Genomic DNA, 144,179 nt, shown 5'->3' with positions numbered 1-144,179 from the left:
ACTTTGGTTTGTTTACAGTTGAGTGAGAAAACAATGTTTCACATTAAGTTAAATCATCTGGGGACCCCCCAAAATAATTGGGGGGGTCGTGTGTGATGTGATGACGTCATCAAACGATAAAGTCAACTTCAACTTAACTTTTTACTGAGTCGAGTCGACTTGCAAAACTCACAAGTCGTTAATGCCCTAGTTTGTGTGTGTGTGTGTGTGCGTGCGTGTGCGTGCGTGTGTGTGTGTGTGTGTGTGTGTGTGTGTGTGTGTGTGTGTGTGTGTGTGTGTGTGTGTGTGTGTGTGTGTGTGTGTGTGTGTGTGTGTGAGATTCTAGTCATTTTAATGGCTTTCCATTCGGACCGCAGTAAATCAAACCCTGGGATTACTTTATTTAGATTACTTGAAGTTTATGATAAATTCAAACAAAGTATTTTTCTATGCTTGCTAGAAGATGAAGAACAACTGAATCATGTAAAATATTTATCATTAATCATGTAATATATTTTTCTTGTTTCTCTTGGATTGTGGAACAGATATTATTATACATTATACATGGAATAGATGATATTATGATGATATATGATATTATTATATGATATTACAGTGGTTTCCTTTTAAGACATGGTTCATAACCCAGGGGTCTTCAACAGGGGGTCCTCAGAGTTACTACAGGGGGTCCTCAGAGTTACTACAGGGGGTCCTCAAAGTTACTACAGGGGGTCCTCAAAGTTACTACAGGGGGTCCTCAGAGTTACTACAGGGGGTCCTCAAAGTTACTACAGGGGGTCCTCAGAGTTACTACAGGGGGTCCTCAAAGTTACTACAGGGGGTCCTCAAAGTTACTACAGGGGGTCCTCAGAGTTACTACAGGGGGTCCTCAAAGTTACTACAGGGGGTCCTCAGAGTTACTACAGGGGGTCCTCAGAGTTACTACAGGGGGTCCTCAGAGTTACTACAGGGGGTCCTCCAAATCTTTTTGTGATAGAAGCATTTTCTTTATTGACCACTTGAACCCTAGTGCCCATATTCTGATATTCTTACCAAAACAGGAGATCTACAAGCTCACATTGTAGATCAGCAATTTTTGACAAAGAGGCTTGGTGTAGAGGGGTAAAAAGAGCAGACCAAGTACAGAGTGAAAGGTCAAGTTTATTAAGTATTGACGGTTCAAGTGGTTAAATATCTGAAAACACAAATTGACATGAATCCAAAATACACTGATAATTGTGCTGTCAAACAACGAAACTATATGGAATCTATGAACAGGTTGTGGGGGTCCCTGCTTCATCTCTCTCTCAACTAAGGGGTCCCTGCTTCATCTCTCTCTCAACTAAGGGGTCCCTGCTTCATCTCTCTCTCTCAACTAAGGGGTCCCTGCTTCATCTCTCTCAGCTAAGGGGTCCCTGCTTCATCTCTCTCTCAACTAAGGGGTCCCTGCTTCATCTTTCAACTAAGGGGTCCCTGCTTCATCTCTCTCTCAACTAAGGGGTCCCTGCTTCATCTCTCTCTCAACTAAGGGGTCCCTGCTTCATCTCTCTCTCAACTAAGGGGTCCCTGCTTCATCTCTCTCTCAGCTAAGGGGTCCCTGCTTCATCTCTCTCTCAACTAAGGGGTCCCTGCTTCATCTCTCTCTCAACTAAGGGGTCCCTGCTTCATCTCTCTCTCAACTAAGGGGTCCCTGCTTCATCTCTCTCTCAACTAAGGGGTCCTCGGCCTGAAAACGTTGAAGACCCCTGGTATAACCAGTTCCTGTAAAGAAATAAAACATCTTTGTCAGATGATGAGTGTGGAGGTGATGTTTGACCATTCATTTAGTTTATTCTAGTTTTCTGACCAACAATAAAAACACATTGAAAGTGCATCTACTGAGAAGCTAAAAAGGTTTGAGAACCCCTGGTATAGAGCATTAACAAATTCATCCACCAGGGGCAATGACAACTCATTCTTATGACTTTCTATCTCGCCAAGCTTTATAAACTATATATTGTTTAAAGAGAAAACAATGAAAACATTTAAATAAGCGAATATTCGACTTCGGTGAACAGCGTTGAATAGTGACTTTGATATTCGAATATTTGGTGAATGTTCTAATTCCTACCAACCCTCCCTGCTGTCATCTTCATGGTCAACAGGCTCCACTGGCTCAGACCAGCATCTCTGGAGGAAAACAAATGCCTTGGTTTAAGTTATAATTAATATGCATACATAAAAAAAACACAAGAGGGAAATCATAAATGATATGTTTTTGTTACGTTGCTGATTCTTCATAATTTTTGTATTTTATTTTTTTGCTGTAAACAGTACTTCTCTGTTCATACTTTCCTGTAAACTGAACTGCTGTGCTGCCTCTGGGCAGGGCAGGGGGGTTCATAAGGGGGTTCCACACTAGGCGCGGTCACCGCCTCCTAGCAATTCATTTTCAATGAGAGGCGGGCGGCTTTTTCAGCCGCGCAGCGAAGTTTTGGGGCGGCGAGGCGAGCGGGCGCGGCCCCGTGAAATCCCAGTGAGCGTGCTCGTTTGTGCATGCGTAGGCGGGCGGTGAGAGATGGATTGTGTTCATCTTGGTGAAATACCGCGCAGCGTTTACTCGCTGAGCGAGTGTGTTTGTGTCTCACCACCGCTGGTCCTAGCGGCAGCCCCGACGGAAACCGCCTGTAGTGTGGAGGACACCTTAGGATAATAAAGGTATCCATCTTGTTTGGTTTTATTATGTCTCTATGAAAACATATGGCAGCTTTTATTAAGGAGATTATTATTGGTGTATTTATTCAATTTGTGTTTACCTTGTTGTGATGTCACAGTGTGGCAGGCAGACAGACGGCTGAGGATTCTGGGGCTTGTAGTTGCCTTCAACTTTTAATATTTCTAGTGGAGTCAATGGGACAGAGAATATACAAAAGGCCATAACCTTTTTTCGCGATGTTTCCGGCAGAGCAGGCCTCTCATTCTGTGGACCTTAATGACCAAACTAATAGATAAAACAGAAATAAAAAGTGTGGCTGAACATCACAGGTGAAAAGAATAGTACACACACATCCGTGGCCCAGGTGCTAGACAAGCAGAATCATGAAGGACAAGTAGAGTCTGCACACTGGTTACGCTCCATAAAGTGTATTACTCGTCAACGTTTCGATCAATGGATCTTCATCAGGACAAAAGTCACTTTTGTCCTGATGAAGATCCATTGATCGAACGGACTGAACTCATGCTTCCTTCAATGCATGAGTAGTCCAAGTTGTTTCTTTTCACCTGACAGGGGGGATTTCCCCGGTTTGGACGTAGCGCGTGGAAGGAACACGTTATTCCAACCAGTTCCTTTCCCCTCCATCAGGCGCCCCGGCTGGCCAGGGGAAGGCATTATAGAGACCAAGATTACTGCATGGTTTTGTGAGGGTATCAACCCTAGGAGACACGGGGAGAACATGCAAACTCCACACAGAAAGGCCCTTTCTCCGACCCCACCTAGGGTGTGGGCGCTGATGACGCGGAGGGAGGAACACGCCCCCAGTGCCCCCAGCGGGAATCGAACCCAGGACTTTCTAGCTGTGAGGCGAAGCGCTAACCACTGCGCCACCGCCAGACTTTGCACCCTGGGGTGACGGGGCATCCTGGGGTGACGGGGCACCCTGGGGTGCCATGAAGTGACGGCAGTCCAGGGGTGCCGCGAGATCATTTGATAATATTTGGGATTTATTTGGACACTTGGACACAAAAATATTTAGTATCATATTGACGTACAAAGTTATTTTCAGTCAGTTCTAACCAAAATGGCTGTTATCTCAATGTTTTCCTCGCAACATAATCACTAAAATATCATCACTGTCGGGCAGAAACCTCGTATCTCCAAGTTTCAAATGTGTACGTCTTTTGGTAAAGCAAAGCCCTGCTTCATCATACAAGACTGTCGCACAAAACTAGTGAAAACAGCCGAGCTACAAGCACACAACGCCTCGCGGTGCGAGGCGTTGTGTGCTTGTAGATCTGCTGTTTTCACTAGTTTAGTATATTTTTATAGATGATAAATACAAAACAAACACTTTTGGACATACAAGGTTTCCACCCGACAACGACGATATGCTATAAATATAAGGTGCTGGGAGTGAAAATTATAATGTAGGGGTGCCTCGGATTAAAACAATTTTTATGGGGTGACCTGAGACAAAAATGTTTGGGAACACCTGATCTAGAAGACTGCAGCCAGAAGCTCAGGTGAACATGTGGAAGAACAAACTCTCACTATACTATTGGAGATCTCCGTGCAGCAGGTTCTCTGTCAAATCACGACCCCTCTCTTCCAGGTCTGGTTGGTGGAACCTGGAGCTTCCTTTCTCCAGATTAGGGACGTCACTAACAGATATTTTTTTCCCAGGCAAAAAGTTAACGATTCCCGGCAGGGCTTTCACGAATAGTGATTTTTAGTATTCAAATTATTCGACCTCAAAGTATTCGAATAGTGGAATATTCGACAGGACTGGCCAAACTGTCAAATATTAAGTAAGCAAGAGGCGAACATTGTGAAAATAGCCGATCTACATGCTCACAACGTAAGCATGTAGATCTGCTATTTTCACAATATTTATCTGCGGAACCGAGTCACATTAAATGTACCGTAATACCTACAATTCCAAGTGCTTGTCAGGGTGGGGGTCCCCAGTTCAAATGTGTTTATTTTGGGGGTCACGGCCTAAAAAAGTTTGAGAAGCCCTGGTATCGAGCATTAACAAATTCATCCACCAGGGGCATTGACAACTCATTCTTATGACTTCCTATCTAGCTTTATAAAATATATTTCCGGTAGCATTATGCTGCTAATTAACAGATATTGATTTATATTCCTTTTTTATACCCAACCTAACATTCAATAAGCACACAGAATGATCATCAGTGACATGTAGTTATGCTTGTTTAAAAGACAATTTAATAAAAACAGCATTCAACAATAAATTGTTGTAGGCTTAAATCAAACATAAAACAACAAGTGGTGATGTGCCTACAGCCGTATGAGGGTCACTGACTCCAAAAAAATAATAAAATGCACTATTTAATCCGTTTAGGACTGAGTTTAATCCATTTAGGACTGAGTTTAATCCATTTAGGACTGAGTTTAATCCATTTAGGACTGAGGTCGATTCTAAAAACACTTTCTAAATCCTGACCTGTTTTGAGAAAAACTTGAAATATTTACACAAACAATTACAATAACATTGTTTTGCTACTGTATATACAGTACTGTATAATATACAGTACTGTAAAATATACAGTACTGTATATACAGTACTGTATATACAGTACTGTATATTATACAGTACTGTATAATATACAGTACTGTATATACAGTACTGTATATACAGTACTGTATATTATACAGTACTGTATATTATACAGTACTGTATAATATACAGTACTGTATATACAGTACTGTATATACAGTACTGTATAATATACAGTACTGTATAATATACAGTACTGTATATACAGTACTGTATATACAGTACTGTATAATATACAGTACTGTATAATATACAGTACTGTATATACAGTACTGTATAATATACAGTACTGTATATACAGTACTGTATATTATACAGTACTGTATATACAGTACTGTATATTATACAGTACTGTATATACAGTACTGTATATACAGTACTGTATATACAGTACTGTATAATATACAGTACTGTATATACAGTACTGTATATTATACAGTACTGTATATACAGTACTGTATATACAGTACTGTATATACAGTACTGTATATACAGTACTGTATAATATACAGTACTGTATAATATACAGTACTGTATATACAGTACTGTATATACAGTACTGTATAATATACAGTACTGTATATACAGTACTGTATATACAGTACTGTATAATATACAGTACTGTATAATATACAGTACTGTATAATATACAGTACTGTATAATATACAGTACTGTATATTATACAGTACTGTATATACAGTACTGTATATTATACAGTACGCAACAAGAAGCCCGTCCTGAAAGGCAAAGGTATCGTTCCAACCTGAAAGGTATGGTTCCAACCTGAAAGGTATCGTTCCAACATGTGGTTCGTTCCAGTGTGTAACAGCAGAAATGTTCAGTTCAATCTAGTGTTGTGTTGGACGTCAGACGCTGCCTTGTTTAAAACTAAATGACAGCAGGAGGAAAAAGCTGAGCACACATTTATGATACAAATCAACCCAGAAGCCCACAGTCAGTCCAAAAGGCATCGAGGTGAACAACAAGCCAAGGGGTTTAAATCCTTTCAGTAGACCTTGTATCTGAACGGTTCTGTCCTGTGCTTAACCCCATTGAGGCCTAGAATTATTGAATGCTTTAACCGGTGAAAAATAGCAGATATACAAGCTCACCGCGCTGCGAGCTTGTAGATCTGCTATTTTTGAAAAAGTCGTGAAAATGTGTGCAAATCTTTGAATATGTATTTTCAAAGCGAACGTTTGTAACTCAAATTTTGCTTCTGGGTGGTCCCCGGAACTAGATACATATCATGGCCAAATACATATCATTTTGGGGGTCCTTCACATGAAAAAGGTTTGAGAACCACTGACATAGTAGTCTCTCAAGAACAGACTAACTGAGCTCCAGTTAACTTAAGTGAAAAGGAGCTTTTCTTTGACGATGGCTGGCCAGATTGCTGACATAGAAACACAGGTTGTTCAAAAAACCTTAGAAGGATTCAAAGACACACAATGTTCACCATTTTTCAAAAATAGCAGATCTACAAGCTCGCAGCGCGGCACTCGGTGCCGCGCTGCGAGCTTGTAGATCTGCTATTTTTCAACAGTTAAAGCATAAAATAATGATACACAATAATGTGTACCCGTTCTGAATGGGTCATTTTAAATCTTTTATCTGAACGGTACGGTGTCCTCGGTCCGGTGCTTTAATTTCAATCGACCAGTTTCTCCACGACTTCCTCGTAGGGCAGCACCGACTTCTTCTTCTGCGCGACCATGAAGTGTCGCCACATCTTGGCCAGCGTGGTGGGCAGCTGGATGTTCTCGTCGGCCCGCAGCATGTTGCCCAGCACCGTAGCGGTGATCCAACAGAACACGGGGATGTGGCACATGGAGCGCAGCTGCGGCGACGTGGCGATGTGCGCCACGATCCTGTCGGCCACCTTGGCGTTGAAGTTCTTCCTGAAATACTCCTCCTTCTGCGTGTCCGTGAAGCCACGCACCTCCGTCAGCCTGTCGATGTACCGCCGAGGGATCTGCTTGGCCGCGGCCGGGCGCGACGTGATCCACAGCTGGGCCAGGGGGAGGAGATTCCCCTCGATGAGGTTGGACAGGATGACGCCCACCGACGACAGTTTGGCGACGTCGTGAATGACCTCGGCGTCTTCGAAGTTCAAGGGGAACTTGCTCTCGTCCAGGCCGTCGAAGATGAACACGGTGAGGCAGGTGGAAAGCTGCTCTGACGAGACGTTCTTCAGCGCAGGGTGGAACTGGTGGATGAGACCGATGAGGCTGCAGGGTTTGGTTCTGATGGTGTTGAGCTCTCTGAAGGAGATGGGGATGAGGATGTCGATCTGTCGGTTGGCCCTCTTCTTGGCCCAGTCCAGGGTGAACTTGTGCACGTAGGAGGTCTTCCCCACGCCGGCGATCCCTGTGGTGAGGACCACGCGGAGGGGTTTGGGCGAGGTGAAGATCTCAGAGTGAGGGATGGCCTCCTCGGGCTCGCATGGCGGTGGCGTGTCGGGTTGGCACACCTCGTGCTGCGATGCCATCTCAGGCTGCGGCGGGCGGTCGGGACCTCTCAGACACACCTCCAGGTTATCGTTGAGGCACAGCTCCATCTCTGAGGAAGGCTGGCGAGGCTCCTGTTTGTCTCTGAAGATCTGGAGAAATTATAAATATAGGTTTTATACACTGCTGTTTATCTCTGAAGATCTCTAGATCATACATGGGCAACTGGGGGCCCGGGGACCGGGTCGCCAGTTTTTATGGGTGGGGATCTCAGCACCCCACCCACCCATAAAATACATTGTTTTTTATCATGGAATAAAACGCGTCAACCTCGAGCTGGGAGCGAGCCACCGCAGACACAACCCGGAAATAAGCGGCCGTCGAGTTGGATGCGTTTTATTTCAGGACAAAAATAATGTATTTTACAGAGTAGGTGGGGTGATGAGAGGTTCCCCACCGCGGAGAATAGACTTTCAACAACATAAAACTACCTTTGGTTTGGTGAGTAGTGAAGTAGTTTAGTTTATTTTGACTGAAGTTGAGCGCTGGTAGGGGCTGAGAAATCCTGCTCTAGTCTTTTAGTCAGCCTCCTGTCAGAGTGTCAGCTGGCGGAATAACCCCCCCAGAAATATTGAAAGGAGACATAACACTTCCAGTAGGACATGTTATTGCTACTGCACCAAGGGAGCGGCTGCGTCACATCCGCTTTATCTCACACTCATCGTTTCTATTTCCGTTTGCCAGACTGTATGCCAGGAGCATTTGGCCAAAATCGTGGAGGCAACAGTCTGGCCACGCGAGACTATAACTTTTTTGACTCAGGACACCCCTGTTAATAACTTTTACATCCACGGCACCCGCTGAGTTACACTGTACATTTATAGAATCTTACATCCTATTGGAGAAACATCCGTTTCCATCAGAACTGACAGAAAATAACTTTATACTTGACGTTTAACCACTTGAACCCCAGCATGCCTATTCTGGGGGGAAGGTTCACTAAAAATAGCAGATCTATAAGCTCACAAGTTGTGAGCTTATAGATCTGCTATTTTTGGTAAAGAGAGTTGTCGTAGATGGAAAAAAAGAACTCATCAAGTACAGTGCAAATCAGGTCTGTTTTACTAAGCATAGTGAAGTGATATTTGATGAATTACAAATATTATAAAATTATCTCGCGGCACCCCTGGACTGCCGTCACGCCACGGCACCCCAGGGTGCCCCGTCACCCTGCTGTACAGTATGTACAGGATAGAGAATGGGGTGCCAGGTTGTAGTTCTGTGGGCACCACCAGGGTCACACATCTCTATGGGTCACACATCTCTCTGTACCACCAGGGTCACACATCTCTATGGGTCACACATCTCTCTGTACCACCAGGGTCACACATCTCTGCAGGGCAGAGATTCCGTTAGCCGGTATTTACCGGCCATTGGCCGGTTAAATGTTTAATTGGCCGGTAATTATAAAGTCCACCGGCCACCGTGGCCGGCTGGGAAAATGCCTCTTAGGCTATTTTATCATTTAATCTTATTATACACATAATTATTTGTCTAAAGTAGTAAAGCTACAATCATTAAAACCTATCATAATTTTAAATTTGTATCATGTTTGTTCTGTGAGTCTGTCTGACGACAGCGGAGCCCACCGCCACTGCAGCTGCTTCATGCAGCGCTGTAGAGGTGGGACGTTCACGAACGAATCGAGTCTTTTGAACGGCTCTTTGAAATGAACGATAGCATTGTGAGCTTGTAGATCAGCTATTTTCAAATGGCAGATATGTACCTATATATGTCCGAAATAAATGTATAGGGTTGAAGTTATTTGTAATTATAATCAAAATCTACAAAGTAACTACTAGAATGAGCCAGTCTTTTGAACGGCTCTTTGAAAGGAACGGATCCCAGAGATCCGGCTCACTTCAAAGAGCCATAAATCCCATCTCCACTGCGCTGTGTGCATGGTTACGTGCATTGGAAATATCAGAGCTTCAAGCTCACAACAAGGCGAAACGCGCCGCGCTGTGAGCTTGTATGTCTGCTATTTTAGACACGCACACGGCCTTACGGAGAAGCACACATCACGTTTCACAGCTGACAGTTCCAGCACCTTGTAACAATCAGCGTGGATTTAGTGTTATAATCAGAACAGAACTGGGGTTCTTCCGAGGTAATCTATACCAAGCTGGACCCAGTATACGATAATAAAAAAGGGACCCGAACTCTGTGGAATCACATGGATATTATACAAGCACGCACATGACTTTCTGATCGCATGGATGTGATGCCATCGTGGTCAAATCAACAGAGGCAAGTCAACCTTCCTTGCGCCATCATAACATAACATAAACAAAATAAAACAAATGTGTGTAAAAGGTTTAATGAGACGTGAAGCCAAAATCATAGGCTATACTATTAATGTGTAGGCCACTGTGTGGCAGGGCGCGCAAACGTTTCGCTTGAGTTGCGCGCCCAATTTAACCTATTCACTTCTTTTTTTTTGGCAAGCGATACCTGGCTCTACATATAGTTAGGATATTATTTTGTTGGAACATATTGCAATTTCATCTGTGATAAAGAGGGAGGAAGCCCAGCGCAAACATAAAAGGGTGTAATTATCAGTTGGGTGCACGGTGCACCATGCAGATACAGTATCTCATCTGCAAACACGTATGTGACGTTCAATATAATATGGCCGATAAATGAATTGATTGGCCGGTAAAATATAATCCTGCCGGCCAAGGTGGCCGGCCCCAAAAATGCCTAGCGGAAACCCTGCTGCAGGGTTCCCACACATTTTTACCAATTAATTTCCAAAACCTTTCCAGAATATTGAATATATAATAATAATTCAGCTCAATAACGAGTCGCTTACTCCGATGTGCAGTGCCCAAAGACAGGTAGTGTATGTCAGTGGTTCTCAATCTTTTCAGGCTGTGACCCCCGAAATAATCATATTTTAACGGCTCAAACATCCAGACGTTCTGTCAGAGTGGACACCAGGAGGCCGTCTTACATGTCTAGGGCTGTCACAATTATTACTCAATCGTCTAATCGCAATTATTTTTCATAATCTTTTCCATGTTGAAAAATGTTTCAACATGGAAACAGAAATGTCAAAAAATAGTGGAAATGGCAGATCTACAAGCGTACAGCGCCTCGCATCTATTTCCACTATCAATGTTCTTTTTTAAGTATAAAGTTGTCAAATATGTCATTTTTTTGTATATTTAGGTTATGTGTCATATCTGCCATGCAAACCATGTGTAAAAGCCTACAAGCCAAACAGGAATGTGATTGTCAACGACAAAAACACAATTAAATCCTTAATCGCAATTATTTGAGTGACAATTAATCGTCATGTAAAATGTCATAATGGTGACAGCCCTGTACATGTCTTGTTCTCATGTGAGAAATATATATATACAGTATATATACACAGAAATATATACAGTATATATACACAGAAATATATATACAGTATGCATACACAGAAATATATATACAGTATATATGCACAAATGAGACAGCAGAAATTGGCAGAGCAGGGTCTCAAAGTACTTTCTTATAAGCAGGGGTTGACACTAAGGTCTCAGAGGCACTTGCCCATCGGGCAAGTACAGGTCATGTTCTACTTGCCCTCGGGTCATGGCCACGCTACTCCTGCGCCTGTTTTGGGGATTGAGAGAACTCATAGCTAAAGACTAGTTCCTCCATAGCAGTCACTTCATGTTCACACATTGAGGCTGTCGCTTTACGGGTTGCATCGCACGATTTCTAATTAGTTGCAGCTGAGCGCTCATCGTGTCCGATGCACGTCTTTTTTAGCATAATGTGAGCTTGTAGAATAGTGGTTTTCAAGGGAGCTCATGTGGCAGCAAGCTATCCCACTGCACAACGTTCGTTCAGTGTGTGTGTGTGGGGAGGGAGGGACTGGGGAGAGAGAGAGAGAGGGAGGCGGAACACTAGTCTAATATTGCCCCGTTCAGCGTTCAAGTAGGCTAACGATTACAAATTTTATATTATGGTACTCAAAATGGGCACCTGCCCGGTCGGCAACATGGTAGCAAACTTCACCTGCCGAACCATATTATTAACCTGCCCCGGGCAGTGGGGCAGGCGTTAGTGTCAACCCCTGTATAAGGATATTTTTATTTTACACCAAAGGTGAATTTCCAGCATATTGGAAGAACGGTCTTGAGATTTCTCCCCTCTACTGATCTGTATTCATAAGTGTAGTAACACACATCAGTGTTTATTACCCGGCTTGTTTGGATGCTTGATTCTGATTGGTCGAGCGCTGAAATCAGCAGTGAATTATAGGCGTATAATGACCGCTCCGCTCTATAATTCACGGCTGCCTAATCAAAGGCTCAGAGCAGCTGCTGCAGTCAGGATGCACTGCGTGGATTTAGTGCCGTATCCAACATGTCTTCCATGTAAACAAACACACAGCGACATTTAAAACCAAACGTTTCCCTGAAGAATGTTTTAAAAAACATTTGAGGCGAGAAATAGACGACGTAGTATCAGAAAATGGATTCTATCTAATCAGCACTTCCTTGTTTTCCAAGGCGACGGTGTTACGCTGGGGGGGGGGGGGGGGGGGGGACGCACTTTCAGCCGTCTGTAAACAAGGAAATACTTTGTTTGGTTTTTAGTTTTGAGTCAAATTATACATTTTATTTAGTAGCCGGGTAATAAGCGGGATAACATCTTGCTTCAGGTTGATATGCCACCTCCGCTTGGCGTCGGTGGCATATCAACCTGTCAGGCTCCCATCACTCCATAATGACAGCTGAGTGAGATGTTATCCCTTGCACAGCCAGCAGGAAACAAACAGAAGAGGACTGGTCTTCCTACCCCTGTGATGTCCCAGACCAGACGGTCTCCCATCTTGCCCAGGAACTTGGCGTTGGACCACATGTTGAAATGGATGAAGGACCCCTGAAGGACCCCTGCTTCCACCAGGTCTCTGTAGAAGCTCTGGCTCTGTAAACAGGACAGCAGTTCATGCATGTTAAACACACCTTCAATCATAGCTTTACAGAGTTCCCACGGGGGGTCCCCAAATTATTTTGGGGGGTCCCCAGATGATTAACTTAATGTGCAACGTTTTCCCACTCAACTGTTAACAAAACAACACAACATAAAGTTTAAGTGTTGTGGACTGTCGCTAGGCAACCGCCTCACAGGTGAGCCCCACAGCACACTGGGTCAGTGGAGAGGGAGGAGAGCTGGCTCTCAGAGACAACACCCAGCCCTGGGGCAGGTAATAGAAGGGCGTTACCTGCCGAATTACCTGTTCAATCAGCTTAATCTGAGCACAGCTGCGTGGCTCAGGGCTGGGCCCTTTAGGGAAACAAAGGAGCCTTCTCTCTCTCAGTCTGCACTGGCTCACTGTACTGGCGGTCGGGCTGACGGCGGTAAGAATGCCTTAGATATTAAGCTACACTCCACACGTTCTGCTCCTAATTGTAATACAGAGGAATGCAATACTAACACAGCGTGTCTATCTTCCACCAGGCAATATAGGAGACGCTGAGTCGGGTGAATGGAGAGCCGCACGATGGCGAGTGCGAGGGTTTTGGAATTGTACCTGTAAACATCTCGTACTCTATGCGCACTGCCCGTGAGTGTGACGGCTTTGAAACTGTGCCTTGAAACATATCTGAACTACGAAACACATGCAAGTATCACTAAGCGAGGGTTCTGGAATTGTACCTGTAAACATCTAGTACTCTATGCGCACTGCCCGTGAGTGTGACGGCTTTGAAACTGTACTTTGAATCATATCTGAACCCCAGAACACTCGCAAGATATCATTGTGCCCCGGGCCGGGGATACCTTTAATTGTACGTTATGCATTGAGTTATGTTGACTAGCTCTGACTAATATGAGCAACTGTTTCTTTGAACAAGTGATGCCTAAGTTATTCTGAAGACATTTAAGAAAACGCTATACTTTGTGTTGTAAAAGTACTTGCTTTATCGGAGCGAGGCTCTGCTGCTGTTAATTTACCCTTGTGTGTTATAAATAAAAGTGCCCAAAAGTGGCTTAAACTGTCCATTTGTCTGGTGTTGGTTGAGTTTTGAATCTGGGACCCCACATTTGGTGGAGAATCGGGTTTCGAACCTCACCAGCGACACACAATGGAACATGCACAGGCGCTTACGGCGCTGTTAAAAAGCCAGGCTGAGTTACAGACAGCCGTGCATGAGCTCATACGTAAAATGAATAGGGACACAGCAGCAGCGCGAGCCCCAGCCGAAATACTCACTAAATTTGTCCCCGCTGACGATGATATCGAAGCTTATTTGGAATTGTTTGAGCGCACAGCTACTCAGGAACGGTGGCCTCAGGCTGAGTGGGCCGCGGTGCTGGCTCCGTTCTTGACTGGCGAGGCGCAGCGGGCTTGCCGCGACCTCTCAACAGCAGACGCTCGAGACTTTAATAAGTTAAAAGCAGCAATATTAGCAAGTTATGGTTATAGTATCCCGGCCCGGGCACAGCGGTACCACAATTGGATGTATAGATCTGACGGGCCGCCCCGTGCCCAGCTGGCCTCCCTGCTTCGTCTGACGACTGGCTGGCTGACCAGCCCGGGGGATCCCCCCGCTGTGGAGAGACTCGTAATCGACCGCTGTATCAGAGCATTGCCGCCAGACGCCCGACAATACGCATCTAGAGTGAGCCCCGGTTCGTTGGAAGAGCTGATAGCTTTACTGGAAAATCATCATGTGAGCACTGAGATGATGAGGCGGGAGGAGCGCGCCGGCCGAGAGAGACAGCGGCGGCCAAACGCTCCCCGTTCGCCACCACGTCCCCGGAGCGCGCCGCCGGAGAGAAGCGGACGAACTCCCCCTACCCAGCGGAGGTGTTACGTCTGCGGCCAGCCGGATCACCTGTCCTGGTCCTGTCCGGAGGTGAGGAGGGACGCGTCCATGCCCAGTGCGTCCGCCTCGGAGGCGCCCCGGCCGTGTCTGCACTCCGGCACGGGAAGACGACGGCACGCCGAGGTACCGGTGCGCATCCGAGGCGTGGACACCCACGCCCTGTTAGACTCGGGCAGCGCTGTCACACTAGTTCACCCTGACCTGGCGGGGAAGGTGGGCGACGTCACCGTTCCCGTAACCTGCGTCCACGGCGATCTCCGCTTCTACCCCGTCACACAGATCAAAGTGCTCTCGCCGAGGGGAGACCTGCTCGTGACGGCTGGTGTGGTTCCCAACCTCCCTGTCCCACTGCTCATCGGCTCTGACTGCCCGCTCTACGATCAGTACTGGCCGCCGAGACGAAACCTCGAGGGGCGAAGACGACGCCGTCCCCGCCACAGCCAGCCGAGAACCACCTACCGCGCCTGCCCCGTGTTCGGCCCGAGCGACGAGGCCCACGACGACAGCACCTCCGCGGAGGAAGGAAGAGGGGAGGAGGAGGCGCTCGAGAGGGAGAGCGAGAGAAGTGAAGACGGGTTGGCAACCAGTGGAGCGCGGACCCGGCGGGGACGCCGTGCGGCCGTAGAGGACAGCGTGACGCCGGAGGGAGATGAAGTCCCCGGGTTTTCGGCATTGGAGCCGGACCGTGGGCCGAGGAGCGGGAAGTACGCCGCCGACCAATGGGCGGACCCGAACCTGAACCTAGCCAGACAGCGTGTGGTGGCCATAGATGGCAAAAAGTGTGAGGGGGTGAGTGAATACACGTTTCCTTGCTTTATAGTGAAAAATGACCTATTGTACAGGCTAACTAAAGACAGGGCAGGTGACACTCTAGAACAATTGTTGGTCCCTAAGTCTTATGTGTCACGGGTACTGTATTTAGCTCACACTCACCAACTGGGGGCTCATTTGGCAGTAGAAAAGACTTCCGAACGTATTTTGGCCCGGTTTTACTGGCCCGGCATAAAGCGGGCAGTAGAAGATTTTTGTAAAAGCTGCCCAGATTGCCAGAAAACGGCCCCACGGCCCTACTATAGGAACCCCCTTGTACCTCTACCCATTATTGAAATCCCATTCTCACGTATCGCCATGGATATAGTGGGGCCCCTACCAAAATCTGGCCGAGGCCACAAGTACTTACTTGTAATTATCGACTATGCCACTAGGTATCCCGAGGCCATTCCACTGCGGGCAGCTACAGCCAAGGCCATAGCACACGAACTAGTCATGCTGTTTAGCCGGGTGGGAATTGCCAGTGAAATTTTGACTGATCAAGGCACCTGTTTTATGTCGACAGTTTTGTCGAAGTTATATCAGTGGCTTAAAGTTAAACGTATTCGTACGTCAGTCTTTCACCCTCAGACTGATGGCCTCTGTGAACGCTTTAACGCAACATTAAAGAAAATGCTAAAGAAAGTAATTGACAAAGATGGGAAAGATTGGGACCAATTAATTCCATATGTACTGTTTGCCATCCGAGAGGTTCCCCAGTCCTCCACGGGCTTCTCCCCCTTTGAACTGTTGTATGGGAGGAGTCCCCGTGGACTACTAGACATTGCAAAAGAAACTTGGGAGAGCCAACAGCCCGCCCACCGAAATGTAATTGAACACGTAGACGTTCTGCAGGCCCGGGCCAGGAAAGTGTGGCCCATAGTCAAAGAGCATATGCAGCAAGCCCAGCGGGAGCAAGCTCGCACCTATAACCGAGGAGCCACCATTAGAGAATTCAAAGTGGGCGAGAAAGTTTTGGTCCTAGTGCCCACCTCTGAATGTAAATTTTTGGCAAAATGGCACGGCCCCTACGAGGTGTTGGAGAAAGTGGGTCCTGTGAACTACTGTGTGAGCCAGCCGGGCCGCCGGAAACGGAAACAGATTTACCATGTGAACCTTTTGAAGAAATGGCATGTGGCGGAGCCTCTGCCGTCCTCTGTCCTATTAACGTCCAGTTCTCCCCAGTCTTTCCCCGAAGTGCCCATAGGAGAGGACCTAGCCCCGGCCCAGAAGCAGGACGTAAAAGAAGTGCTGAGTCGGGCCCGTGACGTTTTCTCCGCCCTGCCCGGACGGACCCCGGTCATTCGCCATGACATCATAACTACACCCGGGAGGGTGGTCCGGCAGCGACCATATCGCATTCCAGAAGCCAGGCGTAAAGCCATCAAGGAGGAAGTGGAGATGATGTTGGAGCTCGGAGTGATCGAAGAATCTCGAAGCCCATGGTCCAGCCCTATCGTCATCGTCCCGAAGCCAGATGGGTCTCTACGCTTCTGTAATGACTTCCGAAAGCTGAATGAAGTCTCCGCCTTCGACGCATACCCCATGCCACGAGTAGACGAGCTGATCGAACAACTGGGCCCGGCGCGGTACGTGAGCACCCTCGACCTCACGAAGGGGTACTGGCAGGTACCCCTGACGGAGAGGGCCAAGGAGAAGACGGCCTTCTCCACCCCGGAGGGGCTCTACCAGTACACAGTCCTACCTTTCGGAGTCCATGGGGCCCCCGCCACCTTTCAACGGCTGATGGACTGCGTGTTGAGACCCCACCGGGACTACGCAGCCGCCTACCTAGACGACATCGTGATCCACAGTTCCAGCTGGGACCTGCACCTCCACCACCTGGAAGCTGTCCTAGGGGCCCTTCGGAAGGCTGGGCTCACGGCCAACGCCAAGAAGTGTCGCGTCGGCCTCACCGAGACTAACTACCTCGGCTTCACGATCGGTCGGGGGTGCGTGAAACCCCAGGAGAGGAAAGTGGAAAAAATAAGGAACTGGCCCCGCCCTGTCACCCAGAAACAGGTGAAGTCATATTTAGGGTTGTTGTCATATTACCAAAAGTTTATTAAAGGTTATGCTACTGTTGCAGCCCCCCTATACGACCTGACGCGCCAGTCTCTACCCCGGCTGGTCAGGTGGACGCCTGAGACGGAAACAGCTTTCCAAACGCTGAAAGACGCCCTGTGTGAAGAACCTGTGTTGGTGGCACCAGACTTCGGAAAGCCCTTCCTACTCCACACCGACGCCTCCAATACCGGGTTGGGAGCCGTGCTCGCCCAGGTGGTGGATGGAGAGGAGCACCCCGTCCTATATGCCAGCCGGAAGCTGCTGAAGCATGAGAGGAACTATGCCGTCGTGGAGAAAGAAGCTCTGGCCGTGAAGTGGGCCATACATCACCTGAGATATTACCTGTGGGGCCGCACCTTCACCCTCATCACGGACCATGCGCCCCTGAAGTGGATGTCTCGTAACAAGGATAGGAACAGCCGAGTGACGCGCTGGTTCCTGGAGCTCCAAGATTATCATTTCCATGTGGAACACAGACCCGGGAAACAAATCCCCCATGTCGACGCCCTTTCGAGATTGTATGAGGATGAGAAGAGTGAAGCTCCCGGTAGCAACGGCGAGCTTAGGGGGAGGATGTGTGGACTGTCGCTAGGCAACCGCCTCACAGGTGAGCCCCACAGCACACTGGGTCAGTGGAGAGGGAGGAGAGCTGGCTCTCAGAGACAACACCCAGCCCTGGGGCAGGTAATAGAAGGGCGTTACCTGCCGAATTACCTGTTCAATCAGCTTAATCTGAGCACAGCTGCGTGGCTCAGGGCTGGGCCCTTTAGGGAAACAAAGGAGCCTTCTCTCTCTCAGTCTGCACTGGCTCACTGTACTGGCGGTCGGGCTGACGGCGGTAAGAATGCCTTAGATATTAAGCTACACTCCACACGTTCTGCTCCTAATTGTAATACAGAGGAATGCAATACTAACACAGCGTGTCTATCTTCCACCAGGCAATATAGGAGACGCTGAGTCGGGTGAATGGAGAGCCGCACGATGGCGAGTGCGAGGGTTTTGGAATTGTACCTGTAAACATCTCGTACTCTATGCGCACTGCCCGTGAGTGTGACGGCTTTGAAACTGTGCCTTGAAACATATCTGAACTACGAAACACATGCAAGTATCACTAAGCGAGGGTTCTGGAATTGTACCTGTAAACATCTAGTACTCTATGCGCACTGCCCGTGAGTGTGACGGCTTTGAAACTGTACTTTGAATCATATCTGAACCCCAGAACACTCGCAAGATATCATTGTGCCCCGGGCCGGGGATACCTTTAATTGTACGTTATGCATTGAGTTATGTTGACTAGCTCTGACTAATATGAGCAACTGTTTCTTTGAACAAGTGATGCCTAAGTTATTCTGAAGACATTTAAGAAAACGCTATACTTTGTGTTGTAAAAGTACTTGCTTTATCGGAGCGAGGCTCTGCTGCTGTTAATTTACCCTTGTGTGTTATAAATAAAAGTGCCCAAAAGTGGCTTAAACTGTCCATTTGTCTGGTGTTGGTTGAGTTTTGAATCTGGGACCCCACAGTGTATAGAGGGTATCTGCACATTTCTAAAGTGACAATTTAAGGACTTAAACATTGGCCAAATTCTTAAATAGAAGGCAGAAATTGTGAAAATAGCAAATCTACATGCTCACAACGCCTCGCAACACGAGGCGTTGTGAGCATGTAGATCTACTATTTTCACAATAGAACCGTGTTATACAAAATGTAATCCCCCAACTCTTAGTGCTCGTCAGGGTGGGGGGTCCCCAGTTAAATGGGGGTCGCGGCCTGAAAAGGTTGAGAACCCCTGCATTAGATCAGTGTGTATCTAATGAAACAAAACCCCATGTTACAGGCCAGTTTACTGTCCACAAGATGGCGTGCTAGCTCCAGGAAATTATGCTTACAGTTTAGTTATAAACTGCAGAGAACAGGCAGAAAGCAGACACACTACTGTAAAAAGAAAGAAAGAAATATATTAAAATAATAATAAGCTGGAGGTTTTACACTTTAGGCCAAATATTCACCACAGCACAGATTCTTCTGGTTTTCATGTCTTTAGTGTTTGTGCATAGTTTTAGGGCAGGGGTCCAAACTCTTTTCAAAGGGGGCCACATTTGAAAATATGAAAACGCCCAAGGGCTGACTATATCTCCTGACATAATGTACAAAACAAAAATTACTCAGCCTTAATTCACATAGCAAATGTAACCAAGCGTACACGGTAAAGAATATAATAAAATAGCCTTTCTTTGACCCCTTCAGAATGAAACAACAGGGAACATGCTATCCTGACAAATTATACTCTGGGAAAATATTCTTGTTTGATGGTGCGGTTTATATAATACAATTTAGGAATGAAGCCGCGGGCCGTATAAAATGTGTCCTCGGGCCGCACTTTGGACACCCCTGTTTTAGGGTTTCTAAAGCCCCCTTTGGACTGCAGCTTTAATTAGCACCCACAATTATCTACATTTTACAGTAAGAAACACATTGACCCATTTAACTGTGATTATAATACAATATAAATGTGTCTTATAACTATCCTAATTATAATACACTATAATGGATTATAACTGTTATTATAATACATTATAAAGTATGAATGTATTACTATGATAATTATAATACACTATAATAGATTATAATAGTGGTTATAACACAATAGAATCTATTATCATGTATTACAACTATATCCTGGTGGTCTAAATGAAAAGTCAGTGAGTGATCAGTCATTATGATGTGTTTGGCCTTGTTTTGCCTAGCTCAGACCTACTCTAGAGTGGATACTTTTTAGTACCACATTTAGTACCACTTTCACACCACTCTACCCAGGTCCTTGTAATGGAAAACCTGGTGGGGTGTGTGGAGTGGTGTGGTGTTGGGCCATGTCACGATGTCAATGGATTGATAACTTTATTGTCAGTTTGCATAGGAAAAGGTACAGTTTCATGACGGTACAGTTCACTGGTACAAGGTCAACTAAAAGGAGATCCTAGAAAGCACTTGGCATATTTACATAGGAAACCATTGAAGTATCTCATATAACATTGAATGACAGACGGATAGAACACAGTACTATGTAGTATTTGTATTTACCTTCTGCATGTTTTTATTTTATTTATTTTTTAAATTCCCCTTTTTCTCCTGACTGCATAGTACTGTGTTCTATTCGTCTGTCATTCAATGTCATATGAGATACTTCAATGGTTTCCTATGGAAATAAGCTTAGTCTTTTCTAGGATCTCCTTTTAGTAGACCTTGTGCCAGTGAACTGTACCCTTTTCTATGCAAACTTCTAATAAAGTCTTCAATCAATCAATCAATCAATCAGTATAGTGATAGTCAGAAAAACAATAGAACAGTGCAAGAAAAGGGCTATATATATACAGGGTTCCCACACACATTTACCAATTAATTTACAAAACTTTTCCAGAATATTTAACCCGATTTCCAGGACTATATAACAATAATTCAGCTCAATAACGAGTCGCTTACTCCTATGTGCAATGCCCAAAGACAGGTAGTGTATGTCAGTGGTTCTCAACCTTTTCAGGCCGTGACCCCCGAAATAATCACATTTTAACTGGGGACCCCGGAACTAAGAGTCGAGGAATTTTGTTTAACACGGTTTCATGGTGAAAATAGCAGATCTACATGCTCACAACGCCTCGCAATTTCTGCCTCTAATATTTGACAATTTAGCTAGGGCGCCCGAGTCTGCGACATTCGGGGTCGCCACAGCGGCCAAATCAAGTTGGGCTCCCAACGACTTTAGTGATGAAAAGTGATGAGTCATTACTTTTCAGAGTTTTGTGGGTGTTGTGGTGACCCCGAAGGTCGCCGACTCGGGCGCCCTAGCTAAATCATTAGAGCATGCCCTGAGCTACATCTGTGCAAAATGTTGCACTTTTAGACTGATTAGCACGAGAAAAAAAACCCTAAGGCCTCCGACTAACATGAATACTCACCCATACGTGTATTGTTTTCTGAGGCCATTTCTAGCCCACGGAATGTTTTTTGTGCAAAACAAATGCCTGCAATGGATTCAGCATCATGACAAACCCCCAGTTAGACCCCTCACATCCCACTTAAATACCCAGAAAAATAATCTTTTTCTGGGTATTTTCCTCCTGTATAGAAAGTCAATGGGAGCCCATGTTTCAGGCATTAAGGGGTTAATAATAAAAAATTCTCAATGGATATCACTGGTCATCATCTTGAATCCTTAAGAGGTGACCCCAAGCTACAAGAATCAGTTGAGAAAAAAACTTTTACAGGCGAATCCACGTTCACCCCCACGGCTCCCAGACTATTTTCCAGTGCTGGAAAAATATTTTTCTAATTTCAAAATATTTCCAGGAATGTCATGACCGTGGGAACCCTGTATATAGTATGATGGTTACTCAATACTCACACTTATAACCAGAAGTGAAGCTCAACAACGAGGCAGAAAGTCTCCTAACTTCAGTCCAGTCAGTGAAGGTTGAAGAAGCTCCTCTCAGATGTCCATAAGGTCTTCTCTCTGCTCTGGACAGCTGCTGCTGCTGCTGCTGCTGCTTCAACAACAACACGATAAAACACTTAGTTTAGTACACTTTGTTCTCTGCACTTCACTGACTGACTGACTGGATGCTAGGTGTGGCTAACAGGCTAGCAGCGGTTATGCTAACAACCTCCTGGAACTGAACTGACGCAGCTAGCGTTAGCTTTAGCTTAGCTGCTAACGGCTAACAAACACAGAATGGAGACAACAGTGTTGTTGAACAGCACAGTTCTTATAGTTTATAGTCTTATCACATCACTGGTGTTAATAAATGTCCCAAACTAAAGTGTTCACCTTGGTTGTGATAAAGTTTAGTTTAGAGGAGACAGCAGAGCGTCGCTGCTTTCATCCACACTACAGGTGGGACGTTCATGAACGAGTCGAGTCGTTTGAACGGCTCTTTGAAATGAACGATGGGATCCGAGCCCTTCCTTTTGTAAATGAACAGTTTATTAGAAGTTTGCAATAGAAACAAGTACAGTTTCATGACAGTACAAATCACTGGTACAAGGTCAACTAAAAGGAGATCCTAGAAAAGACTAAGCTTATTTCCACAGGAAACCAATCAAGTATCTCATATTATAACATTGAAAGACAGACGGATAGAACACAGTACTTTATCTAGGATAATATCAATTTCAAAAGCAGAAAAAGCATAACATCAAATACAAAGGCAGAAAAGAAAGAAAAGGGGGGGGGGGGAGCATATTTACAAGTCACGGGTAGCAGCTGTCTGAAGGTGACTTTTCATACCAATGTTGAAGGAGGCTAGGGATTTGCTCTCCTTTAGGGCTTGAGGAAGGGCGTTCCACATGTTGATGGTGTAGCAGGAGAATGAGGTGTTGTGGGGAAAAGTGCATTTACTTATTATGCAAAAGTATCAATACTGCAAATTTGTAGAAATACTCTGCCACAAGTTTGGAATTAAAATGTACTTGAGCAAAAGTAATGGTATCAAAATGCACTTAAAGTACCAATAGTATAAAAAAAGAACTCATTATGCAAAATGTCCCATTTCCAGTGAATAAAATGTAGGAAAAAAAACACATTTGAAAATAGCAGATCTACAAGCTCACAATGTGTTGCGTTGCGATGCATTGTGAGCTTGTAGATCGGCTATTTTCAAATGGCGGAAATGTGTGTGTGTGTGTGTGTGTATATATATATATATATATATATATATATGAGTCCCCCCAGGAATCCGCGGAGAAAAATTCTTAATTCCGCGGAGAACAATGCTGATTCTGCGGAATTCTGTGATGAACAATTCTTGATTCCGCGGACATTAAAAAACAACCTAAAATGACCAGTTATCAAGCTAAAAATGATATAGTTCTAATAATCAAGTAAAACCCTTCATGAAATAGCTACAATTAATTTTAATTAGTGGTTAGAATAATCAAATAATCATTTTTGAGAATATAAATCTAATATTAAATCTATTCTTTTTTTTAATTGTTATTGTTTTTAATAATTACTTTCTGTTGCAAAGACTATATTGTCATGCAAACCCTGCCCATAGTAACCACATTTTAGAGGATAGCCTACCTACTACCTAGTATGGGTGTAATATTTATTTATTCTCTTCTGCATTAGCATTGTTATTGCCAGGACCATAGACATAGAGGAACTATAGTTCAGGACACAGTTTCTGTCAGGAACGAATGTGTGACCGGACCAATACAGCGTCAGTGCAGCGTGATTATGGATCCCACTGGGAAAGATGGATGGAAACGGCATAGAGCGCTCGTTTTCAGTTATTGTCCACGACATTGCAAGCGGCGCGAAGGCCAGCGGACCTTGGTCCTGCTCTTCGCCCCCGAGCGCCGCAGGCGCGAGTGGCCGCGAAGAGCCGCCGGCCGCGCGAGTTACGAAGCCGTGGTGAATGCAATCGTTATATTTATGCCCAGGCCGTAAGGCCTGGGCAAGCGCACGATAAACGCCATGATAATTGGGTTTTGGTGCACCTCGCGCGGTCCAAGTGACTACAACAGAGCACTCCCTACGTCCGGTTCAGCCAATCACAAGCTTCAAAAATGAGTCCGGGGCGTGGTTATCCATCTTTCCCAGTTGGATCCATAATCACGCGTCAGTGCAACCAGCAGGAGGGAAGCTAAGCTATTCCCCCAGGCTCTGTATGAGGTGGCCACTGGCCAGACCATGTACACATCGTTTTATAATAGTAGTAATGACTACTCCCGCGGCTCTGCTGCCACTCGCGACCGTTATTCTACGGACGTCAGAAAAGTCCGCGAATGGCCGAGAAATCCGCGGGTGGTCCATGTATAGCATGCGTGAGTGCGTCTTTCTCACCATGTGAGGCTTGTGAGCCAATATAAACAGTCAGACGATGTGCCTAGTTCCTAGTCCATTAAAAATCAGCACCATCCGCTCTGGTATCGTCACCACACACACGAGTCACAGCACATGAATGCATGCCACGGCAAACAAAGCCATTTCCGTTTCCGTATCCGGCACGAGGACCGGCTAGGCTGTTTGTCTTGTCCGTCTATATCACCGCGACATCTAGCGGCCGGGATGAAAACTACATGTAAAATGTAATATTCTGCTCCTCGTCTTGTCCTATTCTGCGGACTGCTATGATATCCGCGGGAGGCTCTGATATCCGCGGAGGGCTTCGATTTCCGCGAAAAATTCCGTGATCGCGGAATCGCGGATTCCTGGGGGGACTAATATATATATATATATATATTTTATTTTTTTTTTTGTTCTTTTTTTGTTATTATATTGTTTTTTGATGACTGCATTGTCTGAAGGATGCCAAACAAAAACAAATTTTACTCTTATGTAGGCTACCTGTACAAAAGTACACAATAATAACAATAAAGTACAACCTTGAACCTATATATATATATATATATATATATGGCCAAAATGTATAGAGTTGAATTGATTCCTAATTATAATCGAAATCTACAAAGTGTTAAGTAACTAAAATGAATCTTTTGAACGGCTCTTTGAAAGGAACGGATCCCAGAGATCCGGCTCACTTCAAAGAGCCATAAATCCCATCTCTACACCGCAACTCCGGTTTACTTCCTGTATCCGGGTGACGTAAGAGGATACCCTTTTTAGGAAGGCACCGGAAGCACGGGTTGGAGTCTGGTTTGATTTGAGTTAACATTTTTAACTCAAATCCTTGCTTCTGGGGGTCCCTGGAACAACACATTGTGAGATGGGGGTCCCTGGAACAACATAGTGTGAGATGGCCTGGGGGTCCCTGGAACAACACATTGTGAGATGGGGGTCCCTGGAACAACATAGTGTGAGATGGGGGTCCCTGGAACAACATAGTGTGAGATGGCCTGGGGGTCCCTGGAACAACACATTGTGAAATGGGGGTCCCTGGAACAACATAGTGTGAGATGGGGGTCCATGGAACAACATGTTGTGAGATGGGGGTCCCTGGAACAACACAGTGTGAGATGGGGGTCCCTGGAACAACATAGTGTGAGATGGGGGTCCCTGGAACAACATATTGTGAGATGGGGGTCCCTGGAACAACATAGTGTGAGGTGGGGGTCCCTGGAACAACATGTTGTGAGATGGGGGTCCCTGGAACAACATAGTGTGAGGTGGGGGTCCCTGGAACAACATATTGTGAGACGGGGGTCCCTGGAACAACATAGTGTGAGGTGGGGGTCCCTGGAACAACATATTGTGAGACGGGGGTCCCTGGAACAACATAGTGTGAGATGGGGGTCCCTGGAACAACATAATGTGAGATGGGGGTCCCTAGAACAACATAGTGTGAGATGGGGGTCCCTGGAACAACATAATGTGAGATGGGGGTCCGCAGCCAGATAGATATCATTTTGGGGGTTCTTGACATGACACAGTTTGAGAACCACTGATATAGCAATATATACCAAATAATAAATAATGTATAAAATATGTGATGAATTGTGATTAACATAATTGTAGGGTGACCAGATCCAAACTGTTCATTTGAGGGACAGAAGTACCACTTGTTGTGTGGGACATTGTGGGACGGGCAGGCGGGGGGTTAATAGCAAATTATTACTTAAGTTCTAATAAATAGTCTACTTTGATGTCATTATTCGACTATAGCCCTAATACTTTACATGAATGTGTTATTTACTCCCCTATGGGGCTGGAAGTCTGACATCATTTTGTAGGCAGAGGAGAACTTTTGCCCCCCAAAAAAGCAAATCTTTTTACTATTTTTACTATTTACTAATTTTTCTTCTCTTTGTTGTTGAAAGGAAAGTGGTAGAATTATACTTTAGTCGTTATTTTTGTCTCGGATCTGTTGAAATAGCGAGGGACAGATATTGACAATAAATCTGCTTGGAGGTCTGACTACAAAATGATGTCACGGCTTAAAAGCCCCATAGAGGATTTTTCTCATGTTATTTTATTAAGCCTTAAAAACATATCTTGCAGGGAAAAGAGACAAAGAGAGAGATTTACATTACAATGGAATCCTCTGCTCTATAATGTATTCCAGTAGTCCAGTGTGGTCCAGTCTAGCTTGCTGTGAGCTCATGTTAAGAGCTTCAGCAACAATCAGCACACCTACTGTATATCAACACCTGCCAGTCACAATGTGGGACAGTCTCAATTTGGGGGACCCTGAAAAGTCATGGAAATTCAAATGTGGGACTGTCCCTCGCAAAGGGGGACATCTGGTCATATTTAACTTGTACAGCCCTAGTAAAAACCCAAAACATCACAGATATAAAATGAAATAAAAGCCCCGTTTATAAAATAAACCAACAGCCAGGTAAACATAATACTTTCTTGGGTAGTTTCAAGGTAAGTCATATCATTATACATTTATTTTAACAATAAACGTGAATGTCACAATAGGCCTGTATCACAAACTATTTTCACTTGTTTGGGAGCGAAAAGAGAAATGATGACATGTTGAAAGCAGTTTAATAAATTAATAAATGAATGGTTGCATACAATGAAAGTAAATTATACTTTTACATCATAACACGTGTCACATGTAGATATCGATTTTGATAAAATCAGATTAATCTGCTAAAACAATACAGACAATATGCATAAAACAACTGAATGTAAGGTTAATGTGAACACTATAGGAGAGGCAATTACCATCACGTTTTTTAAATTCAAAGGAGCTTTATTGGCATGAGAAAACATTACCAAAGCAAACTGTGAAAGTATAATAAAATAATATAAAAAAACAGGGAACATACAGTATATACAGTTGGAGGATTTACAGTATTGTGTAAACAGAGCTATGTCACATAGAGTCGTTATATCCACGGCTTTCCAACGCCCCATAGTGCATTGCGCAGACGTTGTACTGAGCTTCCGGCGCCGCAGCCGAGTGTGATCTACAAGCTCACAACAGTTGCATATGCGACGCGACGTGAGCTTGTATATCTGCTGTTAACCGGAAGAGTCCTGCAAATAATGCTACAGTCTTGCGGAAACAGGTGGATAGACAGTTGGAGGGGGTACAGCATTGTGTAAACAGAGCTATGTCACACTGTGTTGTTACATAGCCTACATGTTATATAGCCTACAGTATGGATAAGTAGATCTCACTTCAAAAAAGTGTGGGCACCCCTGGCCTACACACTACACAGTATACAGGGTGTAAAACCTTTTGGAAAAAATAGCACCAATCTTTTTGCAGTTGCTTTGGAACAAATAGCAGCATTTCCTTTTTTCTCAAAACAACTTAAATAGTTTACCAAAAAAGACTCAGATATGGGTTGAAGGTAACAGCTATGTTTTTATGTGCAGGTGTAAAGGTCACTCAGTGGTTGGTAACTCTGTAAGCCTAGTCCTTGGGTCCAGGACAGGTTCATTACTGAAGGCTTAACCTCGCCTACCAGGCTTTCTGAGAGAAAGCCTGGTGTTCGTTCACAACAGGCCGTTTGGTTTCCGCCTAAAGCGCGGAAACCACTAGAAGAAGCGGCGTCGCTTTGTTTTGGTTCCTCCCCGTTTGTTTCCCCAATCCCTATTAAAATGCTCCAGTAGCCTAGTGTAGTCTTGCCAGTCGCTAAAAGTTGGACTAAAAGATGCATAAACCAAACTAATTTTTCAAAAGCAAAACTACTCTGCATGAAGGAGTTTATTAGGTAGGCCCTAAAAGTGTGTCCTTGAGCGCAGGGGAATATTTTGGGTTAAAACTGAATCCGGTTTGATCTTTCCGGTAAATTGTAGTCCTTTGAGTACTACAACATGACGTTTTGTGGTTTCCGCTCCAGACCGGTTACAAGCCCGAAAGGTGAAGTGATCCCAGACTACTGAAGGCTGTGTCTTGTTCCATGCAGCTTCTCTGTCTCTGGTGGTCACCCCTGGAATCATCAGAAACACAACACAGTCTGTTTCTGGTTCATACTTCCCTGATTATTCCCACATTATCACTAAATTACTCTAAACAGATCATAACCAGGATTATAACTAAATCTAAGAGGATTCTATGAACATTGTAAAGTACATGTACAGTATATGAGCCCTCTAAGGCTAACTAACCAAATACATATAATACAGGGACGTGCTGGCCATTGGGAAAAGCGGGACAACTCCTGAACGGCCAGTTCATTCCCGGCCGGTCCAGGCCGGCCATTAGGAAAAAAATTTAAATAAAATGTCGGCCTTCGTTCCATTTTGGGGGCTGGGCGGCCAACAAAGTAAATCGTCACTGTCGGGCAGAATTGTATCTCCAAGTTTCAAATGTGTAAATTTTTTCACAAAGCAAAGCCCTGCTTCATACAAGGCTGTCGCACAAAAGTAGTGAAAACAGCAAATCTACAAGCACACAACGCCTCGCGGTGCAAAGCGTTGTGTGCTTGTAGATCGGCTGTTTTCACTAGTTTAAATCATTTTTAAAAATGGTTAATACAAAATAAACAGTTTTGGACATACAAGGTTTCCACCCGACAACGACGAAATATAACTCATGTAATTGACCCACTGGCTTGTCACTTGTCATGATCTGAAATGGCAAATCTTTGAGTAGCAGCAGCGCTATAGAGAGAGATATCCCTCTCTATAGCGCAATGAGGGGCCTCTACAACTCTTTATCCCGGGCTGAATCAGGGGCCCAGCACGTCCCTGATATAATATCACAACATTGAGTTTCCTGATGAATGATCTTACTCTGGGTCTGAGGGTCCAGGTTCACTGAAGTGAATTCAGGATGTTGTTCCATAGTCAGGTCTCACACCTGGGTGTTGGAGGTCTCTGTCTCTGGTAAAGACACACAATAGACCGTTTGTCAGCCTTCTGATTGGTCCCTGAGACTCCCTGACTGGCCAACCAGAAAAAATCATTCACTTTTTGCTATCGGGGGTGGAGTTTGTGCAGTGGAGAATGTTGCTTCAGGCTTTCAAAAACTGTCCGCACTGCGCGACACGGAGATCGGCCGGTACGGTGATAGCGACGGCAAGCGTCAAGCGATCTCGCTCATCATAACGAATAAGCTTCAGCAAACTAGTTCACATGTACCTTATCAATGGTCTAAGAGTCACGATTGGGTACATATAATTTAAATGGGCAGAATTACGAAAAGCCAGCCTATTATGTGAGGAGAAACATTCTCTCTGTCCTCTTCCTAGTACCCAAGATGCAATGCGCTTCTCTTTCTATCTCTGATCCAGAGGATTAAACTAATTAAAACATTTATTTTTCGGGGGAAAACTACTGTTTTGCTATGTAATTACTGTACCCTTTTCTTCCCTTTTTATTAATATCACGTAGATGTGTTTTTTGTGGTACTTTATATAGCTGTAATGAGGCTATGAAGGGAAAAAAAATCGCATCCACTACCACTATAAAAGAATCTGCAAAGAGGATTCTGTCCCACTGGGATTAAACAAATTAAAACATATATTTTCGGGTAAATCCCCTGTTTTGCAATGTAACTACTGTACCTTTGTCTTCCCTTTTTATTAATATCACCTAGGTGTTTTTCCTTTGGTACTTTATATAGCTGTAATGAGGCTATGAAGGGGAAAAAAAATCCCATCCACTTCCACTATAAAAACAATCTGCCCAGGGTTAATGTCCCATCATAGTAACAGGGCAGAATGGGGCGGGATTTGCAAAAGGGTTTATTACAACACCAGAGGCAGCGCCACAGATCACGTTCAACCCAGAGTCACCTCAAAGAAGGGTCAAACTCGTTCTTCTGCTATACCACCAAAATGTGGAACACCCTACCGAAGGCCTTAAAGGTGGGTGGTTCCCTAGCATCCTTTAAAATCACCCTGAAAAAACACTTACAGGCGGCAGCCGTTCGCAACTGGCAATAACAAACCTAGCCCATCCTCCCCTGACCCTTCTTTGTATTTACCCACTGTATATATTTTTTGCACTGTTTATTTTATTTTTATTAACTTTTTTTTCCTGACTATATCAACTACTGCATAGTACTGTGTTCTATCCATCTGTCATTCAATGTTATATGAGATGCTTCAATGGTTTCCTGTGTAAATAAGCCAAGTGCTTTCTAGGATCTCCTTTTAGTTGACCTTGTAGGCCCTACCAGTGAACTGTACAGGCATGACAACTGACCTTTTTCTATGCAAACTTCTAATAAAGTCTTCAATCAATCAATCAAACCTCTAGAATCAACAGGACCAGAAGATGCTCTGTTTCCCTCATGATTTGAGAAAATAATAATAAAAACAATTTAAAAATAGCAGATATACAAGCTTTAATCTATAAACTCGCAGGTAATAGATTATAGCTTATCCACCTCTTTCCGCGGGAGTTTACTGGAGACTATCTGGACCAAACTTCCGGTTTAACAGCAGACATTCAAGCTCACGTCGCGTCGCAGATGCAACCCGTTGTGAGCTTGTAAATCACACACCGGAAGCTCGGTACAGTGTCTGCTCAATGCACTATGGGGCGTTGGAAAGCCGTGGATAGATCTGCTATTTTTTTTTAATCGTGACAATTTGTCTGAATATTTCAAATGTCTGAATATTTCAAATCCTTCTAAGGTTTTTTGAAAAACCTATGTTTCTATGTCAGTGGTGCTCAAACCCTTTCTTATGAAGGACCCCCAAAATGATATGTATTTGGCCACAGACCCCCATCTCAAAATATTTAGTTCCAGGGATCCCCCAGAAGCTAAATTTGACTTACAAATGTTCGCTTAAAAAGTATTATATTCAAAGATTTGCACACATTTTCACGAATTCAAAAACATAGCAGATCTACAAGCTACGAGCTTGTACATCTGCTATTTTTCAATAGCTAAATTATAAAATAATTAAGGCCCCTCCACCTTGGGCCCTGGTAACTCAGTCCCACCCATTTTCAATATTTAACTATGTCATTAATATACCTTAGAGCCTAGAGCATGCGCGCAGGGGGTAGGGGGGGACGGGGGGGGATTAACACCTCCACTTTTTTTGGGTGGGGGGGATATCCCCTCCAGTGTTCAGGAGCTCTTTACATTTTTAAAATCGCTTCATAATTGCCCGATCTATGAGGAATCAATCTGCAGTTTTGCTTTGCTTCATATAGATGCGTGATCGCTGATCGCGATGCGTCATGCCAATTTAGCCAAATAAGAAAAGAAAAAAAGCTCTCGAAGCACTATAGGCTATACATCTCTGTCATTTTTGGTCTAATTTTACAAATGTAAATTTCTAAATAATAAATGAAATGTATTTATTATTACTGTACTCAATATCAAACTAAATCAGGTGGGATATGTTTTATTTCGTTTAATTAGGCTACTGGTTCCATCAGATTCCCTTTTTTTTGGGCAGGAGGCCGCCGTTCCGTAGCCTATTAATTAATAGGCCACTATGCGTCAATTGTTCACTCAACAAGGCCAGCCTATGTCACACTGACACGCTGGCATGAGATGAGAGAGACAAATAGATATGTGGACGTGACAAAAAAAAGTATTATATTAATATAGCCTTCTCTCTCTCTCTCTCTCTCTCTCTCTCTCTCTCTCTCTCTCTCTCCCTTTCTCGCCTTTTTTGAGCGGTGGTCACACCGTCTCCATAGCGTGGCCGTGTGTGTAGGTATGTTTGTTTGTTTGTATGTGGGTGGGTGGGTGGGTCTGTATGTAGCCTCAAGCCTGTGGTGTAGTACCTTTTATGACAACACATGTTAAGGGAGGGGCGCTGTTTTCAGGCCAGGCCAGGCCAGGCACACACACACACACACACACACACACACGCACACACACACACACACACACACACACACACACACACACAGGGGGGAAGGGGGGAGGGGTAAACCGGTTGGTGGGTAAACCACCGCTCAGTTCACACGGGTGTGATTTTTTCTCTATACGCAAACAATGTCGGTTCTAATAAAACAGACCTTATTGAGTGTGAGATATTTACAAGCATGATATCACTGTGATATGTGAATAAGCATTAGCCCCCCCATCCTCTGGTTTTATGCCAGTTAAATGGAATGACGGACAAGCTTCTGATTGGTGAATGTACCTACAGCGGTCATGCCATCGGTTTCCTCACACGTTTCCATGAAAACACACCCATGAATCATTTTTCACGTGGTGAGCGCACAATTACGATCATCGCAAATCACATAATCAGCTGCTGAGCGTTATTCATGCGTCAAACGCGATCGTCGGCAGTCGGTATCTCCTTAGCACGGGCGTTAATTACCGCCTTCTTAATTGGGCCCTGAGTAGTTCTCATTTCAAGGCGTATTACTGCCCTCTAGAGGCACAGTCCCACCAGTTCAGTGCAGTCAGCTCAGCTCAGCTGTTCTGAATGAGTTTAATTAATGCAACGCGATAGTGACAAGCAGGCAGGCAGTGGCAGAAGGAGACCGTCATTGCAGGTGCTGGACCTGCTGCTGGTGTGTGTAGGCTAGTCTCACATCATTCTCAGTCAAAAAACCAAAAAACGATAACGTCGTTCTTTAAATCAAGCAACAATGTAAGTACCTTTGAACAGATGCATAATGGAAATGCAATTTCGTTTGTCAACACATTTTAAGTTACGTTTCCTCTTGTTACTGTGGGGGGGATACAGTAACAAGAAAAAAAAATGCCTTGAAATCTGCGTAAAACAACTGTGTAATTCAGCTCAAGTGGAGGGGATATGTCCCCCCCTCCTTGGGGCAAAAGTGGGGGGGATATCACCAAAAGTGGGGGGGATACCCCAAAATCTTCGCGCGTCCTCCCAGATGTGTCCCCTTCACTTTTAAAATGCCTCCTGCGCCCCTGGCCTAGAGAATACCCTTTCCGCCGCTGCATGTTTCAAGGCTACACTGCACAGCCTATATGTGCCACTAAAGGACAGATCCATCCATCCTCATCCCTTTCCTTTCAAGATGAGCGCTATGTGAAGTTAGTTTTCCCTCTGAGCCCGGTTGGCAGAACTGTTGTCTCTTGGCTGTAGACAGCAGCTACTAACTATGGACATAAACAATACTTTCTACTGGACTGGACGCTTCAAACCATAGACTATAGAAACGTTAAAAGACGTCAGAACTCAGAACAGATCGCATCTCAACTTTGAGAGCAGAATGAAAGCGTAGCCCTGAAACATGACGGCCATTAACATGCCGTCATGTTTCCACCTCCACGTTGCTTCTAGCGAGGTAGACAACGAACCCCGGCAGGCTAAACAAACGTTCAGATTTCAAAGATAAAGTGCTCAACCAAGGCTCATTTTGTCAGAATAGATGCCGCTCATCCAGAATTACATGCCGCTCCCGTATTGTTTAATAAAAAGCATTTTTATCCGGTCGGTTTCTGTTTTCCCATGTATTTCCGGACCGATTTTCTGCGAGGCCACGCCCACATCTCATTGTCGGTGCGCAAAAACTGCGCATGAGGAACACCAGGAATTACAAGGAAACACAGAAAACAACCGGATAAAAATGCTCTTTTATTAAACAACACGGGAGCGGCATGTAATTCTGGTTGAGCAGCATCTATTCTGACACAAACTAGCCTTGGGTAAACACTTTGTTTTTGAGATGTGAACGTTTGTTTAGCCTGCTGGGGCTCTTGTTTTACCTCGCTAGAAGCATGGTTAAGGTAGAAACATGACGGTCATATGGCCGCATAGGCGACTCTAGCCTCTTCCAGCAAGGGGTGCACGACCTCTATTACCTCATGCACGCGCGCGCAGCGCGCGTGTACGAAAAAAATTGCGGATATTAGCGGTTTTGTAATGTTGTTTTAGCAGATTTCTGCAGTTAATTTTGTACCCAATGCATTTTTTCAAGTTAAAATCGGTTCGGTTCTACACGGCGGCAGAACCATTTTGGGCTTAATATAATAGGGTTTATAAAAGCATGATCTGACTGTCTTAGTCTTACCTTGGGCTGGTCAGGAGGAAATGGTTCAGTCACGCACAGTGAGACAAGAGTCCTGGCTGATAGAGCCTGAGGTCTGTGTTTTGTAGAGGAAAGTCAGGTACAAAATGATCCTCTCCATGTGATGTTTCAGGGCAAGCAGCTATATTATAATATCTACCGGTAGTCACGTCCATAGTAGTGAAGAGCTCGAACTCCATGCTTTATTTTTAACAGATGTTGTTTTCAATTTCAATACTGGCGCGTGGATATGACATCACATCAGGAGGGGAGGGGGGGGCTGCCTGGAGCTGCCAGCCTCTATCACTACCACTAGGGGGTGTTGTTGTATTCGGTCTGAGTGGATGTAAAGTTACATTACAAAAAAAAAAAAAATCAAAATGGCCGCCTGGCGGCCAGGGGTTGCACGTGCACCCTAGGACACCCCTTAAAATCGCCTATGTATGGCCGTCATGTTTTGCCACTTGGCAGAGCAAAGCCATCCTCATCCCCTTTCTCTGCAAGATGAGCGCTATGTGAAGTTAAGTTTTCCCTCTGAGCCCGGTTGGCAGAACTGTTGTGTCTTGGCTTAGCTGAGCTCGGCTGTAGCAGCTACTAACTATCATAAACTATGGACATAAACAATACTTTAGCAGGTAAAACATGTGAGTAGTTTTTCCACACTGCATGTTCAGGAGCAGAGCTCCACTGCTCAGCCTGTTGCCACTTGGCAGAGAGACAGCCATCCTCAGTCTTCCACTTTGCTTTGCAAGATGAGCCGCGCTATGCGAAGTTAAGTTTTCCCCCTAGCCCGGTTGGCAGAACTGTTGTCTCTTGGCTGTAGACAGCAGCTACTAACTATGGACATAAACAATACTTTCTACTGGACTGGACGCTTCAAACCATAGACTATAGAAACGTTAAAAGACGTCAGAACAGATCATCTCAGAATGAAAGTGGGAAGAGACTCTTGTTGTCAGTCAGATGAATCGTGTCTCCTTTTGTTTTGAACTGGGCTGTGAATATAGCCTGTGTTGAACACAGCTTTAATGTGGCTGTTTTAACACCATAACATTATTAAATACATAAAGCTGTGTTGAACCTACTTGTTTGTTTCCAGCGCAGTGAGCATGGATTCCAGGGTGTTTTAGTAGAACCCCCTCAACTCAGCTCCTGTCCGACGGTCAGAGCGTTCCATTATTTAGCGCTACCCTGGCCTGGCTACTACAGCTCCAGGGACGTGCTGGCCATTGGGAAAAGCAGGACAACTCCCGAACGGCCGGTTCATTCCTGGCCGGTCCAGGCCGGCCATTAGGAAAAAATTAAAAAATAAAATGTCGGCCTTTGTTCCATTTTGGGGGCTGGGTGGCCAACAAAGTAAATCGTCACTGTCGGACAGAAACCTCATATCTCCAAGTTTCAAATTTGTAAATGTTTTCGCAAAGCAAAGCCCTGCTTCATCATACAAGGCCGTCGCACAAAAGTGCGAGGCGTTGTGTGCTTGTAGATCGGCTGTTTTCTCTAGTTTAAATCATTTTTAAAATGATAAATACAAAACAAACGGCTTTGGACATACAAGGTTTCCACCCGACAACGACGAAATATAACTCATGTAATTGGCCCACTGGCTTGTCACTTGTCATGATCTGAAATGTCAAATCTTTGAGTAGCAGCAGCGCTATAGAGAGAGATCTCTCTATAGCGAGCAATGAGGGCCTCTGCAACTCTTTTTCCCGGGCTGAATCAGGGGCCCAGCACGTCCCTGTACAGCTCCCTCACTGCAGTGTGCAGGTGCTGCTGCTAGTGGACACAGCTGGGGACAATCCTGACGTCATCATCATCATCAAGGGAATTCCTCCCCTGCTGCCAGTGACGTTGATGGGGGTTCCCCCAACACTGGTTCTATGGACTAGAAAAAAAGAGCCTCTGCATTCAGATGGACGGTGGATACAGTCAGTAGCCCTGAATACAGGACGGTATATGACCGTCCTGTATTCAGGGCTAATAGTCAGGTGGTCCAGTGGGCAGCAAAACATGCTGACCTTCTGAATGTTAAATAGGCATGATGGGTGTAATCCTGTAAGTAACTAAAGGAATGATGTGTTTACCATTAATGATCCAGCTAGCAGTCATTAAATAAGAATATAATCATAGCCATGAGACAGACATCTTATAATGAACCTGTTTTAACATAGTGTACCATATGAGTTGATACATCTTATAATAAACCTTTTTTAACATAGGGTACCATAGTTGATACATCTTATAATAAACCTGTTTTAACATAGTGTACCATAGTTGATACATCTTATAATAAACCTGTTTTAACATAGTGTACCATATGAGTTGATACATCTTATAATAAACCTGTTTTAACATAGGGTACCATAGTTGATACATCTTATAATAAACCTGTTTTAACATAGTGTACCATAGTTGATACATCTTTTAATAAACCTGTTTTAACACAGGGTACCATATGAGTTGATACATCTTATAATAAACCTGTTTTAACATAGTGTACCATATTAGTTGATACATCTTATAATAAACCTGTTTTAACATAGTGTACCATATTAGTTGATACATCTTATAATAAACCTGTTTTAACACAGGGTACCATATGAGTTGATACATCTTATAATAAACCTGTTTTAACATAGTGTACCATATTAGTTGATACATCTTATAATAAACCTGTTTTAACACAGGGTACCATATGAGTTGATACATCTTATAATAAACCTGTTTTAACACAGGGTACCATATGAGTTGATACATCTTATAATAAACCTGTTTTAACATAGTGTACCATATTAGTTGATACATCTTATAATAAACCTGTTTTAACACAGGGTACCATATGAGTTGATACATCTTATAATAAACCTGTTTTAACATAGTGTACCATATTAGTTGATACATCTTATAATAAACCTGTTTTAACATAGGGTACCATATGAGTTGATACATCTTATAATAAACCTGTTTTAACATAGTGTACCATATGAGTTGATACATCTTATAATAAACCTGTTTTAACATAGTGTACCATATTAGTTGATACATCTTATAATAAACCTGTTTTAACATAGGGTACCATATGAGTTGATACATCTTATAATAAACCTGTTTTAACATAGTGTACCATATGAGTTGATACATCTTATAATAAACCTGTTTTAACATACATATGAGTTGATACATCTTATAATAAACCTGTTTTCCACATTGTCATGTGAATACAGCATAGCTCAACATAGACAGTTTACTATAGGTCACAACACATGGTGTCACACCCTCATAATGATAGCATGTTGTAGCTGAGCTTATAAGGAACAGCAACAAACTCATGTGTGTACAGTATTATCAACCTGTTATCAGGGGGTTTCAACTGATGGTGAAGCAGGGACCACCATCCTGACTAAGAATCAACCTGGGGACCACTGCTGTGTTGGGTGGGGATATGTGGGCTAAGGTTAGTTAAAGCAGGGGTTCTCAACCTTTTCAGGCTGCGACCCCCAAAATAACCCTATTTGAACTGGGGACCCCTCAGAATAATCACATTTGAACTGGGGACCCCCCACACTGCACAAGCACTTGAATTGTAGGAGTTGGCATTACATTTAGTTTGACTCGATCTATTCAATTGTGAAAATGTCTCTAATATTTGAAAGTTTGACCAATGTTTGTCCAGAAGTACTAAAAAGATCTTTAAAAAACAAGTCCTTAAATTGTCACTTTAGAAATGTGCAGATACCATGTATATACTTACAGTTACAGTATACTGTATGTTGGTCTGTTTACTGTTGAGTGAGAAAACAATGTTAACATTTAGCTAATCATCTGGGGACCCCCAAAATAATTTGGGGACCCCTCTGGGGGTCCCGACCCACAGGTTGAGAACCATTGAGATAAAGATGGGGTGCCATGATTTTCCCCCTCTAAAACATGATTATCTACTATTTATGATTATACAATAGGAGTATGTGGCCACACCCACCAGTTCATTAAGTATGCCTGGTTGTCATGGTGGGTGGTGACCCAGCTGAAGTTAGCCACAACCACGTGTGTTGGGTGGATGGTAATTAGGGGAGGGGTTGATTCTATGATGTAATTGTATCTGTGTTTTGGTGGCAGGTGGCAGCCTCCAGTTAAAAACTCAAATACAAAGAGAATACATAATTGCTCATAACAACCACACCAGGGGGTCTAATGAAGTACTGTCAACCTCCTAGACACATGAAAACCAGAAAAAGTACAAAACTATGGCACCGCCTCTTTAAAGGTAGGTTAATTGGGCCCTTGAAGATTGCTCTAAATTAGTCTATCGACACCTGTTAGTTGTAGCTCTTTTGAAGTTCAAAGGAGGCAATTAAGAGCTCTGGTGAGTCTATTGGCTGGAGCCAGGCTACAGATTCCCTGGAGGATCAGAGTCCATCTGGACTGGGGCAGAATGCAGTATGGGAGAACCACAGCATTCTGCCCCAGTCCAGATGGACTCTGATCCTCCAGGGAATCTGTAGCCTGGCTCCAGCCAATAGACCCGCCCACTCTCTGAGTGAACTGCTTCTCTTGGTCTGGATGTGTCATATGACGCGTCTCTTGATACGGTATCTTGAAATACCGACCAATGAAATCAATGCAATACGGAGGAGGGGTGCGTCTAACTTTTGAAAATCAACAGAAACAGTGGAGGGAGGGGTGGCTCACCAGAGCTCTTAATTGCCTCCTTTGAACTTCAAAAGAGCTACAACTACAGGTGTCGATAGCTCGTTAGTGATTCTCTCTAATCAATGAAACATCAAAGACAATGACCTGTTTGGTGCATGTCATTGAGGGGAGGGGGAGGAGGGAATGTTTTGTGTGCAAAAGTCAAACACAACCCCTCCCACCAGATATCTTGTGATTGGGAATTTCAAATTTTAAATCCCCTCCCCTTTTCAATCAAATAGAATGGGGACAACTTCAACTCAAGCCCCAGCGTAGAGTCTGAAATCAGGCTAGGGAATCTGTGTGTCCCTCTGAGTTCAGTGCAAGACCTGTCTGTGATCGTTCCCAGTGAGAAACCTGAATGTGCAGATATTCCCCAGAATCGACCCCGTACGGGCTGTTCTTGTCCCTGCCAGTGAAAAGACTCTATCACACACTTCGTTTTGGGAAGAGAGTCTGGAATTTCGGGGAGAGATTATTTTTCTGGGGGGCGGGCTAAAGCCTATTGACGTAATGTTAGGGGCGGTTTAAAAAATGTCAAGGTGACTTGATCTTTATTGCTCCCTTTGAACTTCAAAGTGGTTGTAAACCGCAGTAATTGATTGAGCCATACAAGTGTCAATAGCTCGTTAGTGTTCTCTCTAATCAATGAAGCATCAAAGACAACTACCTGTTTGATGCCTGTCATAGAGGGGAGGGGGAGGAGGGAATGTTTTTGTGTCCACGCAGCCTACAGCCCTGATTGGCTAACCCTTTCTGGTGGCTGGTGGAAATGGATTCTCAATTGTGAGGCTCCAGACCACACTACACCACGGGGTGGTGTTGTGCGTTCTGGTTTATTAATCAGGCTACCACACACCCAGTGCCCAGTCATGGTTTTCACCTTCGACCTCCACGTCCAGCTGTGATACCCTGAGTTGAAGTTGCCTGGCGTTGCCAGCCTCTATCACACACTTCCCGCCAGGGGGTGGTGTTGTGCTCGGTCTGGTTTATTAACCAGGCAAGAGTTGAAGCCCTCAGTGCCCAGTACCCACAGTTCCACTGGTTCCTCCTCTCTCAGAGCCCAGTACCCACAGTTCCACTGGTTCCTCCTCTCTCAGAGCCCAGTACCCACAGTTCCACTGGTTCCTCCTCTCTCAGAGCCCAGTACCCACAGTTCCACTGGTTCCTCCTCTCTCAGAGCCCAGTACCCACAGTTCCACTGGTTCCTCCTCTCTCAGAGCCCAGTACCCACAGTTCCACTGGTTCCTCCTCTCTCAGAGCCCAGTACCCACAGTTCCACTGGTTCCTCCTCTCTCAGAGCCCAGTACCCACAGTTCCACTGGTTCCTCCTCTCTCAGAGCCCAGTACCCACAGTTCCACTGGTTTCTCCTCTCTCAGAGCCCAGTACCCACAGTTCCACTGGTTCCTCATCTCTCAGAGCCCAGTACCCACAGTTCCACTGGTTCCTCCTCTCTCAGAGCCCAGTACCCACAGTTCCACTGGTTCCTCCTCTCTCAGAGCCCAGTACCCACAGTTCCACTGGTTCCTCATCTCTCAGAGCCCAGTACTCCCAGTTCCACTGGTTCCTCCTCTCTCAGAGCCCAGTACCCACAGTTCCACTGGTTCCTCCTCTCTCAGAGCCCAGTACCCACAGTTCCACTGGTTCCTCCTCTCTCAGAGCCCAGTACCCACAGTTCCACTGGTTCCTCCTCTCTTACATCAATGGATCAGCATTACGATGGTCCCCGTTCACACTGGTCAGATCATCAGACATTACGATGTCCCAGACTCTGAAGGCCAGGTTGCCCAACTTCTTGTCTGTGGTTTACAGTGTGGTAAATAAATAAAACATATATCTATATTCATTTATTTGTCTCAGGTATTCAACTAACACACACTATTGCGTACGCTTTTTGCAGTTTAAAAATATGAAAAATGAAATTGTAAATCCTACCTGACCTGGTGGAGACCTGTGCTCCGAGGAGCACTTTTTCTAGTTTATAGACTATATATTGTTTGCCAGGTCAATCAAGATTTGTGTTGTTGAAATGTTTCAAAAATAAAATGTTCAAATTCAAAGAAATTTTGAAAATGGCAGATCTACAAGCTCACAACGTGTCACATTGCACCATGTTGTCAGCTTAAAATACCTCTCCTGTGTTATTTTGTCCTACTTCTGAATGACAGATGAATTTCAAATAGAGGTTTATCTCATCTCATGTCACCTTATTGTATCTTATAGAGATGTTGCTGGTGGCTGCTGGTTCCTCCCACCAACCTGACAGAGGCACACAGAGAGTTTGGTGCGCTGGTGCTTTTTGTGTTTTAAACGTCTCCTATTGAATTTACACATCTCTTCTGTGAACTATTTTAGTGTTGTTATTAAATAAAGAAACACTGGAGTTTGTATAGCGGATGGCTTGTGTAGTAAATGCGCAGTGCGCCGGTGCTCAGCGCAACGCAGCGTAAATGACTGCAGGCAGCGGCCGCCGACCGGGCTACAAGTGGACTCCATGGACACTGACTGACTGACTGACTGACTGGCTGACTGGCTGACTGACTGACTGACTGGCTGACTGACTGACTGACTGACTGACTGACTGACTGACTGGCTGGCTGACTGACTGGCTGGTTGGCTGGCTGGCTGGCTGGCTGGCTGACTGACTGACTGACTGACTGACTGACTGACCGTGACCAGACGCAGCCACCGCACCGAGCCACTAGTGTGGTACGATGTGTACTTCCGTAGGATTTTTGTGCTAAAATTGAGGGGTCCATCTGGGGGGTCCCAGGTGAGGAAAGACCCCAACCAAAAGTCAGAAAGCTTATTCTGGCTGCTTCAAAGGTGTAATAGATGTTTTAAAACCTACAGAACAACCCTAATATTAAGAAAATTGGACATTAACTGGCTGGCATACTGTTCTGGGAGGTCCCAAACTAGATGACCCCCAGAAAGGGGGTGGGGGTCCGGAAAAGTTGACACCCATCATTTTCTCATAGTTTGGACTCTATAGAACCAGGATCTGCAAGAAAATCAATTTTAGCACAAAAATCCTACGGGAGCTGTTTTTTGGACGCATCGTACCACACTACACTGGAAGTTTTATGTTTACGCTCACATGATGTCCTGCTTACCTCCCACGAGTGCTGCCAGTTCATTATTGTTAAATTCACTGTTTGAGTGACAGACCTTTATGCAGCATTTGGGAAACACAGAACAAACAGCGTTCCGTATTGGTTCAATATGGAACACAACATTTCATTCTCAAATACAGAGAGAATCCGTATTTTACGGAACGGGTGGCAACCCTAGTCACGGGTGACGGTCTGTCAGTCTGTGTCCTGTCCAATCACACGCAGCCTGGCCGCTGCGCTGCCTGTCATAAACACATGTTTACCCCACAAGCTGCTCTACAAGCTCCAGTGTTTGGTTATTTAATAACAACACTCTAATAGTTCACAGAACAGATGTGTGAATTCAATAGGAGACATTTAAAAGACTGTAGAGATGAGAGAAGCAGGCAGGTAATCAGGTTCTTCCATCAGTTTATTAGGCACAGACCGAGACAACGGAGCAGCGGAGACTGAGCCCCCACCAGCAGGCTCGCTGGTGGGACATTCAGTGTTACTTATATTGGTCATGTCTGTCAATCATTACATTGAAAAGAGCCACGGATCAAAGGCTCAAAGGTGAGAATGCTACCCTAAGCTGTGTGTCCAGTCACACTTACACAAACATGTGCTGGCTCATTCTTACCTAACCTTAAGATTATGAACCTAATAGTAATAATATTTAGTTTTTGATCCACTTTGATCTACTTCACACTCACAAAGCACAAACACACCAAACACTCTGCGTAGCGTCTGTCAGGTTGGTGGGAGGAACCAGCAGCCAGCAGCAACCCCTCTACCAGGTCAAGATAAGATACAATATAAGGTGACACCAGATGAGATAAACCTCCATTGATCCTGGAGGGAAATTCAGCTGTCATTCAGAAGTAGGACAAATTAATTATGAGCTCACAACGTGTCGCAATGTGACACCTTGTGAGCTTGTGGACCATTTTTGGAAATATTTTCTGAAACATTTTAAAAACAAGAATCTTGAATGACCTGGCAAAAAATATATAAACTAGAAAAAGTTCTCAGAGCATAGGTACATAAACTACTTAATAAAATGATGGCAACTATTTACAATAAATGTTTTTGAGTATAAGTAAATACAACTCATATTTGATTTAATATGAGTAATTTAAATTGAAACTAACCAAAAGAATTAACACTTAAGCAAAAATATTGGTAACACTTCCTTTTACGGTACAGTAATAACCAGGTAATTACTGGGTAATTACTTGGTAACTACCAGGTAATACCCAGCATTTACTGTGTAATAACCAGGTAATTACATGGTAACTACCATGGTAACTACCTAGTTATTAATTAGTAATTACCTTCTATGTTCCTGAAAACTACCAGGTAATTACCAGGTAATAATAATATTTACCTGGTAATTACATAGTAAGTACCTGGTAATACACCTAGTAATTTCCAGGTATATTACCTGGTAGTTACCAGGTATTTTCCTGGATACTAAAAGGTATTTACCAGGTAATTATGAGTATTTTGTTATGCAATTACTATGTAATTACATGGTAACTACAACTTACATTGCTAAAATTTGAACGATACAGAAAAGATTGAGGGATTAGCATCGTCCAATGAAGAGATGGTCGTGCTAATCTCCTCTGAATTATTCCAATCTTTGCATTATCAACATTATTATAACTCTTATTAGTACTTATTATTAGTACTCTTTGTATTATTCCAATTTAGGAAAAGTCAACATTATAGTATGGGTTTTCTTATAGGGCTTCTCAACTGTAATACATAACATTACGTTCAGTTGTACTTTTTTTTATCATACTCTACTATACTATAGTCTCTATAATTAATAGTGAGGTCTTAAAGGTATATTCAGTGATTGTATTTCATTCAAATAAAAATATAATTGGTACATTTTTAATTCATTCTCCTCACTAGAATGTGTGCTAACCATATAAGGACTTCCAACATGGTCCATGTTATGAGCATAGCTAGATTCGGTTTTCAGAGGTGGCCAGCCAGTCCTCGACCAATCAGGGTAGAGTATTGCTGTAGTTATGATGTTTAGTTATGGTGGTCAAAATAATAGTTTTGAGAACCACATTTGCTCTGAATTAAGAACGTCTGCTAAATGCCTAGATTGTAAACTACTGAACTCATAAAATGCCACAGTCTGGTAGTAAATCAGTATCATACATATCCTGAAGCTGGAGACGTAGGCCTACCGATATTCAGTGATTGGGTCTAATGATCAAAACATTAAACATTTCCACGCTGTAAGGCCAGTGAGGAACAAGATGACCCCCGGCCACTTTCATTATCACTGAATACACCTTTAAATGTTTGGTTGATAGTAAAAGTGGTGAACGGTCCATCCCTGTGTCCTACCAGCATCTAGCAGACCTTACAGTAGAATGGAGTGATCTGTAGTTTTCCACTCACGTCTGTACGTTACAATGTCCTCCGACCCATTCTAGACCGCTCTGTTCGCTATGAAGTTGAATCTTAATTCTGCCTTACAATCTGTTTTACAATCTTTAACCCGTCTTACAACATGCTTCTAAAAAAGCCTGTGCCCATCATAAGTGATGTGAGGTTAAAAGAAAACATAATAAAAATACTAAAAAGGCTAAAAAGACTGCAAAAAGAGCGTACACAGCTGCACACAACTTGTGGGCCAAATTATTTTCGGGGGTCCCCAGATGATTAACATGAAGGAACAGTTCAACCCTAAGATGACTTTTTTTTTGTCATGGAGACATGAGTTCAATAATATGTTGTTTTAGGCTTAGGGTTAGTGAGGCGTTGTGAGCATGTAGATCTGCTATTTTCACAATAGAACCGTGTTATACAAAATGTAATGCCTCATCTCTTAGAGCTCGTCAGGTTGGGGGGGGGGATGTCTCCAGTTACAATATGATTATTTTGGGGGTCCCCAGTTAAGATATGATTATTTTGGGGGTCCCCAGTTAAGATATGATTATTTTGGGGGTTGTGGCCTGAAAAGGTTGAGAACCATTGCTTTAGAGGAGACCAGAGCAGGGTGGTTGTAGCGATCTCTTAAAAAAGGAAGCTCTAAATACAATATGTTGTGTGCCTACGATGTTGCTAAAGTTGTATTTTACATGCTTTGTGAAATAAACACTTTGGATCTTGATTCAACTTTCACACGTTGTTACTGAAAACCAAAACTGCCAAAGTGTTTCGTTGTGCTTTAAATAAGTGTTACAAAAACCAACAGTCAATCAAGTGAATTTTATTGACACAAAGCCAAATCAAAACAGTTTTCTACATTTAACATAATAGAGCAGCAGGTCAAGATCACCCACCAGTTTACCCAACAATAGCCAACAATAGCCAGTGGCTCAGGGGTCATTAGACCGTCATCAGTTCGAATTCGGGCTCCCCCAGAGTTAGTGTCAAAGAGCAAGACTCTGAACCCCTAGAATTTATTTGCTTACCCCTCGGGAGCAACTAGGGCCTGACTGCTCCTGATGAGCAGGTTGGTGCCTTGCATGGTTTCCTCCACCATGGGTGTGAATGGGTGGATGTAATGCACAATCTGTGTAAAGAGCCCTGGATAAATGCACCATTTACCTTTTTAATAGGCTCTATGCAAAGAAACCATTGATACTAATGAAGGCTCTGTTCCATTCTGCTCAAACAGAGTCAGTGTTACCAATGATACTGATGAAGGCTCTGTTCCATTCTGCTCAAACAGAGTCAGTGTTACCAATGATACTAATGAAGGCTCTGTTCCATTCTGCTCAAACAGAGTCAGTGTTACCAATGATACTAATGAAGGCTCTGTTCCATTCTGCTCAAACAGAGTCAGTGTTACCAATGATACTAATGAAGGCTCTGTTCCATTCTGCTCAAACAGAGTCAGTGTTACCAATGATACTAATGAAGGCTCTGTTCCATTCTGCTCAAACAGAGTCAGTGTTACCAATGATACTAATGAAGGCTCTGTTCCATTCTGCTCAAACAGAGTCAGTGTTACCAATGATACTAATGAAGGCTCTGTTCCATTCTGCTCAAACAGAGTCAGTGTTACCAATGATACTAATGAAGGCTCTGTTCCATTCTGCTCAGACAGAGTCAGGGTGCTGATATTGTGCACGTTGGCTCACTGGAAACACTCTGCTACACCAGTGGTTCTAAAAGGTGTGGTCCAGGGACCCTCGTGGTCCCTTGAGGGGGAACCAAATGGACCCTTACGGGTGTGTAACTCTGAGAGTGTACAAATGGAACTTTGGTTCCATTCGAACACTCTCAGAGTTATGAGGGTCCTTGAAATGAAAAGGTTTGAGAACCATAGTGTGCTACACTAACAGAGCCTTCATTAGTATCATTGGTAACACCTTGTGAAGGAAGTAAGGAAGAACTCAGTGTAGGGTACCCCAATAGGCGGCCCGCGGGCCATTTGCGGCCCGCGGGGGGCTACTGTCTGGCCCCCACCAACCCCAGTAATAATGGTGGTATAAGAGCAGCAACAACACTAGTATATCGTCGTTGTCGGGTGGAAAACCCGTATCTCAAAATGTGTACGTTCTTTTGCAAGGTAAAGCTCTGCTTCATCAAACAAGGCCGTCGCACAAAAGTAGTGAAAACAGCCGATCTACAAGCACACAACGCCTCGCGGTGAACGGTTTTGGACATACAACATTTTCACCCGACAACAACGATATCCAAACTGTCACTGGAGTAGCGGGAACGCCACCGTCGCCCCCTGCAATGTTGTGGCCCTCGACCTGGTTCCCTAGACATAATTCAATGTTGCGGCCCTCGACTTGGTACCCTAGACATAATTCAATGTTGCGGCCCTTACCCTAGACATAATTCAATGTTGTGGCCCTCAGCTTGGTACCCTAGACATGATTCAATGTTGTGGCCCTCAGCTTGGTACCCTAGACATAATTCAATGTTGTGGCCCTCAGCTTGGTACCCTAGACATGATTCAATGTTGTGGCCCTCAGCTTGGTACCCTAGACATAATTCAATGTTGTGGCCCTCAGCTTGGTACCCTAGACATGATTCAATGTTGTGGCCCTCAGCTTGGTACCCTAGACATGATTCAATGTTGTGGCCCTCAGCTTGGTACCCTAGACATGATTCAATGTTGTGGCCCTCAGCTTGGTACCCTAGACATGATTCAATGTTGTGGCCCTCAGCTTGGTACCCTAGACATGATTCAATGTTGTGGCCCTCAGCTTGGTACCCTAGACATGATTCAATGTTGTGGCCCTCAGCTTGGTACCCTAGACATGATTCAATGTTGTGGCCCTCGGCTTGGTACCCTAGACATGATTCAATGTTGTGGCCCTCGGCTTGGTACCCTAGACATGATTCAATGTTGTGGCCCTCGGCTTGGTACCCTAGACATGATTCAATGTTGTGGCCCTCGGCTTGGTACCCTAGACATGATTCAATGTTGTGGCCCTCGGCTTGGTACCCTAGACATGATTCAATGTTGTGGCCCTCGACTTGGTACCCTAGACATGATTCAATGTTGTGGCCCTCGGCTTGGTACCCTAGACATGATTCAATGCTGTGGCCCTCAGCTTGGTACCCTAGACATGATTCAATGTTGTGGCCCTCGGCTTGGTACCCTAGATATAATTTGGCCCTTGGGGAAAACTAATTGGGGAACCCTGCTCTCGAACGTGATTCACAGGCCAACTACTCAAATTAGTCCATGGGCCATACGAGATGTCGGTGTCTGAAAGGTGGCAAAGGTTACCATGCATTTTTGAAAAGCTCTATATCTGTAGATTATATGTTGTTATGATAACCCTTTCTGAGACACAGCTAAATTGGTGTTATCAGCTGCTAGAGTTGGTGTCCCATTAACTTAATATACTGGGGGGAAAAAGCAAAAAAAATGAATAAATCTGCTTTAAGTAACATATGAGGGGTCAAACTAGGTGTTTTTTCATGATTCTGAATCCATTGCAAGCAGGTGTTTTGCACGAAAAACATTCCTTGGGCTAAAACTGTCCCCACAAAAGTGTGAAACATAGTATTGTGGGGCTGTTTTTTTCCCCTTCTTTTTTCCCCCCTGTATATTAAGTTAATGGGACACCAACTCTAGCGGCTGATAACACCAATTTAGCTGTGTCTCAGAAAGGGTTATCATAACAACATATAATCTACAGAGATAGATTAGTCCATGGGCCATCTCGAGCCTCTAGAACATGATTCACAGGTCAACTACTCAAATGGCTGCTTTGCATAGCAGGTTTACAAGTGAGAGTGCAAATGCATCCTGACTCCTCACAGAGGCTACACCACTGTTTGTCAAACCGTGGGTCGACGGATTCTTATTAAAAGTGAACCGCAGATAAAACAATGACCATTACACTGCTGTGTGTTAATATTAACTTCATATCTCTAGTAACATTGTATCACGTATAGAGGGTATGCACGTCCACTGGGACCCGCCCCCTAATCTAGACTGAGTGGCAAAACATTGAGCAGCATGGAGCATTGGAGTTTGGAAGTGCTAGTTGCAAATCACTCAACGGCCCTGCATACCACCTGTTTCTAATTTGCACATAATGCAGGAGGCAGCAGGATGTTGTGTTGTTGAAAACGAGTGCTTCCAAACTCTGACACTTGGAAAAATAAAAACCTGCACAGAATATCTTGACAGAAAGTAGCTCATAACATGCCTATGGTGGATTTTTATGAAACAAAAACTTTGCAGATAGAAAGAGGATAATTCAAGCTTTCAGTACAGCCGCAATGTTGGTGAGTTAACTTTGTTTAATTCAATCAGATAGGACTTTTCTGTTTGGATGTATGGGCTGTCAATGGCAGAAATTAGTTTTTTGCCACTCAGTAGGCGTTCCCACAAAACTTCCAGCAACAGTGATGTCACACGCATACCCTCTATTGTACTTATCAATTTAAGCTCCAACATTGCATCATGTATTAGCATCAACTTCATCTCTTTAGTAACATTGTATCATGTATTGTACTTATCAATTTAGGCTCTAACAATGTATCATGTATTATCATCAATTTAATCTATCTAGTAACATTAACATTGTATCATGTATTATCATCATTTAATCTATCTAGTAACATTAACATTGTATCATGTATTATCATCAGTTTAATCTATCTAGTAACATTAACATTGTATCATGTATTATCATCAGTTTAATCTATCTAGTAACATTAACATTGTATCATGTATTATCATCAATTTAATCTATCTAGTAACATTAACATTGTATCATGTATTATCATCAATTTAATCTCTCTAGTAACATTAACATTGTATCATGTATTATCATCAATGTAATCTCTCTAGTAACATTAACATTGTACGTTAACTTCGTCTCTCTAGAATTATATTGTAAATGCAATATTTGTTTTTAATAGGAATATAAGCATGTCTAGGTCTGTTAGATCTTCATCAGATTATCAATATATGACTAACTGTATATGTTGTCATTTCTGCTTGTCTTAAACCTGTCTTAGAACAGGCTTCACAGATTGGACATCATCTGATTAATCCAGGTCACATATTTGTGGACATTGGCGTAGACACCAGGCTTGGTCCTCGCAGCACATGCGGTCCCCCAGCTCACCACACCAGTGATGTAATGAACCCCATCCTGTTTACACATCAGAGGACCGCCTGAATCACCCTGTAGAGACAACCAGTTTAATACCGTTATTATATAGACTTTATACAACCAGTTTAATACAGTTATTATATAGACTTTATACAACCAGTTTAATACAGTTATTATATAGACTTTATACAACCAGTTTAATACAGTTATTATATAGACTTTATACAACCAGTTTAATACAGTTATTATATAGACTTTATACAACCAGTTTAATACAGTTACTAGTAAGACACCTGAGGGTGACATGCGACCTCAGGGTGACATCGCGCCAATTCTTGACCATCTGGCCAACCACAGCGTTTCTCTGACGATTCTAGTTGTTATCATTCTGGGGGGAGTTTGTTCATGTTATTGTGAGGGTATCAACCCTAGGAGACACGGGGAGAACATGCAAACTCTACATATAAAGGCCCTATCGCCCACACCCTAGTTGGGGTTGGCGATAGGGCCTTTCTGTGTGGAGTTTGCCTAAACATGGAGATGTGGTACAGAATGACTCAAATATGGGCATAAAAAGTATGTCATGTGACATCACTTCCTGTACAGACACAAGGAAGTTATTTAAGAAGGAAGGGAAACACGTGACCACATGGGCATGCGTATGGAGCTCAGCATGGGTGCCAGAACCTGCACCGGAAGTACGATAAAATACATGTCAGTGAAGCGACCACAGTTTTCCCAGTGACCCTGAGCGCAAAGGTGGGGGCCGATGGGCAATAGGCTTCCCACACTCCCGCGCCCCCCACCGTTGCGCTCAGGGCCGTTGGGAAAACCGTGGTCGCGTCAGTGAATGGAGCCGGCTTGATCAGCTCATGAACAAACCTGGAACAAAAACTATTTATGAACTACTGAGACCTTTGTCATATAATCTGTTCAGGAATATAAAAGAAGACATATCAAAGGTATTTTTACAATCACTTGCTTTTCGATGTGCACAGTACATAATGAAATAATAATAATAACAGTAAATAATAATCGTTTCTGTCTCCGAAGTATCGCGAGATTTGGTTCCCAGAGAGGAAACGGCGGATAGTCTCGCGATACTTGGCTCGTTAAGAAACATACTTTTTGCTCTTTAGATACTGCTATAAAATGACACAGTGCACACATCGAAAATCCACACAGCACAAAAAAATGTGTGACATGCCTGCTTTTATTTTCCTGAGCTGAGTATGTTATAAAGGTCTCACTTTTTCATAAATAGTGTTTGTTCATGTTCATGTGAGCTGCTGGGAGGCTGCTCCACAATCTTCCACCGAACTTCCGGCTGCAGTTTGGCACCCATGGTGCGACCAATCTGCCGGTTGGAACTGCGAGATAGCGAAAGGGGCGTGGCTGTCTGTACCTCTTTATTTACCTTGTACAGACAGTCAGACAGACAGCCATTGACTCCGGCCTAACAATGGCTACTGTCTATGACGGTAGTCCCATATGACATGATGGACTGGACCATCTCCATATATAGTGTTCTCCACATCTCCATGTTTAGGCCAAACAGGTTTGCTCCATTTCTCCATGTATAGGTCCAAATGCCCAACGTTGAGCTTGACAACGAAACGTTCTTAACACAGCCGCCCCCATATTTACTTTAGAAAATATGTTAAATTCTAAACGTTTTGAGTACCGGTTTGATACAAGAGCGAATAAGCGCTACACTTCTGGAATCATGTGCGTCGACTTAAAGTTGGATCCAGGCCTAATAACTTTATCTTCCTCCTTGTTACACCTCCTTGTTACATTTTCTTTTCTGAGACTGCCGACTGCACATTGTACCTCATCCACCCTTTCTTCTCTCTACTTTTGGTATCTTTATCCTCCTCCTCCTTTTTTTCTTTTTTATTCTTCTCTTTTTTTGACTTTCTTAGTCTTGTGTATCCTTCTCTTTTTTTGTCTTTCTTAGTCTTGTGTAGACGCCCTGTACAGGAAGTGATGTCACAACTCGCTGACTTCACTTCCTGTACAGATTACAGAAGGTCACACAGCGACAAGGTTTTTCAGGGTAAATGCGACCTTTGGTCGCAACAATGAGTGTATTCTGTACAGGAAGTGATGTCAGTGTGATGTCAGTGAGTCGTGACATCACTTCCTGTACGGGGCAGGCTACACAAGACTAAGAAAGACAAGAAAAGAGAAGAATAAAAAAGAAAAAAAGGAGGAGGAGGATAAAGATACCAAAAGGAAAGAGAAGAAAGGGTGGATGAGGTACAATGTGCGTATCCTCCTCCGATCTGATACGGAGCGGCTGGACTTAGATCACCTATGAAAGAATGTCCATCCACCTGGAGAAAAGAAAATGTAACAAGGAGGTGGCAACGGGTGGCCAGATAAAGTTATTAGGCCTGGATCCGACTTTAAGTCGACGTACAGGATTCCAGAAGTGTAGCGCTTATTCGCTCTTGTATCAAACCGGTACTTGAAACGTTCTTAGAATTTAACATATTTTCTAAAGTAAATATGGGGGCGGCTGTGTTAACACAGCCAGGTACATTTTGGTCCATTTTATTTGAAGTAAGAGTAATTGAATCTGTGGTAGTAACCAATAGCATATCTAGTTTCAAACATGAGCAATAAAGCCAGCAGAGATCCCAGTCCGCATACAGATAGCCCCATTGATGTAATGAAGAACAAACACGGCAATGCAGCTGTGAGATACCAGGATGCCTGGGTTAAATGGTCAAGAGGTTATTGGCCTGCCACTGGTAGCTTTAATGACCAAGATCTGAATCATGTGAGGCTTATGGGAGAAGAGCACATTAAGAAATTGAGCACAAAGGATAGAGATAAGTGTAATGTGGCACTGTCCTTTTGGGAACTTGAAATTCAATTGAGCGATGAGAAAAGCAAAAGAGAAAAACGAGAAAAAAAGAGAAGGACAAAAGGGAGGACGCAGAAAGGCTTAAATTACAGGATTTAAAACTTGAACAAATTGCAGAAAAGCTTAAACTACAGGAAATTATAAATAAACAAAATGAAGAGGGACAATGTATTGTCACACAAATGGCCTTCCCACAACTCAAATGCCCATGCTTTTGGAGCAGACGAAGGGCATAGAGTTAAGATATTTAGACCGTGGGGACCAAACGAGCTGAACTCATTGCTTTTTCAGAATAGCTTTCCTAACCCTAAAATGATTGTGTCCAAGTTAATTTATGGATAAATTAGAAACAATGACAAAAGTTTATGACATAGTTCCATGTGATTATGGAATGTGCATTAGGACCTGGTACATTTAGGGACTTGAAACATGAAATGGCAATACTAAATGGCACTAAATGGGAGGGAGGTCAAACAATTGACACATGTATGAGAACCATTAAAAATGCGTTAAAAGCATATACAAGGAAGTTTGCTAACATTAACAACATCACAACCGCTTATCAGAAGACCAATGAGGATGTTAGTGACTGGGCCGCAAGATTCAAATCATTATGGGAAACCAACAGTGGGATGGAAGAGAACGAAGCAGAGCCGTTTCAAGTTCAGTATTTTGTCCACCCTTGCCATCCACAGTGGCAGAGCTGCCATGGTAACTGATTCATGCTCCACCCATTGCCAATAAGGAGGCGTATTTAAACCTGCCAGTCTTTCCTGTCTCTTGTGCTTAGTACTTCGCATGAAGCACGCCACGTTACTTGCTCCAGTCACCTGCGTTCTTTGTCGAGCCACCGACCGAGTAAAAGTAATTAAGTTATTAATTACGTGCCGTGGGCTATTGTTCCAAACGTAGGAGACGGTGTTTGAAGGAGCGCTCGTTTTATGGTTAGATATATCACAGTTTTGTCCACGACATTGCAAGCGGCGCGAAGGCCAGCGGACCTTGGTCCTGCTCTTCGCGCCCGAGCGCCGCAGGCGTGAGTGCCCGCGAGTTACGATGCCGTGGTGAATGCAATCATTATATTTATGCCCAGGCCGTAAGGCCTGGGCAAGCCCACGATAAACGCCCGCGCAGTCCAAGTGACCACAGCCGAGCGCTCCAGACCTCCGCTCCAGCCAATCACAAGCCGCGCCTTCTAATTTATGCAACCCCGTCTCCTACGGTAGGAATACTCGCGTACCGTGGACGGTTTCAGTATGCTTCCTCCTTCAGTGCAACATCATACAGAACAGAAGCCACAAACTCCAGCCACAGCATTCTTTTGTACTCCAGCGTCATATCCTTGACTTTCAGCGTCGGTCGCGGAAAGCAAAATCAAACTCAACATGGTTCTATCTACCGTCTTCAGACTCCAACTCAAACCCCCGCTATTACCCGCGGCCGCTTCTCGTCAGATATCCCCGGTTCATGCCGTCTCGCGGGCCGCGAGTCACGGCGTCGGATATCCCCGGTTCTGTACAACGCCACCACGGCTCAACGTCTCTGGTACAGACTCCACATTATGTTCAGAGAAGCTTCTCTCTCCCCCCCGCTCCTCCATCCAAACCGGCACACAACACAGGACCCTCGCTGGACTTCCATGAAGTCTCCCAGAGCCAGCGCAAAATACACAACAACTTTGATGACATCTTCCCCAGGTCCAGAGCTGTCCTGCTATCCGACTCCCAATTCCCAAACAACAACACACAAGCTAAGTTCCCTAACTTCCTGACTATATCAAACTTCCCCTCCTTCAGTCATAGTAGCCTACCATCCCATCATAACTGCCCTGTTTGCTTGAGTGTTACAAGCTTACCCGATCATGCCTGATCAATTCTAAAGAGTACAACAGTGTCACCATAATTGCATAATGTGGCGCTATGTTAGGTTGGTGGGAGCAACCAGCAACCCGAAATTTAATTCCCACCCTAATTAATTTGTTAACCCTTCATTCATTATTCTACTCAATCACCCATTAATTTCCTACTCTTAAAGTCCTCCCTACTTCATTTTCGATTGCCATTGAATTGCTAAATTTCTATCTATCTTGCCTCCTCTTACTGCCTTATTCACCTTCACTTTGCTACGAGAATGTCCATCTAACTTATGTCTTGACACGATACAGCATTATGGTAAAATAAGTATTGCTTCAATAATTGCTCATCAAGTGCACCTAAATGCTATGAGCTTGTGGCATGTTACTATTAAATGACTGCCCATACTATCTCACTTGCTTCCTTTTGTAGGCTACCTCAGCGTATACTCATGCCCACCGTTAAAAACCTATTCAGTTTCATGAAGATGCCTTCCATTGACAAACTTTCATACATGACTATATTTGTATGAATACAATAATTGTCAAGCCGATTCTATTTTTGTGGTAATGAAACAACCGCTACACAATAATCATTCAGTCTTCCATTCCTTACATTAATCTTTCCATCTATCCTCCCATTTTACATCCCTGTCCATCTCCCCATCATAGACCTATCCCGTCACCCATTTTCTATCCTTCCTCCCGTTCAGTCACTCATCCATACCTACATTAAACTAGAGTTCTCAAAGGACAACTTTAGTTTTTTACAACAAGGGTTCATATTTTAGATTGTAATTAAAGAAAATAAAAGATGAGAGTTAAAATGATTTCATTAACTTCTTTCTATTGTTTTAGAGATTCTTATTTCAGTGGTTGGGGCATGCGAAGAAGTGGCTAAATATGTCATTTTACACAAAATAAGCTAATTCTCAAGATATAACGCAACCTTTCATGGTTGGAAGTGTTACTGTAAATAGTATTAAAGAAACTGCTGGCTTATTGTGTCTAAAAAGACATATTTAGCCACTTGTGCGCATGCCCCATGCGTTGCGTACGCATGCCCCACATTTTAGCACGCTAAACATGATAAAACAATAGAACGAAGCAAATGAAAACATTTTAACACTGACTTTTTCTTTTCTCTATTTACAATCTAAAATATGAACCCTTGTTGTAAAAAACCAAAGTTGTCCTTCAACGGGCCTGAAAATTAAGGCCCGGCCCTAACTGGGCCCGACAGGGCAGACCCGAGGCTCGGCCCGACCCTAACGAGTTTCATCATTTTAAGCCCGAGGGCCGAGTGAAGGAAAATAAATAAATTAAAAAACGCCTCCAGGTGGCGCCACGCCAGCACAGTGGTGACCGTACCACATGGTTCCCCATTATAGCGGAGTTATGCTGAGAGATAGGCTGAGAGAGGAGAGAGTTTAGCCTACCTTTCCACTTTTGATTCGGCAATGTTTTCTCATGAAGAAAAGTCCTCATCGTGTCCACACCCTGACCCTACAACGCATGATGCATCTGTCTGCATGTGCCGTAAGTCTGTCGCTCAACTCTCTGTGTCGAGTCAGTGTCTTTCTCTCCTCCACTCTCTTGTTGATGCCGTGCCACTGTATACCTATTTAATGTTCTCAATTAAAATGTCTAATTATTCAGCAAATGTATATGTTACAGTTAGTTTGGGTAACTCAGTTAGATTGGGGTAGGAGCGCTTGTTTTTGTTCACCTGGATGTTCAACCCTAACCCTAACCCTAAACCTAACCCTAACCCCAAACCTAACCCTAACCTCAGTAAAACTATGCCTAAACCTAACCCTCAGTCAAATTATTCCTAGTTCCCTGAAGGAGGCGGCGCCTGCTCCACCTTGTGCACAAAAAGGAGCGCTCCTGTTCTCAATCTAACTGAATTTCAAACTAACTGTGACATATACATAGACAACTAGATCACACATTAAGCTGTATGGGATTTCCATTTACATTTCTAAAACAATGTAGAATTACCCACAGATGCCGTTTGGAAACAGGCTGGGTTGTAGAATAATTTCTGTGAAATAAGTGTTGGGCCATATGTTAAGATGTATCCCTACTGATTTGATACATTTTATAGGCTATTCAATTTTAACTCACTTTACTGTAAAGTAAAAGTAATAGAATTATGATTGTTGGGACCATACTAAGGGATGAACCCTACTGGCTGCCTGATCTAAGCATCCTTGGTGGTGTTTTTGATAGGTCCCGTTTGGATCTAGGCAATTATCACATCACATATTTACATTGTTTGACTGCTGCTCAAGCAGATCGACAATCACAGAGCAATAGCCTTATGCTAACGAGATCGGCACTTGTGCTGTAGCAGTTGCATGGCTGGCTGACAACGTTAAGGTGAGACTTTGTGCATGTGTATTTTAAATCGACATTTAGGCTACATAAAGACGCGTTGCAGTAGACTTTAAAATGATTAATGAAACATGATAGTATAGTATCTGGTGGTGAAGAAAAACATCAGTCAAATCTACCAGTCCAGTCCACGACACAAAAAACGTAATTGACGCCTTATAAAAAATAATGCTAACATGTATGAACAATGTTCATGGGTTGGATTCATTCATTTGAATGGGTTGATTCAAAGTAGATCAGTGATTCTGTTTATTTTGTATTTATTTAGTTTCCACTTCCCGGTAGACGTTTCCAACGGTCCCATTTACACGGTGCACCCGACACCGCCTCCTTTTCTTGATTGGCTGTTGGTTTGGGAAAAACATCACACCTGACCAGGTTTCAATGTGTATCCCACTAGACTAGCTTTAAACTAACTTTCGCCCCAGTGGGTTAAATACTAACTTTAAACCACTGTCTCTGACTTGGTCATTAACGGGTTGTTTTGGCTACCTCCTAAAGACAGATATTCTTGGTTAATGGTTACACTGCAGATTGGCACTTAATTGAGTATTGTCCCTGTTTGCTGTGCTTTTCGTGGTTTTTAGCCTTTTGAGTGTATTTGCAGTGTCTAATGTTGTGTGTCCTATCTCAGTGCCAACACTAAGCCAAGCCAGTTCCCTGTCGCTTAAAGTTGCTTTAAACAACCTATGTTGTATATCATTTTGAAATAAGTAAATGTCAATACTTTGCACTTTTTCTCCAAAGAATGTGAATGAATAAAGTGTATTTTTACATTGAAGCCAGCTTTTTATTGTTCACTCAAACTGAACCCTTACCCCGGGTCTCTCACCCTGTAATTGAGGGTGGTGTTGTCTTACTGTATAATAGGAGTACTAGGTGACTCCGTCTTGTTACACTTACATTGGAATATAAATGGATGGACACTAGCAAACTGTGACCTTAGGTTATCCATTCTACAGTCTTTGAATGCAGACATTGTCTCTTTAAACGAGACTCATCTTCAAGGGGAAAATGTTATTGAAGTGGATGGGTATGTACTGTACTATGTATGGTTTGGATTAAATAGGGAAATGCACACTAAAGCAAGTTTAGCATCAGGGGGATGTTAGTTAGATCCAGCTTATTTCATGATTACAGGATTGAAATTATTGAAAGATATGACGGGATTATAGGTTTATTGTTTCAACATAAAGTATCAGAGTAGAGTTTTGTTATATTTTCCTGTTATCTCACACCTGAAAACTCCCCCTGGGGAAGAGAGGCTTTAGCTTTTTTTTTTTTTTTTTGGCCAAATCCAGCCTGAATCAGATCTGTGTCACATCAAGATTGGAATCCGATTTGCTTGTATTAGTCTAAATGCAGACAGGTCACCTGCAGGTCACATGAAATCTGGTGATTACAAACCACAACCAGAGGTGGTTTCAAATCTGATTTCTAAAGATGTGTCTCAGTCTGAACGCACTAACCTGATCTAAATAGCCAAGTCACAGATCAAAAACTGTCCAAAACGACACTTGGAGTGCGACCCGAGCGCCACTGACAGTGCAAGAATTTCATTTTGAACTAGAAGCAGTGCTCTTCCTAGCACAGGTCTCCACCAGGTCAGGTATTAATTATTGTGGCCTCCTGGTGGCGCTACATGTGAAAAGGTTGCCATGTCTTCTTTGGCCTTTAACGGTGACGATCACATGACTGTTGAGATACTGCCAATTTCATTACAATTGCACGCTGTGTTCATGATTTGAGGCATTTTGTTCACTCTTAAAAATGTTGGGTCAAATGTTCAACCCTTTTGCTGGGTTGACACTGTTGGGTCAAAGGTTGGGTCAGTTTGACCAAACATTGGATTAAAAATACTTAAAATTAGTAAACCATCTGTTGGGCTATGGATGGCCCGCCCACATTATCAGATAAAATGCATTGAGTTCATAACCCAAGTGTTGGTATAGGCTTTTGAATTCGAATTTACCCAACACATGGTTCACTGCATTGCACCAACTTGGGTTAAAATAGACCCGCCCTCTCTGTCTATCAACACATTGGTTTGTGAATTGCACCACTATTGGGTTAAACTAAGTGGGTGGGCAGTTACCCAGCATGCAACTGTGCTCCCATACAGATATCTTTTACAAACTTTTCCATTATTTTATGGTTTTAGATAGAGAAAACAACATTGTATTGTAGATGATCGCAGTGGATGTAGCCCAGTCATAATCCCTAATTAAAAAATATATAAAAAAAACATAGTTGCTTACAGAAACAGAAACCATGACTAAGATGGTCCAGACTGACACATACAAACAGGTTTGCTGTTCTTTTAATGTGAAGCACCACATAATCTGTTGTGTTCAAAGTTGTAATATATTGCCACGACTAAATGCATAATTTACTCCGCATGCATTCTTCCTTGAGTAGATTAAGCATGAAAAATGTCATTGAAGAAAATGTTGCAAAAAAAAAAAAAATGAATAGATTTAATGTGAATGAGCGTACAATCCCAACAACAAGGTCACTTTTAAGCCATTTTTGGGTGTTAGATTCCAACCCATCAGCAGTATCACATTAACCCAACAGCAAAGTCACTTTTAACCCATTACTTGGTCGTACAATCCCAACCCAACATGCTGGGTCACAGCCTTAACCCAACCCTGTTGGTCTGCAATAACCCATGTTGGGCTGGTCCAAAACAGTGTTACGTGTTGGGTTACATAAATAACCAACTTGGGTTGTTTTTGACCCAACAATTTTAAGAGTGTTCTAAACGGATCAATCCTGCAAAGTTTGGAGGCCAATCTTAGCCAATCAGGATGGAATATTTAATATGGGACAGATCCGTCTTGATCATATGACTGTAGAGATACTGTGTACAGATTTTTGATAATTTTGGGTAAATTCTGAAGGATCCAAAAATGTGTCTTACATAAGTCGGCCTCCAAGATTGATGTGAAACATGCAAGGAAAGGGTTTTTCCTTGGCCTCTAGGGAGTGCGCTTACAAAGTTTGAAACTGATCGGTGGAGTTACAGGTAAAACCACAAATTGGCCTGTTATAGCGCCACCAGAGGCTGATTTAAAAAATTTGAAGTGGCATTTCTTCCTCGACCTAGTGGGAACGTGTTTGCACGATTTCATGATAATTGCACTCTGCGTTTGTGATTTGAGGCATTTTGTTCAAAACGGCTCAATCCTACAAACTTTGGAAGCCAATATTAGCCAATCAGGATGGAATATGGAAAATCGGACAGATCCATGTCGATGACATGACTGTCAAGATACTGCCTACCGATTTGTAGGATTTTTGGACAAAATCTCTAAGAGTAGTGTACAGAAATGTGTCTTGCAATCATCGGCCTCATGGTGGTGCTAGAACAGGCCCATTTGGAAAATGTGGGGCAGAGGTTCTGAATTGGCATCCAGGGAGTGTGTGTGCTCATTTTGGCAGCGATCGGGCCAACGGCAACTGAGATTAGGTGGTAACAAACTGTGAGGATGCACGCACGCACGCACGCACGCACGCACGGACGGACGGACGGACGGACGGACGGAAGGAGGGGAAAACATACTCTCCCCCATGCCTTCGGCTGGTGGAGATAATTACAAGAGCGCAAGGGTGTAATGAAAATAAAACAGTTCTGCATTAGTTTTACATTGCAGAAGAAATGGCGAGCAGCATTCAGTGGACAGACGGAGAAATTCAACGCCAGCCTTTGTTAACATGTACAGTATGTATTTGATGTGTCTGATAATCCCATATGCATATGGGATGGGTCAAATATTTGTCGAATATTTGTCAGTACACGGAAATAAAATATGAATTAACTCACACACACACACACACACACACACACACACACACACACACACACACACACACACACACACACACACACACACAAACACAAACACACACACACACACACACACACACACACATACTTGGCAGGTGTTCACTCCTCCGTCCATGTATCCTGCACAGATCATGGAGTCGTCCAGACTGTCTCCATGGACAAGAGGAGCCATGCAGCTCTGCTTGGAGAACAAAGGAACCCTGGCTTCCATCAGCGTGTTGGAACCTTCTCCGCCTAGAACGGATCAAACGGCCCGTTGTAAACAAATAACCAGCTTTCCCCTGAGAAAGCCTGGAGACGCGAGGTTATGTGTAGATAGATTCATAGCAGTGATTCATATGGTAATGTATAGATAGATTCATACCAGTGATTCATATGGTAATGTGTAGATAGATTCATACCAGTGATTCATACCAGTGATTCAGATGGTAATGTGTAGATAGATTCATACCAGTGATTCATATGGTAATGTGTAGATAGATTCATACCAGTGATTCAGATGGTAATGTGTAGATAGATTCATATCAGTGATTCAGATGGTAATGTGTAGATAGATTCATATCAGTGATTCAGATGGTAATGTGTAGATAGATTCATAGCAGTGATTCATATGGTAATGTGTAGATCGATTCGGTAGCACTTTACAATAATGACCTGTTATAAATCATTTATAAACATGTATAAGCAGTTTGTAGATGAGTAATAAACATGAACAAACTGTTTATTGACATTTGTAAATGTTTACCTAAACATTTATAACTGTTTTAAACATCATTTACATGTCATTAGTAAGGTATTAGTAAGTAGTAAACTAATCATGAATAAACCATTTATATACATTTGTAAATGTTTACTAAATCATTTATCACCAATGCTAAAAATCACATGTAATGTGTAGGAATGCATTTACAAATGTCTGTTAAGGTGACGTCCATGTTTAATATACGCTTTGTAGATGTTATCAAGAACCCTAATGTAAAGTGAAGACTATTCATTGCGACCATCAGGTTGCAAGTTACTATGAAAACCTCTACCGGTTGTCTGTCATTCCCTCCGTCAGTCTGTCCGGCATGTCACGTCACGTCACGTCACACTTTTGGCCCTACTCTTATCTCCGGCACCGTTTCCCCAATCAATGCCAAACTTGCCAAACTGCTAAACATGAACAAACATGGAGGCCACATTAACAGACAGTTGTAAATAATGAATAGTCTTCACCAGTGCAGGAATTTCATGGAGGCCATGAAGGCCATGGCCGCCGTTGCCCCTCAGTTTGGCCTTGTGCCCCTCATACCAATGGCATGACCTGAGGCCACAGTGGCCTTAATGCCCCAGCTGACTGGACCACTTTCTGCTCTGTCTCTTTCTTGTCAATATGTATATAGTCTAGTAGCCAGAAAGTGAACCCGGACATTTTGAGTACCCTAAAGTTTTATGTTAGAAATGTTGAGTATGGGTCCCCAGCAGTTAAAAACTGCCGGATGCTAACTTGCATATGTTGGGCAATTTTCATAATTTGCATAATTAGCTTTAATTAGCATAATCACCTATAATAATGAAAAATATGTCAAAAACTGATTGGCCGATTTGAACAACTAGCCCTTACCCGTTCAAAGATATGAGCTCCGAAATGATGTGCAGTGTGTGGGTTATGGGATGTGCACTGTGCACACAGTATATGAGGGATGGAAAGTAACTTTAACTGGTGCTTGCATGATAATATGTAGGGGCATCAATGTAAGAAATACCCGTTTCGTTTAATGGCTACAGAGATACTGTGTACCGATCTGCATGATTTTTGGACAAAATCTGTAACAGGGCAAGACAAACGACCCCCCGCCCGCCCACCCGCCTGGACACACACACACACACACACACACACACACACACACACACACACACACACACACACACACACACACACACACACACACACACACACACACACACACACACACACACACACAGAGCTGGTTAAACATGTTGCCTCATGCTAGATGCAGAATAGATATGCCTCAAGCTTAGTTTTCGCCACCTAGTGGCGGAAGAAATTACCTCTGGGAACTCAGATTGCCTCAAGCTAGATGCAGAATAGATATAGATACACCATAAAAATGCTAATATACAGCATATGATTTGTGAAATGTTATGTTAGGTGTTATGTTATGTTAGGTGTGTTGATATGCTAATGGTGATGCGATTTCAGATCAATTGCTCCAGCCACTGAGGGGAAAAAAACGCTGTGACAGACACTCACTCACTCAGACAGACAGACACTCACTCAGACAGACAGACAGACAGACAGACAGACAGACAGACAGACAGACAGACATTTGGAAAATTATATGTTTGATATTGGAGTGGTTTTGGGGGTTATTGAGGTGCCGGTTCCCCCTTTAATGCAAACCTCATTATACCTGTTGTCATTGGACCCGTTTTGAACATCTGTTTGCCTGTGTCCATTTATGCCCATATATGGAGATATCTGTATCTGTCTGTCTGTCTGTCTGTCGGCGTCCATTTTATGTCCATATATGGAGATCACTGCAGTTATAGTTCTGGGTCCATTTTATGCCCATATATGGAGATATCTGTCTATCTGCGTCCATTTTATGCCCATATATGGAGTATCTGTCTGTGCCTCCAACTGTGTTGCAGACACAGTGCCGGTTCCCCCTTTAATGCAAACCTCATTATACCTGTTGTCATAGGACCCGTTTTGAACATCTGTTTGCCTGTGTCCATTTATGCCCATATATGGAGATATCTGTATCTGTCTGTCTGCAATCCATTTTATGCCCATATATGGGGGCATTCATTTTATGCCCATATATGGAGAACGCGCGTGCCCGTGGGACGAACGGTTCTCGAGATACGCGGATTACATACATACATACACACTCACAGAGATTTTTTGTTGACTCATGTGGCGTACGTGATGTTAGAGCCTTTTATGAAGTGATGTCACAATGAGTCAGAGCTTTCGCCGATTTCCTCCGGAACAGCCTGATGTCAACAATCAACCCCGCATAAGGAGATTCAGAACGTTTCGCGCCCATTCGGGAAAACCGCGCGTCGGGTCGGGTCGAGACCCGGCACTGCACTCCATGCCGCGGCGGGGAACGCGCGTGCCGAATCTGAAGCCGGTGGGACGAACGGTTCTCGAGATACGCGGATTACAGACAGACAGACAGACAGACAGACACACACGCAGAGACTTCTCGCATTTATAGATAGATTATGCTAATTTAATCTAATTATGCCAATTATGAAAATTGCCCAACATATGCAAGTTAGCATCCGGCAGTTTCCAACTGCTGGGGACCCATACTCAACATTTCTAACATAAAACTTTAGGGTACTCAAAATGTCCGGGTTCACAATGGGGCTCTATGGGCTGGCTACTGGACTAATAGTAGATACCAGTGTCTTTTTGTTGAGATTCTGAAATCTCCATCTTTAAACCAATGAGCATGGATTAGATTGTAAATACCATCATTTATCTATTTCACTGCAGATTAGGTTATCATCCCTAACCCTTAAATTCAGAAAATTCTTTCAATGAACTAAAATCTTGTTTTATTTGATGGCCTTCCTGCCCTGGCATTTGGCCTTTGTGCCCTCAAAAAATGGACAACACCAAAGGCCAAATGGCCTTGCCCCTAAAATGAGGAAATTCCAGGCCTGGTCTTCACTTTACATTAGGGCTCTTGATAACCTCTACTAATGATTTATATATGTTTAAAGGGTGTTTTACAAAGCATAACCATGAACAAACAAGGAGGCCACATTTACAGACAGATGTAAATAACCAGTAAGACTCCCTAATTGGGAGATAAGCAACCTCATGGTGGCACTAGAAGAGGGACATGTGAGAAATCAGGGGCGGAGGTTGTGGTTTGGCAGACAAGGAGTGTGTGCAAAGTTTGGCATGGATAGGGGCAACGGTGCCGGACGTGACGTGACAGACAGACAGCCGGTGGAGGTTTTCATAGTAACTTGCGACCTCACGGTCTTCACTTTACATTAGGGCTCTTGTTAACATCTACAAAGCGTATATTACACATGAACAAACATGGAGGTCACCTTAACAGACATTTGTAAATGCATTCCTACACATTATATGTGATTTTTAGCATTGGTTATAAATGATTTAGTAAATATTTATGAATGTATATAAATGATTTATTCATGATTAGTTTACTACTTAGACTTACTAATAACATGTAAATTATGTTTAAAACAGTTATAAATGTTTAGTTAAACATTTACAAATGTCAATAAACAGTTTGTTCATGTTTATCACTCATCTACAAACTGCTTATAAATGTTTATAAATGATTTATAACAGGTCATTATTGTAAAGTGCTACCTAGATGGATACCAGTGATCCATATGGTAATTGCGACCGTAGGTCGCATTTACTACCAAAACCTCCACGGGCTGTCCGTGAGTGAGTCAGTCACACGTCACACTTTTGTCCTGCTCATATCTCCACAACCGTTGCCCCCATCCATGCCAAATTTTGCACACACACTCCTTACCTGCCAAACTACAACCTCCAAGGACCCCCGGAGCTCCAGGGACCCCCAGGTCCCTGGGGGACCCCCAGGTGTAAAAAATGACCACATGTGCAAAAATGACCAAATGACCACCCCAACGGGGCTGCTCACGGGGAATTCCTGAGGACCACCCACTCCTGCTGCTCCAGAACGGATGCAAAAGTGGTGGCGCCCCCAGTGGAGGACCCCCTCCACTGCAGCTCACATAAAATGCCGTAACTCGGGCTAGGAGCGTCCGGGAGAGCCGGGCCCGGTACCTATTCGTCCGCCAAGGCAATGCGGAGACCCCACCCCTCATTTCTCACATGCCCCTCTTCTAGCGCCACCTTCAGGCCGATTTTTAAAACACATTTTTGGACACTGCTCCTACAGATTTTGCCCTAAAATCACGAAACTCACTACACACTATGTCTACACTCATGTCATCAACATGGATCAGGAAGATTTTGGAAAAACACATTTTTGCCCTATTTGTGGAGATAAGTGACCTACGGTCGCTTATCTCCCGATTAGGGAGTCTTACTGGTGTGTAGATAGATTCATATCAGTGATTCATATGGTAATGTGTAGATAGATTCATATCAGTGATTCATATGGTAATGTGTAGATAGATTCATATCAGTGATTCATATGGTAATGTGTAGATAGATTCATAGCAGTGATTCACATCAGTGGTAATGTGTAGATAGATTCATAGCAGTGATTCAGATGGTAATGTGTAGATAGATTCATACCAGTGATTCACATCAGTGGTAATGTGTAGATAGATTCATAGCAGTGATTCATATCAGTGGTAATGTGTAGATAGATTCATAGCAGTGATTCACATCAGTGGTAATGTGTAGATAGATTCATACCAGTGATTCACATCAGTGGTAATGTGTAGATAGATTCATAGCAGTGATTCATATCAGTGGTAATGTGTAGATAGATTCATAGCAGTGATTCACATCAGTGGTAATGTGTAGATAGATTCATACCAGTGATTCACATCAGTGGTAATGTGTAGATAGATTCATAGCAGTGATTCATATCAGTGGTAATGTGTAGATAGATTCATAGCAGTGATTCACATCAGTGGTAATGTGTAGATAGATTCATACCAGTGATTCACATCAGTGGTAATGTGTAGATAGATTCATAGCAGTGATTCAGATGGTAATGTGTAGATAGATTCATAGCAGTGATTCAGATGGTAATGTGTAGATAGATTCATAGCAGTGATTCATATGGTAATGTGTAGATAGATTCATACCAGTGATTCATATCAGTGGTAATGTGTAGATAGATTCATACCAGTGATTCATATCAGTGGTAATGTGTAGATAGATTCATAGCAGTGATTCATATCAGTGGTAATGTGTAGATAGATTCATAGCAGTGATTCACATCAGTGGTAATGTGTAGATAGATTCATACCAGTGATTCATATCAGTGGTAATGTGTAGATAGATTCATAGCAGTGATTCACATCAGTGGTAATGTGTAGATAGATTCATAGCAGTGATTCATATCAGTGGTAATGTGTAGATAGATTCATAGCAGTGATTCATATCAGTGGTAATGTGTAGATAGATTCATAGCAGTGATTCACATCAGTGGTAATGTGTAGATAGATTCATACCAGTGATTCACATCAGTGGTAATGTGTAGATAGATTCATAGCAGTGATTCATATCAGTGGTAATGTGTAGATAGATTCATAGCAGTGATTCACATCAGTGGTAATGTGTAGATAGATTCATAGCAGTGATTCACATCAGTGGTAATGTGTAGATAGATTCATACCAGTGATTCACATCAGTGGTAATGTGTAGATAGATTCATACCAGTGATTCACATCAGTGGTAATGTGTAGATAGATTCATAGCAGTGATTCAGATGGTAATGTGTAGATAGATTCATAGCAGTGATTCAGATGGTAATGTGTAGATAGATTCATAGCAGTGATTCATATGGTAATGTGTAGATAGATTCATACCAGTGATTCATATCAGTGGTAATGTGTAGATAGATTCATAGCAGTGATTCATATCAGTGGTAATGTGTAGATAGATTCATAGCAGTGATTCATATCAGTGGTAATGTGTAGATAGATTCATAGCAGTGATTCACATCAGTGGTAATGTGTAGATAGATTCATACCAGTGATTCATATCAGTGGTAATGTGTAGATAGATTCATACCCTCTCTGGTGAGGCCCCATCCAGAGACCACACACTCCTTGCCATCAGGGAAGCGCTGGTTTGGCAGACATGCAGTTTTAACAAAGGGGGTTTCCATGGCACACAGAGGACCCTGGGTGGCCTGCAGTTGAAGTAAAGCTGACACACAGTATGATGCATTATTTTGTATATCTGACTAACATACGGTACATGGCATTTATCAAATTAAATCATTACAGTGCATGTGATTGTAAAAATGTTTATTGAAAAATGTATTATTTTGATTTATTACAAAATACTTCAATCACTAAATTGAGCATTGTTATTTTTTTATTTTTTTCATAATGACTGCTAAACTCAATAACAAAAGAAAAAAAAAGAGAGAAAAAAACATTGTTGGTCAGATCTGGCCACAAATGATGCCAGGCCTGCAGAGCGAGTTCAGGGAGACAACTCAAAGGAGCACTAATTCCTGAGGAAGTACACATATCCATCACGCTCTGATATAACCTCGGTTGGGGTGGGACTTGGAGCCTGTGATGGACATACCCTCCTGACAAATAGTCGTCCCGGGAGCATACTGTATGACAGCTCTGTATCGCGCGCTAGGGGGCACGATAACCCATAAGGAGTGCATTTCGAGTAAATAAAAAAAAAAAAAAACTCTACCGTCTACACTCCGGCTGTCAACTGTCTCTCCGGTGGTCACCAGACTGAGAGGCCATCCATACGGCGCCGGATTTTAGTTAACTGGGGTGGTAGAGCCACGATTTCCCATGGGTGTCCACATACAAACGCATGAAAACAGAGGACTACACAAATAGTTTCCAAAACTCCGGCTGCAGTGCATTTTTGTTACCCGTTGTGTTTTTTTTTGGGCGTGTGGACAGCATAAACGGAGAAGTTCTTTGCCTGCTTACGTCACCTTGGTGGTCCCGTGGTGGTCTCTGTAGAATATCCATTCATGACATGTTAACATTAGAGAGCTGTCTTGTTTAGGGATGGAGCCCTAATGAATGATTGTTTTAATGATATTTGTTACTCTTGTCAATTGTCATCTTCATAGATGGTGGTCAGACACAAACTCAGTCGCAAAAGATACCAGTTATGTTCTGAATTTGTTGTCTCTCATATCTTTCCACCGGCTCAATAAGCAGGATCGATAAGGTGCTCATTATCACCAGTAAGACTCCCTAATTGGGAGATAAGCGACCGTCAGGTCACAGCGTGATTTTAGGGCAAAATGTGTAGGAGTAGTGTCCAAAAATGTGTTTTAAGAAATCAACCTGAAGGTGGCGCTAAATGGGACAGATCCATGTTGATGACATGAGTGTAGACATACTGTGTACCGGTTTGCGTGATTTTAGGACAAAATGTGTAGGAGCAGTGTCCAAAAAAGTGTTTTAAAAAATCGTCCTGAAGGTAGCGCTAAATGGGACAGATCCACGTTGATGACATGAGTGTAGACATACTGTGTACCGATTTGCGTGATTTTAGGGCAAAAATTGTAGGAGCTGCGTCCAAAAATGGACAGACTGACAGACAGACAGCTGGTCGAGGTTTTGATAGTAACTGCGACCTGACGATCGCAAATAACTAGCTACAGCCCTAGTCTTGTTAAGTAACGGAGCATCTGACGCGACGCGCCTGCCTATTCTCTTGGTCAAATTGTGGATATTAATAAGCAGCCACGAAAAGAGCACTCGCGTTAATTATAAACCAGCGATTGTTATAATTCAAAGGTCTCAATAGACTAATCTGTGAGAAGTCTGTTAATTTGCTTTATGAGTCATGATTTTAATCTCTCTCTCTCTCATGTCAAACGATATAAGCATAATAAAGCGTCCGAGAGGCAGAGAATTAATTTCACTGCTTTTAAAATGATTTCCACTAACAGCGGGTCTCCAGGTGTTTTTGAAGCGGTGAAAGCCGCTTCCAAGGAGTGGCTTTATGTGTCCCCCCATGTCCATATATGGTCATTTCAGTCCAGAATGAACAGGTTTTATCTGTCCGTAAATGTGTGTCCCATGTGTGTCCCCCATGTCCATATATGGTCATTTCACTCCAGAATGAACAGGTTTTATCTGTCCGTAAATGTGTGTCCCATGTGTGTCCCCCATGTCCATATATGGTCATTTCACTCCAGAATGAACAGGTTTTATCTGTCCGTAAATGTGTGTCCCATGTGTTTTATACTCAGATTCACCGCTTCACTTCGAACCGAGGTTTGATTTTGTATTATTTATAGGCATAGCATAGGCCTTTAGCCAATATTAGGGGCAACGGAGAAGGTCGGACATTAAGGAAGGAAGATACTGTATACTGTAGGTCCTATTTGTAGATTTATAGATATTTCTGGCCAATTCAACCAGCATACCTCTTACGAGCCTATTACAGCTGCGCTGCAATGAGAGCAGGGGGACACGGCCACTCGCTTCTCTGATGCGCAGACAGGGATTTATAGCGTTGTGTCGTTGTCATGTGGGCAGAGATTTATTTTCTACACAGAGCCGTGTGGAGGCATAGAGGTCCACCCGGGGAGATGGAATTCATATGTGATTCGACTTGGTGTGGACCAGGCCTGAATGAAACCAATATGTTTTAACAATATTGTTCTAATGACCATTAAAACATAGGTGTAGACATCACATAATCTGTATCATCATGTTTGGTTCAGGAGATATGACGCAAAATACATTATTTGGTAATAATGGGCCGGTATTAAAATGGCTGCCATGGCCATCAGGGGGCGTTTTTGTGATGGTTCCATATCTGACAATGTTCAGGGTCCCAAACTGTACAAGTGTACCAAATGTCACGCTTTTATGAAAAAGTGAAAGATTTTCATCAATCCTCCGGAATATTAGTCGAAGTAATGAAACCTAGAAATATCGAAATTTCCCCGATATCGATTTGGTTGCAGATATAGTTGCAACGCCATTCTCAACTTTTCACAAAAAGCTAGACATCGTAAGGAGAGGTTGTCCAACCCCGATGCTAGCAAGCCTGTCACAGCAGAGATGCCAAAACAAATTCCTAACATGTTTACATGTGATGGCAATAAAAGTCTGAGTTCTGAGTTCTGAGGGAAAAGGCTCACAGCCTCCGAGAGCCACTGCAAACTGTACTTATGTGGATGCCTATTATTTGCAACTGATCGATTTGGTGTTTGGAGCCAAACTGGGTTTGTGTGTTGTCTAACTAAAGCAGCAACGAGACAACAAAGCACGGCTGGTCACTTACAAGCAACGGTGCTTTTGAAAACCTTTGGGGACACCCAAGTGGATCTACAGCTCAACGAACAAGCAAGCAGGGCAACAGAGCTGCACAATGATAGGGTGAAGAAAAATAGAGAAATATTGAAAAGGATGATTGATTGTGTCATGTTTTGGGGGGAAAAGGAACTTTCATTTAGGGGACACGATGAAAGTGTCCACAAACAAAGGAAACTATGTGGAGCTTCTTTATTTTCTCGCTGAAAACAACACAGATTTACAATACCACATGTCCACTAACAAAGTGCTTTGAACAATAAGCCAGGTCTGTGCATTTTGTTGGTCAAAGTTGATCCCATGCCAAAGCACCAGCGCTCACCCAGCAGTCTGCTGTCACCCAGGCTGATGCGTGCACACGCCCATCTGCGCGCACCCTTCTCGCCCTTAGGGTGTCTTACTGGTATGTTGAACCACATTCTACAATAGGTTACCTCACTGCCTGAGACATCATATTTACATCCATAGATTCACTCACCAACATCATTATGGACAGCCTTAAACCACCCATTAGAGTCTGTTGATTTCCGGTAATCAGGGTGAACGATGGCTCTCACTACAGGGATGATCTGGTCAGACTCTTCTGTCGTCTTCAGGTCAACTCCCCCCAAGACCACCTGCATCTCCATGGAGCTGTCACTGAATATTATTATTATTATTATTAGTTTTACTGTTAATGAACAAACGTTCTCTCGCCAAACTCTTTGATGTCTCCCGGTGCCGTCGGCGAGTTTGACGGAGCTGATAAGGTTTTATACCAAACCGTAGCTTACTGTACGAGGCAGTCGCGGCTGAAGAGAAACACGGACTGGAAAGTCCAGTTTCCCCATTGACCATATTCGCACCACAGCCATCTTGGATCACATGACCACATGGGGTGGCAACACAGCCAATCAGAAGCTGATGGGTAAGGCAAGACCCGCTCTCGGAAGCTTCTATTTGGCTGCGTTGCCACCCCATGTGGTCATGTGATCCAAGATGGCTGTGTGAATATGGCTAATATTCATGTTCATGTTTAAAACAAGTCCTTCACTACCGGCCGTTACAAAAGCAATAATGGCTGCGTTTGTCATTTTTCTGTTCTGAGTGAAAGAAAACATGATCTGAAAAAAAAAAAAAAAAAAAAATTGGCAATGTAAAAAATCAGGTTACATTGCAGATTAAATCAGATTACAAATATTTAAAATACCGTGGCACTCAAAGATTAAATCATTGTTTAATCATGGGCAATTTGGGCATTCAATGTGTTAAAGAAACAGAACAATCTATCTTCTTTCAAATCAGATAAACACATATATACAGGAGGTTCTGCTCATTAGTGACATGATCATCTAGTTTGAACCATTTTGGAATTGGGAACCGTTAGGAACCGGAACCAATAAGCAGAACCGGAACCGGATACCCATCCCTACACATGACCATAAGATATGAATACAGAGCAGCTTCCATGCAGTGAATACAGAGCAGCTTCCATGCAGTGAACAACAGTGAATACAGAGCAGCTTACATGCAGTGAGCAGCAGTGAATACAGAGCAGCTTACATGCAGTGAGCAGCAGTGAATACAGAGCAGCTTACATGCAGTGAGCAGCAGTGAATACAGAGCAGCTTACATGCAGTGAGCAGCAGTGAATACAGAGCAGCTTACATGCAGTGAACAGTGAATACAGAGCAGCTTACATGCAGTGAGCAGCAGTGAATACAGAGCAGCTTACATGCAGTGAACAGTGAATACAGAGCAGCTTACATGCAGTGAGCAGCAGTGAATACAGAGCAGCTTACATGCAGTGAGCAGCAGTGAATACAGAGCAGCTTACATGCAGTGAGCAGCAGTGAATACAGAGCAGCTTACATGCAGTGAGCAGCAGTGAATACAGAGCAGCTTACATGCAGTGAACAGTGAATACAGAGCAGCTTACATGCAGTGAGCAGCAGTGAATACAGAGCAGCTTACATGCAGTGAACAGTGAATACAGAGCAGCTTACATGCAGTGAGCAGCAGTGAATACAGAGCAGCTTACATGCAGTGAGCAGCAGTGAATACAGAGCAGCTTACATGCAGTGAGCAGCAGTGAATACAGAGCAGCTTACATGCAGTGAGCAGCAGTGAATACAGAGCAGCTTACATGCAGTGAGCAGCAGTGAATACAGAGCAGCTTACATGCAGTGAGCAGCAGTGAATACAGAGCAGCTTACATGCAGTGAACAGTGAATACAGAGCAGCTTACATGCAGTGAGCAGCAGTGAATACAGAGCAGCTTACATGCAGTGAACAGTGAATACAGAGCAGCTTACATGCAGTGAGCAGCAGTGAATACAGAGCAGCTTACATGCAGTGAGCAGCAGTAAACACAGAGCAGCTTACATGCAGTGAACAGTGAATACAGAGCAGCTTACATGCAGTGAGCAGCAGTGAATACAGAGCAGCTTACATGCAGTGAGCAGCAGTGAATACAGAGCAGCTTACATGCAGTGAGCAGCAGTGAATACAGAGCAGCTTACATGCAGTGAGCAGCAGTGAATACAGAGCAGCTTACATGCAGTGAACAGTGAATACAGAGCAGCTTACATGCAGTGAGCAGCAGTGAATACAGAGCAGCTTACATGCAGTGAACAGTGAATACAGAGCAGCTTACATGCAGTGAGCAGCAGTGAATACAGAGCAGCTTACATGCAGTGAGCAGCAGTGAATACAGAGCAGCTTACATGCAGTGAGCAGCAGTGAATACAGAGCAGCTTACATGCAGTGAGCAGCAGTGAATACAGAGCAGCTTACATGCAGTGAACAGTGAATACAGAGCAGCTTACATGCAGTGAGCAGCAGTGAATACAGAGCAGCTTACATGCAGTGAACAGTGAATACAGAGCAGCTTACATGCAGTGAGCAGCAGTGAATACAGAGCAGCTTACATGCAGTGAGCAGCAGTAAACACAGAGCAGCTTACATGCAGTGAACAGTGAATACAGAGCAGCTTACATGCAGTGAGCAGCAGTGAATACAGAGCAGCTTACATGCAGTGAACAGCAGTGAATACAGAGCAGCTTACATGCAGTGAGCAGCAGTGAGGACCCAGCAGGATGCAATGAGGACTCCTCCACAGTCATGTTTGAAGGTCACAGATGAACCTTTGGTTCTGCGTTTCAGAGACACCTGCCATGGATGAGTCCCAGAAGCAGACTCAACGCCTCCCAGGATCTTTTCTACAACAGGAGGCTCAGCTCTTCCACACTGGGAGAAGATGGCTGGACAACATGGAGAAATGACAATCAATGAACAGGAAGGACACAGTTCAACTTGTGTGGGGCCCTAAAAAAATTATCGGTCAGGGGCCCTCACAGGGGTTAATCCGTCCATGGTCCACGGACCCCCGGTTGGCCCGGACCAGTGCTTGTAGATCGTCTCTTTTCGCAAAAAACACCGTAGCTCTGAAACGCCTGGTCGTGGAGGGGCTAAAGTCTGTCTGTATTTCACGACAATGTGCATGTTAATGTCACACTGTCATTGGCTGCACCTGTGTGCTGTGCTAGTTAGTTTTGATAATGAGACGCCAGCTTTCCTATATTCAGTTGCTCACTGCATGGACGGACACACGACATGTCTCCCGTTCTGTGTCCGAGCAAGAGAGTGTTTTTTTTTTCAAGCCATTGCCTGCCGTGAGTGCCGTCAACACAAAACGAGCTGCATATCCATTGTGCTCTGTGTTGTTAAAGCTCCCCTATAAATCACATGTGCAACTTGTGCAAGAAAGAAAAGATTGTAAATCCGTTGATCCAAATGAAGCAGCAGCTCTGCGAGGAAGTGAGGTGTAACGGGAATTGCTCCTAATTAGACTGAATTCTTAAACAAGGTCCAGGAAGGATTTGAGAGGAATAAATGAAGAGTTGTAGAGTTGTTCCATAGATGTTCCTTTATTGACAGAGTATTGGTTGGTTTGTTTCCATGAGTGCCGGAGCGAGAGCTCCCAGCCTTACGACAGTCCTCCAGCCTTTCGCTGGTTATTTTTTCTGAGATACAGTTTGCTATAGCTTAAGTACAGTTCAGATCAAACAAAGAGGAGGGATCATAAACCCCTGTGTCATAGGTCAAAGGTGCAGACAGCTGACAAAAGGGACCTTCTCACAATAGCATGGGCTGCGAATACCCTGTGGTTTTCCGCAGCCTGTGGGCTCTGGGGGAGGTAGGCACAGTTTATGACCTGCCTCTCAACCTTAGATCAGATATTTTCAAGCAAATGTAATGTCTTAAAGTACAGTTCTACCTTATTATTCAATGTGTATATGCCTCACGTATATAAATCTAAGCCCTAAAATGTGTTTGCATCTTGCAGTTTAAAAAAGAGTAAACCTTGAATTCTAATTACCATGTTCTTCAGTATGTGAAAGAGGACAGGGTCTGAGACCTCAAAGCTTGCTAGATGAGAATTCCGACACCTATGCAAGCTTCAAAAGACCCTAGAATAGAATGAGCCCTTTGTCATCCCTGCTTGCCACTACAGGTGGTCATTCAATCAAGGGACCAGATCTAAATAGAATGTAAGACGTCAACACACTTAGAATTTGAGGGGGCAGACAGCCAGCCGTCAGTCTAATAACTCAACTTAAGCTTAAATTATAATAATTGATATTATGACAAATTATTATGCATTATTGGTCTGCTCAGATATACTTCAGAAGCGCTAAGTAGGCTACACTGTAAAAAAAATAACGTTGTGCCTTCACGTTCTGACCACCGCAAAAACACGAGTGTTTTGAACGAAACACCTGTTTGTTAAATTTTGGATTATATTATATTATAATAATGTTTGGAGCAAACATGTAGCTGTTAATATTATGGGCTAATTGGGCTGTATGCAGACAAATACATTTACTGCACCCATCATTTAGCTTGTCAGAGTGGTCATGTTGGAGCGCCTCAGTGCTGCTGCAGAAGTCATGTGCAACTTCTTCCAGAGAGATTGATTGATTGATTGATTGATTGATTGATTGATTGATTGATTGAAGACTTTATTAGAAGTTTGCATAGGAAAAAGTAGATTCATGACAGTACAGTTCACTGGTACAAGGTCAACTACAGGAAACCTTTATGTATCTTCTTCCGGTCTGAGAGGACGCTGGCGTTTTTGTCGCCGCTTTTCAACCGAGACAAAAGTCGAGTTTAAGTGACTTTTCAGTGCCTTTTTCTATAATTGAACATTGCAATCATTACACTATACGGGGATCGTTGCTACAGTAATAAGATCGCACAGTTTTGGGTCTTACCTGCAGGTTGATCTGCTATCGCTGTTGTGTGTCACCAAACAGCTGTTCATCTGACAGCTGCCAGGCTCTCCAGCCTGGTTAAATAGCGATTTTTGGTTTGCCTGTTTTCCTGTGTTTTTCGGCTGTAGAACACCTCGTCTGCCTCTGTGCTTGGATCGTTTGGATTACGAGTCTGCTGTATTCCTTGGGAAAGTTGGATTCCAGCCCGGGACAGTCTTCCATCCAGCTAGCGTTAGCCACCGTTAGCCTCTGCTGTCGAAGATGGGGATATGGCAATACTCCTCTGCGAAACTTCTCGACCTGGTCAGCTACTCTATTCCAAACTCCATCGCAGTCATTAAATCCCTTGGACTCTTGCGTCGCCCTCGTTACATCCATAGGGGCTCCCGACGTAAGTTTATTTACTCGGATTCATCCATTCCCTCCATAACGTCTGTGTCAAGCTCTGTCTCTGGTGCATTACGTCATCACAACAAAGCCCATGTGCGCGCTCGCTATCTCCGCCCACTGGTTTGTGTTGACAGCTGTGCACCTCCCACCCAGCCCATGTCAGCAGCTTCATTCATGCTGTTGAATGTTCAGTCACTTAACAATAAACCTGGGCTCATTTTGGACGAAATCAAAGAAAGAGACATTGACATCTGTTGTTTGGTTGAAACTTGGCAGAAACCACAGGACTTCATGGCACTCAATAAAGCTACTCCCCCAGGCTATGTATATATACAGAAGCCTTGCTTAAAGGGTGGTGGTGGTGGGCTGGCTGTGATCCATCGAAACAACATCCCCATTAAAGAGGTGACAGTACCCACTGCTACCTCATTTGAGTGTGTTGTGTTCACACTAACCGGACAACGTCAATTTGTGTTAGTGTACCGCCTACCTAACAACACCAGTTCGAGCCGGACTGCCTTCCTGTCCGAACTGTCTGAGCTGCTCACCCCTGTTTGTGCCATGTCTCCATCCACATTCTTGTTGGGGGACCTGAATGTGCACGTGGATTCCAGCAGCTGTCCGTTTGCCACTGAATTCCTGTCACTGTTGGACTGTTTTGACTTTATCCAACATGTGCGTGGCCCCACCCACAACAAAGGTCATACGCTGGACTTGGTGTGTTCCACTGGCCCGCCCCCCACAAACCTGCAGTGTCTCGATCTAGCGGCATCTGACCATCATACCATTGTCTTCAGTGTTCCTGGCTCCCTGCCCACGCAGCGTCCCAAGCGTACCATCACGTTCAGGAACACCAAGACAGTGAGTGCTCCAGCCCTATCGATTCTGATAGATGCCCACATGGCTAGGGGTTCCCCTGACCCCATGACTGGTGACCTGGTAGCCCGCTACAATGCTGCCCTATCCCATAGCCTGGACTCTCTTGCCCCCATAAAAACCCGGACAGTGTCATTCAACCGTCCTACTCCCTGGTTCACCACTGAGCTCCGAGCATTGAAGGCAGCTGGTCGACGGCTGGAGAGGCTGTATAAGAAAACTGGCCTCACTGTCCATCATCTGGCTTTTAAAGACCACGTAAAGGCCTACAAGGAAGCTCTCTCCCGAACCATGACCCAGTACTACTCCACCCTTATTGGGTCTCAGCAAAACCACCCCAGAAAGCTATTCAACACCATCAATAAATTACTCAGTCCGCTCCCCTCACCTCCCTCCTCTGGTGCCCCGGATCTCTGCTCCAGATTCCTGGATTTTTTCCAGGAAAAAGTGGACAACATCCACCAGCAGCTGCAGACACCCTCCACCCCTCTGCAGGCACCTCAGTCGCAGGACGTGGCCCCCCCGGCTGCATGTCCCCCTTTTGCCTTCTTCGCTCCAGTGGAAGCTAGCGGGATCGCTGAATTGGTCACCAAGGCCAAGGCCTCCACCTGCTCACTGGACCCCATGCCCACAACATTGGTGAAGGCCTGTCTACCCACCGTCTGTCCCATCATAACAGACATCATCAACTCCTCTCTCCAATCAGGCACTGTACCCACCAGTCTCAAAATTGCCTCCGTTACCCCCATCTTGAAGAAGCCTGGTTTGGACCCTGATGACTTTGCTAACTACCGGCCAATCTCCAACCTACCTTTCCTCAGCAAGACACTGGAAAGAGCAGTAGCTGCACAGCTCCATCAGCACATGTCCAACCATAACCTCTTCGAACCCCTCCAGTCTGGCTACAGAGCACATCACAGCACAGAGACCGCACTGATCAAGATCACCAATGATCTCCTCATGGCTGCTGATGTTGGCCACATCAGTATCCTGATTCTGCTGGATCTCTCTGCAGCTTTTGACACCATCTCCCACTCCATCCTCCTCAACCGCCTTTCCACTCACCTCAACATCACCGGTTCTGTTCTCTCCTGGTTCCACTCATACCTGTCCAACAGGCAACAGTTTGTCTCCATAAATGGATCCAGCTCCCATCTAGCCCCAGTAAACCATGGTGTGCCACAAGGTTCGGTACTTGGTCCCATCCTTTTTACCATCTATATGATCCCACTCGGTCAGATCATCCGCCACCATGGTCTACAGTATCACTGCTACGCCGATGACACCCAGCTCTATCTCACCACTACACCAACCACTCTGCTCCCTCCACAGTCCATTGTCAACTGCCTGCATGAAATAAAAACCTGGATGACCACCAACCTACTCAAACTCAACAGCAAGAAAACAGAGCTCATGGTCATGGGTCCCAAGGTGCAACTTCAAAAGGTTGGAGATTTTCTCCTCCAGGTGGATGGCTGCTCCATCTCTCCATCCACCGAGGTTCGCAACCTGGGTGTCATCCTGGACTCTACCCTCTCCTATCAATCCCACATCAAATCCGTTACCAGATCCGCCTTCTTCCACCTGAAAAGCATCTCCCGACTCCGCCCATCCCTCACAGACTCTGTTGCTGAAACACTTATCCACTCTTTCATCTCCTCCCGTCTGGACTACTGCAACGGTGTGTTGTTTGGTCTCCCCATCACAATCGTGGACAGACTGCAGTACGTTCAGAATTCAGCTGCCAGAGTGCTCACCCGTACCAGACGCTGGCAGCACATCACCCCCACCCTCAAACACCTCCACTGGCTTCCGGTCAAGTTCCGTATCACATACAAACTGCTCCTCCTCACCTATAAAGCCCTCCATGCCCTCTAGAGCCCCACAGTACCTGTCGGACAGTAGCGCAGATCCAATAAATGCATAGGGGGGGACCTGCGCGCGCGAAGCGCGCTCCGCCGTGCGCGCGCGCCCGATTTCGTTTTTTTTGCATGCAGAGATCGGTTTTCGGGCAGTTTTACCCCCTCATTTTCCTTCAGATACAGGCATTAACGGTTTTATGATGTATTATTTATTTACTTATCAAGTTATCACTAGTACTGCAATAACCAACACAACCAAAAGCTTAAAACACACTTCAACACAAACACTGACATTAAACAGTCCTCTCGTCATAACCAACGTTTCTTTCATGTTTCTATGGTTAACTTTTTACCTCAAGAACGCCGACTATAGCAGCAATTTGGCACAGCGACCGTTCATCACTCAAAACACTGGCCACAATAAAATACAGTATCCCTACTCAGAACTCAGAAGCATGACAGCCGCTCAGCCGTCAGAACACTGAACACACAATACAATAATACAGTCCACAAGCAGTTGGCACAGGTTAGAACAGGCCGCCAGTCCAGAACACAATACGGTATAAATGTCATTCATTACCCGGCTTCCTCCTCCCCCTCCTCCTGTCCTCCGGCTCCAGTCCTCTCGTCACACAGACACAGCCCAAGTAACAACAAAGTAGACTAATCCTTTAGCTTCCTTGTCCGGCCAGGGTGGCAACAAAAACAGTAATCCTTTCCTTGTCCAGGGTGGCGGCATTCCTTATTAACTATTTGAAATGGCAGAACCAAAGTTATAAATATTGTGTTCTATTGAGTTTGAGCTGCAGCAGCAGGAAGTTCTCTTCCTTCTGTCGTTCCTTCTGTCGCTTTCATTTCTTGTTGCCAGATTTTGCGAGAGAAACAAGCAGCCAGCTATATGAAAACCACCCTGGAATATTGTGGTTTTTATATAGCTGGCTGCTTGTTTCTAAGAACTTGGCAACACAGACCAAACCATTTTGCAGGAAAACAGAGGGGTGTTCTCATATAATAGCATCTATAAATCATTCAAAAAGCATCTTCGATCGTGTTTAGTGCATGATTTCAGAATTTAGACCACTATGTCCCTGACTGGGGGGGACAGGGGGTCTTCTGGAAGTGAATGGAGGGGACGAAATTGAACCTGGAAGGTGACAAAAACACCTTGTCCCCCCCGCCATTTGCGCCTATGCTGTCGGACCTCCTCAAGGACCACTCCCCGGAGCGGAATTTGAGATCGGCTGACCAAGGGCTCCTCACCGTCCCTCCCAGCAAAAAGCGGACCCTTGGGGATAGAGCCTTCAGTGTGGCGGCCCCAACCCTCTGGAACTGCCTCCCCTCAGCGATTCGCCAGTTGCCAACACTGAACTCTTTTAAGTCCGCACTGAAGAGACACTTATTCATTCAGGCTTTTGGACAATAATGTGTTTTGTATCTGTTTTGTTAAGCGCCTTGGGTTTTTTCAAAGGCGCTATATAAATTCAATTTATTATTATTATTATTATTATTACCCCATATAACACCAGTAAGACTCCCTAATCGGGAGATAAGCGACCGTAGGTCACTGATCTCCACAAATAGGGCAAAAATGTGTTTTGCCAAAATCTTCCTGATCCATGTTGATGACATGAGTGTAGACATACTGTGTAGTGATTTTCGTGATTTTAGGGCAAAATCTGTAGGAGCAGTGTCCAAAAATGTGTTTTTAAAAATCGGCCTGGAGGTGGCGCTATATGGGAGAGATTCATGTTGATGGGATGAGTGTAGACATACTGTGTACCGATTTGGGTGATTTTAGGGCAAAAATTGTAGGAGCAGTGTCCAAAAATGTGTTTTGCAAGAATCGGCCTCATGGTGGCGCTAGAAGAGGGCCATGTGAGAAATGAGGGGTGGGGTCTCCGCGCCGGCAAGGCGGACGAATAGGTACCGGCCCCGGCTGTCCCGGTCGCTCCTAGCCGGAGTTACGGCATTTTATGTGAGCTGCAGTGTAGGGGGTCCTCCACTGGGGGCGCCACCACTTTTGCATCCGTTCTGGATGCAAAAGTTCTGGAGCACCAGGAGTGGGTGGTCCCCGGGAATTCCCCGTGAGCTGCCCCGTGGGGGTGGTCATTTGGTCAGTTTAGCACATTTGGTCATTTTTTACATCTGGGGGTCCCCCAGGGACCTGGGGGTCCCTGGAGCTCCGGGGGTCCTTGGAGGTTGTAGTTTGGCAGGTAAGGAAGGTGTGTGCAAAATTTGGCATGGATCGGGGCAACGGTTGCGGAGATATCAGCAGGGCAAGAGTGTGACGTGTGAGGTGTGACAGACAGACTGACTGACGGACTGACGGACGGACGGACTTACACTTTGTGCAGGGTTTGATAGTAAATGCGACCTACGGTCGCAATTAAGTGACAGACGGATAGAACTCCATCATCATTTGTAAAAGGGCCCCCCACCCCCTAGATTTGTGTTCAAAGACATTTTGAAAATGGCAGATCTACAAGCTCACAATGTGTCACATTGCAACACGTTACACATTGTGAGCTTAAAATACCTCTCCTGTGTTATTTCAAATTTCCTTCTCGGGATCAATAGAGGTTTATCTCATCTCATGTCACCTTATTGTATCTTACAGCGATGTTGCTGGTGGCTGCTGGTTCCTCCCACCAACCTGACAGAGGCACACAGAGTTTGGTGCGCTCGTACTTTTTGTGTTTTTTAACGTCTCCTATTGAATTTACACATCTCTTATGTGAACTGTTATAGTGTTGTTATTAAATAAAGAAACACTGGAGTTTGTACAGCGGCTGGCTTGTGGAGTAAATGTGCAGTGCGCCGGTGCTCAGCGCAACGCAGCGTAAATGACTGCAGGCAGCGGCCGCCGACCGGGCTACAAGTGGACTCCATGGACACAGACTGACTGACTGACTGACTGACTGACTGACTGACTGACTGACTGACTGGTTTAATGACTGACTGACTGACTGACTGACTGACTGACTGACTGACTGACTGACTGGCTGGCTGGCTGACTGACTGACTGACTGACTGGCTGGCTGACTGACTGACTGACTGACCGTGACCAGTGGACTCCATGGACACTGACTGACTGACTGACTGACTGACTGACTGACTGACTGACTGACTGGCTGGCTGACTGACTGACTGACTGACTGACCGTGACCAGTGGACTCCATGGACACTGACTGACTGACTGACTGACTGACTGACTGATGGACTGACTGACTGACTGACTGACTGACTGACTGACTGGTTTAATGACTGACTGACTGACTGACTGACTGACTGACTGGTTTAATGACTGACTGACTGACTGACTGACTGACTGACTGACTGACTGACCGACCGTGACCAGACGCAGCCACCGCACCGAGCCACTGGATGTTTTATGTTTACGCTCACATGATGTCCTGCTTGCCTCCCACGAGTGCTGCCAGTTCATTATTGTTACATTCACTGTTTGAGTGACAGACCTTTATGGGGCATTTGGGAAATACGGAACAAACAGCGTTCCGTATTGGTTCAATATGGAACGCAACATTTAATTCTCAAATACGGGACAAATCCGTATTTTACGGAAAGGGTGGCAACCCTGCACCTTGGGTGTTGGCCCCTGCAGGGTTAATGTTTGAGTAGAGTTATGTTGCAAGTTACAAGCTGGTCAGGAAAAAGTGAGGCTAGAGACTCAGTAGGTGATTGAAAAACTGACACTGAAACTAAATTGCAGGTAGAGCAGCACAGATTGGGTTTGATACCGATCTTTGTGTGTTAAGACATTCATTTGTGAAATGGGTATACAGCCAGGCTGAACGGCTGGGAGGTGGGGACGGAGGTGTCTGGAAATCTCCACCAGGCATGTATTAGATATACATAGTTATATGTATAAATAATAATGAGCTTGGGCATACGTTGGACCTTGTTATGTCTTATGGGTTACCAATTTCTAATGTGCAGGTTTGTGCTCCAGTCAAGTCTGACCACTTTCCTGTCACTTTTGATTTTATACTGCCCTGTGATATTTCTAAATCATGCGCTCCTGTACGCCAGTGTCGTGTACTAAAGCCCGCTACAGCTAGGCTTTTTTCTTCTGCTTTTACTAGCGTAGCCCAGGCTGACAATGGTCCCTCCGAAGCCCTAGACACTGAGCAACTTACTACTACATTTCTGTCCAACTGTGCCAGCATTCTGGACACTGTTGCGCCATTAAAATCTGTGCGCCCCAGACCTATGTCTGAGCCCTGGATAAACGACACCACGCGCGCCGCCAGGAGAGAGTGTCGGAAGGCTGAGCGCAGGTGGAGGAAAGACAGGCTCCATGTGTCACACGACATTTTAAAGGAGTGTTGGAAAGAATATCAGCGCACTGTTAAGGCTGAAAAGTCAAGGCATTTCTCTGACATTATTTCCAAAAATGTGGATAAACCGCGTGTTCTCTTTAAAACAATCGACCAGTTGTTAAATCCTTCACAACCCACTTGTTTGGAAGCATCTTCTGAGATCTGTGAACGATTTCTTCGCTATTTTATAGACAAAGTCACTACCATCAGAGCACAAATATCCCCCCCTGCTTTTGATCCCTCCATGGCTGTCACTTGCACAACTGTATTTAACCATTTCAACCCTGTATCCTTCTCTAAACTCAGTGAACTGGTCATTCAACTCAAAACCTCATCCTGTCCCACAGATGCTATCCCCACTCACCTCTTTAAGGAGGTCTGGGAGACTATTGGCCCTAGTGTCCATAACATCATAAATAGCAGTCTGGCTTCAGGTGTTGTACCAAGATATTTCAAAGAGGCAGTTGTGACACCATTAATTAAGAAACCCAATCTGGATACCTCAGTTTTAACAAACTACAGACCTATTTCAAAGCTTCCATTCATTTCAAAAAGTCTTGAAAAAACTGTTTTATTTCAGTTACAGTCTTTTCTGCAGGTACACAGCATTTTTGATGTTTTTCAATCCGGGTTCAAAGCGTTTCACAGTACTGAGTCAGCGTTGCTGAGAGTTTTCAATGATGTGCTCTTGACCACTGACGGTGATTCTGCAATCTTATTGCTTCTAGATCTATCGTCGGCTTTTGATACCCTGGATCACAAAACCCTAACCTCTCGATTAGAGCATTGTGTTGGTGTCAGGGACACAGCTTTAAAGTGGTTTTACTTCTACCTATCTGAGAGATGTTTCTCTGTAAAATTTGGAGATTTTGTTTTATCCTCTACTGCCCTGTCCTCGGGAGTTCCCCAGGGCTCGATTCTCGGGCCGATACTGTTCTCCTTATATCTTCTCCCCCTGGGACTAATCTTTAAGAAACATGGTATCTCGTATCACTTTTACGCAGATGATTCCCAAATCTATATGCCCCTAAAGAAAGCAAGTAATAGCTCCCTGACACCTCTCCTTGACTGCTTAAATGATATCAAGGCTTGGATGGCCCTTAACTTTCTAAGTGTAAATGAAAGTAAAACGGAAGTCATAGGACCCAGTGGTCCTGGTGCGGTACCCACGGACCTGGGCTCCCTGCAGCCCTATGTCAAGCCTGTTGTCTCCAACCTTGGCGTCAAATTTGACAATATGCTCAAACTTGACAAACAAGTTAATGCCGTGGTCAGGTCCAGCTTCTATCATCTGAGGCAGCTCGCTCAAATCAAGTCTGTTCTGTCTTTCGCTGACTTCGAGCGTGTTATTCATGCCTTTATTACCACACGGTTAGACTATTGTAATGCACTGTATGCCGGCTTAAATCAAGCCTCCATGGCTCGCCTGCAGCTGGTCCAGAATTTTGCGGCACGTCTCCTAACTGGCACCCGCAGGCATGACCACATTACACCAATTCTGGCCAGACTTCATTGGCTCCCTGTTCGCTTCAGAATAGATTTTAAAATTTTACAATTTGCGTTCAAATCAATGAACGGTTTGGCACCTCAGTACCTCTGCGAACTGATCTGACAACAGTTTCCCACACAAGCATCAAACGTAGCGATGTGACTTTGAGCTTGTAGATCTGCTGCTTTTGGTATCTACAGTACAAGCTATCTACACACTGCACTCACACACACTCACAAACACACACAAACACACACACACACACACGCGCACGCACTCGCGCGCGCGCGCGCGCACACACACACACACACACACACACACAATGGAAATAGATGTGCACATTTTCTTTCTTTGTACAGCTACACTATGGAACTACATCAAACGCCAGTATCTCGAAATGAGAGCCCAATTAAAAGGTGAAGTGAAAGATCGGAGTGTGTCCCTCACCACAGACCTCTGGACGTCTTCCACCATGATGCCATACATCACCGTGACAGCGCATTATCTCAACGATGCCTGGGAGATGCAGGCCAAAGTCCTCTGCACCATCTTAATGGCAGAGCGCCACACAGCTACCAACATAGCTCAGAGGCTGACCAATACCATTAAAGAGTGGGGCCTGCAGGTGTTCTGCGTTGTACACGACAATGCCAGCAGCATGAACCTAGCCATGGGTTTGTGTGAGGATATCCAGGAAGACCTTGGCTGCACTGGCCATACCTTACAGTTGGCAATTAAAAAGGGACTGGATTTGCCCGACGTGGCCAAAACCATTGATGCGGCGAGGCGAGTTGTTCGTCATTTCAGACACTCTTCTGTAGCAACATGTGCACTGAAGAAACGACAAGACGCGCTCAAGGTATTTATATATTATTCGCCCCCTCTATTGATGCACCTTCTCTTTATTGGTACTGTACTGCTCTTGTTTTTTTCCACGTATCTATCTTTTTTCTTACTTCTCTGTAACTTTGTAAATAATACTGCTGTGCTACAACTGGACAACTTAATTTCCCCCTTGGGATAATAAAGGTATCTATCTATCTATCTATCTATCTAAGGTAAAAGACAACAGGCTCCAGAATGACTGTGCCACTCGTTGGAATTCGACGTTTACAATGCTGGAGCAACTCGACCAGCAGCACATCCCAGTCCAAGCCGTACTGGAAGACGAGGCTGTCACCAAACCCACCGTGAAAAAAACCCTTCAAATGAGAGCCTCACAGTGGGAGCTGATCGAGCAGCTACTGCCTGTGCTCAGACCACTTGCAAAGGCAACTACCCTCATGTGTGCAGAATTGCATGTTTCACTCTCATTTATTTACCCTGTGATCCTTAACCTACTGAACGACGGGCCCGACGGGGTGTTGAGAGATGACGAGTCGGATACAGCAGCAGCCTGCAGCTTTAAGAGCACTATGCGATCACAGCTGAGAACCAGGTTCAAACTGGACACCGACGACCATGACTTGGTGAGCTCGGTTCCCATCATCGCCTGCATACTGGATCCGAGGTTTAAAGATCTCCATTTCCTCGCAGAGGACGACCGACTGCGGGCTAAACGTCGCCTGATTCAGCTACTGCGAGACGAGGAGGAGCCAGACACGGACCAGGCAGCTGCTACAGGTATGCTATACATTCATTTAACTTGTATCTATTCATTATGAATACATGTAGTATATATATCCAGGTCAGGCAACAACCCCCAAGTTCACACTTCGACAACGTTTACAACTGCTTTAGTGTCACAAATGGGTGATTTTAATTAACAAAGGGAAGAGCAATGCATATCAGCACAGTGAGCACACCATTGTCACCCGTTAACTCCTGCAGAGTAGGTGTTATGCGACGCAAACAGCAATGCTTACATGCAATAGGTATTCTGACTTTTATTTTTATTTTATATGTATTCCACTCCAGACCCCACAGACGTCCCTGACGGTGCCGCCGTGGACAGCGACACACAGGAGCCAAGCGGGAGGAAAACGCGACTTGAACGTGATTACGAGGAGCTGTTTGGGCCTCACTATGCCAGCACAAATGCACCTAGTGCAAAAAAAACCTGCACAGAGGAGGTAGAGGAATATCTCAAGATGCCCCGTATTCCAACAACGAGCTGCCCTCTGAAGTGGTGGGCGAGTAATGAGAAGCAGTTGCCTCGTTTGGCCAATCTGGCCAAAAACTACCTGGCGGTGCCAGCCACTAGTACCCCCAGTGAAAGGGTGTTTTCACTCGCTGGGAACACGATTTCCAGGCAGCGATCAAGTTTACACCCAGCACACGTGGATAACCTTGTCTTCTTGAATGAAAACAGCCGGGAGCGCAATACTAAAACAATAAATGAGGAGGACTTCTCGTCTGAGGAGAGCGAGTAGTCTAGTTGTCAAATATGCCACATATGCCTACATTTAGTTTGCCAGCGGATCTTTATTTTATTGCCATATAGGCTTGACCTACGGTGGAATAATTAGACCTACGTTTGCAATTGCAACTGTGCACTTGAGGTGGCCCGTTTGTGTCGTCATGGTGAGTTAAACGAGCCTACGTTTACATTTCGTTTTCTTACATTATTTGCACTATAGCCAAATATGGCCTAGAAGATTTATTTTTATTTATGTTCGTTTGCAAAAGAATGCCAGCACACAAATTAGTGTTCTATTCTCCTGTTTTGTAGCATATTTGTTTTAGGCCTACAATAAACCAATACATTTAGTTAAATGCTTCGCATAGTTTGCAGATCACAGTATTGCCTTCTTGTAGGCTATAAGCCTATGCCTGTGAAAATGTCAAGAAGTGGCGCTTAGGCTTATGTTAATTTGAAAAAGAATGCCAGCACTCAACGAAGTGTTCTCCTGTGTTGTGTTGTGTTGTATTGTATTTGCTTTACAATAAAACAATAGCCTATTTAGGTAAATGTTATATGGAAGTGCAAATGTCAAGAAGTGGCGTTATGTTCATTTGCAAAAGAATGCCAGCACTCAAAGAGACGTGTTCTACTGTTTTATATTTGTTTTACAATAAAACAATATTGGTATTATTATGCAAACTGTGGAAATTCATATTTTTTGTAAGATGATTACGTTAATTCTCCAAGTGGGTCTGTCTGCAGACCAAAGATTAGTGGGCGGATTGTGAGGGGGATGCTATTGGATAGTATGAGTTAGGGGGCGGATTGTGGGGGGGATGCTATTGGATAGTATGAGAATGAATCAATCCGCCCCCTGGAATCTCAATCCACCCCCTATGACGTTGCACGGACGGGGCGGAAATGAGCCCAGGGGGTCCCCGGACCCCCAAGAGAACCAGGGACCACCCTCCCCACCCCAAACCCGAGTTAAGACACCCATCTGGGCCACTTTCCACCCAGCACCACCCTCTTCACCTCCGTGATGGAGGGTGTGCTCACTTTGTGCGGGAGGATTTTTCAAAGGACAGGGGCAGGGGAGATTTGCCCAGGCTCTGGTACCTCCAGAGCACCAGGGCCGACTCTCCACACCCTCTAGCCCGACTCGGGGCTCCCTCCTCGGCCACTTTCCACCCAGAGCCGGCCTCTATACCTCCGTGATGGAGGAAGTTCCCACTTTGCTCAGGAGAGTTTTACAAAGGAAGGAAGGGGGGAGAGAGCCTGGGAGCCTGGAGCTCGGAGCTCCAGGGCCCAGGGGCCGGCCCCTCACTGCTCGAGGCCGACCTGGGGGCCTCGGCCTCGGCCGAGGGACCACCCACGGACCCCCTGGAGCCCGAAAAAAAAAAAATCCATAGCGGATACCCAAGCTCGCCAAACGCTTTAGGCTCCTATTCTACCGCCCTTTGGGTCTCGCGCTCGAGCCTGGTACCGTTGGAACCGGCTCGCCGCCCCGCACACGATGGTGCCATCGCGGACCCCCGCGGACCCCCAGGGCCGACGCCAGGCCCCGAAAACCGGGCCTGGCGACCTCCAGGGACCACCGGGGACCACCAGCGGGGGTCCCCGGAGGTCCCTGGCGGGCCTCCGAGCACCGCCGCCCGGGGACCACCACCAGGGACCCCCACGGACCCCCAGGGCCGGCCCCAGGCCCCAAAAACCGGCCTGGGGACCACTTTTTCTTCTAAGTCCAGCTGGACTCGTCCGTGCAACGTCATAGGGGGTGGATTGAGATTCCAGGGGGCGGATTGATTCATTCTCATACTATCCAATAGCATCCCCCCCACAATCCGCCCCCTAATCTGTGGTCTGCAGACAGACCCGTCTCTAATAATCTGTCGCTTGTGAGATGATTACGTTAATAATCTGTCGCACGTAATCAGTGCATCATAGCATAATGGCCGAAGTTGGACATGACGCATAACTGCCTGTTGCTGATTAGTCTATAGATTTGTTTGAACAGTCATTTTTTATTATTTCCACCAGCTCACGGTGCGAGCCGCAGTGTTGTGAGCTTGTAGATCTGCTGTTTTCACTAGTTTGGGTCCTGGGCGATTGTCTAATTTCTATTTTGGGTCACGGGCTAAACTGTTTGGGAATGTGAACCGCTGGGTTAAAGTCTTTTTATTTTAGAGCATGAAAGAGAAACTGATTAGAAACTGTTGCGCTGTGATGCAGGCAAACTATACAGCTGTCTTAATGTACTGTTCCAGGGGAAGCACTGAGCGCACCCATACTTGCTGGTCGCTTAGTCCAATCAGGTTGCGGCTCATTTGTAAATGCCACGGTCAATAGCCAATCGTATTTCACTAACCTTCAGGTCTGTCCCGCCTCCAGTGGTTAACCCTCACTCGCATGTTGTGCATCAATGAGAGGGCGAGAATGGCTCGTTTTTATTGGATGAAAAAATATATATGTTACAGGATGTTTGGGTAACCCAGGACGTTCATTGTAAGAGCGCTCGTTTTGTAGTTCACCACACACTAATCACCACCAGGTGGCGTACGACAGCCATTCACTCATACTCTATGCATTTACTAGTGAAGGTGCTGACGTCACTCGTTTGCGACTATATTTGCGACGTTGTTTACGTAGCCTAGCCTAGCCTAGCCTAGCCTAGCCTAGCCTAGCCTAGCTTAGCCATTATCGTGCGCTTGCCCAGGCCTTACGGCCTGGGCAAATATTAATATAACGATTGCGTCCACCACGGCTTCGTAACTCGCGCGGCGCTCCGCCGGCCGCGCGGCCCTGGCCCGCTCTTCGCGGCCACTCGCGCCTACGGCGCTCGGGGGCGAAGAGCAGGACCAAGGACCGCTGGCCTTCGCGCCGCTTGGGGCTTCGTGGATACAGGGGGGCTTCGTAACTCGGTTGGGCTTCGTGTCTGGGGCTCCGCCAGGCTCCGCCTGGAACACGTTGCTGTGGGTGCCCCGGCGCCGCCCCGGCGCCGCCCCGGCACCGCCCCGGCACCGCACGGCGAACGCTCCGCGTCTCGAACGTGCTGGTTCTCTATTAGACTATGACATATATATATAATTCCCGTTGAATTCCGACTATTCGAATACTTTGAGGTCGAATAATTCGAATTCTAAAAATCACTATTCGTGAATGCCCTACTGCACACTACTGATGATAGCTGAGAGGTCCAGTTAGAAGTCCATTTCTTCTTTACATCTGATACTGTACGGACCTCGGTGGACATCACATTAACAGCAGCTGTTATCTGCTCCCAATATTTGGTTTTCTGTGGGCCTTTGGTGCCCTTTACAACGCTGCAGAACAGTATTGTTTTATGTTTTTCTACCTCCTGCAGCAGTACCTCCACCTCAGAACCTGACCAATTATTTTTTCTTTTTTTTTCCTCCGCCTCCACAATGATGCCCCTTTCTTTCTGTTTTCGTTTAGGCATTTTAATTGCGGCTCGTTATATTATTTCTTTCTTTCTTACAAGCGATCTCTTGCTTTCAGCCTCTGTGGGTGTGTGTTGGTCGGATTTACTTCCGGCATTTTTGCCCTTATATGGGGATTTAAGGGCGTTAACCTATGCTAATTCTGATAGACGGCAACGCGCTTTCCATTTGGCATTCATCAACGTAAGAACAACAGGTGCGAACAATTTGACAGGTTAAGAACACTGTCATGAATGTGACTGACTTCTCTTAGGAATTCACTTAGGAAGAAATTTAAGAACAAGTTAAAGGGCCTACACCATGCTTTTAAAACTATATTTTTTGTATAAATATATGCTCAAAATTGAGTCTTAGACAGGTTTTAACCCTCAAAAAACACTCTGACCATTCTTTTTGTTTGTTCTAGCTCTACTATAATGAGGCTCTCCAGCTGCAATACCAAAACGGCCTCTGTTTGCTCAGGGGCGCATCTAGTGGGGTTTTTCCAGAAGAAGAAAAAGTTTTTTGAAAAAAAAAAAGTTTTTTGAAAAAAAAAAAAGTTTAAAAAAGTTTTTTGAAAAAAAAGTTTTTTGAAAAAAGTTTTTTGAAAAAAAAAAGTTTTTTGAAAAAAAAAAGTTTTTTGAAAAGAAAGTTTTTGAAAAAAAGTTTTTGAAAAAAAAAATTTTTTTGAAAAAAAAAAGATTTTTGAAAAAAAAAAATTTTTGAAGTTTTGAAAAAAGAAAAATTTGATTTTTTTTTTGACTCTGCATTGCATTTTTTGGAAAAAAAAAAGTTTTGAAAAAAAAAAGTTTTGAAAAAAGACTGAAAAAAAAAACGGGAATCCGAGAGTGACGTCACTCTCGTCAACTCTCACAACAGCACTGTTCTGAGAACCCGTGGAAAGCTTTTCATCTCTGTCTGCCCAAAACCAGAGAAAGACACAACGGTCAGAAATAGGACTTTGTGAGGATAGAAGGTGCCAGTGGGACCCCAAAAAAAGGTTTTAAAATAGAAAAAGTGAAAATTCATGGTGTAGGTCCTTTAAGAAGAAAGTTAATAAGAACTTATTGGTGAATGAGGCCCATTGTTTGTTACCTGAACAGGTCAGCTCCACAGTGGAGTGGGAAATAGCACCCTCCACTGTTCCTCTACACACCACCACAGCAGATTCTCTTCCATTACAGTCAGGATGAATCCACCATACAGGTTGTTGTGTAGAACCTTGTCTCCATTCTCCAGAACCATCAGATGCACATCCCAGCTGTCTGCACACTACTGATGATAGCTGAGGGGTCCAGATATAACGATCCCCCTCATAACTAATCGCTGGTTTCCAGACTCCCTGGTGTTTCATCTCCACTACACCAGTACAGCGACTGGCTCCTCCCACCAACCTGACATCACCATCTGTACACACACACACACACACACACACACACACACACACACACACACACACACACACACACACACACACACACACACACACACACACACACACTAGAATAAACACTCAAATAAAGTAATATATTACTTTCATCAGAACAAAAGCTTCTAGGTTACAATCTCTACTATTTATTTATTTATTTATTTATTTATTTATTTATTTATTTATTTATTCATTCATTCATTCATTCACATAAATGTGAATACAACTATCAATACCACCATGTAGAAATACTCTATTACAAGTACAACTATCAATACCACCATGTAGAAATACTTTATTACAAGTACAACTATCAATACCACCATGTAGAAATACTCTATTACAAGTACAACTTTACCACCATGTAGAAATACTCTATTACAAGTAAAATAAAATCCACCTTACAGATTCTTCTGTGATGACCATTTTTTTTTGTTTGTTTCAGTGAGATCGAGAACCGGAGCGTTGGGTTTAGGGTTAGGGTTAGAGTTAGACATAGTTTTACTGAGGTTAGGTTTAGGGGTTAGGGTTAGGGTTAGGCATAGTTTTACTGGGTTAGGGTTAGGGTTAGAGTAAGGCATAGTAAGCTAATGGCTAAACACATCTGAGCTGTGACATCAGCCACTACACAAGTGAATGGCTGTTGTCGCCATCTCATGGTGACAACACAGAATTACACAGGTGTGCTGATAAGAGACTATCACAGTGAATTGATCCAGGTGGTGTTAGGGGTGTGTGGTGAATTACAAAACGAGCGCTCTTACCCCAATCTCACTGAGTTACCCAAACTGACTGTAGTCCAGGCGTTTGGGGCAGTATTTTGATGGAATCGTGCACTTTATGAAAGAAGCATGAAATTTGGCACACAGTTAGAACATGCCATATGGAACATTTTTGGCTATAGGGCCATCGCAGATTTGTCTTTCGAAACTTGTGGGAGCCAATCAAAGTTGGGCTCTCATAGACTTTACCATACAGTACAATAATACAAAAATAAATATGCTTTAAGTAGCATGTGAGGGGTCAAACTAGGTATTTTTCGGGATCTTGAATCCAATGCAAGCATTCGTTTTGCACGAAAAACATTCCTTGGGCTAAAAACAGTCCCCATAAAACTATGCTTTAGTGATGGTTTAGTGATGAGTCATCACTTTTCACAGTTTTGTCAGGGCCGTTATTTCAAAAAGGAATGTTTTTTGTGCAAAACAAATGCTTGCATTGGATTCAGAATCCCGGAAAAAAAACATTGTTTGACCCCTCACGTGCTACTTAAAGCATATTTATTTTTTGTATTATTGTACTGTATAGTAAAGTGTATGAGAGCCCAACTTTGATTGGCTCCCACAAGTTTCGAAAGACAAATCTGCGATGCCCCTATAGCCAAAAATGTTCCATATGGCATGTTCTAACTGTGTGCCAAATGTCAAGCTTCTTTCATAAAGTGCACGATTTTTGCCTGAAATGCTCGGACTACTGTAACATATATATATATATATATATATTCACTTGGAAAGGAGTCGGCTTAGGTGGTTGGGGCATCTAGTACGGATGCCCCCCCGAGCGCCTTCCTAGGAAGGTCCTCGATGCACGTCCCACTGGGAGGAGACCCCGTGGCAGACCAAAGACCAGATGGAAGGATTATATCTCCAAACTGGCCTGGGAACGCCTCGGTATACTCCCAGAGGGAGTGGAGGAAGTTGCGCAGGATAAGGAAATCTGGAAGTCTCAGTTGGAACTGTTACCCCCGCGACCCGATTCCGGATAAGCGATTGAAGATGGATGGATATATAAAGAAAATATGATTTAAACACTGAGGGCTTCCAACGTAAAAAAGACCGTAAAAAGTCTTATTTGGGTTCCTTTTAGGCAGGGTGTTTAACTCTACTTGTACTGTACTTCATTTATATTGTATTGACTGTACTGTTCTCCATTTTTGTCTAATAAAATAATCAATCAATCAAAACCTCAAATTATGGACATTTGAGTACTATATGGATGCATGCTGGTATGTACTCAAATGGTACATATTAATTACTGATAATAATTTACTGTAAAAAGACCTTTAACATGCTGACTTTTAGGTTTTAGATGGGGGTATTTTTTTAAATTCATAAACGTTTAGATTCCTTCATATTGAAGTAAAAAAGAATCATGATAAAAACTCTTACCTGTTACTTTCAGCTGTACTTCAGTGTAGAGGTCTATCCCTGCCCTACTCACTCCACACCAGTATTGTCCTGAATGGCTGAGCTGAAGGTCAGAGATGGTGACTGGAAATGCTCTGTTCACAGCATCATCACGAATAGAGTATCTGCCCTGCTTGATCTCACCAGAAACACCAATTAAGCTCTGAATAACAACGTCAGCATCGCCACAGCTTCCTCTACACAGGTAGTGCTGGTAGGCAGACCCATAGCCCTCTTGGTAGGGACACCAGATTGTAACTGCGCTCCCTTGGTGTCCGGTCGCCTGCATAACACCTGTAGAGAGAGGGCAGACATGGAAGCATAACATGGGCCTTTAAAGCAGAAATAAGCAGTTTTCTGCTGACATAAGCAGTAATCATGCAATTGCTTATTTTTATTTTGTATTTTTATTTTATTATATTCAGGCAGCTAACAATTCTCCCTAAACAAATCTAGTCTCTGTGGTGCTTCTAGGAGCCGCAGTCTGCCTCCAAAACTATTATTTTATCTGTAAGAAGCTCTGTCACTAGCAGCTCATTGGTGCATGAACCAGCCGACCGGGGCTAAAAGGATTGACAGACAGGTCAACCAATCTGAACAAGAACAAGAGGCGGTCCTGATTGGTCTGTTATTTTGGATGGGCACCCAGTTTAATCGACCAATGACAGAACTTCTCACAGATAAAGATAATAGTTTTGGAGGCAGATTGTAGCCCCAGGAAGTGTCACACACAACATTTCCTTAGGAAGCATTGTTAGCCGCCTGAATAAAATTAAATTAAAATATATTTTTTTAAATAAGCAATTGCATGATTCCTGCTTATGTCAGCAGAAAACTGCTTATTTCTGCTTTAAGTAACAACATTCTAAATGTTTCAAATGTTACAAAATGTACAATTTTGGATGGGTTGTTGCGACCGTAGGCTCATGTCTGTCTGTCTGTCTGTCTGTCTGTCTGTCTGTCTGTCTGTCTGTCTTTCTGTCTGTCACTCTTCTGACATCACAACGACACCTCATCCCAGCTCTGCAGAAGGATATAGCTGATCTGTTCTGACATCACAATGATGTCGCAAATTAATTTTGTCCTTGTCCCTTTTACACCCATATATGGAGATCCCTGATGTCATCAATATCATCCCAGCTCAGCAGATGGATAGGCCTATAGCTGACATGTTCTGACATCATTAAAAAAAAAAGAAAAAAAACATGGCATGGATGCACCTGGGACGTATCCTCAGTGATGTAGCCCAAGCTCATCAGGGTTTCGGGTCTCGCAGCATCATACCCCTCACCTGGGTGACCCAGCCAGGGTTGATCAGTAGCTATCTACCCACGATCATCACAATGATGTTGCAAATTAATTATTTCATGCCCATATATGGATATCCCTGAAGTCATCAATATACACTTTGGTTGCCAGTTCTCCCTTAACACTCGGGTGACTGAAAATAAAATAAAAACTACCACTCTGACTGCATTTATAGGTCAAATTGACAGGTAAATTCTCTCCCTTTTTGCCCAGGAGAGCAACACCTCCTCCGTTGCTGCCAGCGGGGGTTCTATTGTCTGTTGTTCTATTGACAATAGAACCCCTGCTGCCAGCGGGGGTTCTATTGTCTGTTGTTCTATTGACAATAGAACCCCTGCTGCCAGCGGGGGTTCTATTGTCTGTTGTTCTATTGACAATAGAACCCCTGCTGCCAGCGGGGGTTCTATTGTCTGTTGTTCTATTGACAATAGAACCCCTGCTGCCAGCGGGGGTTCTATTGTCTGTTGTTCTATTGACAATAGAACCCCTGCTGCCAGCGGGGGTTCTATTGTCTGTTGTTCTATTGACAATAGAACCCCTGCTGGCAGCAGGGGAGGAGGTGTTGCTCTCCTGGGCAAAATATTTAAAGAATTTACCTGTCAATTTGACCTATAAATGCAGTCAGAGTGGTATAAATGTATATTATTTCATACTTAGGAAATGAGAAGGGGGAAAAAAAACGAGAACATTAGGAAAAGTCATGGAAGGGGAAATTTCTGAGACCTTCACGGGGAGAGTTATTGCACTTTGCAATCTCAAAATCGGCCAAAATGACCTGTTAGTCACCCGTGTGTTAAGACGTCGAGAGACGTCTCACTTGGTTACCATGGTTACCAGGTAAACAAGTACCTCTGCCGTGGCAGCTGAAAACAACTCTATATCCAGGACAAAACAACTTCATATCCCATAATGCATAGCGGCCACACGCTGCTATCGACTGCATTTCCTCATAGACACCCATTCATCTGGGAACCATTCACAGCCCTAGTGTCCTATGCTCATTTTGTCAATCCGGCACCATGTTCTGTTGGCTGCAGCTCGTTCATAACAAGTCGCACGTCTGTTTTTTCTTCTCCATGCTAAATACCACATGTGCGTCCGTCATGCACGGCACCGTTCGTGTGCACAATGGACACACGCTCACCGGTAAATTACATGGATTATGGACACACGCGCGCCAGCATGGATTTAATAACCACACCAGGTGCCCAAGATTATTCAAGATTTAATCGGCGGTTGCCATGGAAACCCGCCATTTTACCTTGTTTTGGAGCCTCAGTGTAAAAGTAATCAGAGTAAACGTAATCCGAGTATGCCCTGACTTTTTTGCTATAGTATTTTCTTTTTCTCAGAACAGAAAAATAACAATCGTGGGCATCAGTGCTTTTGTAACGGCCGGTAGAGAAGGCCACGTTTTAAACATGAACGTGATTTAAAAGTTAGATTGTGAAATAAATGCACTTTTGTGAATCTCATAGGAGCCGCGATTTCCTGGTCACGTGATCTCCCGTTGCATTTGGGGAATTTGGAGTGTTTCTCTTCACAGGCGGGTGCCTCGTCGTACAGTAAGCTAGAGCTTACTGTACAACACGTCAAACACGCTGTGGGCACCCGGAAGACATCAAAGAGTTTGACGAGTTGGCGCGTCGTGGGCATCCAATCTGTTGTTACTAATGGCAAACATTCCCTGACAACAAAATGTGGGCAAATTATTAGGGGTGGGTTCGATTAATCGATATGGCGATATATCGAAATAAACTCCGACGATATGTGAATCGATAGAGATTGTGCTCTATCGATAGATTCGATACGGCATTAATTATGTGAGTGACACAGTTTTGACTAACGCATCCATTTATCAGTTATCATGGGGTAGCGCTGCCAAAGCCCCCCTTGCACTCTCTTCCCAGTTATAACACACGTCTTCTCAGAGGATTCAGACCAGTGGAGTAATAGCTACTAATATAAACACTCTTCTCAGAGGATTCAGACCAGTGGAGTAATAGCTACTAATATAAACACTCTTCTCAGAGGATTCAGACCAGTGGAGTAATAGCTACTAATATAAACACTCTTCTCAGAGGATTCAGACCAGTGGAGTAATAGCTACTAATATAAACACTCTTCTCAGAGGATTCAGACCAGTGGAGTAATAGCTACTAATATAAACACTCTTCTCAGAGGATTCAGACCAGTGGAGTAATAGCTACTAATATAAACACTCTTCTCAGAGGATTCAGACCAGTGGAGTAATAGCTACTAATATAAACACTCTTCTCAGAGGATTCAGACCAGTGGAGTAATAGCTACTAATATAAACACTCTTCTCAGAGGATTCAGACCAGTGGAGTAATAGCTACTAATATAAACACTCTTCTCAGAGGATTCAGACCAGTGGAGTAATAGCTACTAATATAAACACTCTTCTCAGAGGATTCAGACCAGTGGAGTAATAGCTACTAATATAAACACTCTTCTCAGAGGATTCAGACCAGTGGAGTAATAGCTACTAATATAAACACTCTTCTCAGAGGATTCAGACCAGTGGAGTAATAGCTACTAATATAAACACTCTTCTCAGAGGATTCAGACCAGTGGAGTAATAGCTACTAATATAAACACTCTTCTCAGAGGATTCAGACCAGTGGAGTAATAGCTACTAATATAAACACTCTTCTCAGAGGATTCAGACCAGTGGAGTAATAGCTACTAATATAAACACTCTTCTCAGAGGATTCAGACCAGTGGAGTAATAGCTACTAATATAAACACTCTTCTCAGAGGATTCAGACCAGTGGAGTAATAGCTACTAATATAAACACTCTTCTCAGAGGATTCAGACCAGTGGAGTAATAGCTACTAATATAAACACTCTTCTCAGAGGATTCAGACCAGTGGAGTAATAGCTACTAATATACACACTGCTGTAGTCCTTCCAATCCACTCCCCACCAACCAACATAGATGATCATTAAATTAATCTGTGAATGATTTCAAAGTGTTAATGGAAATCCTTTGTGATTTTTACATAAGAGTAGGTATTTTTAGTGAATCACAGACCGTTGTATGAAATGCATTGCCTGCTGCTTCGATGCGGTTAAGTCACTGAAGTTAATAAAAAACTGCTGAATCCTCCCTATTTTTCTACAGTCTACGTTTCAGACATGGAGTTCTAGAGGGAGTGTTCTAGAGGGAGTGTCGTAGACCGCTCTGGTCAAGACGTATGAAAGACAATCCTAAACGGCTCCAACACGTAGGCGTCTCATTGGTCAGTCACTCTGTTTACATCACTTCCTGTCATTTCCCACAGCCACGCCTCTACACACAGCAGCTCTGCTCTCATTGGCTGCAGGGAGCTCACAGCAGCTCTGCTCTCATTGGCTGCAGGGAGCTCACAGCAGCTCTGCTCTCATTGGCTGCAGGGAGCTCACAGCAGCTCTGCTCTCATTGGCTGCAGGGAGCTCACAGCAGCTCTGCTCTCATTGGCTGCAGGGAGCTCACAGCAGCTCTGCTCTCATTGGCTGCAGGGAGCTCACAGCAGCTCTGCTCTCATTGGCTGCAGGGAGCTCACGGATGGATCAGATTAGCATGAAGTTGGTTGAGATGCGACCGAGTATTTCCCGGTGAACCTGAGCACAAAGGTTGGTTGACGGCGCCGTGAGGACGGCGACGTGCGAGGGAGCTCCGCAAAATAGGACTGTACTTTAGTACTATTAGTACTATTAGGTGCTTTTAGTACTATTAGGCTTAGATTAGTTTGAGTCAAATACAGTATAGTTAGTTTTAGAAAAGGATTATATATCCGACCGGTTTGGCTGTATAATGGCAACTGTTAGCAGTGCACTTAGCAGTGCATCTAGCACCAAACAGATTGCATACAGCAAACAAACACTTCTGGACATTAAAGAAGTATGCCAGACTCACCGTTTATGTCCGGACCCTCTCGCCCCATTCCCCGAACTGAGGAGAATCCAGCGGAGGAAAAGAGGCAGACGAGCCGGTAATCTGGTCCGGCTGAGGCGGCGTGCACACAGAGCCCCACTCCCTAGCCTGTTGCTGTCAAATGTACAGTCACTGGAGAATAAACTGTGCGAACTTCGCGCACGGGTCTTTTTCCAGCCCGACATCAGAAGATGTAACGTGATCTGTCTGACAGAGACATGGCTAACGGCAGAAACACCAAGCCATTCCATCGCACCCATGGGCTTCTCTGTGCATCGCAAGGATCGGGACACGGAGCTCTCGCAGAAGAAAACGTATGGCGTATGTCTCATGGTGAACCGGGCCTGGTGTCATGAGGGAAACATCTCAACTGTTCATTCAGTTTGTTCCCTGAACCTGGAGTGTCTTCTGCTGCAGTGTCGTCCTGTATGGCTCCCTCGTGAATTTACATCTGTCACGATAGCTGCTGTGTACATTCCACCGCACGCAAACAAGGACGCTGCACTCCAGGAACTCCATGGAATAATCAGCAGACAGGAGACGGCACAACCGGACACAGCGCTGGTTATAGTCGGGGACTTTAATCATGCAGATTACACCAAATACATGCCCAAATTACACCAACACATTAAGTTTAAAACGCGAGGGGAAAACACACTCGACCACTGCTACACGCTCTTCCGGGAAAGTTACAGAGCCCTCCCCCGCCCGGCTTTTGGCAAATCGGATCACTGCTCTATCCTCCTGCTCCCTGCCTATAGGCAGAGACTGAAGAGAGAGCCCCCGGTCCACAGAACTGTCCGACGCTGGTCTGACCAATCAGAGGCGATCCTGCAGGACTGTTTTGACAACACCGATTGGGAGGCGTTCAAGTCGGCTGGGAATCTGGACGACTATACCAACAATGTAACCACCTACATCAGGGAGTGTACAGAGACTGTTGTCCCAGTTAGGAACATAAAGATCATGCCTAACCAGAAGCCATGGATTAATGGTGACATACGTGCAGCCCTCCATACAAGATCTGTAGCCTATACAACAGGCTCAGTGGAGGAGTACAGACATGCACGCTATGCACTTAGAGCGGCCATCAAACAGGGGAAGAAGGAGTATGGTCAACGATTGGAGTCAAAACTCATCACCAGCAACCCGAGGCACCTATGGCAGGGGCTTCAAGCCATAACAGACTTTAGGGGGAGCACACAGCAAACCCAGCACACAACACCCACCTTTCCAGACGACTTTAACTCCTTCTCTGCCAGGTTCGACCCCTCCGCTCACCCTGGCTTCAGCAGTGAGCACCCACCTCTGCAACCCCCCCCCCCATTGGCATGGGGAGGGGGGAGCAGAGCCCTTCTGGAATACCCCCACGCCCCCACTCCACCTCTGGTGGAGACCAGCACCTCCCTCTCTCCATCACACGGGCTGAAGTATACCGCTCCTTCAAGCGGATCAACCCAAGGAAGGCAGCTGGCCCAGACGGCATTGTGGGACGCGTCCTGAAGGCGTGTGCTTACCAGTTGGCGTGTGCTTACCAGTTGGCGGACGTATTCACTGACATTTTCAACCTGTCCCTTTCCCTCAGCTACGTTCCCACCAGCTTCAAGACCAGTACCATCGTCCCCATTCCTAAGTTGCCGAAGGTGACTGGCCTAAATGACTGGCGCCCTATAGCACTCACTCCCATAGTGAGCAAATGCTTCGAGGGCCTGGTCAAAGGACTCATACTGCCCATGCTTCCGCCCACCCTCGACCCCCTACAGTTTGCATACCGTGCAAACAGGAGCACCGAAGATGCCATCGCCCATGTCCTGCACACGGCCCTTACCCACCTGGAGGGAAGTCGCACCTATGTGAGGATGCTGTTTGTGGACTACAGTTCCGCATTTAACACCATAATTCCCTCCAGGCTTGATGGAAAGCTCCGAGACTTGGGCCTGAATACATCGTTGTGCAACTGGATCCAGAGCTTCCTGACAGACCGCCCCCAGACAGTGAGAGTGGATGGTCGCATGTCCTCCAGCCTAACTGTCAGTATTGGGGCACCACAGGGCTGTGTCCTCAGTCCCCTGCTGTACTCGTTGTACACATATGACTGCATTGCGACACAGGAGTCAAACCATGTCGTAAAGTTCGCGGACGACACGGCAGTGGTTGGCTTGATCTCTGGTGGCGACGAGTCGGCCTACAGGGAGGAGGTGGCCACTCTGGAGCAGTGGTGTCTGGAAAATCACCTCTCCCTGAATGTCAAGAAGACTAAGGAGATAGTGGTCGACTACAGGAAGAAGAAAGATGAGCTCCAGCCAGTCAGCATCAATGGCACAGTGGTGGAAAGAGTGGACAGTTTTAAATACCTCGGGGTGAACATTCAGAAAGACCTGACCTGGGACTGCCACGTCACTGCCATTGTGAAAAAGGCTCAACAGCGCCTGTATGGCCTCAGGCGGCTGAAGAAATTTGGCCTGAGACCCAATACCATCAGGGACTTCTATAGAGGAACAATAGAGAGCCTCCTGACGGGCAGCTTTACCTCCTGGTACGGCAGCTGTACGGACAAAAACCAGAAGGCGTTGAGGAGGGTTGTCCGCACCGCCGGAAAGATCACTGGGTGCGAGCTGCCCAGTCTGGAGGACCTATACGCCCAGCGATGCCTCAACAAGTCCCTGAGGATCATTGAGGACCCCACCCACCCCCACAGAGGACTCTTCTCACCCAACCGCTCACAAAGGGTGAAGGGATATAAAATCCTGCCAGCTCGCACAAGCAGGCTGAGGAACAGTTTCTTTCCGCAGGCTGTCAGGATCCTTAACAAAAAGTGACTGTGAATGTGCAATATTACTGTAAAGCACTTTAGAAGGCTATGCACTTTGCACTATGCACTTTTGGACTGACTTTATTGACCTGTGTTTTTAGGCTTTTATCATGTGATGATATGATCATGTTTTACTGTTGTTGTTTTTATTGGTTGTTTTTATTGGAGCTCCTGTGCATAAGTTTTTCACATGTATGTACCTAAACCGTGCATCCTAAGTGACAATAAAGTGAACTTGAACTTGAAAGGTGGGGGCTTGGGAGTGTGGGGAACACGCACCAAGCCCACGCACCACTTAAATAGCTTAGCCTTTATGTATTGAGAATGAGAGGCGATTTAGTAAGAGACTTGTCGCCAATTGCAAGATATTTAAAAGTTATTTGGGGCCATGATGATATCCTTTTCTTCCCACAACTAGACTAAGGATTTATATTGTCTGTGATATTGTTTACAACCACAATTATTCACGTGTGGCAAGATCGCGGTTCTCTAGTTTTTAGTAGGCTAGCGTAGGCTTAGAAGCCTTTTCAGAAGTTAATTTAATGTTTCCCATTTAATTATTTCCTTTATCCTCATCTAATCTTGCGCTAATGCACACAACTGTTTTTGCCATGTACTCATTCAGTGCCAATGACGTCTCTTGACGGTTTTTTTTCAAAGGCGCTGGGTGCCAATGACGTCTTTGACGTCTTTTGTGTTTTTTGTATAGAAAAAAAGTTTTTTTTTTTTTTTTCCTTTTTTTTTTTTTTTAAGATGTCAAAATGACCTGAGATCAGAGAGATGCTTTTCTCTGTTTGTGTGTTGGCTCCCTCGTTTAGCTGATTGAGAAAATGTGTGTTCATTCTAGTGGATGGACACTTTTTTTCATTCAAACAGCTCTATCTCTGGAACCATTTGTCTGATTGACAAAATTATTTTTGCCACTGAATCACAACAACTGTGTCTGTTTCTGTGGGGAAAAAAAATTATATAAAAAAAGATCTTTTTTTTTTCATTGCATAGTAAAGAAAAACATACAAAACCGTGGCACATCTACCTTGGAGCCATTTTGGCATTTGGCACAGAAAGAGTTAGGCCGTGTAGGCTTTTCAGAAGTTCATTTAATGTTTACCATTTAATGATTTCCTTTATCGTCATCCTCCGCTAATGCACGCAACTGTTTTCGCCAGGTTTTAAGGTCTTATTTTAGTTGTTTCTCGCAACCCTCCTTGCCCATCGGCCCCCACCTTTGCGCACAGGTTCACCGGGAAATACTCGGTCGCGGTTGAGATGAACTTTATTTAAATGAGATGAACTTTATTTAAATGAGATGAACTTTATTTAAATGAGATGTGTCCTTGTCAGTCCGTCAGATACCAAGAGCGTCTGGCTGCAGGGTGGAGTCAACGGCAAGTCTACAGGGTCAAAAATCCTAAAACAGTAAAGAGACTGTATCCGACTTTGGGGCCTCGGCCTGGGACTGCAGAGTGGCACACACTGGGGGACCACCTCCAGGGACCCCTGGAGGTATCGTGGAGCTCCAGGGACCCCCCGTGTAGCTGCAAAAATGACCCCTCCAAGGGGGCTGCTCACGGGGAATTCCCAGGGACCACTGTTCCGGGGACCCCTGGAACGAACACAAAAGTAGACCCACACCTAGTGGAGGACCCCTGCCACTGTAGTGCACATAAAAGGCCCTAGCTCGGTCTCCTAGCGACCCACGCGTCGGCCTCGGCGGCACGGAGCACCACCTAGCGGTGGACCCCCACCACTGCAGCCTCCGAGCGACCAGGAGAGCCGGGGCCGCCACCCAGGGGGTCCCCGGCGGCCGGACCACCTCCAGGGCCCCCAGTGGACCCCCACGGATGCCGGCGCCGCGGGGCCCCGCCACGCTGTTCACGGACCCCGAAAAAAAAATACCCCAAAGTAGCAGATCTACAAGCTCCAGGCTTTCTCCAACCGCAGCTCAACCACCGTGCCTTGGACTCCAGGCAGGAGCCCATGTGACCTCCAGGGACCCATGTGACCTCCAGTGACCCATGTGACCTCCAGGGACCCATGTGACCGAGGCCCGTACGGCGGTTGAGCTGCGTTTGGAGAAAATGAGCTTGTTGATCCGCTACAATCACTTCATTTGTGGTTTAACGGGGGTCCATGGGGGTCCCTGGACGGCGTGGCGGGGCCCAGGCAGTGGGTCGGAGGGGAGGGAGCCCCGGGGACCCCCCCCTGAGGAGCAGGGGTCTGTGGACCCCTCCCCGGCCGAGCCTCGGCCCGTGGAGTGGAGCAGTAGCCTGTAGATCTGCTAGATTCGCCTATTTTTTGTTTTTTTCGGCACCGCGGGGGACCACCGTGGGCCCCGGGGACCCCCTGGGTCTCCCGATCGCTCGGAGGCCGAGTTACGCCCTTTTAAGCGGGTTCCAGTGGCGGGGGTCCACCGCTAGGTGGCACTCTACCCAGGGCAGCCTCCGCACCGCTGAGGCCGACGTGTGGGTGCCGGCCCCGGCTCTCCCGGTCGCTCGGGGCCGAGCTAGGGCCTTTTATGTGCACTACAGTGGCGGGGGTCCTCCACTAGGCGGCGCATCTACTTTTGCGTCCGTTCCAGGGGTCCCCGGAGCAGTGGTCCCCGAGAATTCCCCGTGAGCAGCCCCGTTGGAGGGGTCATTTTTGCGGCTACACGGGAGGCGGTGCGCCGCCGCCAGGGGGTCCCTGGAGCTCCGCGATACCTCCAGGGGTCCCTGGAGGTGGTCCCCCAGTGTGAGCCACTCTGCAGTCGGCCCAGGCCGAGGCCCCAAAGTCGGATCTTTACTGTTTTAGGATGTTTGACCCTGTAGACTTGCCGTTGAGACAGGAGATCTGACGAGAGAGCTCTGCTGAGGGAGGAGCTCCACGGCTGCAGCCATACCCGCCTCTCTGATACGGCACAGCAGACACAACTTTGCCGTATCCTACAAGACGGACTGTCACGCATCATGCTCCCATTGGAAATGAATGGGATGGATGTGTTTTCACCTAGTCTGTGTGAAAGAGGCTTAAAGGACTTTTTCTATTAATTACTCCTCATGGAGACTTGAGTTTGTTTTTGTCTCATTCCATCCTAAGACAATCATCTGAGGAGACTCTTTGCAGGCCCATTGATTCCAGATGGAGACCCAAATGCATTTGGGTCTCCATCCAGAATCAATGGGGGTAAATGTATTATAATCACATTGATAGATTTGTGTTCTATACATCTAGACCAGGGGTCTTCAACGTTTTCAGGCCAAGGACCCCTTAGTTGAGAGAGAGATGAAGCAGGGACCCCTTAGTTGAGAGAGATGAAGCAGGGACCCCTTAGTTGAGAGAGAGATGAAGCAGGGACCCCTTAGTTGAGAGAGAGATGAAGCAGGGACCCCTTAGTTGAGAGAGAGATGAAGCAGGGACCCCTTAGTTGAGAGAGAGATGAAGCAGGACCCCTTAGTTGAGAGAGAGATGAAGCAGGGACCCCTTAGTTGAGAGAGAGATGAAGCAGGACCCCTTAGTTGAGAGAGAGATGAAGCAGGGACCCCTTAGTTGAGAGAGAGATGACCCTTAGTTGAGAGAGAGATGAAGCAGGGACCCCTTAGTTGAGAGAGAGATGAAGCAGGGACCCCTTAGTTGAGAGAGAGATGAAGCAGGGACCCCTTAGTTGAGAGAGAGATGAAGCAGGGACCCCCACAACCTGTTCATAGATTCCATAGTTTCATTGTTTGAGAGCACAATCATCAGTGTGTTTTGGATTCATGTAAATTTGTGTTTTCAGATATTTAACCACTTGAAACGTCAATACTTCTCCCCTCTACACCAAACCTCTTTGCTGAAAATAGCTGATCTACAAGCTCACAACGCGGCCTCGCAGCGCGAGGCGTTGTGAGCTTGTAGATCTGCTATTTTTGGCTAAAGTTCTCAGAATCTGGTTAAGAATCTGGCTAAGAAGGAGATTTTATTTTTTTCTTTCTATCACACAAAGATTTGGAGGACCCCCTGTAGTAACTCTGAGGACCCCCTAGGGGTCCCGGACCCCCTGTTGAAGAGCCCTGGTCTAGACTGTGTCCACAGAGTCAGTGGAAACAAAGCCTGAATGAATTCTCTACTTGATCTGACAACAGTTTCCCACACAAGCATCAAACGTAGCCATGTGACTTTGAGCTTGTAGATCTGCTGCTTTTGGTATCTACAAACACACTGCACTCTCACACACACACACACACACACACACACACACACACACACACACACACACACACACACACACACACACACACACACACACACACACACACACACACACACACACACACCCCCGCGCGCGTGCGCGCGCACACACACACACACACACACACACACACACACACACACACACACACACACACACACACACACACACACACACACAAAAGGGAAATAGATGTGCACATTTTCTTTCTTTGTACAAGCATTAGCTATAATAGCAGATCTACAAGCTCACATCAAGACAGACAGACAGACAGACAGACAGACAGACAGACAGACAGACAGACAGACAGTATAGATCAGTGTCATTGTTGAAGTCATTGTTTGTTACCTGAACAGGTCAGATGGTGAGTGATGGAGGAGCTAATAACCACCACTCTTCCTCTACACTCCACCACAGCAGACTCACTTCCTTTACAGGAAGGATAAATCCTCCATACAGGTTGACGTGTAGAACCAAGTCTATCTTGTCCAGAACCATCAGATCCACATCCCAGCTGTCTGCACACTACTGATAATAGCTGAGGGGTCCAGGAACCCCACACATGATACACTGGTCTCCAGACTCCCTGGTGTTTCATCTCCACTACACCAGTACAGCGTCTGGCTCCTCCCACCAACCTGACATCACCACGCTCTGTACACACACACACACACACACACACACACACACACACACACACACACACACACACACACACACACACACACACACACACACACACACACACACACACACACACACACACACACACACACACACACACACACACAATAGAACAAACACTCAAATAAAGTAATATATTACTTTGATCAGAACAAAACGTTCTAGGTTACAATCTCTACTATTTGTTTTTATTTATTAATTGATTAATTGATTAATTGATTCATTGATTCATTTATTCATTTATTCATTTATTCATTGATGTTTGTTTACCTGTTGTGATGAGAGACACGTGGAGAGCTGGAGAGAAACATCATCACATTAATGAGTAAAACCATACTCGAGTACAACTATCAATAAAGTAGAAATACTCTATTACAAGTACAACTATTAATACCAGCATGTAGAAATACTCTATTACAAGTACAACTATCAATACCACCATGTAGAAATACTCCATTACAAGTACAACTATCAATACCACCATGTAGAAATACTATATTACAAGTATAACTATCAATACCAGCATGTAGAAATACTCTATTACAAGTACAACTATCAATACCACCATGTAGAAATACTCTATTACAAGTATAACTATCAATACCACCATGTAGAAATACTCTATTACAAGTACAACTATCAATACCACCATGTAGAAATACTCTATTACAAGTACAACTATCAATACCACCATGTAGAAATACTCTATTACAAGTACAATTATCAATACCACCATGTAGAAATACTCTATTACAAGTAAAAGTATCAATAAAACGGTATAATACTCTGTTACAAGTAAAAGTATCATTAGTATTGATACTTTTCAATACCACCATGTAGAAATACTCTGTTAGGCCACAGGTTCTCAACCTTTTCAGGCCACGACCCCCCAAATAATCATATTTTAACTGGGGACCCCCCCAAATAATCATATTTTAACTGGGGAACCCCCAAATAATCATATTTTAACTGGGGACCCCCCCATCCTATGAGCATTTTGTATAACACGGTTCTATTGTGAAAATAGCAGATTGATTGATTGATTGAAGAATTTATTAGAAGTTTGCAATAGAAAAAAGTACAGTTTCATGACAGTACAAATCACTGGTACAAGGTCAACTAAAAGGAGATCCTAGAAAGCCGAGGCTTATTTCCACAGGAACCACACTTTAAGTATCTCATATAACATTGAAAGACAGACGGATAGAACATAGTACTTTATCTAGGATAATATCAGTTTCAAAAGCATAACATCAAATACAAAAGGCAGAATACAAAGAAAAAGGGGGGGGGGAGCATGGGGGCTTAGTCTATTTACAAGTCACGGGTAGCTGCTGTCTGAAGGTGACTTTTCATACCAATTTTGAAGGAGGCTAGGGATTTGTTCTCCTTTAGGGCTTGTGGAAGGGCGTTCCACATGTTGATGGTATAGCAGGAGAACGAGTTAGCGCCTTGTTTAGTGTTAAATCTACGCTGATGATGATTAGTGGAGCTGCCTCTGGTGTTATGATCGTGAACATCCTTGACCTTTAAGAAGTAGTTTGTCAGGTACATGGGAATCTTGGAGGTGTAGTGTATCTCGTACACCAGGCCCATTGCAAGATGCTGTACTCTGTCAGCTACTTTGAGCCACCCCACGCTTTCGTGGTGATGCTCGGTAAGGTGGGTCAGAGGAGGGAGACCAAGCACAACCCTAATTAGTTTGTTTTGGGCTGTTTGGAGCTTTAGCTTTAAGGCAGCTGGGGCGTCGCGATACCAGACAAGGACTCCGTAATCTAAAAGATCTGCATGCTTTAACAATTTGGCCAATGTTTAATTTGTCATTTTAGAGGTATTAAAAAGTCACTAAATTGTCACTTTATAAATGTGCAGATACCCTCTATAGTATACACTTAAACCTTGTTGGTTTGTTTACTACTGAGTGAGAAAACAATGTTGCACATCAAGTTAATCATCTGGGGACCCCCCAAAATAATTTGGGGACCCCCCTGGGGGTCCCGACCCACAGGTTGAGAACCACTGTGTTAGGCTACAGTCACACCAAAGTATGGATGCCAGCTCTGCCGATGCATCTCAATAGGAATGGAGCAGATTCAATTGAAACATCTGCCATTTGTGGGATTCTCAAAAGATCCGCTCCATCCCCATTGAAATAATCATGTTTTGACCAGAGCCATAAGCAGGCCTACTCCTGCATAAACACTCATGACTTTGAGATACACACAGGGACGTGCTGGCCATTGGGAAAAGCGGGACAACTCCCAAACGGCCGGTTCATTCCCGGACGGTCCAGGCCGGCCATTCGTCCTTCGTTCCATTTTGGAGGCTGGGCGGCCAACAAAGTAAATCGTCACTGTCGGGCAGAAACCTCGTATCTCCAAGTTTCAAATGTATACATTTTTTTCGCAAAAGCAAAGCCCTGCTTCATCATATAAGGCCTTTGCACAAAAGTAGTGAAAACAGCAGATCTACAAGCACACAAGTTGTGTGCTTGTAGATTGGCTGTTTTCATCATTTTTAAAATGATAAATACAAAACAAACGGTTTTGGACATACAAAGTTTCCACCCGACAACGACGAAATATAACTCATGTACAGTAATTGGCCCACTGGCTTGTCACTTGTCATGATCTGAAATGGAAAATCTTTGAGTAGCAGCAGCGCTATAGAGAGATCTCTCTCTATAGCACGCAATGAGGGCCTCTACAACTCTTTTTCCTGGGCTGAATCAGGGGCCCAGCACGTCCCTGGATACACACCTCCCCCTACACACTCCCTCCCTCTGCACCATCCATCTGTTTAGTCAGGGTTAAACTAACCTAACCCTAACCAGCATCCATCTGTTTAGTCAGGGTTAAACTAACCTAACCCTAACCAGCATCCATCTGTTTAGTCAGGGTTAAACTAACCCTAACCCTAACCAGCATCCATCTGTTTAGTCAGGGTTAAACTAACCCTAACCCTAACCAGCATCCATCTGTTTAGTCAGGGTTAAACTAACCTAACCCTAACCAGCATCCATCCCCCCAGGGAGTTGGGTTATGGGGGGGGGTGTAGGGAGTTGGGTTATGGGGGGGGGGGGGTGAGGGTGTAGGGAGTTGGGTTATGGGGGGGGTGTAGGGAGTTGGGTTATGGGGGGGGGGTGAGGGTGTAGGGAGTTGGGTTATGGGGGGGGGTGAGGGTGTAGGGAGTTGGATTATGGGGGGGGGGTGAGGGGGTGAGGGTGTAGGGAGTTGGGTTATGGGGGGGGGGTGAGGGGGTGAGGGTGTAGGGAGTTGGGCTATCTGATCCTCGTTTTACTGTGGACCCCCTGGAACTCCCTAAAGGACCCCTGGGGGTCCCCAAACCACACTTTGAGAACCGCTGCTCTAAAGATACCATACAAATATTATTGTAATTTAAATCATATATTATACAACTGCAGAATTGAAGAAACTTAAAGAATAAATATTTTTTGCACAAACTGTCACACTTAAGAACTAAAAGGCCACCCTAAGAGTGCTCTACAGTGTGCGTAGATTTCTTCTTAAAGGGATATTCCACCTTCAAAAAAACTTTCGGCCATTTTATCGTCTAATCAGGCTTTTATGAACACCCTGAACATATTTTAATTTGCTTTATTCGATATTTTGATATTTGATGTAAATGTTACCAGGCCCTCCAGGCCCAGGGCCTCTCCCCACACACACCTATTGTAACTTCAAACTTCATTTTAACCATGATAGATTCATTAAAAACACCCATTATATTTTTCTGGTGACTCATAATACCCTCCTAATACGTGAGCAGGCCGTGTTTCTATAATAACTTTTTTTCATTTATTTTTAAATATTTTTAATTTTCCCAAAGAATTATCAAAAATAAAGGAAAAACGTTATCGAAAAAACACGGCCTGCTCACGTATTAGGAGGCTAGTATGAGTCACAAGAAAAAAATTATAATGTGTGTTTTTAATGAATCTATCATGGTTAAAATGGAGTTTGAAGTTACAATGGATGTGTATTAGTCCATGGGCCATACGAGATGTCGGTATCGCGGAAAGGTGGCAAAGGTTACCATGCATTTTTGAAAAGCTCTATATCTGTAGATTATATTTTGGTATGATAACCCTTTCTTAGACACAGCTAAATTGGTGTTATCAGCTGCTAGAGTTGGTGCCCCATAAACTTTACATACAGGAGAAAAAAAAGCAAAAAAATAAAATAATCTGCATTATTATGAGGGGTCAAACTAGGGGTTTTTCATGATGCTGAATCCATTGCAAGCATCTGTTTTGCACAAAAACATTCCTTGGGCTAAAAACTGCCCCACAAGACTATGGTTTAGTGATGAAAAGTGATGAGTCAACACTTTTCACACCTTTGTGGGGGCCGTTTTAGCCCAATGAATGTTTTTTATGCAAATCAGATGTTTGCAATGGATTTAGAATCATGAAAACCCCCTAGTTTGACCCCTCATATGCTACTTAAAGCAGATTAATTTTTAGCTTTTTTTCCCTGTATAGTAAAGTTAATGGGACACCAACTCTAGCGGCTGCTAACACCAATTTAGCTGTGTCTAAGAAAGGGTTATCATACCAAATTATAATCTACAGATATAGAGCTTTTCAAAAATGCATGATAACCTTTGCCACCTTTCCGCGATACCGACATCTCGTATGGCCCATGGACTATATGGGGAGAGGCTCTGGATCAAGCCTCCTGATAACATTTACATCAAATATCTAAATATTGAATCAATCAAATTAAAATCTGTTCAGGGTGTTCATAAAAGCCTGATTAGACTATAAAATGTCAAAAAGTTTTTTTGAAAGTGAAATATCCCTTTAACATAAGAACATAAATCACAGCTAAGAAAACATCGCTGTATGCCAAATGTTCTTAAAAAACTTCTTAAGAGGGTCTAAGTGGTGAATGTCAAGCTGCTGATTGTTAGCAACTCTACTGCTGAACCTGTTCCTGCTACCAGGGACGTGCTGGCCATTGGGAAAAGCGGGACAACTCCCGAACGGCCGGTTCATTCCAGGCCGGTCCAGGCTGGCCATTAGGAAAAAAAATAAAAATAAAATGTTGGCCTTCGTTCCATTTTGGGGGCTGGGCGGCCAACAAAGTAAATTGTCACTGTCGGGCAGAAACCTCGTATCTCCAAGTTTCAAATATGTTATTTTTTTCGCAAAGCAAAGCCCTGCTTCATCATACAAGGCCGTTGCACAAAAGTACAAGCACACAACGCCTCGCGGTGCGAGGCGTTGTGTGCTTGTAGATCGGCTGTTTTCACTTGTTTAAATCATTTTTAAAATGATAAATACAAAACAAACGGTTTTGGACATACAAGGTTTCCACCCGACAACGACAAAATATAACTCATGTACAGTAATTGGCCCACTGGCTTGTCACTTGTCATGATCTGAAATGGCAAATCTTTGAGTAGCAGCAGCAGCAGCAGCGCAGCGCTATAGAGAGAGATCTCTCTCTATAGCGTGCAATGAGGGCCTCTCTAACTCTTTTTCCCGGGCTGAATCAGGGGCCCAGCACGTCCCTGCTTCTGCTGATGTTGCTCTGTTAGAAGCCCACATCTCAGATGTTTCCAGTTTAGTCATCATAGTGACATCATTCATTAGATCTACTCACCATGAAAGAGCACAGAGCTCACAATGATCCACAGAACCATCTTCACCCTGCTGTCTCCTTGAAGATACCTTCACTGTCTGATATCTGAAGATACCTTCACTGTCTGATATCTGAAGATACCTTCACTGTCTGCTATCTGAAGATACCTTCACTGTCTGATATCTGAAGATACCTTCACTGTCTGCTATCTGAAGATACCTTCACTGTCTGCTATCTGAAGATACCTTCACTGTCTGATATCTGAAGATACCTTCACTGTCTGCTATCTGAAGATACCTTCACTGTCTGCTATCTGAAGATACCTTCACTGTCTGCTATCTGAAGATACCTTCACCGTCTGATATCTGAAGATACCTTCACTGTCTGCTATCTGAAGATACCTTCACTGTCTGATATCTGAAGATACCTTCACTGTCTGATATCTGAAGATACCTTCACTGTCTGCTATCTGAAGATACCTTCACTGTCTGCTCTGTGTGAAGATACCTCCTGCTATCTCCACAGTCTGCTGTGTTTGAAGCTACAGATATTTCAAATCCACCGTCTGTTCTAGCACTCCTGTCCTCATACACCCCCTCATAGCCTGCCTGAACACACACACACACACACACACACACACACACACACACACACACACACACACACACACACACACACACACACACACACACACACACACACACACACACACACACACACACACACACACACACACACACACACACACACACACACACTCAGACAGACAGACAGACAGACAGACAGACAGATCAATAAAGGTTGACTTTGATCAGGAGAACTCAGTTTAATTTAGGATAAAATAAATCAACAATTAATAATAGTTACAGTCTAGTATGTATGGTTAGAGTTACTGGAGTTATTGAATAATAGTTACAATATGTATGGATTAGGGTTACTGGTGTTATTAAATGTATACATAGTAGTCATTAATAATAGTTACAATATGTATGGATTAGGGTTACTAGAGTGTTCTTAAAATTAATATTTACAGTCTACAGCAGGGGTCTTCAACGTTTTCAGGCCAAGGACCCCTTAGTTGAGAGAGAGATGAAGCAGGGACCTCTTAGTTGAGAGAGAGAGATGAAGCAGGGACCCCTTAGTTGAGAGAGAGATGAAGCAGGGACCCCTTAGTTGAGAGAGAGATGAAGCAGGGACCCCTTAGTTGAGAGAGATATGAAGCAGGGACCCCCACAACCTGTTCATAGAATCCATATAGTTTCATTGTTTGGCAGCACAATCGTACGTGTATTTTGGATTCATGTCAATTTGTGTTTTCAGATATTTAACCACTTGAACCGTCAATACTTAAAGGGCCAGTTCACCTCTGGGACAACCAAATCTTATTTTATTGTTGTTTGGGACAAGATCAACACAATCCTGAGTTATTTTTTGTGTTCAATCTGTGTTTTGAGATATGTTAGTATTTCAGCATGAATGATGATGCATTTCGCATCATATGAGTCATCATGCTGCATCATATGATGCAAAATGCATCATCATTCATGCTGATGCAAATGTTACACTGCATCAGCATGATGAACACATTCTGAATGTGTGTGATCCTCATACATGGCTCCATTACTGTGGTATGTAGGCTACTGTTTGACATTTGCTCAAAGCAAACTTTGTTTCTCTACTGTAGCGCTGTATTTTCTAATAAATGAAACTAGAAAGTAAAAGCCTACAAACAATACTAATCTGCTATTTTTCAATAGTTAAACATCCACTCCCATCTCCCCCATAATACAGTAGACACTGTATTATGTCCCATCTCCCCCATAATACAGTAGACACTGTATTATGTCCCATCTCCCCCATAATACAGCAGACACTGTATTATGTCCCATCTCCCCCATAATACAGCAGACACTGTATTATGTCCCATCTCCCCCATAATACAGCAGACACTGTATTATGTCCCATCTCCCCCACACTGTATTATGGGGGAGATGGGAGAAATAACTACTGATATCATCAACCTTCTTTTCAAAGTAGGTGACAAAATCATCTGCTGAGAGAGATGAGGGTGGGGGGGGGGGGGGGGGGTGGAGGAGGTTGGAGGAGGGTCGAGTTGAGGAATTACATTTTGTATAACACGGTTCTATTGTGAAAACTAGAAAAGAACATTTCTAAGAAATTTTAAGTGTGCCTGCAGCTCGCTAATATGTGCAACCTTTTGTTGCGGTTGGAGTTAGCATTAGCATTAGAATGTTTTTCATCAGCATTTTTAGCATTAGCTTTAACATTAGCATTTTAAGAATTTTTATTAACATTAGCATTAGCATTTTAACATTAGCATTTTTAACATTAGCATTTTTAACATTAGTATTTTTAGCATTAGCTTTAGCATTTCTAACATTAGCATTAGCATTTTAGCATTAGCATGTGTTAGCATTAGCATGTGTTAGCATTAGCATTTTTAGCTTTAGCATTAGCATTTGTGAGCATTAGCATTTGTTAGTGTAGCACCCCACAGTTAGTATCAGCCATGAACCAGCGACAACAGCCCTGCTAATCAGGCTCAGCCCTATTAGCACGACTGGTTGTGCGTTGGACTGGCGAGTGGGAGTCCCGGGTTCAATCCCCGCTTCCGCGTATCACTACATCTGGCGTTGTCGGCAGGATGAGGAGCGTGATGCCCTCGTGAGGAGGAACAGTGCCACGTTGTGTGCGGTGGTCCGCGGCGTGATGTGTGAAGCGCGAGGGTGCGCTCCAAAAGACCTGGGGGGTGAATGTAGCACCCCACAGTTAGTATCAGCCATGAACCAGCGACAACAGCCCTGCTAATCAGGCTCAGCCCTATTAGCACGACTGGTTGTGCGTTGGACTGGCGAGTGGGAGTCCCCCGCGTATCACTACATTAGCATTAGAAAGACCAAAGTTGTGTGTGCATTTTAAAGTTTAAATGACGTTGCTAGGCAAAAGTATGTCAGAGTTATGTGGCGCCAAAGTTTTTTTTTTTTTTTTGTTTTTTTTTTAGTCCCCCATTCAAAGTCAATGGGGGTTTTTGCGTGTAGTTTTTTTACGAATTACGTTGCCATGGCAACGCGGATCGGAAAGAAAAGTAATAGCACCCCATTCACGGCCGAGCCGCACGTTTTGATGTATATATTGCGGGGGTGACGTAAATTGTGCGGCAGTTATTACGTGCCGAAATTTGTGGCGACATTACTTACTTACTTACTTACTTATATAAGTATAGCGGAGTACAATAAGTGTTTTGCCATTGCATTGCATGGCAGGCACACTTAATAACAGATCTACATGCTCACAGTAGATCTGCTATTTTCACAATGTCTGCCTCTAATATTACTATGTTATCTAATGTTTATTTTGTCGTTTTTAGAGATATTAAAAAGTCCTTGTCACTTTAGAAATGTGCAGATACCCTCTATACATTAACACATGGGTGACTAACAGGTCATTTTGGCCGATTTTGAGATTGCAAAGTGCAATAATTCTCCCCTTGAAGGTCTCAGAAATGTCCCCTTCCATGACTTTTCCTAAATACTCAAGATATATGTTCTAGTTTTTTTTCCCCTTCTGAAACATTTCCTAAGTATGAAATACTATACATTTATACCACTCTGACTGCATTTATAGGTCAAATTGACAGGTAAATTCTTTCAATTTTTTGCCCAGCAGAGCAACACCTCTTCCCCCCCTGCCAGCGGGGGTTCTATTGTCAATAGAACAACCCGCTGGCAGCAGGGGAGGAGGTTTGTTCTCCTGGGCAAAAAGGGAGAGAATTTACCTGTCAATTTGACCTATAAATGCAGTCAGAGTGGTAGTTTTTTATTTTCAGTCACCCGAGTGTTAAGTCAATCATCTGGGAAACCCCCCCAAAAATTATTTTGGGACCCGGGACCCCCTGGGGGTCCCCACCCACAGGTTGGGAACCACAGTGTGAGGTCACACCGCATTTTTATTCTAACTTTGAGGGCGGCTTCTGCCAATGCATTTCAATGGGAATGGAGTGTTGCTTTGCAGAAATCTGTAAATGGCATCAAACCGCTCCATTACCATAGAAATGCATTGGCATTAACCCTAACCCTCATGGGTAGAATAAAACCATTAACCCTAACCTAATTCACTGGAAGGTTCGCTCTACTCATTTGTAAGTCTCTTCTGGACTACTCCAAAGTGTCTTGGGTGCGGGATCAGGTAAGTAGACGTAAAAAGGTATAAACCGCACTCACTTTCAGTTCTTAGGAGTCTTTAAGAAGTAAGAGAGAGAATAACCTGCAGATCTAAATACGTAGTCTATCTTACAAAGTGCCCTTGCGGCTTCTGTTATATAGGGAAAACTAAAAGAGAGTTAAGAACTAGAATAACTGAACATAAAAGCAATATCAGAACTAAAGATGAGAAATCCCCAATAGCGAGACACTTTAACAGTATTGGCCACGATATATGCACTCTAAGATACCAAGGTATAGAGATGGTTAATCCACTTAAGAGAGGAGGAGATAGAGATCGGCTATTATTACAGAGAGAGGCATTCTGGATCCATTCTTTAAATACTGAATTTCCTAAAGGTCTTAATGAAGAATTACAGTTAAACTGTTTTTTATAATTGTAATTGGTTGTGTAGTAAATTGTGTTGAAATTTGTTCACTGCACAGTATCGTTTATTGTTTACTGTTTGTTTTTCTTTTTTATTATTGATGTCATTTGTTAATAGACACAGCTGTTCAGCATCCTGTAAATCTGTGAAATAACTATACGTCATTTCCTGCTTGCTAGCCTTCAGTAACACTGATGATGGCCTAGAGCAGAAACGCGTCTGTCTGTCTGTCTGTCTGTCTGTCTGTCTGTCTGTCTGTCTGTCTGTCTGTCTGTCTGTCTGTCTGTCTGTCTGTCTGTCTGTCTGTCTGTCTGTCTGTCTGTCTGTCTGTCTGTCTGTCTGTCTGTCTGTCTGTCTGTCTGTCTGTCTGTCTGCCAAGCTGCTGCTGCTGCAATATTAACCCTAACCCTCATGGGTAGAATAAAACCATTAACCCTAACCCTCATGGGTAGAATAAAACCATTAACCCTAACCCTCATGGGTAGAATAAAACCATTAACCCTAACCCTCATGGGTAGAATAAAACCATTAACCCTAACCCTCATGGGTAGAATAAAACCATTAACCCTAACCCTAATGGGTAGAATAAAACCATTAACCCTAACCCTAATGGGTAGAATAAAACCATTAACCCTAACCCTAATGGGTAGAATAAAACCATTAACCCTAACCCTAATGGGTAGAATAAAACCATTAACCCTAACCCTAATGGGTAGAATAAAACCATTAACCCTAACCCTAACCCTCATAGGTAGAATAAAACCATTAACCCTAACCCTCATGGGTAGAATAAAACCATTAACCCTAACCCTCATGGGTAGAATAAAACCCTAAAAGGTATGTGATTTAAAAGGTATATGAGTAAAAGTATTGGAGTCAAGACATACTACTAAAAGTAAAAGTACTCATTATGCACACTATCCCATTTCACATGTTTCCAAATGTATAAAAATCTATATAGTCATTTGGAGTAAATTTGTCACTGATAATGATTTATTCCAGGGGCTTTTTTCTAGTCTAGTCAAGTCAACAAACATTGTCAAAGTCCAAAGGTTGGGGAGCAGGCCTTTGTCAGTTCATAGAGCATGAGTAGACCTACGCACCCCCCCCCCCCCCCCCCCCCACACACACACACACACGCGCACGCACGCACACACACACACACACACACACACACACACACACACACACACACACACACACACACACACACACACACACACACACACACACACACACACACACACGCACAGAGAGAGACACACACAACACGTGGGGGACAGCGGGCGGAAAGAACGAGGAGCTGATCTTACAAAAACATCGCCCCTGAAAAACATCGCCCGTCTCCGCCCCTCTCTATCATTCTCTGCAGCTGAAACACTCATCCATGCCTTCATTACATCCCGTCTTGATTATTGCAACAGTATCCTCCATGGCACCACCTCCAAAGTCCTCAATAAACTTCAGTACGTCCAAAATTCAGCTGCCCGCCTACTCACCAGCACCCGTTCCAGAGACCACATAACACCAGTCCTCCGTGAACTCCACTGGCTCCCGGTCAAACAAAGAATCCATTTCAAAGTTTTACTAAGACCACGTACCGTACCTGGGGTGACAGAGCCTTTGCTTTTACTGCCCCAACCCTCTGGAATGCACTCCCCAAAACCATCAGAGATGCCCCCACCCTCCAAACCTTCAAAACCACCCTCAAAACCCACCTCTTCCATATTGCATACCCCAGCTAACTCACTCCACGGTCCTTTTTGATCTCTATTGTTTTTAATGGTTTTACCCTTTAGTTTTAAAGTGTTTTTCTAATAAAGTTGTTTTTACTTTTTAGTTTTCTCTTGCCCCCATGTAAAGCGTCTTTGGGTACTTAGAAAAGCGCTATATAAATCTGAGTTATTATTATTATTATTATTATTATTACAGGGGCGTCAATTGGGTATGGCAGGGGTATGCAGCTGCCATACCCTGGGTCCAGGGGGGTCCAGGGGTATGCAGCTGCCATACCCTGGGTCCAGGGGGGAAAATAAAAGTTATAAATAAATATAAATCCATGAATGTCTCTTTGTCTATCTGTGCTGGTTATTATGTTGTTAAATTACAGTAAAATAACTGCAAATGCAAAATTTTACAAAATGGTCACTTTAACAAGGTATTATAATAATATTCTCCACACTTGTATTCTCCCCATCTTGACAGAATGGTATATTCCCAGGTTCTGCAGGTCAGCTGCACAGGTGCAATGCATTATTGTTAATTGTGGCACGTTTACTAACATGCCAAGTTTAGCTGCACTTGAACAACCGTTCCAGGCTGCCATATCCAGCCCATCGAAACCTGTGTAAAAAACTTTTTTTTTTAAGACATTGCTGCGAGGCGTTGTGAGCATGTATAGATCTGCTATTTTCACAATAGAACTGTGTTATACAAAATGTAATGCCTCTTTTCCATGAGGACGCCTATCTTTGCCATACCCTAGCTTTTGCTGAACTGACGCTACTGTGATCTTATGTTTGCAGGGTGACACTAGCAGGCCAGCAGCACTTCTTTTTTTTTCTTTTCTCATCGTCGTTGGCGTCGCCTACCGACCCCGCAACGCGCCACCCTGGTGGGCATTTGCCCTGCTTGCCCCCCCTTTTGACCGCCTCTGGTAAGATTGGGTTGAATGGGAAACATGGCACAGGCTGACGTTTCAGCCCCGGAACGTAGATTTTATTTTCTGACTATTTTGCAAACATCTGTACAGGAGGTGTCTCAGACTACCTTGACTTTTTGTAGGCCTACAATGTTGTGAAAAGGCTAATTTTCGCTGATCTTGGACGGACTCAACCAAGTTCCAAACGGGGCTAACAGGCATACAACGCAGAAAATGGTACAGGACCAACTTGAACACTTGAACATTTTGGCAAAAAATAGCTGACAAGCTCACAACACGCTTGCAGGCCGTCTATTTTCAGCAATGTGATTTGGTGTAGAGACAAAGCGTTAGGATAGAGCCTTGTGGAGACTCCTGTCAACTAAATACTATATAGGGTTTAAGTCGTTAAACAAGACTAAAGTCCCACTAGCGGCCCCTAGAGGCTGGACTGTTCCTTACGCCCATGGGTGACAGGAAAGACCATCCATGGGCTCACCAGAATCTGCAGGGTGACCCCAGGGTTTAGGAGCAATAACAACAATAACAAATCAATCATTAGGAATAACAGTAGACAGGCCTACTAGGGGTGCAACGATGCACAATTCACGGTTCGGTTCGATATTTTGGTGACACGGTTTGATACATTTTCGATACAAAAAATAAACAGAAATGTCCTTGATTTATAGATGTATTTTTATAACTATGTCTTTTTTTGTTTTAACTTTGAACAATACGGTACCCAACCTCTAGGGAGGTGGTTCTCTAAGTGGGCTCTGCGGACCCGTAGGGGTCCTTGGGGGGGTTCCAGGGGAATGTGGATGGGGTCCGCATCAATATGCCGACGGGCCGGTATTCTGACACTAAAACTAACCCTAACTCTAACCCTAACCCTAATCTCAGTAACCGTGACGAGTAACTAACCTGCCGACGCTTGTCCGAACAGCGGCCTGTCGGCATATTGAGCGGACCCAAGTGGATGTGGAGTGAAGTGGTATTGTATTGTATTGTTCGGTACAGGGTCATTCGGTTCAATATTTTTCGGTTCGGTTTGATTTTCGGTTCGATAATTTCACCCCTAGTAGATACCCAACAGATACATCTGGAGGCCAAGGGGAATTAAGATGTGTTAATGGCACCAGGGCCCCCTGGGCATGGGGGCCCCCTGGGCATGGGGGCCCATGCCCAGGCGGCCCCCTGGGCATGGGGCCCCCTGGGCATGGGGCCCCCTGGGCATGGGGGCACCATGGGCATGGGGGCCCCCTGGGCATGGGACCCCTGGGCATGGGCCCACTCTGTCTGTGCGTTAATCCGTCACTGGTGTCAGGAGACCAGGCAGGAGCAAACGAATACAGACTGAAGCAGTCAAATAGGAGCTGTTATAAAAGCACGTTTATTTATAAAGCACATTTCAACAACCAGGGCCATATATGGGCATATACAGTATGTACCGATGACATCAGGGATCTCCATGGGCACAAAGGGAAACAGGCAGACAGAGACAAAGTGAAGTTTCATAATCCTTACAAGTCATTACACAGTATGTCAAATTATGTTTCATAATCTATTATGATTATTAGCATTATGCTTTTTCATTAGGATATTAAGTGATTCTTATAATTATACACAGTGTTATAAAACTATACAGTGTTAAGCAGATTATAAATCATTATAGACATGAGATGCATAGGAGCATTTTACTCTTACATACTGTATTTTACTCTTACTGTACTTGCATGCAAAATGTAACAATAAAAAACTTGAATCTTGAGGACCACTCAATGATCACAATGATCACACTATAATGCATTATAACAGTGATTATAATGCAGATCACTATAATGCATTATAAGAGTGATTATATTGCAGATCACTATAATGCATTATAACAGTGATTATAATGCAGATCTTGCACACTTTTTGAAGCATTGTAATACTTTAAAGGGATATTTCATTTTGAATCAAACATTTGGTGATTTCATCGTCTACTCAGGCTATTGGCTAGCCTGGCGGGGCCTGACGTCATACTGACATCATACTGACGTCATACTGACGTCATACTGACGTCATACTGCGTTCATTCACTCATTCCTTCCCCAGTATAACGTCTGGCCTATTGGCAGCTTGAAAAGTGGGCGGGAGTACTTGCCTTGACAAACAGACTCCTCTAACCAATCAGCGTAGCAAAACATATCTCAGCCAGTCGGAAGAACGGCAAACAAACACGTCTTTTCGGCCGATGAACTCCGCTAGCGCATCCCCCGTGTTCCTGTTTAATTGTTGTAATTGATTCCAACTCTGAAATAGCTGCACTTATTGCTTGTTTTATCGTTAGAGCAATAACTGTTACACTTGTTGCATCGCGAGGGCAGCCATTGTTGTTTTGAAAATGCTGCAGCATGCATCTACGTCACCATCTACACATGGACCAATCAGGGAAAGCTTTTCACTTGTTGTCAGGAAGACTACGTTTGTTGTGCGGACAGCAGTCACTGATTGGCCCCGATCAGAAAATAATCAGGATACTCGCTGCCTATACCCGGAAGGCCAGACGTTATACTGGGGAAGGAATGAGTGAGTGAACGCAGTATGACATCAGTATGACGTCAGTATGACATCAGTATGACGTCAGGCCCCGCCAGGCTAGCTTTTGGCAGCACCCCAGGCAGCTTTTAAGTTGCTTTATTCAGTATTTATATATTTGATATTGATTTTATCAGACACGCCCCCTTCCTATACAAACTCGTTGTAATTTCAAACTCTATTCATGGAAAACACCATCCTTGGTTGTGGTGACTCACACTGTCCTCCTAATACCTGAGCAGTCTGTGTTCTAAATCTAAATATTGAATCAAGCAACTTAAAAACTGTCCTGGGTGTTCCCAAGAGCCTGAGTAGACGATTTTTTAAGTGAAATATCCCTTTAAGTGTGTCATTATTATGTGTAATAAATAATTTCTTTATAAAGCGGCCTTCATAGAAAGTGTTTTTCAGCCATTTGCAGACAACCGTTAAAATTGATTAATTTGAGATGTCTTTATCAGAGTGTAGAACTAGACTGTCTTTTCCCTTTACAGTAATGTACAGCAAAACTATTTACAGTTTTAAATGGTCAAAGTGAGGAACGTTTTGAATACAAACCAATTGTGCTTCTCAGCAGATGGTATGGTTCACTGAGTTACCAACTGTATTATGCCTATGTAACATATTCAACATCACTTAATATAAAGGCTAAAGGTTAAAGTCCTACTATTTGCCACATACACTGCTGTATGCAAAATGTATTCTACGCATTTGACTTCTTGCAGCGGTGAGCTGCAGCTCGGCAATGGTTTCTGTTGATCTAACACCCAATCCAATCCTTGACTCAATGCTGAGTGCCAAGCAGGGAGGCATTGGGTCCCACCTTTACAGTCTGCCCCTGCCGGGGATCGAACCCCGACCTCCCAGTCTCAGGGCGGGCACTCTAACCACAAGGCCACTGAGCTGGTATTATGTGCATCATAATGCTGCTTTAACTTGGTAAATGAAATGTGAGGAAAGCAGAATGACTGAATCTTCTCTTATGGCAGTGGTTCTCAACCTTTTCAGGCCGCGACATTTTAACTGGGGACCCCTCACCTTGCAAAAGCACTTGGAATTGTAGGAGTTGGCATTACATTTAGTTTGACTCGATCTATTCCATTGTGAAAATAGCCGATCTACATGCTCACGGCGTTGTGAGCATGTAAATCTGCTATTTTCACAATTCCGGCCTCTAATATTTGACAATTTGGCCAATGCTTGACCAGAGGTATTAAAAAGGTATTTAAAGTCTAAATTGTCACTTCAGAAATGTGCACATACCATGCAAACACTTATACTGTATGTTGGTCTGTTTACTGTTGAGTGAGAAAACAATGTTTTTGACTTTTAGCTACATTTAGCTAATCATCTGGGGACCCCCCAAAATAATTTGGGGACCCCCCTGACCCACAGGTTGAGAACCACTGTCTTATGGGATGTTCAACAGGACGTGCTTCCACATCTTGGGTGGTCTGGACCAGGTTCACTTGACCCCTCAGGTTCAGGTTCATCCTCCTGGATGACCTTTGACCCCTCAGGTTCATCCTCCTGGACGACCTTTGACCCCTCAGGTTCATCCTCCTGGACGACCTTTGACCCCTCAGGTTTATCCTTGTCACACTCTGCTCTCGTGAGTGAGAGTAGTGTGCCGAAAGGCACTAGAATCAATGCCCAAAAATATGCTCAACGTACTCAAAAAGTAGCAAAAACACCCAAAATACTCAAAACGTATTAAGATAGCAAATATTCAAAAATAGTCAGACTTCTTCGTTGCAACTCAACCAAGTCTTTTTATTCACCTTTCAAGTGTCCAAGGTATCGGTGTGCAGACAAAAATACAGAACAAAAGTATTTACACCCCAAACACTGGCCAAGTTGGCGTTAGGTCTGTTCCCTCTAACAGTCCTCCATTGACTGCTGGGCAGTGGCAGGTCTCCCTCTTATAAGGTCTAAGCCCCTCCCACTGGACCACACCACACCTGCATTGATTCCACAATAAACCAGTTAACTCCCATGTCCAGAGACATTACAATTAGCTTACAATGGCACACACATTTATACGGTTATCCTATTACTCAAGGTTTACCCACATAATCATTCAAGTACTTTATATATTTACAAAACCCACAGGTGGTATGGTCCAGAAGGGTGGACCAAACATGCTCCCCATTTTGAGACAGGCACTATAAAAGGCACCCAGATCCTACATTCGGGTCCTTTCCCACTGCCCAGAATCAGGAAGCACACTGTGGTAAGAGAAGAAAACAAGAGTCAAACATTTGCCACATATCATGATTAAACAAATACACAATAAAGAATAGGCCTACTATCGAATTAACCCTGTGTTGTATGATACATTGATACATATTACACTTCTTTAACACATTAACCTAAAAATACTCGTCTGTTTCCTCAGTGGCAGTGTGAACTGCCACAATCCTCCTGGATGACCTTTGACCCCTCAGGTTCATCCTCCTGGATGACCTTTGACCCCTCAGGTTCATCCTCCTGGCAGTTGGACGTCACATGATTGGTTGGTTGACAGAACCTGTGAGAGAGGTGAAGACATTCTTTGAGGATTTTTTTTCTTCTTTTTTTAATGACTGTTAAAGGACAACTTTAGTTTTTTACAACAAGGGTTCATATTTTAGATTGTAATTAAATAATATAAAAGATGAGTGTTAAAGGGATATTTCACTTTCAAAAACACTTTTGGTAATTTTATCATCTAATCAGGCTTTTATGAACACCCTGAACAGTTTTTAATTAGCTTGATTCAATATTTAGATATTTGATGTAAATCTTACCAGGCCTCCAGGCCCAGGGCCTCTCCCCACACACACATTGTAACTTCAAACTTCATTTTTACCATGAGAGATACATTAAAAACTCCCATTATTTTTTTCTGGTGACTCATACTACCCTCCTAATATGTGAGCGGGCCATGTTTTTTCGATAACTTTTTCGTTTATTTTTAATAATATTTTTTTTGTATTTCATTTTTTCCATTTTCCCAAATAATTATTATCAAGTTATCAAAAAACACGGCCTGCTCACGTATAGAGGGTAGTATGAGTCACCAGAAAAAATAATGTGTGTTTTTAATGAGTCTATCATGGTTAAAATGGAGTTTGAAGTTACAATGGGTGTGTATGTGGAGAGAGGCCCTTCCACTGCTCCCTGTTGAAAGTGGAATATCCCTTTAAAATGATTTCATTTACTTCTTTCTATTGTTTTAGAGATTCTTATTTCAGTGTTTGGAGGCATGAGTGGCTAAATATGTCATTTTACACATAATAAGCCCATTCCCAAGATACAACGCAACCTTTCATGGTTGGGTGTGACTTATGGAGGCTAGAAGTGTTACTGTAAATAGCAATAAAGAAACTGCTGGCTTATTGTGTCTAAAAAGACATATTTAGCCACTTGTACGCATGCCCACATGCGTACGCATGCCCCACATTTTAGCACAGTAAACGTGATAAAACAATAGAACGAAGCAAATGAAAACATTTTAACACTCACTTTTTATTTTCTCTAATTACAATCTAAAATAGGAACCCTTGTTGTAAAAAAACAAAGTTGTCCTTTAAACAGCTCTGTATTCTGGAAGTATTCATTCATTGCAACAAAGAGTGTTTGTTCAGTAACAGGAGCCTCTCCAGCTCTTTATTAAACAGAAAATGCATTTTTTGGGATCCCAATTTTGTCCAATCAGGGAGGAGAACTCAGCCAGGAGCAAATTAAACGAGTGGAATTGGAAGTGATCAGAAATGAGCAGACAAAATGGGTACTAAAATGACTGTCACATTCCTGACAATGTTCTGCTTCTTAAATAGCTGGAGAGACAGGGAGACAGAATACAGTGCTTTAACCTTCTAACCAAAAAGATCACTTAAAATAGTCCCTTAAAATAGCTGGGGATCTTTCAATTATTTCAGTCAATCATGCAAATCCCTAATCTATAGCAGTGGTTCTCAACCTTTTCAGGCCGCGACCCCCCAAATAATCATATTTGCACTGGAGACCCCACCACCCTGACGAGCACTAAGAGTTGAGGCATTAAATATTTTATAACACGGTTCTATTGTGGAAATAGCAGATCTACATGCTCACAACGCCTCGCAACATGTAGATCGGCTATTTTCAAAATGTCTGCCTCTAATCTTTGACAATTTGACCAATGTTTAATTTAGAGTTATTAAAAAGTCCTTAAATTGTCACTTTAGAAGTGTGTATATACGCTCTATAGAGTCTATACACTTAAACTTTATGTTGGTTTGTTTACAGTTGAGTGAGAAAACAATGTTGCACATTAAGTTAATCATCTGTGGACCCCCCCAAAATAATTTGAGGACCCCCTGGTGGTCCCGAACCCACAGGTTGAGAACCACTAGAGTGGAACTATTATCTGCGTGGAGAGAAAGGATGAAACTTACCGAGGTCCTGGTTGTCTCCACGCTCCTTATGTTTGACAGAGACGGTTCCGGGTGAAGGACGGGTCACCGTAAAGAGGCCCGTCTCGTGGGTGCGCTGATGACTTTTTAACGTTCCATACTGAGCGAAAAACCTCCCACATTTATCACAGCCGAAGGGTTTCTCTCCACTGTGGATTCTCTTGTGTGTTACCAGGGTGGATATCGCAGTGAAGCTTTTCCCACATTGCTCGCAGCAGTACGGCTTCTCTCCGGTGTGAATTCTCTGGTGTCTTCTGAGATCAGAGCCTGAGGTGAATCTTTTCCCACACTGCTCACAGCCGTAGGGTTTTTCTCCAGAGTGAATCATCCTGTGCTGCAGGAGGCTCGACGATGCGGTGAACATTTTCCCACACTGCTCGCAGCAGTAATGCTTCTCCCCGCTGTGAATCTTCTTGTGTTTTACCAGGTATTCCTTTCGAGCGAAGCTTTGCCCACATTGGTCACAGCGGTAGGGTCTTTCCCCCGTGTGAATTCTCCTGTGTTTCACCAGGACAGACATGGAGGGGAAGCTTCGCCCACAGTGGTCACAGCAGTAAGGCTTCTCAGCGGTGTGGATTCTGTGGTGCTTTCTGAGGGAAGACATTTCAGCAAAGCTTTTCTCACACTGATCACAGCGGTACTTTTCTCTGGCGTGAGCGGCCTGGTGCTTTACGAGCGTAGCGCTCGCAGCGAAGCGTTTCCCGCAGAGATCGCAGCAGTGTGGCTTATTCTCTCCGTTGTGGATTCTCTGGTGTCTGCTGAGGTCTGACATCACAGAGAAGCATTTCCCACACTGCTCACAGCAGTAAGGTTTCTCCCCAGTGTGAATTCTCTTGTGTTTGACCATGTTTGACATCTGAGTAAACCTTTTCCCACACTGGTCACAACAATAGGGTTTTTCTCCCGTGTGGATTCTCTGGTGTGATTTAAGCGTAGACATGTTGCTGAAGCTTTTCCCACAGCGGTCACAGCAGTAAGGTTTCACTCCCGTGTGAACTCTCTGGTGTATTTTGAAATTCGACACCGAAGTGAATTTCTTGGGACACTGGTCACAGCGGTAAGGTTTCTCTCCAGTGTGAATTCTGCGGTGCTGTGCGAGGTTAGACACCACGGTGAACCCTTTCCCACAGTGCTCACAGCTGTAAGGTTTCTCTCCAGAGTGGATTCTCTTGTGTTGCACGAGGAGAGACTTTATGTTGAAGGTTTTCTCACACTGGTCACAGCCGTAAGGCTTCTTCTCACCAGTGTGAATTCTGTTGTGATTTATGAGGTCAGATATTTGGGTGAATCTTTTCCCACATTGGTCACAGCAGTGAGGCTTCTCTTCGGTGTGAATCCTGTTGTGATTCATGAGGTCAGATTTTTGAGCGAAGCTTTTCCCACATGGGTCACAGCAAAAAGTCTCCTCCTGCCCGTTATGGACGCGCTGGTGAGATTTTAAGTACCCGAATCGAGTGAAACTCTTCTCACATTTGTCGCAGCCATAAGGCTTCTCCCCAGTGTGACTCCTCCTGTGCGTGTTGAGAGTGGACATCACAGTGAAACGTTTGCCGCAATGCTCACAGCCGTAGGGTTTCTCTCCGGTGTGAATTCTCCGGTGTTTTACGAGGCTGGACATTTCGGTGAAACGTTTCCCACACTGGCCACAGCGGTGAGGTTTCTCTCCTGTGTGTATTCTCCTGTGTTTCACTAGGCTGCTCATCTCAGTGAAGCTTTGCCCACACTGGACACATCCGTAGGGTTTCTCTCCAGTGTGAACCTTTTGGTGTCGTTTGAGATGAGACATCACGGCGAAACCTTTTCCACACTGGTCACAGCAGTAAGGCTTCTCTCCGCTGTGGATTCTCCTGTGTTTTATGAGCGTAGACATTTCAGTGAAGCTTTTCCCGCACTGGCCACAGCTGTAAGGTTTCTCTCCGGTGTGAATTCTCACGTGTTGGACGAGGGTAGACATTCGGGCAAAGCTGTTCCCACACTGATCACAGCAGTACGGCTTCTCGCCGCTGTGAATTCTCTTGTGTTTTACCAGATTGGACATTTCAGTGAAGCTTTTCCCACATTGGTCACAGCAGCAACGTCTTGGTTTAACTGAGGGCAGGACAGAGAGAAAGTTCAGACCTCATAAGAGCCGGCTTCATAAATGTAATTGTATTTAAGTTACGAGCAAAACAGCATTATATAATAGTAGAGCTAACAAACCCTACAAAGAGCTGTTACCAGGTAACCTCCAGGCTACGCAAGCACTGGTTCAGCAGTCTGCTGCTGATTAGGTAGGATTGCACTTTAGCTCTTTTATTGTGTACTTTATCTGTTTTAATTTCCTTTTTATCTTATCGTGTATGTCTTATTATTACAGTCAAAGTCATTTATTTTACCTTTGCTAGGAGAAGGACCCAGCCAAGGTCTCCAGACCGTAGCTGGGTCTGGAGAGGTCATCTTCACCTGCGGTCTGGATGCCATAGACGGTTCTGGAATGTAGGAGTTGAAATATCAGGGGAGTTCATGATAAATTATCTGGGCTTCAACAATAACAGACAATCAGTTTGGTAAGTGCAGAGCAAGGGTGTGAATCCCATTAGTTTTTGGGGGTTAACTTGCGTCCAACTATGGATGGAGATTAAAGGTCTTTGCACACTGCCGCGTTTTTTGGGCCGGATATCGGAGTGAATTTCGGAGCGCGCAAATTAAAGAATCAACCTCACGTTATGTCAGTCACACCGTTGCGCGCACCACTCGGTCCCTTGCTCTCTCTATCTCTCTCTCTCTCTCTCCTTGCCCTGAAAAACGCATTTCGCAACGAAAAACGCAGCAGTGTGGAAAGACCTTAAGACTGGTTTCTGGGTACTGTATGCAACAAATTAGTATTAATGTTCACACAGTTTCCTCACAGCAAACTCCTTCTGACTATGTTTGTATTCATGATGCGGCAATGAACTTCTTTTAAGGATATGGGAGGATAAAAACCAAACCAAAGTTACTAATATCTTGCGTAATCGATAAGTAATCGATATCGAGGTATTCAGCAACATTATCAAATATCGAAGGTTTTCCTAATATCGCCCAGCCTTACTTGACATACCAAAGTAGGCTAAACTAACCCTAACCCTATTGCAATTTTTTCAAAATCTTTCAAAAATAGCAGATTTACAAGCTCACAACCACATTGCGTTATGAGCTTAGATAGGCTATTTCTGAAATAGATGTATGATTATAAGAATTATAAATTAAGATTTACGCGGTTATGTTTTGTATTAGTAATCTAAATCTGATATGTCACTAGTAACTAAAACTGTCAATGAAGTGCAGTGGACAGAAAGGGGTTTGCCTCAGAGATGTAGTGGAATAGGACCCAAGTATAAAGTAGTCAAAGGGTGCGTTCGGAAACGCACACCAGGGGGCCTTTTCCACCGGCAAAGAACCGGTTCTGGTTCTTTCTCCCGCCTATGGGATGAACCAGAACAAAAAACATTCCTTGGGCTAACAATGGCCCCAGAAAATGATGGTTTAGTGATGAAAAGTGATGAGTCATCACTTTTCCACAGTTTTGTGGGCGTTTTATGGGGCCAAGGAATGTTTTTGTGCAAAACAAATGCTTGCAATGGATTCAGCATCATGACAAACACCTAGTTAGACCCCTCACATCCTACTTAAAGCTGATTTCTTTCTGGGTATTTTCCTCCTGTATAGAAAGTCGATGGGAGCCCAACTTGATTTGGCCACTGTGGGTATTTGCAGTGAGCAGATCATGGTAGATTTTTTTTATCCTGGCTAGTAGACCTAATTTCCTGTCAGAATCAGTTGAAAAACTAAATAATAAAATTTTGTCCAACCTCAGCCTTATTTTTACTGGACTAGCAGCAGTTGCTAACATTGATATTGAAAGGAGATGTAATTCATAACATTGGCATACCTGCTGTTAGTTTACACGTTGATGCGTGTGAAACTATCAAGCCCAAAAGACCAATTAAGCTGCAAAAGCTGCATTTTGCGGTCATTTCCTCCATTGTTCACAGCTGAGAAGCGCTCGAGACATGGCGATGAAAGCCAACCAATCAAAACACCACACTGCCAAACCCCATCTTCTGAGTAGGGTCGGTGAGTGCGTGCACTCAGTGCACCGGTGCGCCGCGCACTGGATTTCCGAAAGACAACGCACCAAGTGCACCGAATAAATGAACGACAACATCATGGCACACCAGTGTGTTGAGTGCGCATTTCCGAACGCACCCATAGTAGCTCAAAAGTGTACTTAAGTACACTTGAGTAAATGTTCTTAAGTTAACTTCCCACCACTGCATACTGTGTACATCAACAACAGTCAAACAGACAAACCATGCTGGACATTTATTCATGCATGACTCACACAATGGAATGAGGTGTTCTAATAATCTGCTGTTACCTGATGTTGATTCCATCTGGAAACCTGGAAACCTGGAAAAGCAGGCCTACAACAGACAAAACATGTGTTATTCAGTGTTCAGAGAGAGAGACAGTATGGGGAAGTGGCAACAGTGTTTCGCAAAATGAGAGTCTCCCTGTGTGTGTGTGTGTGTGTGTGTGTGTGTGTGTGTGTGTGTGTGTGTGTGTGTGTGTGTGTGTGTGTGTGTGTGTGTGTGTGTGTGTGTGTGTGTGTGTGTGTGTGTGTGTGTGTGTGTGTGTGTGTGTGTGTGTGTGCGTGCGTGCGTGCGTGTGTGTGTGTGTGTGTGCGTGTGTGTGTGTGTCTATGAGGAAGTGGTCTTGCAGAAGGACAGAGTGAAACTCAAACTGATTAATGTTGTAAGACATGTCATGTAATGAACCGTTGTGCAAATACATTGCAGTGCATTTCCCACAGATTACACACTCCTAAATGTGTTTGAAAACATGACCAACGACAAAAGAAAAAAATAATCCCGTACCGACTGGAAGAAACACAACTACTGTATGTGCAAACACAGAAACATTGGTCCGTGACCCACACGTGTCCCAAACCACTGTTTGAAAAACGTTTTCTGTTTTCATGTCAGTGTTGATTTTGTCGACTAAAACTATGAGGAAAAATATTCCTCGACAAACTTCTTTCACAAATGAAAACGAAATAAAAACGAAATAAATTGGCAATTCCGTCAACAAATAAAAACTGGACTAAAATGTTAGGGAGGGATTAAGAGAGGAGAAGGGATTCAGTCAAACTAAACGACAAGTCATTTTATGTTTGGTTGCGCGTGGTGTTGCGCTCTGAAAATAGCAGATCTACAAGCCTAGATGGTCTATTTTCAGCATGTAACCAAATGTAAAATCAGGCATTATGACGCCATCAAGGCCCACCAAAATACGTTTTTGTTGACAAAATCAACTGTAATTTTAACCAAAATGTCATAGTCGACTAAAACTATATTAAAACAAACACTTCAGATGACTAAAACTAAACGTCATTTTATTCAAAAGACTATGACTAAAACTAAATCAACATTTGCTTTCAAAACAAACACTAAGTTGTGAACACATTTCCCTTGTTTGAGTCGGTCTTGCTGCATGGTTAAATGTCTGTGTCCACTGTTAAACTGTATTTTGTTCATATAAAAATACTTAGTCTTCACCTTTCACCTTCAGAACACAAGAGTAGAGGAACGTGTTCTTGTTTAAAACACTTGCTCTTCATCCAACTTTAGAACAGCAGACAAGAGGAATTAGTTTAGTATAAAACACTTACTTTATGATGACGTGCTTCTTCAACAAGGACTCAGGACTGAACAGTGGTAGGTTGGCTCCTTCCCTGAATAAAGCTGTGTATTCCAGTTGCTCCTCCTCTAGGGTATATAGTTCCCCTCTCTTAGTCTTATCCAATCAGATGTCATAATCAGGTGGTTCTCAACCTTTTCAGGCTGTGACCCCCGAAATAATCACCCCCCCCCCCCACCACCACCACCACCCTGATGAGCATTAAGAGTTGAGGCATTACATTTTGTATAACACAGTTCTATTGTGAAAATAGCTTATCTACAGTAAAGTACATCGCGTTGTGAGCATGTAGATCTGCTATTTTCACAATTTCTGCCTCTAATATTTGACAAATTGGCAAATGTTTGATTTGTCATTTTAGAGGTATTAAAAAGTCCTTAAATTGTCACTTTAGAAATGTGTAGATATCCTCTATATGCCTACACTTAAACTTTATGTTGGTTTGTTTACTGTTGAGTGAGATAACAATGTTGCACATTAAGTTAACAGGTTGAGAACCACTATCCTAATCAACTGTTTAGCTCAGGGTTCATTTAGTTCATATGTCATATATCATTCATATATCATTTAGTTCATTTAGTTCATATGTCATATATCATTCATATATAATTTAGTTCATTTAGTTCATATGTCATATATCATTCATATATCATTTAGTTCATTTAGTTCATCTGCGACTTTTTTACACCAAAACGAAATGACTAAAAGAATAAATACTGTATGTTGAAGATTTCATCAACAAATAAAAACTAGACTAAAATGTGCATAACAGAGAAGAGATCCAGTAGAACTAAAAGACGTTGGTTGCGCTCTGAAAATAACAGATTTACAAGCTGCGCAACACGTTGTGAGCTTGTAACTCTGCTATTTTCAAGATCAACTGTATGTCATATTTATTATATTATTTAGACCAGCTGCCAGTTACAGTTATTATTTTGCTGCCAACCAAAGCAACAACATAATAAGTATAAATGTATAAAATAATTAACTGAGATATGCCTTTAGGCAGGCCTGAAATTTGTTTTGCGACACAGCGGCCATGTATGCAACAACATATATACCAGTAAGACTCCCTAATCGGGAGATAAGCGACCGTAGGTCACTTATCTCCACAAATAGGGCAAAAATTTGTTTTGCCAAAATCTTCCTGATCCATGTTGATGACATGAGTGTAGACATACTGTGTAGTGATTTTCGTGATTTTAGGGCAAAATCGCATCGCGAGGTGTTGTGTGCTTGTAGATCGGCTGTTTTCACTAGTTTTGTGCGATAGTCTTGTATGTCTGGTAGTAAAAACAGAGAGATGTATCGTGGTTTGCGGTGGATAGCTCTTCACCGCGAGTAATGACGTAATGTTGTAGTTTTATGACTTAAAAAGACTACACCGTGGTGGATAGCTTATCACCGCGGTGCCGACTATGATAGGGGCTTTAGAGGTTGCTGTGAGTGATTCGCCAAAGAGTTAAAGGACAACTTTGTGTTTTACAACAAGGGTTAATATTTTAAGATTGTAATTAAAGAATATATAAGATTGGAGTTAAAATGATTTCATTTACTGCTTTCTATCGTTTTAGAGATTTTAATGAGTACAAGAAATACGTCTTTTTACACACAATAAGCCCATTCCCAAAATGCACTGCAATCTTTCATGGACAGATGTGACTTTTGGGGTTACTGTAAATAGCAATAAAGAAATTGCAGGCTTATTGTGTCTAAAAAGACATATTTAGCCACTTGTACACATGCCCCCATGCGTACGCATGCCCCACATTTTAGCACGCTATGCTAAACGATAGAATGAAGCTAAAGAAAACATTTCAACACTCACTTTTTCTTTTCTCTAATTACAAGCTAAAATGTAAACCATTTTGTAAAAGTTGACCTTTAAAGGACAAAGAGTATGCTAGCTAACAGCAGTCCCTGGATCAGTTCATTAGTTAGTTGGTTACGCAATAAAGACTTATTTCCTTTGTGCTCCTCTCTGACAAACAAGCCAAAAAGAGACAACCTACGGTGTGGCTGCAATGAATAAGACATTTAGCTTACATAACAAAACATTACACAATGACATTGTGTACAAATTAATGTTGCTCTAACTGTCACTGGTCATCCAACAGACAGAGAGACATTATCATTTAAACAGTCGGACTCTAAAATGAGTGGTTAATTTAAAGGAGCTATAGTCAACTTTTTCATTGTAGGGCCGACACTTTGTTTACATCCTAGTCTATAGACTAGAATGTAAACACAGTGTCGGTCTGACAATGGCCAAAATGATTATTTTATCATTATTTTACGCTTTTTGTGGTCATGTTTTAATAGAAACACATATATGAAGCTTATTTTTTTATAAAATATTTTCGAAACATTATTTTTATTTTAGCAACCATTTTTCAAGAAAAAGTTGACTATAGCTCCTTTAATAATAAACACAAATGTTCTTGTGAAGATTATATAGTATGCTTCCCTAACACACACACACACACACACACACACACACACACACACACACACACACACACACACACACACACACACACACACACACACACACACACACACACACACACACACACACACACACACACACACACACACACACACACACACACACACACACACATACACACACACACACACACACACGTGTTACATCACACACACAGACACATTATCAGATCAGGAGGAATTCCCCTACAGGAGATTGCACAATAAATACACACATGACAACACAACGTTATGTCTGGCTTCTCTCTGAATAGATTAGACCATGGGTCTTCAACGTTTTCAGGCCAAGGACCCCTTAGTTGACAGAGAGATGAAGCAAGGACCCCTTAGTTGAGAGAGAGATGAAGCAGGGACCCCTTAGTTGAGAGAGAGATGAAGCAGGGACCCCTTAGTTGATAGAGAGATGAAGCAGGGACCCCTTAGTTGAGAGAGAGATGAAGCAGGGACCCCTTAGTTGAGAGAGATGAAGCAGGGACCCCTTAGTTGAGAGAGAGATGAAGCAGGGACCCCTTAGTTGAGAGAGAGATGAAGCAGGGACCCCTTAGTTGAGAGAGAGATGAAGCAGGGACCCCTTAGTTGAGAGAGAGATGAAGCAGGGACCCCTTAGTTGAGAGAGATGAAGCAGGGACCCCTTAGTTGAGAGAGAGATGAAGCAGGGACCCCTTAGTTGAGAGAGATGAAGCAGGGACCCCTTAGCTGAGAGAGAGATGAAGCAGGGACCCCTTAGTTGAGAGAGAGATGAAGCAGGGACCTCTTAGTTGAGAGAGAGATGAAGCAGGGACCCCTTAGTTGAGAGAGAGATGAAGCAGGGACCCCTTAGTTGAGAGAGATGAAGCAGGGACCCCTTAGTTGAGAGAGAGATGAAGCAGGGACCCCTTAGTTGAGAGAGAGATGAAGCAGGGACCCCTTAGTTGAGAGAGAGATGAAGCAGGGACCTCTTAGTTGAGAGAGAGATGAAGCAGGGACCCCTTAGTTGAGAGAGAGATGAAGCAGGGACCCCTTAGTTGAGAGAGAGATGAAGCAGGGACCCCTTAGTTGAGAGAGATGGAGCAGGGACCCCTTAGTTGAGAGAGAGATGAAGCAGGGACCCCTTAGTTGAGAGAGAGATGAAGCAGGGAACCCTTAGTTGAGAGAGAGATGAAGCAGGGACCCCTTAGTTGAGAGAGAGATGAAGCAGGGACCCCTTAGTTGAGAGAGAGATGAAGCAGGGACCCCTTAGTTGAGAGAGAGATGAAGCAGGGACCCCTTAGTTGAGAGAGAGATGAAGCAGGGACCCCTTAGTTGAGAGAGAGATGAAGCAGGGACCTTTTAGTTGAGAGAGAGATGAAGCAGGGACCCCTTAGTTGAGAGAGAGATGAAGCAGGGACCCCTTAGTTGAGAGAGATGAAGCAGGGACCCCTTAGTTGAGAGAGAGATGAAGCAGGGACCCCTTAGTTGAGAGAGATGAAGCAGGGACCCCTTAGTTGAGAGAGAGATGAAGCAGGGACCCCTTAGTTGAGAGAGAGATGAAGCAGGGACCCCTTAGTTGAGAGAGAGATGAAGCAGGGACCCCTTAGTTGAGAGAGAGATGAAGCAGGGACCCCTTAGTTGAGAGAGAGATGAAGCAGGGACCCCTTAGTTGAGAGAGAGATGAAGCAGGGACCCCTTAGTTGAGAGAGAGATGAAGCAGGGACCCCTTAGTTGAGAGAGAGATGAAGCAGGGACCCCTTAGTTGAGAGAGAGATGACGCAGGGACCCCTTAGTTGAGAGAGAGATGAAGCAGGGACCCCTTAGTTGAGAGAGAGATGAAGCAGGGACCCTTTAGTTGAGAGAGAGATGAAGCAGGGACCCCCACAACCTGTTCATAGATTTCATATAGTTTCATTGTTTGACAGCACAATCATCAGTGTATTTTGGATTCATGTCAATTTGTGTTTTCAGATATTTAACCACTTGAACCGTCAATACTTAATAAACTTGACCTTTCACTGTACTTAGTCTGCTCTTTTTCCCCTCTACAACAAACCTATTTTCCAATAATAGCCGATCTACAAGCTCACAACGCCTCGCGCTGCGAGGCATTGTGAGCTTGTAGATCTGCTATTTTTGGCTAAGGTTTTCAGAATATCGAATAGGGTTCAAGTGGTTAGTATAAAAAAGGCGGAAAAAAAAGCTTATATCACACAAAGATTTGGAGGACCCCCTGTAGTAACTCTGAGGACCACCTAGGGGTCCCGGACCCCCTGTTGAAGACCCCTGCTTTACAGTCATGTGCCGGGATTAACAGGCGACTGATTCTCCCCCCCCTTAGGATAATAATATGTCTGTCTGTCTGCCTGCCTGTCAGCTCTGTTTTCCATTATCCTTCCAGCTTTGTGTTGAGTGGTTTGCAGTCTTTCTGTAAGAGTGAAAGCTCCATAACTGTCCTAGTCAGATAGACCTGTGTTAACCCTGGTGACCTCTGGTGACCTCTGCCTCTCCTCCTAACTGTACAGATCTCTTACCAACACTCTGTTGAAACTAACCTCTCCCTGTCATTTCCTGTAACAGCAGTTCCACTTCCTCTTTTAGGGGGGGGGGGGGGGGGGGGGGGGACATTTGGAAATACTCCTGCCAATTAAAAAACAACAACTCAATATTGTACTTAAAGGGGAAGACCACCCATTTTCAATATTGAACTATGTCATTAATATACCTTAGAGGAGTTGTGTGGAAATAGAAAAAAAGTTCCCCCCCTTCTGTGTTGCCTAGAACTGCAGGATTGATTTTGGGTTTGTATTGTAAAGTACAACTTGATGACATCACACATTGTATTTTACAATACAAACCCCAAAATCAATCCTCCAGTTCTAGGCAACACAGAAGAGGGGGAACTTTTTTTCTATTTCCACACAACTCCTCTAAGTTATATTAACTCATACCTCGCGATCCCCGTAGAGCCCGTAGATTTCCCGCTGTACCGCGCTGCCATGCCCGTAGAGCCCGCAAAGTTTAATTAGCTTTAATCATTATGAGAGGATTAAAAGTATTAGCGCAGATTTTCGCTGATTCTGGCTCTTTAGGCCCGCCCCCCTAACTGTATCCGGTCATTTCCGGTCTGGACCGGATCCAGCTTTCCGTATCCAGTCTGAGCCTGGGCCATAGTCCCGCCTCCATTGGTTTACTGTGTAACAGAAGTGGAAGCTACTGGGCGATGGAACGCTCGTTTTTCAATCTGATTTTTGCGTTTGGAAACTTTGATCCAGTCTCTACACGCCTGGATTATGATCCCCGCACATATCGTGCGTTTTGTGCGCGAACGTGTCCACGTGTTACCATAGCGCACAGTTGGCTTTTTTCAATGCTTTTTCATGTAAACACTGGCTGATAAGCAGAGATACAGCGTGGCAACGGATATGTCTTTTTCAATGGGGTTTTTTGTATTCGAAAGCTTGTCACCGAGTCTACACGTCTACTAGATGAGTCGCGCACAGATTGTGCACGATGCGTGCGCGTGCCCACGTTAAAAGGTAAGGACAATTTGGCAGCTGCTTACTACAGCTATGTTTAAAATGGCAGAGAAAAAGTTAATGACAGTTCAATATTGAAAATGGGTGGTCTTCCCCACACTACTGCCTGTCTCTCTGCTTCTACATCATGATGCAAACATGACCAAAACTCCTCCAGACCCACAATGACTACACTTAAACAGTCCAGGGACGTGCAGAGAACGTTGGAGAGGCAGGGGCTCACATTTCTAAAAGGGCCTTTTGGTGGAAATATAGAAAATAGCAGACCTCCAAGCTCACAACGTGTCGCGCTGCAACGCATTGCGAGCTTGGAGGTCGGCTAGTTTCAGTGTGTGATACCACACTGAACTAAGCCTAACCAAGTCAATACTAGAGATGTGGCGTAACGGCATGGATTTCTACACAGAGAGGGCAATTATTTCAATCTAAGATGCTGCATTCAAGTTCAGGAGATTTTGGACAAGGCAATTCTCTTGAATGCTGCCTTCAGGTATGGCATGGAAAGAGGGTGCATTTTTGCATTTCTTTCACCAAAGTAAAAACTGCATTCATGGTCTGGAGAGGACACTTTTTACAGACGGGTAAAAGGGCAGGGGCTCAAGCCCCCTCTGATGTCTATGTGTGCACGTGGCTGAAACAGTCAGTTAGTTTCAACAGTCTGTGTTGAAACTAAGCCAGTATGTCCTGTCATTTCCTGCATTTCCTCTTTTCTTTTAAGCAAGAAACACCACAGATCCATGTTGAAGACATGAGTGTAGACCAAGTGTGTACCGATCGGAGGGACTTTTAACACTTTCTGTACACTTTGAAAAAACACCTTCCTCCAAGAATAATCATAATACTTGATGATCATGTTGTATTGGGGGGGGGGGGATCCTGTCTTTGAGCAAGACATGGAACCCCAAACTGTTTTGTCTCAGGTCACCCCATGAATATTGTATTAATCCGAGGCACCCCTACATTATAATTTTCACTCCCAGCACCTTATATTTATAGCATATCTTGTATTTCCAAAACCGTTCGTTTTGTATTCATCATCTATAAAATGTACTAAACTAGTGAAAACAGCAGATCTACAAGCACACGACGCCTCGCATCGCGAAGGCGTTGTGTGCTTGTAGATCAGCTGTTTTCACTAGTTTTGTACATTTTATAGATGATGAATACAAAACGAACGGTTTTGGAAATACAAGATATGCTAGACAGTCTTGCATGATGAAGCAGGGCTTTGCTTTACCAAAAGACGGTTGGATGCCACTGAAACAGCAGATTTCCGATTTACACACAAGATTATGGGGCGTCTTTACAAAACAATCCAACCATACGATGGCCAACGCGTCCTTCTTTGGATACTGAACATGAAGATGTGGCATCACTCACATCACTTGGTTACGTCACATGTCGTCACATAAACACCTTATGTAAAAGTGTAAGCCCAGGATGTGTCATCTGATTATTCCTGGGGTTTCATGTTTAGTTCTCTGCATCGTAATGGATTCCAACCTGACCAGATTCCCCATGTCTCCAGATCCCTGGTCCTGACCAGACCACACAGAAGTGTTTTTGTGCCACTTTATACTGTAGATCTTGGGTGCGTTCTTCCCTACAGCCGTTGCTTTTACTCGAAGAACCAAACCATGTCCGACACCCAAGAATCCAAGATAGACTTTGTGAAAGGGTTCCTGAGGTCGTACGACTGGCCGGCCAAAGGCATCGTCTTCAGAGACATCGCTCCTCTGCTGAAGGAGCCTGCGGCGCTGGCGGCCGCCATCGACCTGTTCGAGGACTACGTGAGGAGGAACCACCAGCAGGTGGAGCTGATCGTCGGCGTGGACGCGCGGGGCTTTGTGTTCGGCGCCGTGCTGGCCCAGAGGCTGGGCAAGGGCTTTGTGATGGTCAGGAAGAAAGGCAAGCTGCCCGGCCTCACCGTGTCCGTCTCCTACACCCTGGAGTACGGCCAGGCCGAGCTGGAGCTGCAGGCGGACGCCGTGGACCGGCCGGGACAGAAGGTCCTGGTCATCGATGACATCCTGGCCACCGGGGGCACCATGGCGGCAGCCTGTCAGCTGCTGGGGAAGCAGCAGGCCGAGGTCCTCGCCTGCTTGTTCCTGGTGGAGCTCAAAGATCTGAACGGAGCAAAGAAGATTCCTCACACCGTCTTCTCTCTGATCCAGTACTGAGCAGAAGATTCCACTCTGATCCAGTACTGACCAGAGGATTCCTCACACTGTCTTCTCTCTGATCTGACCGGGCACATGTGCACACATAGACATCAGAGGGGGCTTGAGCCCCTGCCCTTTTATCCGTCTGTAAAAAGTGTTCTCGTCAGAGCAGTATTTCTCAACCACTGTGCCTGGGGACCTTTGAGAAGGGTCAAGTGTGCCCCTTGAAACTACTTGAAAACCAGTGTTGTATTTATCATTTTAAAAATGATTTGAACTAGTGAAAACAGCCGATCTACAAGCACACAACGCCTCTCACCGCGAGGCGTTGTGTGCTTGTAGATCTGCTGTTTTCACTACTGTTGTGCGACAGCCTTGTATGATGAAGCAGGGCTTTACTTTGCGAAGAAGAAACATACAAATTTGAAAGGTTGAGAAACACTGCTCCAGACCATGAATGCAGTTTTTACTATGGTGAAAGAAATGCAAATGCCCCCTCTTTCCATGCCATACCTGAAGGCAGCATTCAAGAGAATTGCCTTGTCCAAACTCTCCTGAACTTGAATGCAGCATCTTATGTTGAAAGAATTGCCCTCTCTGTGTAGAAATCCATGCCGTTACGACACATCTCCAGTATTCACTTGATTATGCTTAGTTCAGTGTGGGATCAAGCACCGAAAATAGCTGTCTGTGGTGATGAGCACATCGGCTGCTTTTATATCTCTGGGCGAGCAGTCTGCTAAATGGCCCCTCCTCCCACAAACTGTGGAAGGCAATCATAGCCAATGGGAATGGAACATGAAGTATGTGAAATCACACGTGTTTATCACATATGAACAGAAATATTTAAATGTTCTGCTCTGTTTTTGTTTAGCTGTTCAAATGTCGTAAAACTAAACTGAAACTAGAAATACTGTTCCTACCAAACAGTGTGGGCTCGCATGGAACACCATGTATGGGCACAAAGATCTTAGCCTCGCACGGCCATCCCGAGCGACGTCATCACCAATGTGCTTCCTTTCTGGGTCTGGTGTCCCTCCCATCGAGTCTCCTTATGAGAACTTACTTTCTAATTTCCAATCAAATGGCTGCGTTTGGAGCGACCCGCCTCACACCGCTCCTGATTGGTCGAGCGGCTGCTACAGCTCTTGCATTTTGTAAACAAACATGGCGGACCCCATGTCCGACGTGAGTTCACAAATCGCAAATAAAAGCTGCATTAATTGAAGTTTTATCAGAAATCAACGGCATCTCATAACTTAAACCCAATGTGAAGTGAGCGATGGTCGTGTTTGCATAATGTCTTCAGACTAGGATTTGAGTCTAGGATGTACAGGCTATGCTACACACACACACACATTGCTATGGCAAAACGCTGAGGAAAAAGGCTACAGACACACGCACAGCCACTCTATGGAGCGGTTTACCACCGCTCAAAAACGAACAACAGTTTGCACCTTTGGAATTTCTGTCTGGAAAAGACGTATTTGCTGTTCTGCCGACGATGTTTTGATGTGCTGATGACTACTGACTGGACCTGTCAGTCAAAGTGAGTAACTACGTCATCGTGTAAAGCGTTGTCTCTGGAGAACTCCGAGACTCTCCCCTGGGAGAGTCTGGCTGTTGCGAGGCTACAAAGATCTACCCCACGGGCACTCCAACATAACTCCTCCTACATTCCATCCCTCAGATCGAGAACAAACTACAGAAGATTTAATGTGGGTGTTGTTATTTATATCAGGTCGCACTTGTTGATGGTGATGTCACCAAGAACGCTGCTCCTCATTGGCTAAAGGCCCTGCCTGCCTTTCAGCGAGCCCGCAATAAGACAGAATGACAGAATGTATCATTTTGGCCAAATGAAGATGAATTTGTTCATGTAGATCTGCTATTTTTGAAAAGTCGTGAAAATGTGTGAAAATCTTTGAATATATGTATTTTTTAAGCAAACATTTGTAACTCAAATTTTGCTTCTGGGTGGTACCTGGAACTAAATATTTTAAGATGGGGGTCCGTGGCCAAATACATATCATCTTGGGGGTCCTTCACATGAAAAGGTTTGAGCACCACTGACATGGAAACATAGGTTTCTTGCACACATTTTCAGGATTTTACAAAAATAGCAGATATTCAAGCTTGCAGCGCGGCACTCGGTGCCGCGCTGTGAGCTTGTATATCTGCTATTTTTCAATAGTTAACATTCATGGGGGGCCCGCAGTGAATCCTTGTACCCAGGGCCCAGAATTTGGTGTATTTGAGTAGGCCTACTTTTAAGTTTGAGCCTTAACGGTGTACCCACCATAACTATGCACAAAGATAATGTGTACTGTTTCATGTGAGTTTTGTACAAATCTGTGTAAGCGTGTTGTGTTTAAGAAAATGCTAAATGCCAATCTTTTGTTGAGGAATATGCCACCTGGATGCCGCCTTGTTGAAGACATTGGGATGTCTTGGGATGGGGTGTGTTCCTTGGCCAACTGGGAGTGAGTGCTCACAATGTTTGATGTTGACATGTCCAGAGGTGTCCGAGGTTAGCTGTGGACACAAGTAAAACAAATCAAACCTCGGTTCGAAGTGAAGCGGTGAACCTTTATTCTATGTGTTCTAGAGCTACAGAATTCAGAATTCTGAATGAATGAATGATTTTATCTGGAGGGCCGAATTGTCATGTGAAGCTTGACCAATCCTCAAAGTATCCAATCATCAGACCGGGACGGACACTACACACATATTCTGGACGTACGGGACAGATAAAACCTGCTCATTCTGGACTGGAATGACCATATATGGACATGGGGGGACACACATGGGACACACATTTACGGACAGATAAAACCTGTTCATTCTGGACTGGAATGACCATATATGGACATGGGGGGACACACATGGGACACACATTTACGGACAGATAAAACCTGTTCATTCTGGACTGAAATGACCATATATGGACACACATTTACGGACAGATAAAACCTGTTCATTCTGGACTGAAATGACCATATATGGACATGGGGACACACAAAGCCACTCCTTGGAAGCAGCTTTTATCGCTTTAAAAAAAAGAGAGAGAAATGGATCAGTGGGCAGTCGAAAGATTTCTTTACTTATTACTTGCCAGCATGCAAGCACTACAATTGGATCTTTCTAGTGTGGTCACACATAGAAAGATGTGTGTTTGCCGTGACGCCAATTT

The 144,179-nt window shown here is 44.1% G+C and overlaps 3 protein-coding genes across 8 annotated transcripts; 1 reads left to right on the top strand and 2 right to left on the bottom strand.

Moving 5' to 3' along the window:
• Positions 1-6,034: 6,034 nt before the first annotated feature.
• On the bottom strand, positions 6,035-22,385 carry LOC308306923 (protein NLRC3-like). Of its 2 annotated transcripts, none has more exons than XM_080751978.1 (4): positions 22,308-22,385; positions 21,885-22,023; positions 12,576-12,704; positions 6,035-7,864 (listed from the first exon to the last, which is right to left on the bottom strand). In XM_080751978.1, the coding sequence occupies exons 3-4, from the start codon at positions 12,636-12,638 to the stop codon at positions 6,914-6,916; spliced, it is 1,014 nt and encodes a 337-aa protein (XP_080608104.1). In that variant the 5' UTR covers positions 12,639-12,704; positions 21,885-22,023; positions 22,308-22,385; the 3' UTR covers positions 6,035-6,913. The 2 variants fall into 2 exon arrangements, with proteins under 2 accessions (XP_080608104.1, XP_080608105.1); XM_080751979.1 differs by having other exon boundaries at positions 21,885-22,026; positions 22,308-22,367.
• A 24,954-nt stretch (positions 22,386-47,339) lies between these two features.
• LOC308307808 (elastase-1-like) lies at positions 47,340-113,434 on the bottom strand. 5 transcript variants are annotated; one of them, XR_013963242.1, is made up of 11 exons: positions 112,857-113,434; positions 107,497-107,523; positions 106,891-107,196; positions 94,254-94,565; positions 91,752-92,063; positions 73,704-73,899; positions 71,136-71,296; positions 67,407-67,544; positions 60,747-60,892; positions 49,189-49,753; positions 47,340-49,088 (listed from the first exon to the last, which is right to left on the bottom strand). XR_013963242.1 is itself a non-coding variant. In XM_080753104.1 (11 exons), the coding sequence occupies exons 2-11, from the start codon at positions 112,894-112,896 to the stop codon at positions 49,592-49,594; spliced, it is 1,800 nt and encodes a 599-aa protein (XP_080609230.1). In that variant the 5' UTR covers positions 112,897-112,950; positions 113,289-113,396; the 3' UTR covers positions 47,340-49,591. The 5 variants fall into 5 exon arrangements, 3 of the variants coding, with proteins under 3 accessions (XP_080609230.1, XP_080609229.1, XP_080609231.1); XR_013963243.1 differs by having other exon boundaries at positions 49,236-49,753; XM_080753104.1 differs by having other exon boundaries at positions 47,340-49,753; positions 112,857-112,950; positions 113,289-113,396.
• Positions 113,435-140,461: 27,027 nt separating this feature from the next.
• LOC308300664 (adenine phosphoribosyltransferase-like) lies at positions 140,462-141,004 on the top strand (the record flags this gene model as incomplete). The annotated part of the gene is made up of 1 exon (XM_080744547.1): positions 140,462-141,004. The coding sequence occupies one exon, from the start codon at positions 140,462-140,464 to the stop codon at positions 141,002-141,004; it is 543 nt and encodes a 180-aa protein (XP_080600673.1).
• Between the last annotated feature and the right edge of the window lie 3,175 nt (positions 141,005-144,179).

This window comes from Nannobrachium achirus (assembly GCF_963921795.1).
Source record: "Nannobrachium achirus genome assembly, chromosome: 2".
Taxonomy (NCBI): domain Eukaryota; kingdom Metazoa; phylum Chordata; class Actinopteri; order Myctophiformes; family Myctophidae; genus Nannobrachium; species Nannobrachium achirus.
This window is presented reverse-complemented; position numbering and strand designations above follow the sequence as displayed.

Coding starts and splice junctions, on each gene's coding strand:
- LOC308306923 (XM_080751978.1), bottom strand. CDS start 12,638: ATGTGGTCCAACGCCAAGTTCCTGGGCAAGATGGGAGACCGTCTGGTC. Junction 7,865..12,575: donor TGGTCTGGGACATCACAGGG/GTAGGAAGACCA, acceptor TAATTTCTCCAG/ATCTTCAGAGACAAACAGGA.
- LOC308307808 (XM_080753103.1), bottom strand. CDS start 112,896: ATGGTTCTGTGGATCATTGTGAGCTCTGTGCTCTTTCATG. Junction 107,524..112,856: donor GAGCTCTGTGCTCTTTCATG/GTGAGTAGATCT, acceptor GTTTCTCTCCAG/CTCTCCACGTGTCTCTCATC. Junction 60,893..67,406: donor ATGGGGCCTCACCAGAGAGG/GTATGAATCTAT, acceptor GATCCGTTCTAG/GCGGAGAAGGTTCCAACACG.